This window comes from Myodes glareolus, chromosome 22 (genome assembly GCF_982192425.1).
Source record: "Myodes glareolus chromosome 22, mMyoGla1.1, whole genome shotgun sequence".
NCBI lineage: Eukaryota > Metazoa > Chordata > Mammalia > Rodentia > Cricetidae > Myodes > Myodes glareolus.
In genome coordinates, this window is record NC_142047.1 from 51326817 (window position 1) to 51467924 (window position 141108).

At 54.7% G+C, this 141108-nt stretch overlaps 2 protein-coding genes across 5 annotated transcripts; both read left to right on the forward strand.

Moving 5' to 3' along the window:
* The first annotated feature begins 39961 nt into the window (after nt 1-39961).
* Znf469 (zinc finger protein 469) lies at nt 39962-54057 on the forward strand. Its single transcript, XM_085681831.2, has 2 exons — nt 39962-40026; nt 41304-54057. Exon 2 carries the CDS (start codon nt 41431-41433, stop codon nt 52792-52794), a length of 11364 nt encoding a protein of 3787 aa, XP_085537957.2. The 5' UTR covers nt 39962-40026; nt 41304-41430; the 3' UTR covers nt 52795-54057.
* An 8095-nt stretch (nt 54058-62152) lies between these two features.
* Zfpm1 (zinc finger protein, FOG family member 1) lies at nt 62153-120311 on the forward strand. 4 transcript variants are annotated; one of them, XM_085681836.2, is made up of 10 exons: nt 62153-62307; nt 85274-85396; nt 88401-88550; nt 106051-106184; nt 115156-115255; nt 116684-116890; nt 117514-117744; nt 117994-118089; nt 118176-118322; nt 118483-120311. In XM_085681836.2, the coding sequence occupies exons 2-10, from the start codon at nt 85288-85290 to the stop codon at nt 120249-120251; spliced, it is 2943 nt and encodes a 980-aa protein (XP_085537962.2). In that variant the 5' UTR covers nt 62153-62307; nt 85274-85287; the 3' UTR covers nt 120252-120311. The 4 variants fall into 4 exon arrangements, with proteins under 4 accessions (XP_085537962.2, XP_085537961.2, XP_085537960.2 ...); XM_085681835.2 differs by lacking the exon at nt 62153-62307 and adding an exon at nt 63106-63493 and having other exon boundaries at nt 118564-120311; XM_085681834.2 differs by lacking the exon at nt 62153-62307 and adding an exon at nt 63106-63493 and having other exon boundaries at nt 117517-117744.
* The last annotated feature ends 20797 nt before the right edge of the window (nt 120312-141108 follow it).

Below are 141108 nucleotides of genomic sequence, written 5' to 3' on the forward strand. Positions count from 1 at the left end.
AGCCCCAAAACCCACATGAAAAAGCTGGGCATTGCGGTACATGTTATCCTGATGTGTATGGTGGGGCATGAAGACAGGAGAGTCACTGGAGCTTGCCAGCCAGCCAACCAACCACAAGCCATGAGCACTAGCCCAATGAGAGAGACCCTATCTCAGAAAAACAAAAAACAGGTAACACCTAAGGAACACTGCCCAATGCCGTCCTGGCTTCCATGGATTCCTCTCTCTCTCTGTCTCTTCCCCACCCCGTGTGTGTGTGTGTGTGTGTGTGTGTGTGTGTGTGTGTGAGAGAGAGAGAGAGAGAGAGAGAGAGAGAGAGAGAGCATGCAGGCACATGTGTATATACACACACACATGGATAGATGAAAGAAATGTGTGGACACTCAGCATGCATCTGAATGCCCTTGGTGACCGACCAATCTGAGCCAAGCTCTACCAAGGAAGAAAGCATTTCCATCTCCCCGGAAGTGTCACGACTTTAGGTGTGGGAAATGTAGCCTATCTGCATTCCCTTCGGAGCATGGGGAGCCCTGTGGTACCACCATTTGTTGAAAAGCTGTTGGGTGGCTACCCATCGGGCGGCGTTGGTGCTTCTTTCTGAAAATCAGTATTCCAGAGGTGAGTGTTGATCCCAGGTTGTCCACCTGTCTATCTGCTTACTGACCCCTCTGTCAATGCCAACTCTGTAGCTGGACCTGAAGTGTCCCTCAGGCCCAGGTGTAAAGGGCCTGGTCCCAGCTGGGCACCACCCGGAAGTCTTGCAACCTTAGTAAGGGGAGCCTTGAGGGCGAACTTCAGGTGACCGTACTCTGAAGGGGAGAATAGGGCCCAGGTCTTTCCTTCTGTCTTTCGCTTCCTGGACATGAGTTGGGTAGCTTAGCTACGCCGCATACTTTCTGCCCCTACAGGCTGCTACATCAGCATCAGAGCCTGGAAGTGATGGAACCACCCAGCCGTGAACTGGAACTGGGAGCCAAAATGCAGCCACCCTCTTTAAAAATTAATTGTCCAAAATGTCATGGTTCCAGCCTCTTGTGGCAGGTAGGTAGATTTGGGGAGTGGGAGCTGGGGTTGCAACAGTTTCTTTGTGTAACCTTGGCTGTCCTGGAACTCAACTCACTCTGTAGACCAGGCTGGCCTTGAACTCAGAGATCCATCTGCCTTTGCATCACTGGTGCTGGGATTAAAGGGCATGCGCCACCACTGTCTGGCTGCAGGTAGATCTGAAAGAACCAAGCAGAGTACGAGTGGTTGATTCAGCAGTGCTAGGTTGTCTGTTCGCATGCTAGAGAAAGGGGCTCTACCGTAGAGGGTAAATGACCTGCTCACCCCATCAACCAACACTAGCCTTGAATGCTCAGGTGCTCGTCGAAAGACCTTTGTCCTCATTTGAGAAGTTCTGTGGTCTGGTTCTCGTGTTTGCTTGTGGGTACCTCTCTCGTTCTACCCCTGAGATTTGCAGGTAGAAAGAGATTCCCAACTGTTCTGAGGTCCTCACTGCAGGAAAATAACTGTTTTGCAGCAATAATCACTTTCCCCCTAGAAGAGACCCTGGTGACCCACACCGCCGACAGGCGAGCCAATGCCAAGCTGCTCAAGTTCCTTGATGAGAAATGCATTTTGTTGCTCTGTTTCCTGACAGTAACTTGGGGGATGTTCTTGGTTTGTCCCTCTGCCTCGATCCCCCACCACTCACCCTTTCTTCTGCTTAGGAGAGAACAAGTCATCATTCCAGAAGGCTCTGCGTTCTGCAGCTGCCTTTTGTAAGAAACGTTTTTTTCCAAAGCAAAACCATTTTTTGTGGCTGTGTTTTTTTTTTTTTTTTTTGAGACAGGGTCCCTCTGTGATGTAGTTCTGGCTATCCTGGAGCTCATTATGTAGTACAGGCTGGCCTTGAGCTCACAGAGATCTACCTGCCTCTGCCTCCTGACTGCTGGGATTAAAGGTAATCACCACTGTGCCTGGCCTCAAAAGAAAACAATTTTTGAAGAAGGAGTTGATTGTTCAAGATGCTGCCGAACGGCCGGAACTCACTGAGGCAAGCCCCAACTCTGTTCTTGCTTCTCAATGTAACTCCAGATGTCCTTGGTTCTTTACCTTTCTCCCTCAATTTTAAATGAGTTTACTTATGCCTACCAAAAGATCCTGTGAGATCATTCAAATTGTATGTGTCCCCGTCACCATCATCAGCAACATCAGGGTCATCACCATCATCACCTCACATCACTATTATCATAACTGTTGTCACCTTCATCATTACCACCAGCATCGCCATTGTCACCATCACTAATACTATTACCGTCCCCATCACTGCCATCGTGTTTTGCTCAAAGCTCAGGCCTATGTCATCTCCCTTTGTGTCCCTCAGAGATTGACATGTGAGTGCTTAGCTGAGGTTTTTTGTTTTTTTGATTAAATGGAATATATGCTCATGTTCGGCATTTTAATAATGAAGACATGAGTTAGATGCTGATCTCTCCAAGTGAGCATATAAGTTCACTTTAAGGATAAAGACAAATGCCAAGGCACTGGAGAGCTTGAACCCAAGCTCCCAAACTTAGTGATGGTGCTGGGATCTGAGCATGCTCTCTCTGTCTGTCTCTGAAGCCTGGCCTTGTCTCCTGAGGAAGTCTATGGAGAAGGCCCTCTGCCCTGGAATGTCTGTGTACTGAGGAACAGGAAATCTGGGAGGGCTTCAGAGGGGAACATGCATGATAAACTCAAGCAGGCATTTCTGAAGCGGAGCGAGTGGCCGCAGCCACCAATGGAAGGCCGTGTGAGCGTTCTTTGTGCTGAAGTCGATAGAAGCACATCGACCACCCACTATGCACCAGGCGCTGCTAGTCCCAGGGGCACCTTCCTGGGCTTGACACACAGCTCGCTGGCCACCAGCTGGGCTCTGGCTCTGGTCTCTGGGGTCCGGGGCTCATGTCCTCATCTGGAATTCAGAACAATGCGATGAAGAGCCCAGCTTTCCAAGACACATAGTTAGGAAAACACAGGAGCGCAGCTCTCCCAAGCAGTTCCACTCCGGTGAACTCAATGGACCTGGGCTGGCGCAAACAGACCTGCATTCTTACCCCCAGCCAACGTCCGCGCAGAAGTCCCCTGTGCCCACAGATGAAAGCATCCCCATCCCGGCTTAATTCCGGATGAGTATCCTCCCTCCAAATTATGAGAGGAAATTCAATATTATTTTAGGACTTGCCTTTGCATAATAGCCACGGAGAGCAGGGAACAATCCAGGGCTTATGTCAAACACAAACAAGCCTCAGCTGACAGCCCCAGTTCTGCCCAGGAAGAGAGCTGGGCATCCAGGAGCTGTTCCTTTCTGGATAGATCAAGAATAGGTCACAGCCATGTGGATGCATTGTGGGAAGAACAAGGATGGACAATGTTACGGATCCCCCTGACTTGGACATGGCCCTTGACCCTGAGTACAGGATTTGACTCCTCTGAGGAAGGCATGACTGGTCTGTGCAGCCCTTGTTCCTTGAGCGCCTGGCTCAGTCCACTACAAGCCGCCTGAAAGGAGGTGTGGCTGCAGGTGTAGACCTAGAGGACTTGGTGGTGGAGGGAGGGCATAGTAGTGGGCATGGTCTTGGAAGGTAGTAGGGGCGTGGCCTTTACTGTGGCTCTGCTTCAGTTGTTCCTTGTTCTCAGAAGGAGGTCTGAGCAGTGGTCTCTGCAAGAGGAGTGACTGGCTTCTGATCAGGGACATGGCGTTGCGAGTCCTTCTGGACCCTCAAGCCAGAGATTCCCCCTGGCCCCAAATACAAATTCACCTTTCCTTCCATGTAGGCAAGACACTCAACTCAGGCATTCTTGTGTGTCAGCCTGGTGTGCACACAAGTGCAGGTGACACTTGAATTCTCCTTGCTTCTTCCTGGAGCTCCTTGGCATGCTCGTCGGATGGGGACAGCACAGGAGGACAGTGTCCACCTGCCGGCACTTCTGCCTAGCAGAAGGCAGGCAAGCCATGTGGGAAGAGCATGGAATTGAAGTCATCCCATAGCCTTCTGCTGAGTGACCCTGGGCAATTCGCTTTGCCTTTCTGAAGCCAGTAACCTCCTCTGGAGACAATGCTAGCAGATCAAGTCAAGTTCACAGAACATCCAGGCCAGTGGATCCCAGTCAGTACTTTAATCCCAGTCAGTACTCGGGAGGCAGCAACAGGCAGATCTCTGAGCCGGGTCTCCAGAGTGAGTTCCAGGACAGCTAGGGCTACAGAGAGAAACCCTGTCTCAAAAACAAATAAACAAAATCAAATTCACAGGACAGTCCTCACAGCAATTCCAGGGTGGTACTGTTCCCACCACCCTGATTCTCAGATGAAGCAGGCTCACTCCTCCTGCGTTGTGTAGACTGATCCAAGAGGCAAGGAAGCTTAGCCACTGAGTCCTAGAGCCATAGTAAACAAAGGGCAGGCTACTGAGAGCCTGTGCTCCTGACCAGTTGAGCAAGCCGGCTAACTGCTGGATGATGAAATGTGGGCCCAGCAACATCTATACCCAACTGGTGGAAGACAGCCATAGACAGCCCAGACCCACCAAGATGGCACCAGTCAGCCAAGCCAACCTACACCCGAGAACTGTTCGTGCCCTGTGGCTCTTCAGTGCTAATATTTTAGCCATTTGCTGTGAGATTGGTTGTTGTGTAGCAAAGACCAACTGATACAGCATCAGATACAAATACTGCTTCTTCTCTGTCTTGAGTCTGAGCTGCTTGGTCTTCTCCGGAAGCAGGAATACAAGACAGGGCTTAAGAGGTGCCATTTTTCAGGGAAGGAAAGGCCAGCACAGACACACAGACTCACCCTAGGATCCTCACACAGCCAAGTGCCCACCCCTCTCACCTATGTAGAACTTGACAGTTGACAGTGAGGTTGGCGCATGTCCATAAACCTTTGACAGAGTCCTTCATATGTGACCAGGAGTGTAATGAGCCCTGCAAGGGGAGGTGACCTTCTGGGTCCCATGCTGTGCTCTGCAGAGGCAGAACTCAAGCCCAGAGCTCCTGCAAGTAAGTTAAAGCAGCATGCTTCCTTGTTGACACACATTCTCCACGCATGTGGCTTGTCCTTCCTGGTCCAGTTCTTTCTCAGTGAAATCACTGATGACTGAACACTGCTTGTTGCGGGTTCTCCATTTGCAATGCTCCATCTGAGATCCTGGAAGTCTCAGGGCCTTGCTCTGTGACATTTTCATCATTCCTATTCCCTTCACATTTGCCCTCCTCACACCATCCTCAACTCTGGCCTCCTAACATCACCACCTTCGGCAACAGCCTCACCACCTCCAGTAGCATCGCCAACACCATTACATCATCACCATCACCACTGCCATTGTCCTCACCCTAACCACCACTCTCATCAGCAACACTGTCGTCATGACCACCACCATTATTTTCATCATCACACCCTCACTGTCAATTACGGCGACATCTCTATGATCCTCACTGTTTCCCGCTGTAACAGTATCATCCCATCCCATTATTCTAGCATCACCATAAATCAATCACCATGATCACTGTGATCCCAATCCTCATGACCACTGTCATCCCCATCCCCATCAGAGCTGTCATCACCATCATCATCATCACCATCATCATCACCACCATGATAAATCACCATCACCTCCTCCTCATCCCTATCGTCATTATCCTTACCATTATTGTTACCATCATCACCATCATCATCACCATCATCATCACCACGGTGATAAATCATGATAAATCACCATCACCTCCTCCTCATCCCTATCGTCATTATCCTTACCATCATTGTTACCATCATCACCATTATCATCACCACCACCATCATCATCTTCACCATCGTCCTCTCCACCCCTTGCCACCTTCATCGTACTGAGATGAAAATACTGTCTGATGGCTCTGTGCCAGGCACCTCGTAAGCACATTCTATTATTTCACTGACTCTCCTGTGGCCACTTTAAACACCTTGAAGATGGTTTCTATATGTTAGTTCTACTTTTCAAATGAAGAGACTGGAATTCCTGGGTGGTGGAGGGAAGGCAGCTTATCCAGCTTCCACAACTACAGCAGGCAGGGTCACCCTCCTCCCCTGGCTGCTACTACACAGACTCCCGTCAGGGGTGTTTCCTCTTGCAATGAGACGGTGGAAACAGGCTGTGGGTAGTAAAATAAGCAAGGGCACAGGAGAGCCGGCAAAGAGGAAAAGAGTGTCACATTTGCCATTGAGACAGGATGCTGAGCTACCTCTATGGGGCAGACAGGGTGGCATGCAGATGGCATTTGGGCTTCTGGCCTAAAGAACACATAAAGTCCCCTCCTTGGACTGAACCCTGCCTATGCCCCCATGACATCGCTTCTTCCCTGGCCTTAGTTCCTTTGTCTATGATCTGAAAAGCCTAGAGCAAGCTGTGTCCCCGAGGTTTCTGGCCCTGGGCTCCTCACAACTATGCCCATGACATGTCCACACTAGGTTCGGCACAGAGGGCTTTCTGGTCTGGAAGTGCAGGTTTTCTGAGAAGGTTTTAAAGGACAGGAAGAGCTTCTAGTGTCAAAGATGGGAGCATCCCATGCTGGGAAGGGAGTATGGAGTGGAGGGGTGGAGCCGGCCTGTCCTGGGTGAACGAAGCACCCCTCAGACTCAAGGCTCTGCCGCGGAGTGGGCAGCAGGGCGCCCCACCTGGGGTCCAGCAGAGGAGGCAGGTGCACAGACAGCTACAGGCTGTGGCGTGGAGATGTGACCTGTGTGGGTCTTAGAGAGTCAGTCAGAGTTTTCCCAGCTGGCGGAGGTTGCAGGATGAAGGAATTTTCCAGGAAAGAGGAACATCAAATACGGAGTCATCGAGGAGTAAGGACTAAGGAGTGGAGTGCTGGGATGGCTGACCACAACTCATACAGCTTGAGTCGGGGTGAGGGAAAGTGATCCTCGGACAGCTTTAAGGGCACGAGACTGTCGCTGATATGCATTCTTCTTATGGGGGCCAAGAAGCCGCATGGAACTTCTGGGAGGGCACATGGCCCCGCAGTCTGTGGTTTAGAAGGCTTGCTCGTGGAGTCCGTGAACATTTCTGCCAATGTCTGATGGACGGTGACCCCCATTAGCAATTATTAAAGCAGGACTAGTGTGTTGATGGCCTGACCACTGGGCACTTGTGGGGGTCACGAGCTGCAGGGCTCCTCCTGCTCCAGCACGAGGCTCACACCACCTGAGTGACAGCTGCAGATTTCAGCACAGTGGATTTTACACCCCGACAGCACAGACACAGGAGTGGCCTTGTGCATTGAGCCTTGTGTCTACCGTAGTAGTAACAGGGTTATGTGCACAGACAGGCAGCATGGTGAGGACAGGCTTGGTGTTGTAACCGGCTCTGAAGTGTGGTGGGTGACTGACATCGCTAGACTTCTTATTGACAATAAAGTATAATTTGTGGCCAGTGTAGAAATGTGGGACAGTGAAAGAGAAAACAAGTCACCTATAAAGCCGTCAAAGGAGCTCGGGAGATGGCTCAGTCCGTAAAATGCTTACAGAGTAAGCTGAGGACTTCGGTTTGGATCCCCAGAACCCATGTAAAAACAATGGCACAATGCAGGTCTTCTCAGTCTTGGGGACCCAGAAGAATCCCTGCCACTCACCAGCCAGACTGTCTAGCTCAACTGACAAGTCCCAGGTTCAGCGAAAAGCCTTGCCTAAAAATAAGATTGAAAGTGGTAAAGGACACACAATGTCAACCTATACACACACACACACACACACACACACACACATATAACATACACAAAAAGCCACTAAGACCAGTAAGAGTTAACACCCATGAGAACCTATTGTGGGCATCTCTGAATACTCAAGGCAGATTGCTCTTAGTCCCTATGGAAATGGGGCTGGGGAAACTGAGGCAAGAGGAGGCATGATCGTGTTGAAATTTAAGCCTGGAGTCTCTCAAGCTCGTGACCCTCCAGCAGTGAAGTGGACAAGTTCCCAATTCTAGGTCTTTGAAAGCCCACCAAGGGCCATATTACACTCTAACCACAGTGGAGTCCATGCATGCTACCTGGAGACTTAGCTCATTCCTCGTAGGTTCGCTTCTGCCTGTTTTTTTGCGGTTCTGTTCGTGTATTCACTCAACAAATACAAACTATTCTACATGCCAGGCATGCTCAGGGCCCTAGAGCCAATGCCGCCGACTGGATTGGGGCCATCAACCTTCACCGCCGCATAGAAGGAAGTCTGCTGACTGCTACCCTGTCCCTGCAAAGTCAGAGGGGACCATTGTTCAGGCCGTAGCAGCAGGTGGCAAAACGGAAGCGTATTTTTTCTTTAGTGTCGCCAAAGGGAAGAGGCGCTGGCTTGAGTCTCGCTGGCCCAGAGCTGGATAAGTTATCTGGAGAAAGATCCCAGGAGACTTGCCACATTTTTTTTTCTAAAAGAATGTTGGAAGTCTCAGTGGCCAGGTATGGAAAAGACAGTTGGGCACACTAAGGCCATTCAGGGGTGCTGATGCAGGCCCAGGTGGCAGAGAGAAGGACGCTGCTGTTCACCGCAGACCCTCAAAGGGCCAGTTGTCTGCACACTCAGTGGGCACCCTGTAGATGAACAAAAACACTCCTCAAAGTGCCTTTTACACAAACAGTTCTCACAAACCTTCCCGGGCACCCCGAGTGAGTGATGGACCAGGGCATGCAGATCCATAGAATTATAGAAAGATGAAGGCTTAAAGATTTGGACAGAGGATATCCAAGCTCCTTCCCGAGCTGGGTCAGGATGCAGAGAAAGGATGGAGGCTGGCCCCAGGCTGCTGTCCCTTTCCTCCCTGCCCAAGGAACTGCCACTCCTTGGACCCAGCCTGGTGCCTCAACCTGGCCTCACTCTGGTTATGACTCATGAAAGGGCCCATTCATGCCCTGGCTGCTGGCTTGGGTTGCTGCAGCCGCTGCTCCCCACTGCCTCTGTTTTCTTTTCATTAGAAGAACTCCGGTCCTGAAGGTTCGTGCTTGGCTGAGTCAGGGATGCTCCAGAGAGGATGTCTCGACAGAGCCACCCACAGGCCCTAGCACATTCACTGGATGGCAGATGGGGAAACTGAGGCCGCACAGCCTCAGAGTGTAGGGGTGGTTTGGGCTTAAGCTACCAGCTGCTATGGCACCTCAGACACTCAGAGGGGCTCAGGGGCAGCCAGAAGGCAGGGAGCCCTGACGAGATGAATACTTCCACCAAACAGGACTCTGGCTTCTTTCAGAAATGCCCAGAGCCTCTAGGGACACAGTTTCCTGTCCTGCACACAGGAAGAGAGGTGTTTACAGGGTTGGGAGAATGGGCGGCCTGACACAGGCCTGGCTCAGCCTGGCTCCCAGCAATATAGACTCAGCCGCTCCTAAAAAGGGCTTTTTCCAGGGGCTCTGACAGGTGTTCAGGACCTTCCACACCCTTGCTTCTCTCAGGTCTTCCCAAGTCCCCTTGGTGGAGGAGGGACTAAGACCTCAGGCAGTGCCCATGAGAAGTTCTATGGGACCTAAGAGGGAGGGCTTCATGAAAGAGGAGGGGTCAGCCTAGGTGCCCTTTGAGTTGGGGTAAAAAGACTGCTGGGCCTCAACACACGGAAGACCCTCTACCAACGAAAGTCAGTGGCCTTGACCAGACATGTGCTTAATAAATGTGGGTGGGTGAGCGTCGTCCACGTGCAAAGCTCTCTCAGAAAGGACATCTTTGCCTGACCCCTCTTTAAAAAAAAAAAAAAAAAAAAAAAAAAAAAGGAAAAAAATGGGACCACTTGGAAGCTAAGCAGAAAAAAAGTCTCGCTCAGGGCTCTGAGTCATGCGCCACCGTCTGTCTGGAATGTCTCCTGGCCCTGCTGCTATTCACTCCACACTCAGCCCGCCCTAACTGGGCCTGACCAGTGAAGCTTCCCAAATCAGATGAGGCCAGGGTGGTTTGACCACAGACCCCTCCTCCTTTCTCTCTCCCCTCCCCATCTCTCACTCCCTCTTTCTTCCCTTCCCTCTGACAACTTTTCCATCACTATATGTCCTCTCCTTTTCTCTTCCCATCCTTCCCTCCCTCCCTGCATCCTCTTTTTCTTCTCCCTCCCCTCTCCCTGCTCCCACTCGAGGTACAACAGGCCCCTTATAAGTGTGTGCGTGCGGAGTTAAGAGATGAGCTGAGGGCAGCACTGAGGTTTATTCATTCCTATTTGATTTCCTTCCTCTACCCCAGAGCCTGGATTTTGTTTTCTAATGCCAGGGGGGAAACTTGGCCCCAGTTCTGACCAGACACTCAGGAGCAGGGTAACCTTGGGGATCTCAGAAAGCTGTTCCCAGGGCCAGCACCCCACATCCTCCGGAGGCCCACATGCTCCTCCTGCCTTGATAACAGTTCCTAGGTACAACTGATTTGACCTGAGGGCCCCGGCTGTGGCAGGGCATGTGAGGACAGAGGCACCATGGCCTCTGGCAGCTCTGCCCTCCTGACTAGGGATGTCGAGATGGCCGTCAACCAGAGCAAGTGGAAACTCAGAGAGGTTGCTCTCTTACCCAAGGACACAGAGCCGGCAGGAACCATGGGAGGGGGAGGAGCTAGGGCAGTTAGTGAACTCTGTGGATGGTTACAGACCTGAACTGACCAGTGGGATCCATAGACACAGGCCATGCTCCCAGTGGAGTACATGGCTCCATTTCCCACCAGCCCCACAGATGCTACACTCTGCACTGGCCTGGAGGCGGTTCCTAGAGAGGTCTCTAAGCTGTCGAAGCATCTGATGAGGAACAAGCACAGGACCCTCCAAATCCACTTGCCTCCATGGGCCACATGACCCATGACAGAGAATATGGATCTACCTAAGCACATGTCCCACGATGTGGGAGCACCACTGTCCCTTTGGCTTCTCATGAGGTGCTTTTACATGGGGTGCTGAGCTGGCCAGAAAGAGAAGCTTGACCCCAAGCCTGGGGCCAGGCTGTTCCCACTCTACCCTAACCTCAGTGAGGAGGCAAGGCAGGCAAAATAGTATGTTGGCTGGGCCGGGTGTGCTCAACCAGCCCCTCACGGCTGGGTGAGCTTCTTTGGTCTTCCAGCCTCAGTTTCTCCACTCTAGCAGCTGGCTTTGAAAATGCCCAGAGGAATCCAAGCAGGATACGGTTGCTCAGGCCTCTAATTGAGGCTGGACTATGGGGCGGAGCATCATCTCTCATCACTTATTAGGGTGAGTGTCCTGATGCCCACAACTGTGTCTGGTGCAGGCATCTGGGGAAGGGTGAGACCTGGCCTTCAAAGTACGTGTGTGTGTGTGTGTGTATGTGTCTGTGTGTGTGTGTGTGTCTCTGTGTGTGTGTCTCTGTGTGTGTCTGTGTGTGTCTGTGTGTGTGTCTGTATGTGTGTCTGTGTGTGTGTCTCTGTGTGTGTGTCTGTATGTGTGTCTGTGCGTCTCTGTGTGTGTCTGTGTGCGTCTGTGTGTGTCTCTGTGTGTGCATGTCTGTGTCTGTCTGTGTGTGTCTGTGTGTCTGTGTGTCTGTGTGTGTGTGTCTGTGTGTCTGTCTGTGTGTGTGTCTGTGCGTCTCTGTGTGTGTCTGTGTGCGTTTCTGTGTATGTCTGTGTGTGTGTCTGTGTGCGTCTGTGTGTGTCTCTGTACGTGCGTGTCTGTGTCTGTCTGTGTGTGTCTGTGTGTGTGACTGTGCCACAGGCTGAGGTAGCTGGGGTCAAGCTTGCTGAAGTGTGACAATGTGGCCCTGGAATCCGCCAGAGGCTTCTGCTCCTCCCACCCTGCTCTGGTCTGATGGTGTGGTTTGTTTCTGCTTCAGGCAGAGGTTAAGGCGATGACTCAGGAGCACTGCTGGCTCCTTGAATGTCCCAGAGCCAGAAAGCCTCTTGCAGAGCTTCAGCCTTGAGTGCTGGGTTGAGAGGGGCTAGGTCAGGTCCAGAGACCTGAACTCTACTGGATGGATGAATCGAGTTAGCCACTCTGGCTGGCCCATGATTCCCCTGGAGAACGGAGGTTCAGAACTCTCAGCTCTTCCCACACAGTTCCAGCTAGGGTGAAAGGCAGAAGCAGAGAGGCCCATGCTCCCTAGGAACCCCTTCCCCTCCCAACACCACCATGACTCACCGCCCCCCGCCCCAGCAGCTCCTCCCAGGGTAAACAGGTCACACTGTCAGGAACTCTGTCCTGTGTTCAGGACTGATGGGAGGTAAGGCAACTGGAGATAAGCCCAAGGTAAGCCCAAGTCATCCATGAGGACCCTGTCACCCAGAAAAGTCACATGGCAGTATTGTCATGCTCACATATGACTGATGTCTAGAGTGGGCGGAGACCTTGCCCCAGCTGTCCTCTGCACACTAAGGCTTCAGAAGCTCACAGTGGTCCCACCTGTGCCAGCCTGAGCAGCACTGGTCAGTCACAGGTAGGTGTGGAAGAGGGTGTAGGCTACCTCCAAACAGAGGGCTGAAGACAGCACAGGAGCCTGGAAAGGGCCAGCAGCACCCGGCGCAAAGGAGGCCTGCCATACTTGTGGCCCCTGAGCAATAAAGCAGGGCTCACACCTGCCTGGCCCCAGGAAGCACAGGACCTACCCACTGCTAAGACTGTGGCAATAGTTTTGGGCATGTCTATTGTGTCTGTAGCCTGGGCAGTGTCCAGAGGCACAGAGCTAGAGATATATGTGTACATATACTACACATATGCACACATCATATACATGCACACACATGTATATATGCACACATATACATGCATGCATGTGTATGTGCAGATACACATGTACACATAAACATACTGATGTATTTTGAAATCCTGACCTTTCTTAAAGTCAAAACAGACATCAAAAGAAGCCGGGCGGTGGTGGCATACGCCTTTAGTCCCAGCACTCAGGAGGCAGAGGCGGATGAATCTCTGTGAGTTCGAGGCCAGCCTAGTCTACAGAGTGAGTTCCAGGACAGGCTCCAAAGCTACAGAGAAACCCTGTCTTGGGCAGTGTGTGTGTGTTGGGGGGGGGGGGGGGGAGGCAAAACAAACATTAAAAAAAAAAAGAAGGTAACGCCTTCCAAGGCCTCCGAGATGGGAGACTCAAACTCTAGGGCCTAGGAAACCCAGTTGCTGAGGCACCCCTGCATTCACAGTTGCTCAGAGTGTTTTCTGTGAAGCAGGAGATCCTGGGTCCACAGGCCCAGAATGATGCTGAGGAAATGTGATCCGAGTCCCAGTCCTGGGGTACAGGGCAGGACAGGGGGCCTCTCAGCTGCAGCCCAGGTTCCGTTTACAATCGCAGCCATTTCTAGCTCAGAGTCACGAGCCAGCCTGAAAAGTCCCAGGAAGATCAACTTTGCACCGCGGTTCACTAGCGCTCATAGCAAGTCACTGGTGAGTTGTTCAGCACAGGCCTTGGGACCTGCCCAAGGCCAGGAGTTTCCCAGGAAGCAGCCTGGAAGCCTGCACAGGGCCTTGCTTTGCATGATAAAGGTGTTCTCCGGAGGAGTGAAACCGGAACTTCTGAGTGGCAGCTACCTACACCCACGGTGCGGGTAGGGGGCTGTTGAACCGGCTAGCTCTAACAGGGTCCCTTTCAGTTAAAAGCCTTCACCTGGTCATTTACCATTGAGAAGCCCACAGATCCATGGTCAGATGAACCATGACTTGGTTCATCTAAAGTGGGAAATGACCTCAGTGGTCCTATCTCTCTCGGATCTGGTTTGTGAGCTCACATCTTGGATGTGTATGATGGGTGCATGCATCTGGAAACCAGAGATCGGCCTCGGGTGTCATTTCTCAAATGTTGTCTACTTTATTTTGGGAGATAGGGTCTCTCGTTGCCCTGGAGCTAACCAATTAAACTGGGCTGCCTGGATATCAAGCCCGTGGTTCTGACTGGCTCTGCCCCACCTCCCCCGCCCCGCTTTTTTACCAGCGAGCTGGGATCGAACTGAGGGCTTCATGCTGAGCTCAACACCTTGATGGAACCTCTTCCAGCTTTGTGTCCCCTGTCAGGTCCCTGATCTGTGAAGGTTAAATTTATGTGTTGGTCAGATGCTCTTAAAGGGGCCCCTCCCTCTCTAAGGACCTAAAGGGCTCCTTCCCTCCCCACTGTGTTTTGATGTACCCAGTCCCAGACTGGATGAGAGCCCAGCAGGAAGCCACGAGGGTTGGGGACAGCAAGCTCCACTTTTATAACAAGAGCCCCCTGGATGTCTACTCCTGCAGCGCCTTGGAGGGCCAGACTTGATGGGGTTGGGGAGCGGGTTCCTCAAATTAAAGTTTCCCTTAAACAGGTGCCAGTTGTGACCGGCCTCCTGACCTTCCGGGCCAGAAGTCAGAGGAAGAGGTTTAGTTGCTTTTGGTGACCCAAGGACTGGGAGGACAGAGGGATGGATAGAGCTGCAACTAGAAGCCACACAGTGGAATGGTGGCAGCTGTTTCCAAAGTTGCACCGAAGCCAGGCTTTCCGCCCAGCGGCGTGCCAGCTTTAAAGCTGGCCAAGGAGAGTGGAGTGGGGGTGGTGGCCGGGGAGAGAGTTTCCCACCAGGCCGGCGTGGCTAGGTGGATCCCATGAAACCAACACCTAGGAAAAGCCGCGCTAAAAATAGCCGGGGCGGGGCGGGGGGCAAGCGTGTAACCCAAGCCGGGGCGCTGCTGTCGGGCTGCGCGTCCGGCCTCCGCGCGAGCGCTGCCCGCGGACCGGCCCGGGAGGCGGCCCTCTGCTCGCACCCCGCCCCAGGCGCAGCGCGGCGGCTCGGTGCCCGGCGGGCGGGCGGCCGGGGCGCTGCGGGCGGGGATGAGCGCTGGGGCTGCGCGGGCCGGGCGCGGGCGCCCCGCGCGTCCCCGGAGCTGGAGCTGCGCGTGGCCAGGACGGAGGTGAGTGCGTGGTGCTGGAGTGTGCGGGGACGGGCGCGGTCACCGCGCTGCGCTCAGGGCGCAAGAGTGGCCTCGGGTTCCCACTCGCAGTGAGATGAGCTGCGTGCGCCGAGCACCAAACACGGGGCAGCTTGACCGAGTCCCTGGGAGAGCCGTTGGTGATGTCGCCGGCTCTTTGCGAAGTGCAGAACTAGCATCGCCAGCGCCCTGGGGAGTCAGAGCTGCGGGGCTGAGGGAGGTGGTGCGGTGGCTCATTCATTGAGCCCTGGAGCCTTTGGTCTGCGACCTCATTACTGCTCGCTCGGGACATCTTAATGTCCGATGCCGCGGGCAGGATGGGGTTCTGTTAAGGTACTGGAGGGTCGCCACGCTGTTGCTTCCGCCTGGAGGCCCATCGCGCCCCCACCCACCCTTTGCTTTGGGGCAGCTCCGCTGGAGAAGTCCACAGAGTTAAGCTAAGCCTACCGCGGGGACACTGCGCCCCTCGTGGCGATGGTGGGAAGAGGAGGGTATTGGGATTCATCCCGACTTCAGTGGCCGCCCAGACCCCGTCCTGCACCCCGGACTCCTGGGTGGAGACAGCATTGCACACAGGGGACGGTGGAAACGGGGCAGCTGAGCTGCTGAGTGGGGTTCAGGCTCCAGCTGAGGCAATTGACTGATTCTCTGCCGGCTGGACTGACCGGACTGTGTGGGGACTGTGCCACGTGTTACTACTGCATTTAATCTTCAGCCGTGAGATGGGTGGGACCCCATGCTCTAGATGAAGAAAGAGAGGGTCGGAGTGGCCTGTGGTGCCCCGCTGGAAAACAGCAGAGTTGCTGACAGTGTCTACCCACACTGCCAGCTGACTCTGGTCCAGTCCTGCCTGGTAGAAGGACAAAGGTGTGTTGAGGCCTCTGAGTCCTGCTCTGTCCCTACTGTCTTGACTCAGCCAACACCCAAATCCGGAAAATAACAAGACAAGCAAGTAAAATGCCTGGGCGTGTTGACAGGGCGAGTCAGGAAGAGCAGGAGCCGGTTGGGAGTCCCTTTAAGATGGCAGCCTTCTTCCCCCACACAAGCTTGACCTGACAGGTCCCAGAGGGCTGGGCAGAGCCAACAGAGTATATCTTCCTAATGGTGAATGGGAGGAGGACCGCCCAGGGTTGCTGTAAGGTGCAGTCTGGGAGATACAGGTGAGAGCCAATGAGTGAACTCCCGTCTGGCAGTATCCCAGGGCTTTGTGGAGGTCAGCAAGTTCCAGGATTTCAGAGCCAAAGAGGGTTCTAAGGCCATGAACTTACAACGTTCATCAGTGTTCTGGCCTCCACAAGACCCTATACTCTGGGTCATTGGCTGCTTGTGTGCCTCCAGTGATGAGATCCCACCCCTTCACAGCAATCTGAGCCTGCTGTCCTGCCACTGGTAGGGGATCTGTTTAAGTTTGGTCCAGAGCTCCTAGCTGTCAGTCATCTAGAGTGACAGGCAGCACATTAAGCTCACTCCCACAGCTGCCCTTCACTTCCTACCAAGTCTTTGGTGAGTGTAACTTCTCTGACTCAGCACTGCAGGCCAGAAAGCAGCCTGCCACCTGCCCTCAGGAGACATGCCCTGGGTCTCTGAATGCCCCTCACTCTTGCTAAATACCAAGGGTGGCCTGGAAGCAGAGGCCAGGCCACACACTTCCTGGCACTTATCTACAGCCTGGACTTCTGGGTCAACCACCCCTCTTGAGAATACTTCCATTTCTGTGCCTGCTTCCAACTCTAGAGCTGTAGCCAAGTGTGGGGGAGGGACAGACCTTCAAAAGTGTGGCCTTGGACAAGTCACCAAACCTCTCTGGGCCTGGGTAGCAGAAAGATAGAAAGACCCGTGAGGGTGTAAAGTTCCAGCTGATGGTCTACGCGGAGGCAAGTAGCCAGGCACATGGGACGCTATCTGCTTCTTCTCTTCCTCAGAAGCCTTCCTTCTGCCCACCTTCACCTCACTTCCCCCCAGAACTCCTGGGTTAAAGGGAATGATGAAGAGTGAGCTCACCCTCAGTGCAGCCCCTACCTCCCACACCTGCCCTGGGCTCCAAGCCTAGGACACTCATTTCCCTTTCCACCTGACACCTCCCATTCTGTCCCTGTCCTTCCTGGCCATTACCAGAGCAGGTGAAGCGGTATCCCCTCCCCGAAAGGAACAGCACTGCCAACATGGTCCAGCCCCTTTCCAAACAATGCTCTTCTCCCTCGGACTATAACTGACACCCTCAGCCCCACTCTCTGTGGAGATGACCCAGGATACTCAGACCCGCGCTTGGCAGAAGGGTAGTTCCAAGTGGACTCAGGGCTTTGTGTTGAGGTGAGATGGCCTGACCATTACCAAGAAAGGTTTCTGTGGCCTCCCCTTTTCTCTGTATGTTTGCTGTTCACCCTGTGGGCTGGGGCTGGGGCAGTAGATGCCGTCTGGTTTTAGCCTACAGTACCATCATGAAGTCTACCAACAGCCCACCATTTCCAATGGTAGAAAAGTAAGTCAGTACAGGTAGGGAGCCGTTCGCTGCACTAGGGTGCTTAACTCACCAAGACTCCACACACCCAGGGCTTCTTCCCAGAAGAGCATTTCATCTTATATATCAGAGCTCCATATTGGCCCCATGATATCTGTGCTGTATGTGAGGGGCTGTTTTGTTTCCAAGGATTGCACTCAACCTTATTGTGTGTGCATATTGGGAAATGACCTCCCTCTCCGGAGACCCAAAGAACTAAGGTAGCCATCATTTCCGACTCGGGATCCCCTCCCCAGGTGTTAACCTTCTAGTGTACATCCCTCCCCCCATGGTGGGGGACAGGTTGAGAAGCGGGCAGGGAGGCTCCTGGGATCTACCCGGAGGTGCTGCAGGCTGGCTTGGTTGTGGTCAGCAATGAGTTCCTGCTCCAGATGTTCTTCAGAGCTGGTCTTGCCCCCCAGCCCCGCCTCGCTGCTGCTGCTGCTGCAGAAGCTTGCACTGAGTCCAAACTGGAGCAAGTGTGCCTGGCAGAGTAAGCTGGGGGCTGTGACCTGCCTTTAAACCATCCGCTTCCACGTCCAGCCTGGCAGGATTGAAGTGGTCTCTGGGAATTACACTGTTGTTTAAATGGAGCCTGCCCTAGGGAGGCAACGCCCAAGCTAAGCTCTGCTTATGAGCATGTAGAGACACACTGGCCATACACCCAACACCCAGCCATTCCAGACCTCCCTATTCCATCCTTCCCATCACCCAGTGCTTAAAGGAAGAGGGCTCCATAATCGGCTGGGAGCTGGGAACCAAGTTCTCTTTTCCTCTAGGTGATTCTCACCCCCACCCCTCCTCCACTCAGTCCTGCTTCCTCCAGTTCAGAAGGGTGATCCCCATGGGTGAGAAGAATATGAGCTTGGGGACCTCTGAGCGCCAGACCTAGTTTCTTTTCTCCTGGCCCTTGCAGTATGCAAGACCAGGATAGGCTTGGAGCCGTGATGTGCATAAAAGTGACCAGGAATGGAGACCTCTCTGCCTATGCCCTCCCTAACCTAGGACCCTGAGTTACTGAACAGACTGTGAGAGACCAAAGACAGGTGAGAGCTATGGAAAATGGCCTCGCATGTGAGTGGCTGGAGACGATGCCCAGGAGACAGGCTGAGGAAGCTCCCCCTCCCATCCCGGCTCCTCCTGCTGGTGCCGGTGCCAGTGGCAGAATGGGGGACATTCCGTCCCCTGGCTGCCTCTCACAGTGTCTGTCCTGTCTTTGGCTGCTCCGGGGCTGGCATCTCAGCCAGCCACCTAACAGAGTCAACATTCATGAGCAGCAGTCAAGGCCCCAACCGGCTGGGGCCCTGCAGCGCCTGCAGAATGTGACCGTTAGGAGCGCCCCTGAGTGGCATTTTCCACATTCCTCGGGGGCCACCCGGCCAATCTGGCCTTGGCCATGTGTAAACAGGTTGCTCTGCAGGACCTGGATGTGGCCACTGGGCACCACAGGAGCAGGAGTGTGGAGTCCTGAGACCATGACTGTCCAGGCCAGGAGCCAGGCTGCTGGTCTGGTCCTAAAAGAATCCGCTCTTTTGGCAGAGGCTGGGGTGCAGGCTGTGGTGGGTACCATCACTGTCCACGGCAGCCTACAAGGCAGGGGCCTTTTTTTTTTCTCACTTACCACACAGCACCCTTTCAAAGTGTAAAGTTCTGTGGACTTTACTATGCTCACAGAGCTGTGCAAGCACGATCTGGTTCTAGAACATTCCATCCCCTCCCCCAACTCCTCCCAGCCTCCAGCAACCGCTAATCTCCTCTCTACCTCTATGGATTTGCTTATTCTGGACATTTCATGTACATACGCTCATGCTTTGCGGCTTTCTGTGTCTGGCTTCTTTCACTGGATGTCATGCGTTCAGAGCCTGGGAGGCTGCCTCTGTCAGAGCTTCGGCCTGAGTCTGGCTGGACAGTGTCCTGCTTTGGGCACCACGTACTCATCCCTGAAGGAGATGTGTGGTCATTATGCATCCCTTTGCCATGGATATTTGTGTTTAGGTGTTTGTATGGGCAGATGTTTGCTTTTTTCCTGGGTAATCCCTAGCGGGGGGTTCTGGGCCCACGGTTGCTCACTGTGTGTTCCACCGTGCCTGTGCCTTGTCAGATCCGCACAAGTCAGTGAACAGTAGGAGCCATTTACCCCTTCTGAGGATGAGGGCCATGGATTCTGGTGGATAATGCATTGTTCAGGGGCGGATTCCCACTCGGCTCCAGATGGAGACATCAAGGCAAAGAGAGCAGGGGGCAGCTCTGTCCTGTGAGAGGCTTTTTCCCATCCCTTCTGAGATGCCAGAGCCTCCACTTTCTCACCTCCGTGGGCTGTACTCCAGTCCCTGAGCAGAGAATGCCCTGCCTTCCTCGCGAGATGCCGAGCTACCCAGCCCCTGAGTTACTCCTGCAGGAGACTGGTCCTTGAATAGGGATCCTAGAACATGATCAAAAACCACATCCTACCAGTTCTTCATGCAACCCCCTTCAAGAGAGCTGGCATCTGACTAGGGTCACAGTGTGTCCAAGATGGTGGCTATCAGATCCTTGGGGAGCCCCTTGATGATGGCTCTGAACTGCCATTGAGCGTGGGAGATCTTCTTGCTCTGCACATAGAAAGGGGCTTTCCGAGGTCAGGTGGGCCGTTCAAACCTGTCTCGATCCCCGTGGGTTCCCAATCCCATCTTGCATCCCCGGAATGCACTCAGGAGAGGCAGGCCAAGTGGGCAGGATACACACGGCCCTTGGTACGTCACTTACCCTAAGCTACCCAGTGATAAGTAATGACGGTCAGGGAGACTAGGCCAGGCTGCCTAAACCCCTGTGGGCCCTGGACAGGAGGTTGCCGCTACACATGTGTTTCTGCTCATTTAGCCAGAGCAGCCATGTCAGGTGGATGTGGGCTCGATAGGGAGAGGGCTGGGACTTAGGTGGCCCTAAATTGGCACCAAACACCTAGAAGCCAGGCTGCACCACAGGGACAAGTGCTGTAAGAGTTGGCTGTGCCAGAAACGCAGGCTGAGGGAGGAGGGAACGCGGAACCAGCACCTCAGTGGGGAAGATGAGGAGAAAGACTCCAAGGTCGTTCCAGAAATTCAGGGAGAACATGGACAGCCTGCCTTGGAGCTCAAGCCATGCAGACTTGATAGTTCAGGGACTTCCCCTCCTCGAGTCCAGAGAGTGGCCAAGGGGAGGTGCCCAGGCAGGGCCTGCAGGGGTAGTGGGACTCTACCTAAGTCTGTCATCTCCCCAGGCACAGGCTCCTGATGCCCTGTTTTATAGGTGAGGAAACTGAGGTGAAGTGACTTTCCAGGACATTTATGGAGAGGGTTCAGGTGCATTCAGAAGCTCACAGGAGAATGTTCTCTGTAAACCACTGCCCCAGCAGGTACTGGCCCAGGGCCTGCAAAACACAGGGCCGTGCCGTGGTTTGTCATCAAGGGCTTGTTCTGTGGCTCTCAGGTCAGGCCCATGGTACCTGTACTGCCCCAGCCTGAGAACGGAACACAGCTGTGGCCAGGGCATGTCTATGTATTGTGGTGTGTGTGTGTGTGTGTGTGTGTGTGTGTGTGTGTGTGTGTGTGTCAGAGGTCAACATCAGGTATTATTCCTCAGCTACCATCCATCTTGCTTTTTGGAGACAGGGTCTCTTACTGGCCTAGAATTGGCCAGTTCAGCCAGGTTTGCTGACAGGGACTCCACCTGTCACCGCCTCTCCAGTGCTGGGCTTACAAGCACATGCCGCCATGCCTGACTTTTCTTGTGGGTCCTGAAGATGGAAGTCAGACTCTCAAACTCACACCCTAAGCACCTTTTGATTGAGTCACCGTTCCAGCCCTGGCCGTTCGTTTTGGCTGCTGTAATAGAACATTGTTCTAAAGAGTTTGACCTCGCTGTGTGTTGGTGCTGGATGGTACGTTCTCCTTGTAAATCTGTGATCCCGTCATCATTATGCCTGCTCGGCTCCTGGCTTTGCGTTGAGGGTTTCCAATGCCTTCACCTGCTGCCTAGTGTCCACAGTGTTCTGCCTCTTCAGGCCTTTGCGCAGGAATTGCCTGCACTGCTGGTTGGCCAGCGTCAGGGTGAGGTGTAACCCTGCCGTTCCCTTTGGAGCAGGGAGCTAACAGAGACCAAGAAGACAGTCAGTGCCTGAGGACCCAGGAAAGATTCTCTGGAGCTATAGGTCTCTGAGGTGGATTTTGAAGGATGGCGGAAGTTTGTTAAGCATTCATGATAGGACAGAGGAGTCCGAACAGAGGAAGCGGCATGCGCAAAGGCTAGAGACACATCCCCGTGGGTTGTCCTGGACCCCTCGTGTTTCCTGTCCACAGCTTCTCATGCACAGCTCCTCTCATGTACACCACACCACTGCCCAAGAACTCAGTCCACACCAGCTGGCCTCTATATTGCTGTCATGAATTAGCAAATGGAATGGAGCTGTGGACCACCATGTTACCCATCTGTTGAAGCCCCAGCAAAAGCCATACTTGTTGAGAGCCTATTTTCTCAACTTCCCAATAGAGAGGCAAGATGTGACAACCCTGGGAGAACAAAGGTGCCCAGAGCATATGCTGAGTCCCAAGGGTAGAGCACTGGCACCAATAAAGAGGCTCAGAGTGTCATAGGTTAAAGTCACCAAGTAATCCCAGGGGAAATAGGTTGTGCTAGAATTATTCATGTACTATGAATGTGGCTATCCATGTCTCTTAGCTCTGGCATCCATGGTCTGGGTCTACCTCTGGGTAAAGCCCTTGGGACAGCATCTCCAGACATCTGTGGACCAAAAGAAGCATCCCAGATTGTGTTGTCTCCATTGCTCTCCCAGGGACATCGTGATCAGCCTTGGGGTCACCCTAACAAATCAGGGAGGGCAGGATCTGCTTCTCAGGCCGACCCACACTACTTACTGGAGAGAAGACTTCTGGGCCTGCAGAAATCCAAGAATCTGCTTCTACAAGCCTTGCCTATAAGAAGGGGCTCATCGCAGCCACCTCTGAGGCTTTCCTGAGAAATCTCTCACTTTGGAGAGTGGACAGCTGATCCGGGAATTTTGAGAATGTCCAAACATTGTGCAGGCTCTGTTCAGAGCTGCTCAAAACCCAGGACCGTATACTAAGGTGACCCAAAGGCAGAAGCTGTGGGTTACGTGTGGACATGGCAGGAGTGGTATGATGTCTTTGTTGATCCATTTGATTTTCACGCTGGCCCCTTTCTCTCATTCCTGGATCATGACACCAGTTGAGGGCTGTCACCCTTCAGAGTTAAGGACCTAGTGGAGCCCTAATGCAGAAGGGCCTCTGGGCGTGGACGTGGGGTGAGTCGGGATGTGGGCGGACAAGTTGGTCCCTACAATATCAGTAAGCATCTGGCCACAGGGCCCGGCAGGAACCTGACCTTGTGGGTACCACTCGGCTGGCAGCTGTGACCAGTCTATAAATACATTCTGAACTGGACCAGCCCACATGCATTCCTGCCTCCGCACCCCAAGTGCCCTCCCAGCGGAAGATAGGCCGCCAGGGGCCTTGTGCCTGGCCAGGCAGTCACTCCTGGTGAGTGGGACTATGTCCACCCTGAGGTCAGCTCAGGGCTCACAGCATCCGATTGTTATCTGAGTACCCACAGCCTGCCCAGCACCGGCGTCTGCATTTAGCTTGGGGAAAAGCTCCCGTGCCGGCAGCCTGCTTTTCTTGGATGTCTAGGCTGTGTTTATGCCAGGCTGGAGCCTGGGGAGTAATTAGAGTCTCCAAGGGACCTGCCTGCCCTGGGTGGCCAGGGTCTGGGCACCAATGCTGTCAGAGTCAGGGACCCTCTTGGGGAATGGGGGAAGGGGAAAGGTGGTTTTGGCCCAGGCTAAGCAGCCAGCATTCAGCAGGAGGGGACTTCGAATGGGGTCAGCCCTGAAGCTGAGCTTTGTTGAAGTATGTTACCTCTTGGAGCCTCTGATTTCATCCAGAGATCACAGGCCCAGCCTCTTTTGAACAGGGTGAAGCTGGCAACTGATCTGAAAGCCTTTGCACACCACGGGCTGGCTCTAGTGCCCCACGTTATTGTACCCACGGAAAGTAGAGCTGGTGCTGACCCCAGACTCTCACTCGGGGGTATCTTAGATACATTGTCTAGCCAAGGCCACCAGGGCTCTCAAAACATGAGCTGTATTAGACTCAGGCAGGAAGGTTCACATCCTCACCTGTACCTGCTACTCAATATGAGTGTGACATCCAGTGTCCTTTGAGAAGTTGGAGTGGCCACATGAGGAAAAGCAATGGGTGGCAGGGCCTTGATGGGTGTGACTTTACAGCAAACCATTTATATTCCACATGAAATATGTGTTTTTAAGTATTTGAGATGTGTTGTCTGGTTTTTAACTCCCAGTTTCAAAGGCAAGGGTCTGTTTGTGTGTGTTGCATCTTGGGAGCCACACATGGCAGGGAGCAATGAGGGACAGACCTGGAGCACGCAAGACAGATGTCCCAACCCTAGCCCTTTGGGCCATTGCTAGAGTTGTCCTGGGGTGGTTTCCCCAGGACACTAGCTGGGAATCATCATTGACTTGGTTCTAAAGACCAGGGGACATCAGGGGTTCAGAGTCTGAGGATTGCAAGTCTCCCAGACGGTGGCTGTGGCATCTAGAGTCTGCTCAGTGTGGCTCCCCTTGCGATCTGTGGTCACTGCAGGCACCCACGTCGACTGCACCCATGACCCTCCCAGCAGCCTTTCCTTCCTCCCAGTCTGCAGGTGGCTTTACTCTGTCTCATCCTCTGTGGCAGCTTTACCCGCCCCAGCTTCTCTCTCTCTTTTGGGATCCGGACTTTACTGCCAGCTTGCCTCCTGCAGCTTTGGGATTTCACCCATGGTTGCCCTGGGAATGAGTTATCTCTAGAGACCTTTCACCTGGAAGGAGTTCCAAACAAGAGACGATTTCTTTTATGACTGTGGTGAGCTCGTTGGGGGCCCCCATGGGCAGGAAGATACATATATTTCATACATCCTTGTAAACATGTGTACTTTTATGGAGCTATATGTTATTCATGTTATTACATAAATAACGTATAACTATACATAAAAGTATATACTGTCACATGTGTGTGTTGTATATTTTTATGAATTGCTTGGTGATTGAGTTTGAGTGTGCCATTCTTGACTATCTCAAACATCGAGTAGGACTTTGCCCTGATTTTTGGTGCCTGTAGCAGGTGACAACAATATGCCACTTCCCACTTGAGGGTCAGAGGCTGAAGTGAGACGGCAGGACCCCCACAGGCAGACAGGATGATGACCAGTGAGTAGACTCTAAAGTCAGACTCCTGCATTCTGCACTGGCTCATCTCCAATCCAGGGAAGCTACAGACACATGGCACTTGGGATGTCATGTCAAAAGCACGTGTCAGCTGGCATCTTTGGCCTGGATCAGTTAGAAGCAGGTGCCACATCCAGAGAGCTCTTGGTTTGTCTTCAGCGCCTGTGCCCAAATGCTGTGACTTTGGCTGTGTAGGTACCGTTGGCAGGGCAGAGTGAGGGCATCCTCGGACAGTGTCCAAATGGCGGAGATGAGCAAGGGTATCTGCTGCCTGGACTCAGGCTCCACATTCAGCAAGCAGAGGTCCTCGGAGGGTACCAAGCTCAGCTGTCATCTCTAGGTTCTGCTGTACTTGACCCCGTCTCATTTTTCTCCTTGACCCTGCCCTTTGGTTGGCTGTCCTTGTACTGCAGACTCAAGTATGAACAATTGAAATGCAATTCAGACTCCACAGAAGGGAAGTTATTGCCTTGTGAGCCTAAGATAGATGCAGAGTATGTTTCAGACAGAGGTATATCCAGGTTCCCTGGCAGTGCTTTTGTCAAAATCAGCCACATCTCTTGACTCTAGTCTCCAGAAACCCTCTCTAGGGTAGCTCAGAAACCACGCACTTCAACCAACTTTTCTAATCTATGATGGACAAGCTCTTCTGCAGCCAGCTCAGGTCACATCTATTCCGAGACCTGCAGTATGGTCAGCCCCTCCCAGGGCTCCAGGGTGGGAGTGCTCTTCCTCCCTACCCTGCATACCTTTGTCCCCAGCTCTCTGTTGTTTGGGCTAAGATGATTGCTAGGAAGGACACAGTGGTAGAGAAGAGAGACTAGGCAGTGAATTTCAGACTCTCCAGGCTAGAAGGCAAGGGCACACTGCTGCTAAATTAGCAGTATTGGCCATCCTGTATACATGAGTTTGATGTTAATACACATGAGATTGTGAATCTTCCGTATGTGAGGTAGATAAGTCGAAGGGCAGCAATGAGCAAGACAGATGATAGGGGGTCCTATGAGGGTGTACATTACACAGATGATCAATGAATGGATGACTGGGAGAGAGAGAGACAGAGACAGAGAGAATTAATAGATGCATAGATGGCAGAGGGATAGATGATTTTTAAAAATTGTTTAATGGTGCGTACAGTCTCTGTGAGACTTAGGAGATTTGAATAAAGATCAAATCATGGCCTGAGAGTTGAGGGTCCCCACTGGAGAGGTCCAGGACTCTGTAACACAGACCATCTGGAGCTGTGTGTGAGCATGGGCACCAAACTCAACAGGGGTACGTGCACCTGTGCCCACCTCCCACTGGGGGCAGGCCCCTGGAGATGAGAATGCTAAACCTGCCCGCATGCACCCTGCCGGAGGCTGTCGCGGGGGCCACAGGGTGACCAGTGGCAGAGTAGGTAGAGACTTTCATTAGGTAGCTACACAAAGCCTGTTAGAAAAGATGAACCGGGAGCCAAAGGCTCTGTCTATAAAGAACACACAGGAAGAAGGCCCTGTGCTCAGCTTGGCCTTTGGTCCTGACACCTTTGTGTGATCCTGCCACTGGAGCCAACTCTAGTATCCAGCTCTTTGAAGTAGCAGTGGGCACTGGGTCCTCCTCAGCACTAGCCCTGTCCCCACAAACCAGAGGAAGGGTCTCAGAGTGGGCACTGCCCTTTGCCATCAGAGATGTCGGGCAGGGAGCTGCCACGGAGACAGTACAGTCGTCTGCAGCTTCTTGTCCTTAGCAGTTTGGGGCTCCTTCTGCTCTTGCCTGCCCACTCATGGGGACTGTTTTCAGTTGGCAATTTGGATTCTGAGTTCAACCCCGGGGGGCATTTTGGGGAGTGCCAGTGCCCTCTACTCCCCTCCCTCTACATGAGAGCAGAGACAGCAAAGCTCCAAGGCCCAGACTTTCAGGATGCCACTTCCTCCTGTTCATGTTTGTCGAAATAGGACAGGGACCAGCCTGGGCCCTGGGAAGGGGACATAGTTCCTGTCTTGATGTGAGGGGCCACACACCCTTGGTGGCCACACGATGTGCCCTGTGGTGTCACTTGGTTTGAAGATGGTAACACTGGAGATTGAAACAAGTTTGGGTGAGGGGCTCTCTATGGTGGGTGTCTGGGAGCCACAGGTGGCCAGGGAGTGCACCATACATGAGCCTATGTGAGGGGACAGTGGCATGACAGAGACAGTTCCCCTCTAGTGAGCCTGATGTCCAGATCATCCACGATGTATGCACTGTTCCTGTGTAGCTATGCATCTAATCGTTGGTGCCTTGGAGGGTAACTACAGCAGCCGCCCCCACTCTTCTCCCCACCCAAATCTCAGGACTCTGGGGAGCTGTCCCTCCCTCATTGCCCCCTCCTACCCCAGGGCTCTGCCATGCTGGGCTCAGCAGATGTACAGGAGTCTGGGACACAGTGATGTGGTAGGAAGCTTTGGCTTCAGGTGGTAGAAGCATGGTGGCCCTGCCCCAATAAGCTGTGTCCTGTGTAAGCCACTCCTATGCTTCTCTGGACCTGGATTCTCTTCCAGGAATCCAGGGATTATGTCATTGCTGCCCCAGCAGGGATTAATACAAGAGTCAGCCCAGATATGGCAGTAGATCTTGGGGTCAAGGTGGCGTCAAGGAGGCATCTTTATTGTGTGGTCAGGTAGCGTCAGGGCAACACTTCTGTCACCTTGTTCCAGAGCCACTGCTGAGGCCCAGAGTCCACAGAAAGCCTTCTGGGATTGCAGACCTGAGTTGGGTTCTCGTTCTACCCCAACCTCAGGGGTCACCTTGAGCTCCCATCCCTTGATAGGGTGGATGGATACTGGATGCGTGGCCCTGAGACAGCCTCTGAGCCCTAGCATCCATACGACCCCGCCACCAGGAGTCCAGAAAGAGCAGCCCACAGCCTGGCTGAGGGACTAGCCAGCAGGGACGGCAGCTGCTCTTCCAGATGCAAGAATGAGATAGATGGGCCCAGGCTCAGCCTCTGCCTCCCTGGGGTCATCCTCTGACTGCCAGTCAGACCAGGAAGGAGCTCCGTCTGGGCCGCTGTGGGTCATGGGACCTCCATGCCAGGTGGTCCCCTGGGAGCATGAGATGAGATGTTTTGGAGCAGCCACTTCCTCTCGGCTGTGAAGACAGCATTGGCATCAGAAGGGCAGACCTTGTCAGCGCCTCACAACCTCTTTAAAAAAGAAAACAACAACAACAAAGAATATATGTGGGGTGGGGTGGGGTGTGTGTGTGTGTGCGTGTGCGTGTGTGTGTGTGTGTGCGTGTGTAAAGAATGTGTGGGTAGGTGAGTACCATCTGCTGGGCACTGTGCCAAACGCCAGAAGCACAGCAGTGACCCTGTCCCAGGCCCTGCCTCCTGGAACTTCCTGCTGATGCAAATTCACCCTGGTCTTCTTGGGCCAAGACTTGCTCTTTCCGTGCTGAGGTCTCGGCATTCTGAGCAGACACTGCAGTTGGACCACAGAGTCCCAGATGTATGACAAGCGAGGCCTTTGGGGGAGGAGAGGCCTGGAGTGCCTGTGGACAGAGGGTGCTGCATGGCCATGTTGCCTCTGAAGATCCCCACAGAGACGGATGTGTCCCTGCCTCAGTTTACCCTTAGTAAGTTTGCCCTTTGTGGTCGATGGAGTCCGTGCCTGGGCCAAACTGGGTTCATCTCTCCATGGGCTGGCTCCCTTAACCACTCATTTTACTGGAGGGGAAACTGAGGCAGGAGGGCCAGCCCAAGGACACTGATTCTGTTAGGCTGTCCCAGGGCTCTGCTGACTAGTGGCTGGCTGTGACAGAGAACAGGAAACTCTGCCCTCCAGGGAGATGACAGCAGAAACCATCAGCCATATACATCAGAACAGAAAGCCATGGAGAAAAGAGTCTACAAAAGCTGAGTGAGCTCACAGAGGAGAGAGGCAAGGAAGGAAAACAAGCGTAAAGGAGGCACCAAAGGAATCAGGGCCAGACTGGTAGCCCCATGCAAGACCCTGCTCCCCAGTTTCCTGCCTGATATAGATTCCCCCTGGTCTATGGTAAGTCAAGGATTCACTCCTGTATGTAATATGGCTGCTTCCTCTATATGTCCAGCAGGGTGACTGTGTGTCAGGGTTTCCCTAGAACAGTTTCTAATGCCCCAACCTAACTTGCCAAGTCTTTCCTGTGTTAACTCAGCTCAATGGCCTCTAAAACCCTCTGAACTGGTGCATTACCCTGGGCAGGTCTCACACATGTCCCGGGAGATGCTCAAGACTGTCTTAACTAGAGTGGAATCAAACAGGCTGCCCATGGGGACCACTGTCCCACACCCTGCAGACCCGCTGCTGTCTCAGGAGCAATGGGAAACAGGGGGTACTGCTTTCTGTGATACAACAGCTTCATGCTAATGGGGTTTGATTGAATCTAAATGCTTCCAGAGACAGACGGTGTGCTGACAAGCCATCAGTGTGAGTTGGTCACCTATGCCATCTCAACTAGCACAGTGTCATGGTGACATGTGTGTCCTGGTGGTATGCTTTCCAGGGCCACCTGGAATCTTCTGAGACAAGAGTTCCTAAGCACTCACACATGAGCCAACGCATAACCGAGTGCACTCACCAGCTAGCTTAAGCCTTCTAGGCTGGTGAATGTGGGGCATGGACACAGAACCACCTGTGAGTCCCCACGTGGGTTCAGGCTAGTTAGACACAGGGGAAAAAAAAACAATTCAAAGTAGGCTTAGCAGAAATGATACCACGGGCTCAAACAGCTTGGCTGCGGGGGAGTCCTTCAGGTGTAGCTAAATCCAGGTGCTGAAGCAGGGACTAAGAGGAGGGATTGCACAACTCCCAGAAGGAAATGTGAAGTGTTGGTACCAGCAGCAAAAAGATGGGAGAGGGGACCAGAGACAGATGCACATAACAAAGGGCCTTTTACAGGACAAGCCGGGGAGGAAAGCAGGCAGAGGAAGACCCCTGCCCAGACCTCCACTGCAGACTGGCAGTCTTGGCCACACCCACGCAGTGTGTGTTTGCAAGCCCAAATGACTGACTGCCCAAGCTTTTGTAGAAGCAGGAGAGGTGTTGAGGCTGAGCCTGGGGGCAAATATGGTGTGGGGCTAGGCTTTGGTGCCTGGGTGGCGGCTGTTAGTTCTCATATTGCCCTGGGTCTCCAGCACGGTCTGTTTCCCACCTGCCTCGATTACCCTCTCACCCAACACCCTGGGATACTGCCCAGTGGACTTGCTGGAGGTTTCCAGGGAGCGAACGCAGGTCTGCACTGAGGCACGTGAGGCTGTTGGCCATCATCAAGGTACAGCTGGGCCTGCAGACTCCAAGGGAATTTAGAGACCCCCCAGGAAATGCCAACAGAGCTTGAGGTCTCCAGACCCCAAAGCCAACCCCTCTACACCTCCAAGGTGGGGACCTGACTCATCTGACCTGTCCCAGACCCTTCCTGCCAGGACCTTGCCCTACCTCTGCCACTGACCAGGCCAGAGCTGCTCTCTGCTATGGGCCGCGGAAGCAGAAAAGTCCCTACAGCTCCGTGTGGCCCTGTGTTCCCCGACCCCCCCCGCCCCGCCCTTACACACCCCAGAACTCTTGGCAGCTGGAGCGCGCTAACGTGGCTGAATGGCTTTGGGGGACTTTGAAGGAGACTAATTAAAACCAGCTGAGATGTGGGAACTGGGAGGTGGGAAGCCAGGGGCGCTTTCCACAGGATGTGGAGGGTACAAAGGCCCTTGTAGTGGCCCACTGCTTCTATGCTGTGACCAGGGAGTCTTGCTGGGCCCATGACCCACCCAGTCCACCTCAGCCTAGCTAGAAGTGAAACCCTTCTATGAGGTGGGGGGCTGAGTACAGAAAATGGACAGCAGTGTGGTATGTTTTAGGGTTCACATGTGCGTGTGTGTACACATGTGTCTCACATGCCTGTGTTTATACATGCACACATGGGATGTGTGACTCTCAGAGTGATCCTGTGTGCATGTCTCAGTTTACCCTGCAGCCTTTGCTCAGTTGGGTGCTGCTTTCCTTCCCTGAAGGAGCTGCCTGCAGGGTCAGGGCCAGCCATTCAGCTTGATCAGCCTGTGTGGTGTTTAGCAGAAGATGCAGGACTCTGTGGAAGACTTGGCTCTTGGTGTTTACATTATTAAAGCATCCCTTACTGTGTGCCTAATGTTCAGAGAGGATAATGTGGGGAAAAGACCCATAGTCTCCCCCTCTGTGGGCACTATTGCCTCTAACTGTGCACACCTGGGCAGCAGAGGGCTCTGATTGATTTGGGTGGGGTCAGAAGCCATGTTTGTGGTGGTTACTTTTCCATTCCACTGTCCACAGTGTTTGACAAGAAAAATAAAGGAAAGGAGGGAGGAAGGAAAGGAGGAAAGAGATGGAGGGAGGGAGGGAAGTAGGGAGGGAGGGAGGAAGGAAGGAACAAAGGAAGGAAGGAGGGCTTATTTTAGCTCACATTTGCAAACCATTGGTTCCCTTCCATCGTGGTAGGGAGAGCCTGGCAAGCAGCCCCATTCATGGCAGTGGGAATGTGTGACCGAGGCTGTTCACATCACCATGGGCCAGGAAGCAGAGAAGTGGCAGGTACAGCCTTGCATGACCTGCATCAGTGACCCACTTCCACCAGCCATGCCCCACCTCTTGGGGTTCCTAGGACCTCCCAAGGTAGCTGAATCAAGCACTCAAAGCGCAAGTCTGTGTCATATGTCGTATCCCAGGCCCTCCAGGGAGACTGAATCTGTGACATGTGCCACCAGGGCTGCCATCGTGACCACTGGAGCTTCCCCTGCAGCACAGTAGGCTCTGGATCCCCAGAGCAGGGAGCCCTGCAGGCTGTCGATGCACAGACCACCCTGGGATCCTTCCCATCACCTCCACTAATTACATTAGACTTTTGTATTTTGGGGTGTGATGTCCCCAGGGGTCTAGACTGGTGAGATCCCCTGTGATGAGGCCCATGCCCACAACCCTACAGTTATACCCCACCTATGGAGGGGGTCTGAGGTGAGTGATAAGGGTCTTGTCGTGCCTTGACTTATGGGCCGCTGGGCACAGGCATCTAGTCAGGTGTGGTAGCTCCGTGGAAAGGCGAAGGGGGATCCGACTGTTGCTGCACCTGTGGCGTGGGAATCCGCCGAGCATCTGTGCTTGGTGGTGTTGGCGTGTGTGTGATATGCACTGCCTCTTCTAGCTCGCCACATATTGTGGGGGCAAGATTAGTTAGAAGAGTTCTCAGAGGACGCTCTGACACCCTTCTGTACTCCTCTTTGGGCAGAAAGTGGGAGAGACAAGCTCACTGTGACTTATTCCCTTTTTGCCCTGGATGTCAGGAAGCTCCTCCCATAAGGCTTGTCCTTCCCCTTTGTGTTGTGAGCGCCTCACCTTTACTAAGCTTGCTTTGGTACCTTTTGGGCAGAGAGTGCGCAAGTTTTGAAGAAATGGAGTTGGACTGAGAGGATTAAGGAATACACGGGGAAGGCTACCACAGTAGGCCACCGTGGAGACAAGCCTCAAAATGGCCAGATGACTAGAAATTCGCCCTGCATTATATATAAAACCCTGGCGTACATATAGAACTAAATATAAACTCACTCCTTCCAGACCCTTTGTCTCTTTCCTGCTTACTCCTGTTCTCCTGGGCTTCTAAGACGGCCCTGTCCTCTTACCTGGGTCCTCCCATGTGGAACTCAAGCTGGGCCTCATACTCTTCACCCAACTCCCAGGCCTCTTGCACCTTCGCCCAGCAAACACCCTCCAGCTGAAGAGGAAAACACCACGGGAGGGCGGGCAGAGCAGGAGGGAGGAAGGAGAGGGGTGGAGGGAGAAGGAAGGAGGGAGAAAGAGCTGTGTTGGCCCCAGCCAACACAAGCCTGCAGCCCACGGAGCGCCCTGTGAGATGAATGTTAGCCTTATTCAACAGCACCCCATTTCCCTCAAACGGGCCCCTCTGTAGCCAGCTGCAAGAGCTAAGGCTGAGCCCAGTGAGGGGCATCCCTACTAGGCCCCTCTGCATGATGGGGTGACATGACCCATAGCTACAGACTCAGGTCAGTGTGCTGGGTGAGGAAATTCCTGACCTCATTGTGCCTCAGTTTCTTCACCTGCAAAAGTTGGGTGGTGACCAAGCCAGAATGGGCATGTGAGACCAGGACTCGGTTGTATGATCACGGGTGCTGGCTGGAGATATACTGGGGCAGGGGGAGACCACAATGGAGAAGAGAAATTTTATGATAGAAATAGGAAGACCCCACAGTGGGGAGGGAGATGGAGACCCTGAGGAAGGAATGGGGAAACCCCATAGTGTGAAGGGGGACTCTTAGTGTGGATGAGTAGAACTGCTTAGCATGCAGGAGACCATAGCAGGGTTCAGGAGATGATATGCTGTAGGTTTCATGTGTGTGTGTGCATGTGTGTCATGTGCCCACATTTTGCACATGATTCCTGGGTACAGGGAGAAAGCCAGTGCCCTGGAGACAGAGCTGGTTGAAAACAGGAGCATGCACAGGTTGCAGTCAGGGGGCTCTGCTGCTACCTGGCCATCTGCTGGCAGCTTGGCCAAACCCAGGCTTACAAGTCTTGACAGCCTCTACCCTGCCACGCCCCCAGAGCTGGCCCTCACAGGTCCTTCCCACGGCCTTCTGTGCAGACTAGAGCACATTGCTGATCCCCTCTGAGCCCCGCTGCATGGGCAGCCTACAAGGTGGTTGTGAAAGTCACTAGAGCTTTCCAGAATATGTAAACCTTTTTAAACCCAGGAGACCTCTGAGGGTATCCCAGCTGGGCCAGTGGGACCAGTCAATCTCAGCCACAGTCCCATTACTGTGGCAGGGTGTAGTGTGTGGGTGAATGAATCAATGAGTGTGTAAGTGAGTGAGTGTGTGAATGAGTGAATGAGTATGTGAGTGTGTGATGAATGGGTGAGAATATGAATGAGTGTGTGAGTATGTGAGTGTGTGAATGAACAAGTGTGTGAATGGATGGGTGAGTGTGTGAATGAGTGAGTGTGTGAATTGTGAGTGTGTGAGTGAGTGAGTGTGTGAATGAATGGGTGAGAATATGAATGAGTGAGTGTTTGAGTATGTGAGTGTGTGAATGAACAAGTGTGTGAATGGATGGGTGAGTGTGTGAATGAGTGTGTGAATATGTGAGTGTGTGAATGAATGGGTGAGTATATGAGTGTGTGTGTGTGAGTATGAATGAGAGAATAAGTGAGTGAGTATGTGGACAAATGAGTGAATAATTGAGTGTGTCTGTGAACAGTGAATATGTAGGTGAGTGTGTGAATGGACGAGTGAGTGAGGACACGAGTGTATAAGCCGGCTCTGGTGAGGACAGCTGACCCCGTGTGCCCAAAGGAAGGTCACCATCCGCAAACCACAGGCTGAATCCAGCCAACGGCTCCAGCCCACGCAGCAGTTATTTTGTCGTAGGTTAATTTGTTGCCAGGTTTCAAATGGGGAGATTTCACTTTAAAACTTGGATTTCAGGCTTTTCCTGAGGAATCCTTAGTGCCCTGACAACTACCAGCAGCCTGGCTGCCACAGCACCCACTGACCAAGCAGGGCTTGGGAAGGGGGAGGCCCAGGGATGCAGAGAGCCTGGGCATTCCATCCATCACACCCCTTTCCTCCAGAAGATGTTGGCCGTGTCCTTTGTCCCAAGCAGTGTCCCTGGCAATGGAGGACATAGCTGTGCATAGTACACAGAAATGTCAGCCCCAGAATACAGTGGAAGAAAAGGGGTCGAGGCCAACAATTCTATGTCGGCAAGAAAGGAACTGCAAAGGTCAGTCACCTGGAAAATGTCAGTACCAAGGAGGTGAGGGTCCCTGAAGACGGGTGGACTCAGTGGGTGGCTTTCACACAGGGACCCAAAGGATGGGAAGAGTGGGGTGTCACCTCAGGGTCACCTCTCCCTCCCTCCCACTGCAGCCCCCTCCCCGTGGCCTTTGGCTTTATAAGCCTAGGTGGATGGCATATGGAGACTGCCCAGGGTTGCAGAGCAGCCACGCAGACAGCAAATTACAGGCTGGGTGGGGCAGCAGCACTGGGAGGATGTGGTAGGCTGGAAGAGCTTGCAGAGGAAGCTCCAGACTGTGAAGCCTGCTTAGGCCTGGGAGAACGGACATGGTGACCACCCTATACACCTGTAGGCCCAGGCCTCTGCAAAGCCATGTATTGGGGCAAGGTCTTAGGGGTACCCTGGAGTGGTGGGGTAGATCTGTAGGCATTTGTGCATTTGGTCAGTCCAGCGGGCTATGGCATTAGGAGCAGTCAGTGTCAGGGCTATGATCACCATAGAAGGCTTCTGATGTGGAGGGGACTTGAGGTAAGGAAAGGGGTTCAGAGTCAGAGACCTGGGTGAGGGGTGTATCTTGGAGCAGAGGGCAGCCTGCATTTGTTGTATGGTTTAGAAAGCCCTGACTATGAGGGAGAAAGTCCCTGGGACCACAGAGTCCTAGCAGCCTCTATGGCCTCAGACCCCGAGCAGGGGCAGCAAGAGGAACACATGGTGTGGACTCCTGTGTGAGCCATCCGCGAGAGCAGAGCAGCTAGGAAAGCCGGGAAGAACACAGCAAAGAGGAGGGTCTGGTAACCAGTAGGCAGGAACACCTATGAGTACAAGGGACAAACTCATGTGACTCAGCAGGACCGGAAGCCAAGGGAGCCACTGGGAGAAGACAGTGGGCTGGCCCTGCAATAGGAAGACATGATGGGAACCCGCAAGACTTCCTTTGTCCTCCCGGGCTGGGGCCTCCTACCATTGTTGTGGGCCATCTGGGGAGGACATTCTGGTAAGAGTCAGATCTGAGCAGGTACTTTGGAGTCAGGGTGCACTAGGCCACCCCTTCCCCCAGGCTACTGTAGCCAGAGGGCACATGTGACATCCTCTGCCTTGTGTTGGTTCCAGCTGAGCACATAGTCCTTGGCCTGGACTATTTCTGGCCATCCTCCATCCACCCTAATGGTCTTCCGAGACCATTTTGTTTTGTTTGTTTTTCTGGAGATAGAGTCTCACTATGTAGCTCTGGTTGTCCTGGAACTCACTCTGTAGACCAGGCTGGCCTTGAACTCACAGAGATCTGCCTGCCTCTGCCTCCCAAGTACTGGGATTAAAGACGTGTGCCGCTGTGCCCAGCCGAGATTGATACTCTTAGATGTCCCCATTAGTCACTGGCCAGCCAGTCTAGACGAGCAAACCAGACCTCTCGTTTCCGGCTGCCCAGTGACTGAGTGAGGTCACACACCTTGAGGACAGCTACAGTTGAGACCACTGCCGCTCTGAGCCACGAGGAAGTTCGTGGTCCCAGATGTCTTCTCTCTGTTCTATGACCTTGGAAGAGTCCCTTGCCCCAAGCCTGTCCCTCACCTGAGTAGAAGCTTAGAGAAGATGGCTGCGGTAGCTGTCTAGAGATGTCCTGGGCCTCGGGACCCTTGCTGGCTACAGTTGGGCAGGAGCCTTGACAAAGAACAGGGACCATTTCTGTTGGCAGGCAAGCCTAGGCCCACCCACTGCCCTCCTTTGGCCTCTCAAAGCTCAACCAGGGCCAGTCCTAGAGGACAGAGGGACAGCAGCTGGGTGTGGCTTGGAGCATCCCATCCAGAGGGCCCTGTGCCATGGGAGATGCCACACCCATTTTAGAAGTGAGCAATCTGAGGCCAAGACCCCTGCACTGGGCTTGCACCATAGAGCTAGCTGGGATGCCGTGTGTGGGGAGGGGGCACAGACACGCTTCGCATGGGAGATCAAGGCATTCCTTGTGTTCCCCGACTGAGGGCAATCTAGCCCCTCAGTCTCACTCTGCAGACAGTCCCGGGGGTTACAGCCATAGTCCAGGTAGCCACTGAGACAAGTTTGTCCAGGTGCTAGCAAGAGGCGGTAACCATGGGTGTGAGAGTGAACACAGTTGGAGAGAGTACAACCCACGTGACAGCCGTCTGACCTGGAGCCCACACTCAGTGCACTTCAGTTCCTTATCTGTACTTGGGGAATGGATGCCTGCTTCCTGGAGAGTGACAGCAACGGTGACACCATGTAGCCCCCTGCCCCGATTGACCAGACAGGGCTTGTCCTCACATGGTCAGCCCTTGGGGGCTTCCTTCCTGGAGCTGGGGCAAACGTGTAGCCCTAAGCAGTGCTAGTCCCCCCCACACACTCAACCTTCTCCAGCCCCTGCTGACCCTCGTATCCTTAGGCAATAAAATTATAATCACTTTTGGTGGAAAAGGGGTAGATAGGATGAGGAAGGAGATGCAGCAGGAGAACCATAGGCAATCCCCAGGGAGTGTGTCAACCTCATTCCTTGGGACACATTTCTTTACCCATACACGGCCACTGTGAACCTCAGGAAGAAGACAGGCGCAGATGATCACCAGGTCACATTATTCCAGAGGGACAGCTCTTAGGGACTACAAATACTGTTCCCTCTTATTTGCCACAGGCACCGTCAACCCCCCATCAGTGACCTGGCTTGGATAAAGCCCCAAGCCCATAGGAAGGTGGGAAGACAGCCCAGCCCACCTCATGCCCACCCTCTCACCGTGTCTCACACCAAATCCTGAGACTGTGTGTGGCATCACACAGGCTCCTACTGCATGCCCAGACCCAGCCTAGGACTCTAGTCTCATCACAGACAAAACCACTGAGAGAGCCAGGCAGCACAGTCAGTGTGTTATCACCCCAGGTGCTGGGGCTGTGGAAGGCAGGTGCAGCCTCCTCAGTACACAGATGTCCACTCCAGACCCTGTCTGTAGCTGTCCTAGAGCAGGGTCCACAATAGGCTCCCCATTTGGAGTTCCCGGGACCACTGAGCCCAACCACACCTCTGCATAGCCCAGGATCTTCACGATGACATGGGACATGGTGTAGGGGCTAAGCTTGGCACGGACAGTGAGAAGTGAGCTGTGTGCCAAAGTCCTGGCCATTGGGCACCTCGAGACACAGGCCTAAGCCTCTGTTCCTTGGTTCCTAAGGAGTGTAAGTCACTGCCAAGGGCCTTGGAGAGCCAAATCATGACCTTGGGCTGTTGACAGCACTCACTCTGGTCAGGGATGGCTTCCTAGTGGTGATCGCACCTGATCAAGGCTGGTCCTGGAAGCTGTGTGGTTAACTGAGGAGCCTGGGTGCAGAGTAAGGTTCTAGCAGGCTTGTGCACAGTTGATGTGTGGAGTCTGGGTGGGTGAGCTAAGTATCCCTTCTCAGGACCAGCATCATGTCTCTGTAGCACAAGGGATGAAGAGAGAGTGCCTGGTACCTGGCCTTGCCCTATGCCAGCTCTCAGCTATTTGGGCAGCGGTGTGGTCCTGCCTTCAAGCAGGAATCTTGCCTTTCCCACTGCTACCTCCTTGTCATCTTGGACAACATTATTGTGCCCCCTCCCACTTACACTCCCTTATCTCCCTTCTGCTAAAGGATCTCATATATGCACCCCGATAAGGCAGTGCAGGCCCTGCTTCCCAGCCCCGTCCCAATGCCGGCCTCTACTTTCCCCAGAGTAATTAAGATAAATGCAGCTGATAGCGTGCGCCGTATTCTTAAGCGCACCCTCTGGGCCACATCGCAGATATAATTTTACCTGCAGAGGTTTATCTGAGCGCTCGGGTAACAGTTTGTAAGGAAAGCGGCAGCGTTTGAAGAAACAGGAAAGGGGAATGGCTGAAAGGAACATCAAGGCACAGCGGCTGCAGCCCCTCCCCAGGACTCTGAGCAGCCCAGGCCGCTGAGAGAAAAGGAATGCCCCACCCCTCCAGGGATGCTGGGGCCAGCTGGGGATCTGGGGCTTGGATCTCTCCTCCAGTTCAAAAGGGTCCTGGCCTGCTGAAACCCACACCAACAACAGCGCCGAGAGGCTCTGCTGGGAGCCCAGGCAGGGGAGAACCCTGCTTATGCTGTCCATAGTCCTTGTACCTGGACAGGGAGCCAGGGCCTGGTACTCTAGCTCTAGGGTGCTGATGGCAGAATAGGGGTGCAAAGACCAAGGACAGAGTAGATTGAACAAGTGGAGATAGAGCTGTCCAAGAACCTGGGACCTGCCAGGATGGAAAGGATGAGAATCAGGTGCTGAGACAGGGACTTCAGGCTTCGTTGGGTGTAAGAGAGGCAAGGAAGGATGCATGCTGTCTACATTTATGTCACTGCTTGGCAGTGTTCCCACTGCGTCATCTTGGACAAGTCACAGACCTCTCTGACTTCTGTAGCTGTTTATTGCCTGTCTTTACAGTAACCTGGAAGCCATGAATCAACTACACCTCATGCTTGCCTGGCACAGCATCTGGTGCAGGTATTGGCTCGTGGATGAAGGATGAACAGATAGATGATGGATGGATAAATGTAGTGTGAATGCTAATTGGTCTTAATAATAAAAATCTGGAGTCAGGTATTAGGGAATGAAGGCTGCTCTGCTTCTCTGATTTTTAGGCAAGCTTTATTAAAGCACAAACAAAATATCACCACGGATAAATGGATGGATGATAGGTAGATGGATGATGGGTGGTAAATGCTTGAATGACAGATGGATAGGTAGATGGGTGGGTGGGTGGATGGATGGTGAGTGGGTGAATGATAGATGATAAATAGTAGATGCATAGCTGATGGATGGATGGATGAGTGGATGGATGGATGGGTGGGTAGATGGGTGGATGATGGATGGATGGATGATGGATGGATGGATGGATGGATGATGGATGGATGAGTGGATGGATGGATGGATGGATGGATGGATGGATGGGTGGATGGGTGGGTGGATGGGTGGGTGGATGGTGGATGGATGGATGGTGGATGGATGAGTGGATGGGTGGGTGGATGGGTGGGTGGATGGGTGGATGATGGATGGATGGATGGTGGATGGATGGATGGTGGATGGATGGATGCGTGGATGGATGGTGGATGGATGGATGGGTGGGTGGATGAATGGATGGATGGGTGGGTGGATGGGTGGATGATGGATGGATGGATGATGAATGAATGATGGATGGATGGATGGATGATGGATGGGTGGGTGGATGGGTGGATGGATGACAGGTGATGGATGTTGGGTAGGGGAATAGAGTTCTTAGCACACTGGTGGGATTGACACTTTCCAGGCCTGCTCTTTGGGGCCTGTAGGTGGTCTGACACTATGGCACTGGGCAAGCTAGAAGCCTCAAGTCTGACGGCTCCTGGGGTGTACAGTAGCTAGAACGCGGCTGTGGCAGAATGACTTACAACACCCACCCTAGTGGGGCTGGCATTTACTCTCTCAGCTTCAAGACACATTGAAGAAAAGCAGTAAGCTCCATTAGGGCTCCCCTCTCATGCAGGAACAAGCAAGGACCCTCTGGAGGAAACAGAACACCCCCAATTCTAACACACTGTCCCCTCTCTTTGCAGCCAAGAAGGTCCTGTTCCTCAGGCACTTGTTCAGAAGTCCAGTGAGGGGCTCCAGGTCCCCAGGTATGTAATGAGTACATGTGGAGGCCACTGTCACTGACTGGAGGAGGTGCCTTGTCCCTGAAGCCCCCTCCACCCCAGCAGGCCACTCTTGTCTCCCATTCAGACAGTAATTGGCTGGCCTTTTTCTGAGCCAGGCCATCTGACAGGCAGTTCGAAACCGTAGCTCTGAGCAGGGTAGATGGCAGGGTCACCTGGGACCCCAGGAACCTAGCTCTGACGGCCCCTGGAGTGTGAGTGGCTAGGGCACAGCTGTGGCAGACTGGCCCACACCACCCACCCGCCAGTGGAGCTCAGTTCTGCTCTAGGATGCCTTCCTGAAGCCGAGAGGTTCACTAAGAGCCCTCCATGAAGGCTCCTCTTCTTAGCTGGTAGTGTCTCTAGGGGTTTCATGGGGACCCTGGTTGCTTATGTCCCCTGTCACCTAGTTCCTGGGAGTTTCTGGATCCAATGTGGCATGGCTGAGTTCTGCATAAGACTGGAAGGTGCCCCTCTGGAGGGTTCACTCCCTCCACAGTAGTGAGGCCTTGGGAAAGTTGCCTGGGTTCTTTACCCATAATCAGAGGTGACAGAAGCAGTTCTGACTGTCTAAGCCCCTGTGTGGACAAAGGAGTCAGATACAGCAACGTGGTGATGATGTTAACACCATCAGCCCCACCGTATAACCGGTCAATAAACAAGTCTTTCCTGGGGACCTAGTTGCCCGTTGCAGTGAGGACCATAGAAGGGAAGGAGACTCTTCTCCAGGTGGGTAGGCTGGAGAGGAGCCTAGATATGGCAGATGAAGTCTCGTATTGTCCTGTCCTGTCCCTGCCACCCAACCAAGTCTACCCTGCTCTTTGGTCTGCTGTGGTTGCTTCCCAATGTGAGCGGTATGCTGCCCACTGCTGGTGGGCACTGGAACTTCATCTACCCTGAAGATCTGAGACAGGCCTGCCCTAAATTAATGGGGCTTTTCATGCCCAGCAGGTAGTGATTGGGACTCCTCTGCAGAGGCAAGTGGTCTTCTCTGATATTCAGACCCCTCTCCCTTTTCCATTTTCTCCCCCCACCTTTTTACCATACCTCTCTAATATCCCTGGATCCATTTGTAGGGGGGGATCCTGCTGTCTGAGCCAGTCACCCTCTTTTCTGTGATGGTCACACAAGTGATTGCTGCTTCAGGCCTAAACACGGTCTCCATCGGAGACTTCACAGTCCAGCATGGGCTTCCTGCCCCAGCCTACCCGTAAGATCCAGCCCCCATGAACCTGCAACTCATTTATGGTCTTTCCTTGCAGGCTTCACGCAGGACCATGAGTATAGGCTTCCCTGAGCCCCGTCAGGGGGTGAGGATGGCCACCCAGCCCGCTACCTGGGCTGCTCCTCCAACCACTGCATCCTCCTAGCATCCGGGACCGTGGGGCCATGCCAGGAGAGCGGCCCCCAACTCTGCCCAGAGACTTGCAGCCCTGCCAAGTTGCCAGCAGCCTTGGGTGCCCCTCTCAACAGCCCCTCAAGGACCACAGCTCTGCCAATAGGACCACCCGGGGCATGAGAGATGAAGGCAACAAGGCCCAGGCCCAAGGTTCCCCTGAAGCGCAGCTGTCTCAGGCCAAAGAGGTGAAGCAAGAGGACTTGCTACTGAGAGCGCAGGCCCCAGCGGGAGAGAGCTGTGCACAAGCTTACTCATGGCTGGCCGGCAGGATGGAGAGCAGTCACCCACAGCTCCACAACCTAAGCACTTCAAGGATCAGATGCATCCTGGATGAGCCAACTACAGACCTACGGCATGAAGCCCCCCAAGTGTCGGAGACCAAGGCTCTTCGGGTCCAAAAGACCAGAGCCCGCCGCAGGCCCAGCATTCCAAGGGCCGAGACCCTCCCCTCCCCGGAAGAGAATGGTTCCCAAAGGTGCTTTCAGGAGGCCCCTTCCAGCTTTACCTCCACCAACTGTACCTCACCAAGTGCCACCCCTGGGTCATTACCCCAGGGGGCCTCCCAGAGCAGTGGCACCAGCCCCCATAGGCCTGCTTCTGGCCCTAACGTCCAGGCCATTGGGACCAACCCCTGGCCTCCTGCTGCTGAAAACAGCTTCCCGGGTGCTAATTTTGGGGTCCCCTCTACAAAGCCCAAGCCCTACCCTGAAGGGAGCAGGGCTAGCAGCCCCCAGGGGGTCTCTGTCCCCTACCCTTTCCCTGTAGAGACAGCCCAGCATGAGCAGGCACCCGGGACAGTGTTGTATACCTTCCACCAGCCCTTGGTGGCTTGGTCTGAGGAGGCCCTGGGTACAAACCCCGCCTACCCATCCCTACCCTGCAACCCAGGCCAATCGGTGGGAGCTAACACTCCCAGTGATCTTGGGGGTGCCCTCTCCCCACCTGGCGCTGCTCACTTGGTCCCAAGCCCCTTCCATGACAGTTTGCACAAGAGCCTGACCAAAGGCCTTCCTGAAGGGCCCCCTCCCATTCGTGATGGACTGGGAAGTCCCAGGGGTCCCCCAAATCCTCCACCACAAAGGCACTTTCCAGGGCAGGGATACAGAGCTAATGGGGTGGGTACCAGCCCAGTGCCTCTGGACACAGAGCTGCCCACCCCTGGGCCACCACCGACTCATCTACCCCAGCTGTGGGATTCTTCAGTAGCTTCTTACCCCACGTCCACCCTGGGACCTGCGGTTGCTGCCAGGACAGCCTTCTTCGAAGACCAGCAGCTCTGCCTTCCCCAGAGTCCCCCTCTGCCCTGGTCCCCGGCGCTTACCACCCCTATGCCAAGTTCCCACCAAATGGGGGTGCTGAGCCGACTGACATTCCCCAGGGGGTCTTCTGAGTGGCAGGGAGACAGCCAAGGAGCTCTGAGTGCTTTGAATACAATCTCCAGACCTGGGGAGACACGGTCAACTCTCAGGAGCAGCCCTGGTCAGCCAAGCAGTTCCCCAAGGCTGCTAGCCTATGGTGGGCTGAAGGACCCTGGGACCCAGCCCCTGTTCTTTGGGGGGAACCAGCCCCAGGTGTCACCCCAAGGGGCCCTCAGCCTGCCCCCACCCAGGGTGATGGGAGCCTCTCCCAGTGAGTCCCCTCTTCCGTCACCTGCAACCAACACAGCCAGCAGCAGCACCTGCTCGTCTCTGTCGCCACCATCCAGTAGCCCAGCCAACCCCAGCTCTGAGGATAGCCAGCAACCTGGACCCCTCAGGTCCTCAGCCTTATTCCTGCCCCCCACCCATTCCCAGGAGACCAGCAGCCCCTTCCCTTCCCCAGAGCCCACACACACCCTCCCTACATGCTACCAATCAGAGTCAGCCAAAGCCTTCCCTCTCCCCACAGAGGGGCCAGGAGCTGAGGATGCCTTCAAGAGCCTGGAGGGAGCCCCGTTCCCCCACAAGAGCCCCTCACTGGGCAGAGACAGGGTGCAGGGCTTTCCTCCACAGCCACCACCGTACTCTGCCCAACACTTCTCCCTCAGCAGCGCCAGCCTGGACCAGCTAGATGTACTCCTGACCTGCAGACAGTGTGATCGCAACTACAGTAGCCTAGCAGCCTTCCTGGAACACCGGCCGTTCTGCAGCCTGCTGCTAGCCAAGACCAAGGATGGCTCCCTGCAGCCCTCGGGGCTACCCACACCCACCACCACCTCAAAGGCACCCACCGAGGCACACTCAGGCTTGCTTGAACACAACCAGACTGTCCCCTTCCTGCTGACCAGAGATGATCAGGGGGACAGCAAAGATGACTCCCTGAGAGCCGGCTTCCTGCCCGCCGGCCTGGCTGTTGCCCCATTCCCACTGCCCCCCACCTCGGACCTTGACATGGAAGATGATGCTAAGCTGGACAGGCTCATCACTGAGGCACTCAACGGCATGGAGTACCAATCAGACAACCCCGAGATAGACAGCAGCTTCATTGACGTCTTTGCTGATGAGGAGCCTTCAGGCTCCAGGGGGCCCAGTGCTGGGCATTCCCTCAATACCCAGCTGGGAGCAACTCCCAAGAACGCTACCCAACCCCAGCTCCCGTCCAGAGTTGTCATGCCAGAATCTCAAACTCCCTGCACTGAAGACAGCGGCTGCCCAGCCCGAAACAGGCCCAAAACCCGCTCCCTGGGCTTGGCATCTACAGAAGCGGATGCCACCACCCTGGTCAGGCAGCAGAGGAGAGGGAAACAATTCAAGTTGTTTCGGAAAGAGCCGGGTGTGACCAAGGGCACGAATAACCCTGCCAGAGCCATCTGCCTAAGGCCAAGGAAGAAGGGCCACAGTGCTGAGCGGCCCCAGCCCAAGGACCGTAGAAGTCAGGCTTGCAAGGGCCATGCTCACGCAGACCACAGCACCCCCAGGGCCACCTCTAAAGAGACCAGGAGCTCCAAGCACCTGCAGCTGCCCTCTGGGAAAGACACCAGGAAAAGGAGGGGTCGAGGTGGTTCCTGGAGCAAGGAGCTCATCCACAAGATAGTGCAACAGAAAAACAGGTGCCACAGGCGGCAGGCACCACGTGGCCAGGTCTCCCATGTCTCTCTGTTGCCTGCAAGACCACCTAGCACCCAGAAGGGCAGGCTCAGGGGCCAAGGCTATCCCTCTGACTCTGAGGAGGAGGGTGGCATGCAGCAGCAGGATTCGGGTGGTCCTGCCCAAGACTGTTCCCACCACAGCCGCCAACGGTGGCGCCAAGGTAAGAAAAGAAAGAAAGAGGATGTGACTCAGGATCCAAGAAAGGTCATGAGGCAAGAGGCTGGTGAAAACCGGGGCTCCCTGTCTCCAAAGAGGACACACAGCCTGTTCCAGAGCTTGGATGCTAGAGAAGTCTCTGTGGAGAAAGGCTCTGAGCATACTGATCACCCCACAGTAGCCCCAAAACATCCTTCACACGTCCTTACCACCATCAAGACCCAAGAGGAAGCAACCCTGGGCTTCCCCCAGGAGGTCAAGAAGCTTGAAGTTGCTGCTGCGCTACACCCGGACACCACAGAACTCACAGAGAGGTCCGGTTCTCCAGCAAGCTGTGGCGGGAAGAGCCCCAGACCCGCTGCTCCAGTGCTCCCACAGGCTGGCAGCCCCAGGCCACCCAGCAGTCACCCTGAAACACTGTCAGGAAAGAGCGTGCCAGCACCAGATGCAGGCTGTCGACTGGGTACCTCTGGGTGCATGGAATCCCCCAGTTTGCATACCGGAGAAGATTCCTCTGCTGCTCAGCCTGGAGGGTGCCTGGCACCCATTGATAAGGCGGCAGATCCTTTCCACGCTGAATCCAGAATCCCGGTTTTCGAGAACTCCGGTTCTGGTTGCGGCCTTGACCACTGTGACAGACACTCTATAGGGTGTCCAGCTGCCCAAACAGGGCCCCTGCCTAGCAACGACACCCCCTGTGAATTGTTCCTCGGATCCAAGGACCTAGCTAACTGCTTCCCTGAAGATCTGTGCTCCAAGCCTTTAGCTATGGACATACCGCCAGCCCGCAGCTGCTACCTTGGGCGGCAGAGTATGGAGACTGTTGTGTCAAGTCCACCAAAGAATCCACCCTACCCGGTTGAAGCAGACCCAGGCAAGGTGCCTTCACCACTGACCTTGGAGTCCACATCCCTGTTTGCAGGTCTGCCTGAGGATGGATTTGACCCACCACTCTTTGACAGCTTGTCTACAAACAGGGTCACCACTGATCCTCTCCCTAAGAAACCTCTGACAGATCCTCTGTACCCCCCATTCTTGCTGCTGGAGGAAGTTTCTCCGGTGCCGCCTGGCCTCTCCAAGGGAAAAGTACTCAGCAAGAAGTGTCGCTTTGAGCAGACGGTGCCTCCCAGCCCTCCTCCTGTGCCTGAGGACGGAGGTGACTGTAGTGTTACCCTAATGAGCAACCTGTGTGCAGATGAACTAGAGATCAAAAGATTGGTGACTGAATTAGAAAGCCAGTTACAAGGGAAAGGGAGCACACAGGGGGCCTTGGGAGAGCCTGAGGAAGCTGCACCAGAAGGCAGGATGGACCAAAGTCCACGGCAGGCCTCCCTGCTGCCCGCACCTCAGGTCACCTCACCCCACAGAGACATCCTCTCAGCAGCCAACCTTACAAGTCTTAAGGGGTCAAGTTCACAGCAAGAAGGGGCCCTCAGGAACCCCCAGAAACATTGGCCGTACCTAGCCTCCTGCCACACAGGCAATGCAGCAGCTCCCCCAGGCACCCAGAAAGACCCTGGTTCTGGGGCTCCTCTCAGTCCTGCACATTTCGGCCTCAGTTTTCGGACAGTGCAGGAGGCCAGCATCTCCAGCACAGACTGTCCGGTCCCCCTAAGTGACCCTTTGTCTGTCCCCAACAAGCAACAGGCACCCTTGTTACATGCCGAGAGCTTAGTCAAGTACAGCCCAAACCATGAGCTTTTGTTTTCTAAAAATAATGGAGTTTCTGGGACAGGGGAGACTTCCCCACAGCTGCTTCCCAGTAAACATACAAGAGGGCATTCTCCAGACCCCTGTGAGGCCCAGGAAGCCTGCCCAAGTTCCTCTGCACTAGAAGGATTCAACAACCCCAACGCCTATCTGGCCTTAGAGTCCAACTTGGTGCTTAAGGGTGAAGAGGGTATCACCTCCCCTCCAACTGTTAGCCCCAGCCATGACTCTAAGGGACACCTTGAGAGTCAAGCAGGAAGTCCCATAGGAACGATGCTTACCGACCCCATTGCAAAGGATCCTGGCTTTAAGGATGAGTCTGTCCCTGCAGGGGCCTCTCCAGTCTCTGCCCTCCAGAGTGGCAAGGCTTGGTCCCATCCCATCCCAGATCCTTCCTGGGTGACCAGTGCCCCCCATGGACAGAGGCCCCAGGAACCAGCCTGTGCCTCCTTTCCTCTGCTCCAGATCTTGGGTGAAGACAATACTCAGGGCCTTCATCCTGGGGACCCCTCGGAGGCCAGTGTGAAAAGGGGCTCCTCAGGGGCTGTAAAGATGCCAGCTCTAACTACAGACTTCCGAAAGAAACTGAGTTCCAAAGCACATGGACTTCTGGACTCACTGGGTCAGTCTAAAAAGACCAAAGGCCGAGCTCAAGGTAACAGACTTCGACCAAATAACCGGAGGAGCCTGGGGAACCCGGACACACTCGCTAAGGTCAGGGCCTGTTTGAAAGAGAGGCCGGCCAGGAGCAGAGGGGCACATCAGGGGAACCGAGCAGCCCGGAGCTTTAGGGAACAAGCAATGCCCTCCACAAGTCCCACCCACCCTGATGGCACATCCTCGGCTTCCCTCCTGACTGTACTCTCTCTCCAGACGGAGCAAACAGAGAGAAGCCCAGAGAGGGCAGTCAGCCCACCGCTGCTGTTTAGCAACAGGGACCTGGCCCTCTCTGCCACCTCCCCTGCCACACCTACTCCCAATGACCTTGAGTCCCTACCCCAGGAAGACCCTGGGGCCAGAGTCAAGCCTATTGGGCCACCAGCAGAACCTTCCTCCTACGCAGAACTACCCAGCCCCTTCCATCAGCCAGCCTATGCTGTCTTGACACCTCTGGGAAAGGCCAGTCATGGCCAAGCCTCCAAAGATGCTGGGCCGCTAACAATCCCTACATCACCGGTAACAAGCCACTGTGGCTCTGAAGAGACTTTATCCCACCGCTCACTCCCAGGGACCAACCATCCCAAAGACCCTTTCTCGGGCCCACTTGGCCCCATCAGTTTCTCAGCCCCTGTAATACTTGACAGGGACAACCCCAAAGGTATCACAGTAAGAACATTAGAAGATTCTGGAAAAGAGGAGCTGAGGACATCTCCTGCCCATGCCACTGCTCCTCCCCCAGGGGGTCCCAGCTCCCCCAAAATAATCATCAAAGCCCCTCTGACCAGCATTCCCACCAAAGATGACCTAGATTCAGAGGAGAGATTTGAGGTGCCAGACACCCACTGCATGGAAATCCCACCCCTCAGCAGCCCAGAAAGGACATACTGCAAGGACCCTTCCTTAGGGGCCCAGAGTAGCACACCCTGCCCTGGCCACAGTGAACACACTGTAGCTGTGCCCACAGACCTTGCCACCCTGGGGACTACAGGACCAGACTCTCAGATCTGCCAAGAAGCTGAGGCAGCAGTCAGCATCGAGGAACAGGACAATCCAGGGATGCCTGGGGCAAGACACTCTGATGTGACAAAGGTACCCAGAGCCAATGCCCAAGGCATGCCCACAGGGCTCCAATTGGCCCCAACAACCTCTCTAAGCTGCACAGCCACTGACTCCAGGCCTGAGTCTCCTCAGCACAGAATCAGTATCTCTCACCCTTCTCCCCAGAAAGGCCCCTTCAGCCCACAAGAGTCTAAACGGAGGCCCCGGGGCTTAAAAAATAAGCCAGACTCGACAGAGAAGACCCCAGCCGGGCTACCCATGACCTGTGAACTCTGTTCAGCATCTTTCCTCTCCAGAGCAGGCCTAAGCCGGCACAAAGCCAGGAAGCACCGGCCACTCAGGGAGGCTAGCTCCCAGGTGAGCCCCATGACCATGCCAGCTTGCCAGCCTCTGGATTCTATGACCCAAGCATGCCAGACCCCTGGGAAGAAAGGCTGCAAGGTACTTGGGAAAAGGAGACCAAGTCACTCACCCCTAGGCCCTGGCCACTCTTCTGGGTCACCTCTCCTCCAATCCTCTACAACACCTGAGGACACCGTGGGTCCTGAGATGCTGAAGCTGACTAGTGAGAAATCTGAGGGACGCAAGACACCAGATGTTCCTCTCAACCAGAGACTACACACCCCGGGTCTGACTGGGCAAGGAAAGGGTGCAAAGGTTCCGGCCTCAAAACCAAGGAGACCAGATGGCTGGCCAGCAGACCAGCTCCATCCCAACCATGCAGAAGTGAGAGGCCGGAGACATGGTGGAGAGCCTGCTGATTCCCCCAGTCACTCAGAGAGGAAATCAAACAGGAAAGGGGGAAGGCCAAGAGTGAGGAGGGAGAAGCATGGTCCTAGAGACACTGCCCACGTGACTTCAGACGGGGACCTCTCAAAACCATCAGCCACGTGTGGTGATCATCTCACCCCTTTGAGCCTCTCGCCCGAGGGAGAATGCAGGGCAGCTGTTAGACGACCACCTCTATCCCCCACGGTAGAGCCCAGAGTGCTAGAGGATGATACAGACATGGACACAGGGGCCCTGGGTCCAGAAGCAATGCCAGCACAGAATAAACCCCAAGAGTGGCGAGTCTGTCAAGGGATGATAGAGAGAGAACAACCAGATGAACAAAAGGCATCCTGGGCACAGTGGTTCTGGGGACCAGGAGAGGCCAAGCCATTGGACGGTGGAGGAGAACCATCACAGGCTGTTGAGAGCCAACCTGCAGAGGACGGCAGAGGGACCAAAGGTAGGTCAGATGAAGGCGTTGGTAAGGGGACATCTGACTTGCCTGACGGCACACATGGTCTTGAAGTGAACAGCAGCTGCCCCCAGAATCCTATCAGTGACTCAGAAACCCAGAGTGAAGTTCAAGGGCCCAAGGGCACCACTCCTGAAGCCCCCAGCCCAGGTCGAAGGGAACCTCTAGACTTCGATGACGAGGTGTCCTTCTCTCAGCTCTTCCCCCTGGATGGCCGCCTCACTCAGAAGAAGAACCTACGTGTCTACGGGAAGCGCTGCAAAAGGCCAAAGCGCCCACCACCCAAGGAGCCCAGCCCTGAGGTGGTAGACAATGCCTCGCTCCTCTCCGCACGCCTGCCCACAGATCTCAGTGACTCGGGCTCCCTCTGCCTGTCCCGAGAGGAAGAGGACTTGTGGGATGATGAAACCAGGAGTTTGCCTGAGTCCCTCCTCCTAGATGGGCTCCTGAGCAGCAAGGCACCTGGCCTTGACCCCTGGACCCCCAGCTTCAGCCTGTGGGCCCTGGAATCCAACAGAGAGGCCACCGATATGGAGGATGAGCCCTCCTGCTTCACTGAGAACCAGGATGAGTGGTCTGAGGCTATCCCCCAGCTGCACATGGTCCCAGCAGCCTGGCGAGACCTGGAGCTGTGCAGCCCTGCCTGTGAAACACCCTCTTCCCTTGGAGACATGAGTCCGGAGCCCCCTAGCCTGGAAAGAGAACAAGATGTTAGACTTTCTGGGAATGCCAGCATGCCCCCACTTTATGTTAAAGATTTTGAGGTGCTCAGCACCCAGCTGGAGATACAAGACCTGTGCTTTCTAGGACCCTGTGATGACCTTGCTGACCTTCCCAACCCGAGCATCTTAGACTTCCAAGCCACAGCAAACCCACAGGGACCTCCAAACAAAAGAACGGAGGAAGTTGCCAGGGCCAGGGGAGCCAAAGGCAGAGACCGGCCAGTGAAGGGCAGGAGGGCCTCCTACAAGTGCAGGGTGTGCTTCCAGCGCTTCCACAGCCTCGGTGAGCTGGATCTACACAAGCTGGCACACAGCCCCTCGCCTCCTCCTACTTGCTACATGTGTGTGGAGCGCAGGTTCGGCTCTCGGGAACTTCTTCGGGAGCATCTGTGGGAAAAGCACGTGCAGGGCAAAGCTGGGCCATGGGCCTGTGGCATGTGCCTGAAGGAGGTGGCCGATGTCTGGATGTACAATCAGCACCTGCGGGAGCATGCAGCCCGCTTTGCCCGAAACGGACAGGCTCGGCGAGCCCTGGGAGACCTACCGGGGTGCTTGGAAGGGGAAGACACTCTCACGCATTTCCTGAACAGTATTGTGGAGCGAGCATCCAAACCCCAGAGGACCAAGCACTCAATTGGCAGGACCAGCAAGGAGGCATCAGAGCAAGAAGGAGAAGCAGGGAAAAAAATCCCGAGGAGAAGGGTGAAACACAAGGTGCCCGGCTCAGTCACTCCCAGCCACAGCCAAGATGGTGCCTTGCTCTCACTCAGTCCAGCAACCGAAGGAAGCAGCCCATCCGTTCTGACCAGCAGCTCTGCCATCTGCTCTGGCTCTGTCAAGACACCCCCGACTCCATCCCCAGACCCCTGGTCCCACAGTGAGTCCCTCCTCCAAGCGGTCCCAGTGCATGAGGACTGCAAGGACCCCTCCCGTGACTGCCACCACTGTGGAAAGCAGTTCCCCAAGCCCTTCAAGCTGCAGCGCCACCTGGCGGTGCACAGCCCACAGCGTGTCTACCTGTGTCCCCAGTGCCCACAGGTCTACCCTGAGCACTGGGAGCTGAGGGTGCACCTGGGCCTGACCCACGGGGTGAAAGAGGAGAGGGAACTGCCACACATGCCTCTCTATGCCTGTGAGCTCTGTGCCAATGTCATGCATGTCATCAGGAGGTCCTTTGTCTGCAGCTCCTGCAACTACACCTTTGCCAAGAAGGAGCAGTTTGACAGACACATGGACAAGCACCTGAGGAGTGGCCAGCAGCCCTTTGCTCTCAGAAGTGTTAGACGGCCCGGAGTTCCTGGGAGGAAGACCCAGGTCCCCCAGGACGTGCTACCCAGCAAGCAGCACAGGGTGGCCGTGCCCTCCAGCTCTCCTGAGCCCAGCACTGACCGAGTCCCATCCATAAGCAGCCCCACTCCAAGAGAGGGCTCCCTCCCTGCACTACCCCTGATCTGTTCAGAGACAGCTCCTAGCCTCATACTAGACCAGCCCAGTTCTCAAGAGAGGCTTATGGACCAGGCAGACCACTCACTCAAGGGAAACAACCCACCGTTAACTGGCCAGGACCTTCCACCGCCATCCCCGTCTCCTTTCTCGGCTGCCTCGGCTGAAGGTACAGGCGACAGCAAGCTGGACAGAGCCGTGGAGAAACCAGAAAATGAGGCTTCCTTAGGCGGCCTTGAGCCGTGTAAGTGGCAAACTCCCCCAGGGGAAAGGAGAGCCCTTCATCTGTTCTCAGGAAAACACAGGAGCCCAGGCACCCGAGGCAAGTGTGCCCCTGGCTGTTCCCCAAGAGACCCTTCGCAGCTCCAGAAGGAGAGGCTAGTGACCACACACCACACGGTACCTGAGGGGAGACAAGAGGTTCCCTCCCAGAAGGGAAGTGCCACCAAACCAGGGGCCTGCTTGAGTTCCTCCAAGCACAGATCAACAGCGCCCCCTAGCAAAGTGCTGAAGCTGCCCCCACCGCCAAGAAAACCTACAGGGGTGGGGAACCCAGCTTGTGGAGGCCTGGTCCAGAGTCATGAGGAGAAGGGGAAACCCAGCACTTCTAAAGCTAAGCTGAGACCCAACTCTCAGGGCAGTGGGGGTCTACAGCCCCCGACTCAGACAGGGGGTGGCAGCCAGCCCCAGCCAACCAGTGGACAGCTCCAAAGTGAGATGGCCTCCACCCCTACTGAGCCCAGCTGTCCTAGCTGGGAGAGCTCCACCCCTGACCAGCCCCCACCTCTAGCCCACACCAAGGGCAGCACCAGGGGTCCCAGAGAAGCTGATCATCAGGGGGTCCAAGTGCATTCAAGTCCCAGGGAGAAAAGAGAAAACAATGAAAAGAAGAGGAAGGGCCAGGCCCTGGGACTGGCCAGGCATGGAAACATGGAGAGCATGGGGAGAGCCCCCTCGGCCCCTGACAAGTCATCCAGGGCCCCTCGAAAGCAAGCAACTCCCAGCCGAGTTCCCCCTGTCAAGTCCAGACCCAGTAGCCAGAGCGGCAGGACAAGGCCACAGCCATCAGCACAGAAGAAAGGGGACCTGGGCCACCCTTCTGAAAAGGACTCCTTCCCCCAGGCAAGACCCCTGTCTAGGCCGTACAAACGGGTCAGAGCTGTCTATGGTGTGGAACACATGGAGCCCCGAGAACACCGGACGGCAGAGGCCCAGAGCGACCTCCTCAGCCAGCTGTTTGGGCAGAAACTGACCAGCTTCAAAATCCCTCTAAAGAAAGACAATTCCCACTAGTCCACAAGAGAGGGTGCCTGGGGGCCCAGCTGATGGGCTCTCTGTCTGGCCTTTGGAGTTAGAGGCAGCTCTATTTGAGACCACTCGTCTGTTTCTCTGCCCCTGACTTCCCACAGATTCTCCAACATATGAGAGAGCTGATTGCTGCTGGGGCCAGGGCTTTGTGCTGGAGGGCTAGGATTGAGGGAAGGGCCAGCCTCAGCCCCGCTGAGATGGTGCACCTGATTTCTTGGTACCAAGTACTTAGAGAGAGCGGCTCACATCCCATCGCTGAAACCGTGTTGGCCGGGTGCTTTGTGCATTTAAAACCCATGTTTGAAGGTTTGCACAGGGTCCCCTATCTCCTAACAGGGAAGCACATTAAGGCAGCCAAGCCAGACAGTGGCAGCTGCCTCGTCTTGCTGCTGTTGCTAAGATTCCACAGTGACCCTGGAAGTCACATGAGAGAGGACCCTCGCTCTCTACTTGGGCCATTTCTGAGCCACCTGGTCCTTGAGAGCATGACAGGACCATCCCTCAACCACAAAATCATGCTGGCCTCCAGTTGCACTGCTCATGTCCCCAGCACCTTGTCCCCAGGGACTGGGTTCCTATAGGGGGTGCAGAGAAAGCCGTACTTTGGCCAGTGCCCAGTGGATCCCTCGGCCCTATGGCCCCTTCCTAGTGCCTTCCTCCCCCATGGGGCTCTGTCTCTAGGTCCCAGAAAGCCTGATCCAAAGGTTCTGGTGCTATTCCCATGCTGTAATGTGAATACAGGCTCCCCGGTCTTCTTTGAACCACAGGATAATTAGGGTGGAGAGACCTAACCAGGGAGGCTCCAGCCCAGGCCTTGAGCCTCACAGGTCTCCCCAGTTGAACTCCAGTCCCAGGGTCCCAGCGGTGAAGGGACCCTCAAGGCTGGACCGTGGGTGTGGTTTGCGCACTGGCATGATCCTGCCAACTACATAACCTGCCAAAATAGCATTGTGCATCAAAATGGGCAGGAGGAGATGCTTCCCATTTCTCCTAGGGAGTCTTAGAGTTTCCTGGCTTGGTTTGTTGTGTAGTTTTTAGCTTGGGTGCAATGTGAGTGTCAAAAGGTTTTATTTTGACATTTTAAACAAGACCAAATCAGGCCCGAGCTGCCTCCATAGAAGGTGCTGGGGTCTCTCAGAATGCCTCTTTCAAATGGAAAAAGACGTGGGCAGGGGGCCCCTGAGGTCGTACTGTAAAAGTTACAGCTAACTCGTCTTTTCAAATATATTCCCACTATTTTCGCAGAAACCGCTTGGCTCTGTGGCATCTTTTCTTGCTCCTGCTTCTCACTGGAGCCCATATGTGGCTCAGGAAGCACTTGCTTTGACGGCCATTTCCCGGGGCCACTGTGTGCTATGAACCAAGCCGAAGCTTGGGCAGGGCCAGAGAGGGACTGAAGAGGGATAGGAATCCTCTAAGGTGGATTTGGGAAAGCAGAGAAGTGGATAAGGTGGCATAAACAGGACCAGGGAGGGGTGGGGAAGGGATTTGACCATACAGAGCCCTCGCTAGTAGTGTTTGGGCCAGCAATGCTCAGGGGAGTGGCTTATCTGGTTTGGGTCTTAGAAAGATTTGAAGGACTCCAAGGTGGAGACCCAGTAAACCAAGAAGGTCCACTGTCCTCCCCATCCTTCATCAACAGGGTTCAGGTGGCACCCCAGTTAGCAGCAACCCCATCACCTAGGACTAGGGTTGAGTTACTGGTCAGATGTCACAGACTGGTGGAACTCTACCCTCACACACACCCTAAAGAGCTGACGTAGGGTCAGTTTCTTGGAGATATATAGGCTCTACTCAGAACTCAACATAAGCAAGCCCAACCCCTGTCCATATGCATGCCTTCCTGCGACCCATATACACACAGAGGGTATAACCCCAGCCTGTCCACCAGGTGGCAGCATCCACCCAACCAGGGAGCCTGACTTGTCCGTCACCTGAGCACAAAAACAGTCCTCAGGAACCTAGTAGGTCCCAAAACACCACGAGGGAGCTAGGGATTTCCAAATGCACATGCATCCGGCAGGCAGGTACCAACGAGCACACACTGCACACATGGCCCGCACGCGAGTGTTCACACGTGTACAGGCACTCTCTGAAAGTACACCTGCTCACACATCCACGTGCCCACTGCCTGCCCAGCAAATATCCTGATCTGTGTGATTTGGGAAGCATTTGACAGGCACTGTCTTGGCTCTAGAGAAGCACTGGGTAGGCTTCCCTGAAGAATACATTGAAGTGAGAGCCAAGAAACAGTGAGTTACCCATAAGGGAGACTGCAGGGACTCCCAGCTCTGGGAATCATCAGGGCCACTACCCCACAAACCTTTCCCTTATCCTCAGGCAGGGCCACTTCACCCCTGAGGCTCCAAGGTCCCTCCTGGCTGCCATTTCCCCTCAGGAGCTGCCTCAAGGAGAGGAGAATACAGGCGATAGCTTTCCACAGCGTCCATTACAAGTCCCCAAGTCTATCAGAGCCTGCCTAGGGAGGAGCGGAGGAGAGATGGCCGGGCCTAGGATCAGATGGGGGACAGGTGACAGGCAGAAACTCTGAGTTTCAACTGGGGACTGGACAGCAAGAGGTTCAAGAGAGCCACTGCCAGCGTGGGCAGACACACTTGGTGTTTCTATGGCTTGAGCCCATAGTCTGTGGGGAACTGAGGCTGGAGGTTCGTGGAAATGTCTATCATGTCAGCGTGGCTCCAGGAGTGGATATGACTGGGAAAGTCAGGAAATGAAGAAAAGGCAGGCACAGAAAGACACACAGAAGGAACTGGGTTCAGGGGGCCTAGGTTCTCTGATGGAGAAACCACAGCACCCCGGAAGCTCAATGTGCTTATTATATAGAATCGAACAGACAGGAGGCAGGGTTATTGCAGACAGCTGAACAAGGGGGAAGGGTTTATGGCGTACAGCTGGATGGAGGAGGCAGGTTTAGATCAGCTCAGGAGCAGTCTTTGGATCTTGTTGGTCCCCTGGGTCTCCACCTCAGAGTGGTCTCTGTAGGGAAGTGGTCTTCAGGCCGTAAACACACAGGGGGAGAAAGCCATGGTGGCCATTTTCTGTACACTCTGTCAACAGTCACACGGGGACCAGAAGAGAAGGCTTTGCCATTCCCCTCAGGTTCTGGGGTCCTTGACATGGCTGTGCCTGTACCAACTACACACATTTTCTCAGAATCGCACACACTCAGGCTTTCCTCTGCTCCCCCACAGCCTGCTTTGGACACTGCCTCAGCTCGGCTTGCTGTAGCACCCTGCAGAGTCTGTGCTCCTGGGCCTAGGAAAGCGTGACTAGTATGGGAAGAATTGAAAGAACAGGATTGGTCTGGCAAGATGGCTCTGTGGGTAAAGGCATCCATGGTGCAGGCCTAGTGGCCTGTGTTCAGTCCCCAGAACCCACATCAAGGTGGAAGGAGAGCCGGCTCTGGTGTTCTGCCCTCCGCACATTCATGCACTGTCACACATAACAGGAAGGAAGGAAGGAAGGAAGGAAGGAAGGAAGGAAGGAAGGAAGGAAGGAAGGAAGGAAGGAAGGACAGGATCCAGAAAGTCACCTTTAGGGAAACAGAAGCTGCCCAGGTATGGGAGAGTACAGTATAATGCTAGGTGCCCATGGCCGGGTTCCTTGTCGTGTTCCCATGAGGCTTATAGATCCCAGGGATCCTAGGAATCCCACCCTGGCCCATTTGGGCCAGGTAGACCCGGTTGCAGCCTACAGGTTCTTCCAACTTCAGGCAGCTAAGGTGAGTGACACAGGGCCTGCCCCAGCCACAGTCCCAAACACCCTAGGGGTGGGGCATCATAGGCAGGCAGGCACAATGAGACCCGTCTGTTGCCCTCCCAGTGTGCAAGGGGACCCAAGGTCACAGGCCACTTTCACATAGAGCACAACACCGCCTGCCTCCCTAACTGCTGGCATGGCCTTGAGGGCAGAAGCTCAAGGCCCCTAGTCTCTAGCCCTATAGAGGCGGGAGAAGAGGCAGGAGTCGTCTACCTAGGCCCAGGATTTGGTGGGGAATGGATAAATAGACCCCCTCAGTTAGTCTCCATTTTCCAAGACACTCAGTGCTGTCTCTGGGGCCCCAGGAAGAGAGCATGTGACTGTCACAGTGATGAGAGTGACAGGATTTGGCTGCTTTCCTGCAGCCCTAAGTGGCTATCATGCTCAACACACATCCTGCCACCCTGGCACCCAGCAGCTCTCTCCTCAGCCCCAGCTCCAGATGCAAGGCTGGCTGGCGCGGAACGTCTGGGTTTCATGACCAAGCCTTGGGCTTAAACAAGCTCTGTAAGGTCTCATAAGTGGCTGCGAGATGGGGAGAAATGGGGCTTGCGAGGCTCTGGGCTCGTCCCCGTGATAAGCAGTCAGTGGAGAGAGAAAACAGACAAACAGCTGGGGTGTTCCACAGTGCTCCCACTGCAGGCCTCAGAGTGACATCCCAGTAGCTCCCACAGTCCCCAGCAGGCCAGGATGGGGCCCCTCCCACGGTGAGGAACGGGACATAAGACGAAGGCCACCCATGCTCCTCTATGGGGGCGGGGGTGAGTGACACACAGCAGCTGCAGGCTGAGAGCAGCTGAGATCCAGCCAGGTGATGCTGGTCTCCTTGTTCCAACCCCCCTGAGCACCCACGAGGGTGAGGGTGAGTCTAGCTTTGCTTTTGAGGTCCTGCTCCCAATGGACTGTCCACTGCTTCCTTAGGACAGCTGTGACTGCCAGGCAAACCTCCCTCCACTCTACCTGAGCTCAGCCGAGAGCCAGAAGAGCCCCTGAGGACACAGGGCCTCTGTCCATGCCTGCAGTTACCCCAAGAATCTTGGCTCACATTTTCACCAAGGGCTGCTCCAAGGACATCATGAGTGCATCCCGGACACATACTCCAGTGTGCAGGCATCTCTCTGAGTGATCCTTTCTGACCCCTGGCAATGGGTCACGGTCCTATCTTCCACCTGGCATGTCGGGGTCCTTGTGTATTGCCTTAGTTCTGTTTGAAAGCAGCAGTTTGCCCCCCAGCATCTTGCCATAAGCAGCTATAGGAGCCACTGCACATGGACATTTAACCTAGCCATAGCTGCCCATGACCTGAGATCCTTGGCGCCTTGTATCCCATAGGTCCCCATGCCAAGGGTATAGCTAATGACCCTGGATGTCCAGACAGGCCACTTCACGGCCGTCATCTGCAGCCGACCCCACAGCTGGTGCTGAGTACCCCACTCCATACATGACTGCTGTATATTCCAGTAGTCAGTGCTGAATGAGGATTCAACATGGGTGCTGGGTCTGGGTGCTGACTGAGCAGGTCCTGCTTCTGCCTCCCCTGGCCTCCCTCCAGCAACTGCAGTCAGCTGAGGTGACTGAAAGCCAAAGCAGGCTTCCTAGTGACGTCTGCCTCAGGTCAGTCCATTGCCGGAGGGGTTAAAAGGCCTGTACAGTCATAGTCATCGTCCTTGCTGACTTCCCATTGGCTGGAGTAGGTCTTGTGGCCAGAGTGAGGGTGAGCCGAGGAGGACTGGTAGGTGTGGCCTGCTCAACCCACACCTGGCCTCCCCCAGGTATCCAGCTCTCTCCCTTACCTTCTGATTTATTCTGGTCATTTTATCACGGGCCTCTCCTAGCCACAGCTGTACTGAGGAAAGCCCGTGAGTCAGTTTTGCGTTGCTACAAAATACCCAAGGTAACCACACAGTTCAAAAAAGAAAGGATCCAATTCACTCATAGCTCCAGAGGGTCAGAGCAAGCACCTGCCTCCACCCATTTTTGGAAGGTGATGGATGGAGGGCATCTGTGGCCGGAGATTATAGGAGAAACAAAACCCACTTGTTGATTAGGAGAGAGAAAGACCAAGAGGGGATAGGGACCCCCTGTCTCTTGTGTGCAGATTCCAGTAACCAAAGGGCCTCTACTGAGCCACAATTTGTAAGGCCCCAGCACCCCCCAAACATTGCCACCTGAGAAAAACTCCAACATAGGCATTGGTGGGAGACTCAGCATCCTAGCACCCCCATAGCACCTCCAGCTACAGTGTCCCCCTTCTTGACTTCCCAGAAGGACACTATCCTTCCATATTCTACACCTACCCATTGCATTTAGCTTTCCAGAGCTCCCGCAAAACTAAAGCGTCTGACCTTCCAGTGTGCCCACCTCTGTCGCCATGTTCACCTTTCCCTGCTCTCCTCTGCCACCCACTGCCTCTGACCTTCCCGTGTGGTCCAAACCATCCATGACTCCGTCTATTGTCTCCCTCTTTCTCTACCCTGCACCCCTGTGGCAGGGATGTCTGGTTCATTGCTCATCCCACTGCCTCAGTTTGGCTTATCTTCATGGAGAGAAGGAAGGAAAGAAGGAATGGGGGCAGAAGTGAGACTGGGGGAGGAAGGAGGGACGAAGCAGGAGTGGTGAGCATGCCAAAGGAAGCAGGTCCTGCGGGTAACATGTCCTCTGACTTCCAGCTCAGACGTCGGTGATGTCCAGGGAAGGCCGCGTTTCTGCCAGCACCCCTGCCTGGAGGGGGGGTAGGAGTCACACGAGGAGTAACATGAAGGGTGGGTCTTGGCTTATGCGTGCAATATCCGATGACAGTGTCTTGGTGTAAGCCTGTGGTCCCTGGCTGTCAGAGGGCATGGCTTGTTAGAGACCTCAGCTGTGTACATGGCCCTGGAGGAGGTGAGAGGGCTTAGGCAGGTGGCCCACGCCAGCTCCTTCTCCCTTTGCTGGCTTCTGGCCTCTGTAGTGGCCATGAACGGACAAGGACCGTCTGAGTCCTCTCCCCAGAGCCTGTCAGAGCCATGGAGAACAGACCAACGTTCCACCCTGCCTAGACAGCCAGCCGGATCCGGGAGCCAGCCCCACTAGGCCTGCCTCCTTCAGTGGCCTCCCGGTTCCTAACTTAATTTATTTTGACATCCTGGCTGCCATTTGACCTCCTTAGGGAGTCACGTGGTGTTTAAAACTCATTATCCTCCATTGAAACAGGAAGTTAATTAAACCCTTCACACAGCTGGCGCTGACAAATGTCAGGATGGGCCCCTGGCACGGCTGCCTGGTGTCTCCAGGGCCCAGAGTGACTGGCAGTAGAGGAAGAGAAGCCTGACCCAGGCAAGGGATAGGGGAAAGGTCTGGGCCTCTTTCCCAACGCAGAATTCAGCATCCATTCTAAGGCAGAGTGTGGGCATTTTTTCACGGGAATTCAGCTCTGCCCTTAACTGCTGTGTGGCTCTAGGCAAGTGACTTCACCTCTCTGAGCCTCCATTTATCTAGTTGACAAATGTAATTCTATCAGTTCCTCCTTCAGAAAGCTGTTATGATTGATACATGGACAAGGCAGTGCTCAGTTTAGAAGCTGGTACCACGGCGCCCCTCCTTCTCACTGCTAGTGAGGGATGACTACGTGCCTAGTGCTGAAGGGGTACCTGCAACTGCCTTTCAAGCTGTAACAGAGAGGGAAAGGGATTCCCTCCAGAAAGGTGAGCAGGATAGGCCAGGCGTTGGAAGGGAAGGGTGTACACAGCACCCAAACAGCTAATGCAAAGTCCCTGTGGCCACAGGACTTTGGGACCCACATGTAGGACCTTTAGAAATTAAGGCAGAGGGGAAAAAACTGCTCTACACAGGGAGTTGACCACAAGGCCCTTGGCTGAAACCATCCTGTTTCCCTGCTGGCTCTGGCCGTGAACTTGCCACTCCCAGTAGACACTCAGAAATTGGGGCCCACAGTGGGAGCCTGTGGAAGGCAGAGAGGAAGGAGGAAGGCACTCGGGAAGCTGCAAGCCTAGGCAGAGGTAGGACTTTCCACTAGTTGCAGAACCCTGGAGACACACGGCCCCTGGTGGGAGGCTGTAGGGTTCAGCATTCTGCTATCACCATGTTGGGAGTCTTCATTTTCAAACAGGAGCCCCATATTTTCATCTTAATTTGGACCCCACAAATGATGCATGTGGCTGAGTGACCTAAGCATGTCCTTTTCTCCCAGCCTGGCCTCTGGACACATAGCATCATACAAGTAAATCAGGTCAGGCGAAGAAGGGCCCAAAGAGATGCCATCTCCTTTTGCTGCATCCCAGACAGACATCACTAATCGAAAACCAGTTTCCTCTCACGACTCTCAGATTCCAGCTCAACACAGGTTTCGTCCAGCAGCTCCAGCCTACGCGATACTACCCAGCTTCTCACCACTGCCCTATATGCCAGCTCCTAGCCACCTCCCAGGACCCCCCCCCCAACTCCTAAGCCCCTTCCTGAAAAGCACCCTTCCCTTGGGAACAGGTAGTACCCATGGAAATGGACCAGATGGATGCCTCGCCCAGTGCTGACATATCTTGGGGCCCCTAGACTGAGAAGATCCAGCAGATGTGGGGTTCCCAGCTCCTTTGGGGAAGGGGTGGAAAGCTAGACAACCATGTGCAGATCTTGAGTCCTGGCCTTGGTGTTCCTGTATGACCAAGGGAGAGGGTGTAGCATCCTGTCCCACTGGGCAGTTCTGCACAGGGGCCTTCACTGCGTGGGAGTGATGGTAGGGAAGGGATAGCCACCCCTCTCCTCCTTTCCGCAAGGGCCTTAGTAACAGACACTGGAAAGAAACAGGTCTCACACCAGAACACCTGATACCTGGCATCTGGCAAACTTCCAAGGGGACATGAATGGTGACAGTTGTACCAACTGAAGGCTGTCTACCAGCTAGGTGGGGGCCAGGTGGCTTCCCTGTGGGGACTTTGCTTCCCATGTGCTACGAAGAAGGGCAGTAGACATCAATGACAGCCATGTGGATGTTCCATTGAGATGAGGACCTGACTCCATCCCCAACCATGTGATCTTGAGCATGTCTCACGTCTCAATGTCCTCAAAGAACATGAGGAACGTTCTTGACTGTGTGGGCCACTGCAAATCTGCCTGCTTGGGCTGTATGAACAGGGAAGACGGGTGGGGGGTGATACCTCCTTGGCAGATGTCCACTGTGACCTCGGCAGTAGTTAAGCAAGAAGGACAACTGACCTCTGGCTCCTTCCGGATTTCCAGACAGGTCTGAGTTCAAGAGAGTAAAGCCTGAGGTTCCCCAGCCCATTAGAGATAAGACTGACCCACTAGAGGCCACAATGCAACCATCAGAAGCTGCAGAACCCAGGGTTGCTGCTCCCAGGAGTCACATATTGAAGCCTCCTTCCAGAGCAGAACCTCCGTCACACTCCAAGTCCTGAACAACACAAATTCTGTGTCCAGGCCTGGGGCATCGGGATCCCACCGCTGGCTGCCTGGAACGCAGAGGAGCAAGGGGCAGCACAATTTAGGCCATGGGGGCGGAGCTCCAGAGCGGAGGGGCAGGGCCAAACAAGCCAGGGGCCTGCTCTGCAGGGCTGCTGAACAGAACAGGTCTCCAAGTCCTAACCAGGCCTGCGGACATAGCCTCGGGAAACTGGAACTAGCGAAGGAGGCTAGAGGTCTACCAAGAACCGAGGCTGGGAGTTCGGGACAGGGCCAGAGCGGCCTGGGGCCAGCCTGCAGGAGGTGAGGACGAGGCTGAGGACTGGGCAGACGTGGGCAAAGCTGGGGTGGGGGTTGGGGGGGGGGGAAGGCTCGGGCTTGTGCAAAGGACGACAGGGCAGGGGCGGGACTAAGGAGGAGGGCGGGCCTGCTGAGGAGGGGCTAGGGCTGGGAAGGATAAGACGTGGGCGGACCCAGCATCGGGAAGGACGGACTCGGGGCAGGACCAGCGCGGGGTGGTGGGGAATCCAGGGGCGTAGCCCGTGGGAAGGACGAGCGAAGGGGCGGGGTCAGTTTGAGGACCGCTGAGCTTGCGTTCTTGTGAGGAGGACAAGCTGAGGGACAGGGGCAATGTGAAGAGATCAGAATGAGGAACAGGGTCAATGTGGGCCGTACAACTGAGGGGCAAGAGCATTGTGAGGACGGGATCTGGGACAGGGCCGATGGGCAGGGTCAGCGTGATAAGGTGGCTGAGGGACAGGGTAAAAGTGAGGAGGATGGGCTGGGGGCGGGGTCAATAGAAGGAGGCCGGGCTGAGGGGGTGGAGTCGATGCGTGCAGAATTGGCCGAGGGGCGGGGTCAGTTCGCGGAGGACGGGTGAGTGGTGGAGCCAGCGCGAGGAAAGACAACCAGGCTGAGGCTGGGTGAGCACGCGGAAGCGCGGGCGAACAGAAAAGGGCTGGGCAAGAGTTTGGGGCGGGGCCAGCGGGAAGGACGGTCCGGGGGCGGGAAGGCGCGACGGAGAAGGATGGACCGGGGAGGGGCGAGAGGCGGGGCGGCCGCCAGCTACGCGAAGGCCCCGCCCGCCTGGACAGCCTGCCGAGAGCGCCCTGGCGGCGGCCGCGGGATCGCCGCTTGCGGCTCGCTGCTCGCAGGTTCCATTGAGAAAAGCCGAGTGGCGGCGGCGGCGGCGTCTGAGCCGGAGCAGAGAAGCCGCCACCAGCCCGCCGCCCGCCGGGCAGTCCGCGCGCCCGAGCGCAGGGCCGTGGCCTCGGGCCTCCGCGGCGGCGCCGGTGGCCCACGCGCGGCGCGGCGGGCTGGGGGCGCGGGCCGAGGCAGCCGTGGAGCCCACGGGCCGGGGGCATGAGCCGCCCCGCCGCGCCCCTGCCGCCCGCCGCCGCCCGCCAGGGGCTAGAAGCGGCCACCGCGAGGGCGCGAGGCGCTGGAGACATGTCCAGGAGGAAACAGAGCAATCCCCGGCAGATCAAGCGTGAGTCAAACTTTGCCCGCGGTGCCCGCCGGACCCCCGCTCGCGCCTAGCCACCCTGCGCCGTCCCTGTGCGGCCGCCCAGCTCCGAAGCGCCCGCGACCTTCACCCTGCGCCGCGCCCCCCGCGCGGAGTGCAAAGCGCGCCGTAATCTAATCTCTGCCGGCGGGCAGGGCCCCCGCATCTCGGCATGGGCACCCAGGGGGTCCGGGCCCCGAGAGGGTGGCGGGTCCCCAGAGCCGGAAGGAGAGTGGCTGGGGGCGCGGCTCCGGCAGAGCCCGGCCACCTCGAGGCCTGCACCTCCCCCGCAACTCAGAGATGGTGCGGTGATAGGGCGGCCCTGATCTGGGCTCAGATAAAGTTTAAAATATTCCATTCTGCAAGTCCCATCCTGATAAGATCGCTCTGTCGGGACGGGCTGAAATTGTGATCTTATCTGGCGCGCTTGACTCTCCCAGGCTTTGTATCTAGAGGCAGAAGGAGAAAGACCTGGGAGTAAGGGGTACCTAGGGCTGCGGGGTGGACCGGCGCCCACCGCAGCCCTTTGCTGCAGAACGGCGTGGCTGCGGGGGTGAGGCAGTGGAGGCTGTTGCAGCCCAGGCGCTAGGCATTGACTGACCAAACCCCCTTTATCCGCCCCAACTCTGGAGTTTTTCATCTGACAACGGCCTGCTTGGGAACATATGGAGGTCTGACCCATCAACTGCCCCTAACAACTCTACATGGGCAAATAGTGTCCTTGTGTGCCCATGGGCACCTCTCCTTCCACCCCCGCATCCGAGTGGATAGTCTGAACCAGCCAGGGACCTCAGGGACTCGAGCGTCGTTATTGCGTGTGTCCAAGTTTCTCACAGGTCCTCCCGTGGGCACTTTCCCGAGTAGGACTGGCCCTGTACTCCTCCATCACCCATGCCCCCACAATAGGAGCTTCTTGGGCTCTCTGGGTCAAGTTGCGGGGCCACTTGGCTGCATTAGGAACGAGTAAGCACACAGGAAGAGCTCCTCCCCACGCCACACCAATAATAACTTCGCGCTTCTCCCGGCAGGGCGCGGGGCTTCCTCCCTGGAGCTTCCCCCTGGCGGGAGAAACAAGTCATCTGGGCTGCCCACGAGGTGACAAGGGAGGGGGACATCCGGCTTCCCAGTTCCAGACGCCTGGCTGCCTCCTCTGCCCACATGACGCTGCTGCCACCAGGACCCAATGTGCATTCTAGCCTGTGAGAGTGTTCCTACCACTGAGGAGAGGGGGACGAAGGCAGGAATCTGGGTTCTAGTAACTTGACTCCCCAAATTCGAGCCGGACCTGTTTTCTGAAAGTCTTCTTCTATCATGTCAACTCAAGTATTAAAGCCACCCACAGGTCCCGATCTGTGCTGGTTCTCTGGTTTCTTTTTCCCCTCCTCCCTTGTGCGCCTCTGCCGGGTTCTGTTCTTGCGTGTATGTGTGTGTGCGTGAGCGTGTGTGTGTGTTTCAGTCTGATGAGAAATGCAGATAGCTAGGGCAGGGAGATCTCAGGTTGGGAACGGATCGCCAGCGCTGATAAGGCCGCGGGAGCCCAGCAGAGCCCAACCCACTTGGGTCAACCAAACCCCGCACTCTGGGAACCAAGACCGGGACTGTGCAGGAAAGCCCCTCCGACACCCCCCCCCCCACCATAGTACCCCACGACTGGAGCAGAGGAAGAGAGCAGGCCTGGTGGGGGGCGGGGCCCCGGGCCCGGAGCCCTCGGTGCAACTCGTGGCCTGGGCTCCTCCTCCCTTAGCAGATCTAAACGCGTTAAGATGCGAACGTTGATTGTCACCAAGCGGCGGCGCCTGCCCGCCCGCTCTCTGCCCAAGGCCGTGCGTGAGGCCCTCGCAGCTGCGCGCCGGCTGCGCTGGCCTCACCTGTGGCGGGTCTCAGGGTGCGGAGGGGAAGCAGGCTGAGCTTTAGGGGCCGCCGCCCTCCACGCCCCCACCAAAGCTGGGTTGCAGCTGCCCGCGCCTCCGTGCGCCTTTTGTTCTGCGCAAAGATAGATGTGCCGCTCTGATAAGGCTTGCAACCGATGGCAGCCGCGATAGCGCTTCCATTTATTAACTTCAAACGTGGGAGAGGGGGGAGGGCGAGGCAGGAGCGCGGCCTTAGCCGGCCAGATGGCTGTCATGATAGACCAGGCCCCTGGAGGGGGCGAGGGGCAGGGTGTAGCTCGGGACCCCTGATGCCCCGGCCCGCCAGCTCTCCTCCTGCCCAGTCGATGTAAGCTCTGATAAGTGGGGGCCTAAGCGCGGGCCAGTCCGCCCAATGGTGATTGCCAAGAGTGATAAGAGGCCTTATCTACGGCCACCAGGCCCCGCCGGGTTCGAGGCAACAGCAGTGTGGGGGCGTCCGGCGGCAGCAGGGGGCCTGGGTAGCAAAAGAGGGAAAAATGGGGGGCGTCCATCTGGGACACTTTCCCCAAACACTCTTAATTGGCAAGAAGTTGATCTTCCCCCTGCGGTCAGTGGTACAGTCCATCAAAATGAAAGAAAACTGACTTCTTGCTGCCTGCGGGGAGGGGAGAAAGAGAGAGAGGACACTCCTCCCCTCATTCCAATTAGGTTGCACTCAGAGGCCAGGGGCGGTTTGTCACCTGCGAAGGGTGGTTTCCCCTGAATCATGCTGAGTTGCTTTTGGTTCCTGGCAAGTCTTAGGTGTGACTTGCGTGGAGTTATTTAAGAAAAAACTCGAGGTAGTTTCCACTGACCCGACTGCTTGTGGGAAGTTCAGCAGGTACATATCCGGAGGGATCTGTATAGATCTGCCTGAGCAGACAAGTGTTTATTGAGAGCTCATTGCGTGCTGTGTGCAGTGGAGTGCTTTTTTGTGTTCCTGCTGTATGTAGTTCTGTATTATTGAGTACCTGCTGTATGCAAGCCCTGACTCAGCTCTATCCAAAGTATGAGGAAGGGAGAGAAGAGAGGAGGCACAAGCAGGCGAGAAGTTTGGGGTCAAGGCCACTTCTCAATACCTGGCCTCTAGACTGCCAAGGATAGGCCAGCCATGGTTGCACTTTGATGGATAGTAACCTGGCCTCTATTTTCTGCTTTGGAAAACTGGGCTGTTTGGGGATGTGAGGAGCTGAAAGGCAAGGTGCCAATAAGTGAGAATGAAGTCAGGAAGGCTTGCCTCAGTTTCCCTCTTTGAAAAATAGGGCTGAGACAAGCATTCAGGGCTACAGAGAGTCCCCAGGTCAGGCAAGAATTAGTGATCCCAGATGCTAAACCTAGGTCACTGGACAAAGGCTCAGAGGAGGCATCCTACCTGGTACAGCTGCCCTCCATCTCTGAGGAGGTGTTTTCACACATTCTTACAGTTCAGTTAAGCAAATTATTGGTCGCCACAGGATGACTAATTTGCTCCAAGCTCAGAAGCCATCTGCCAACTCCCTCTATCACCTCACACCCACCCACAGGGCCAGTGGTACTGACAGCTCGGTGCAGCCCCGTTCCCAGGAGAGGCAGGGTGAAGCTCTAGCAGGAGCTGGGTGGGTTTAGCTGTATTTTATGGACAGGGAGCATTCTCCACTCCCCTTGGCCGTATAGGTGGTGCCTGCTGTAAGGTCTCTCAAGGGCACTGGTGGCCCATGACCCCTTCTGGAGATTCTCCTGCCTCCATGTCTTCCCTTTGTGACAATGTCTGTCATCCAGAGCTCAACTGGCCTGGTACTTGATGGTCTCTAGAGTCCGAGAGCTCAAACATGGAGCCTATGCAGAGGGGAAATCCTCTGTGGGGAACCCTTTCCTGGCTCTCTGGAGACCACACAGGGTCTTGAGTTCTTGTTCTTGTTCTTGTTCGACCTTCTGATCCCACCTGCCAGTGGCTTTCCTACCTTTCTGGAGCCTGAGAGGACAGCAGATGGACAACATGGGCCAAAGACAGCAACATTACTGGTCATGGATGACAGCCAAGTGCTTACCCTGTGCCGGGCCTGAATGCACTTATGAGAGCCCCGTGCTGCCATCATTGTACCCCCAGGGAAATGAGTTCTAGAAAATTAACTTTGTGTCCCAGAAAGTAGTGAAGCCAGAGTGGGAAGCGTGAAGTGGACACTACCCCTTACTGTGGGGACCAGGAACTCCATCAAGGTATCTCACCATCCTCTGGCTTTTGCCTGCTCTGTCATAGGCCTTAATTTTCACATCTGTCCAGTGGACCTATGGGCGGAGTGAAGGCCTCTGCGGTCTTTTGCAGCTGCCCTTGCCATCCTGGTGCTCTTCTTTGAGATGCTTCAACTCAAGGGCAGCCCCTGGGGAAGCCTCACCCAACCCTACCCTGGCCTGAGCCCCAGACCCAGTCCATCTGGCCCAGGCCCCTCCCCGGAGGTCACAGGAACCCAGTATGGCACCGATTTAAGTGGGTCAGTTGGGGAGAAAGGAGGAGGAATGTGATGCCATTAATTGTACCCCTTATCTCCTGTTTCTATGCCAACCAGACGGTCCCGGGGCTTGACGGCTCGTGAATAATACTGTAGGCCAGCCTATCTGCCATCGACAGGCCTCACGGAGGCAGCTGTTGCCTCCCGATTGGTATCACAAAACCCATGGACCCAGCCTGCATGGAAGCTGCCTGGCCATACTCAGGCTTTGGCTGGTTCCTGCCCATTATCCCCTTAGGCTGCCTGGAGGTGCCTGTGGTCCGTATTCCCATTTCACAGATGGGGAAACTGAGACCACAGCCACACATTGCCTTGCAGACCTCTTCTGGCTGAAGAAAGTGTGGCACAGCGAGGGGCAGTAGCGTCACCGATCTTCAGGCATCATGTCATGCATGCCCCCACCCACTCCCATCTGTCAGACCATGTGACCTTGGCAAGCCCCATCCCTGTGTGGCTTACTATGCTTACCACGTGTCATTGGTCAGGGAGCCGACCCGTAGGTAAGAACTCAACTGCCTACAGAGTGTGTATGGCCCTTCAATGGGGTCGAGGCAGTGCATCAGGGGCTTGTTCTCCAGTAGAGACCTGGGGGCCCCATTCAGGCATCTTTAGCCTCAATCCTTTTTCACAGAGCTGTTCCAGCGCACAACCTCTCAGGTTCTGGGACATCTTTGCTGCCACTCAGCTCCTCAGGCTTCTGAGGAGGAGCCTGACTCCCTCAGGTACCACTCCTTGGGCCACCAAAGCCAGATATTTGCTAGGAGGTTCTGCCCCCCCTTATTGCCCATAGCACTCTGTGAAAGGCCTGTCAGGAGGGCGGGAGCCTTGCTTTCTCATCCACAATGTGGGAGTAACAGTGCCTGCAGCCCCTCCCCTACACCCCCCTTCCCTTTCCTCTCTCCCCTGTCTCTTCATGCTCAGGTCAGGTCTGTGGTTCCCTGCCTTTCTGAGATGGAACATCCCTGTTTCCAAGCTCTTTTCCATGAGATCTCAGTGTGTTCCACACAGGGGCCCTGCCCTTTGACCCACAGATGTGGAACAGATGTGGGATCCTGGTACCTCCCCTGTCACTCGCCAGCCTCTCCCTCCTGCATATTGGCACTGATTTGTCAAGGGAGCACCTGGGCTGTGCAGCCTTAGTGTGCAGCTTGCCTTCTGTGCGCCGGTGATCCCTTGTCAGAGAGCCCAAGACCCTTCACGTGACTCTGTCCTCTTCTCCCCTTTGTGCTCTGTAGTGGTCTGGATCCAGGCAGCCGAGTGGAACCGCTTGGCTCTCCCAGGCTAGTGCCCATCTGCAGAGGAGCTGGTAGTCTGGTGAAGGAGAGGAATCTTGGGGTTGGGGGGGCACCAGTATGGGGAAGGTGGAGGAGCTGTCTATGGCACGGAAGCCGCCTGAACAGAGCCCTTCATTTCTCAGTAGCAGCACAAGCCCTGAGTGGGCCACCTCTACCCCATGTGGGGCCATGTACACACGTGTGGCCTGCAGGAAGCCGAGCTCTTACCTATGGGCTGGCTCTCGCACTAATGACACATGTGAGCCCCACAGAGATGGGGCTTGCTGAGATCACATGGCCTAACAGGAAAACACCCCAGTCCAACTTCGCATGAGGATGCCCAGGCCCAGGAGCTCAGACCCGCCCTGACCAGGGTCCAGCAAACCACAGGGACTGTTGAGAGCCTAGGCAAACAGGAGCAGCCCATACTGGTGTCTGGTGATGCCTGCAATACTGGCTAGGGCTGTCCCATACCAACCCTGGGTGGTCTGTCTCTAAGGGGACAGTGACCGCCCTTCCCCATCCTTCCCATTCCAGTGTGCATTCATCCTTAGTATATGGCCCTGACTTTGGGATACTCAGCTCCCAGCCCCAGCTTCTTCCCAGGGGCCTCATTCGGTGGCCTCCCAGTGCTCAGCCAGCCTGGGTTCTGTCATCTGAGGAATGGAAACAGCAGGTCCTACCCTGTCCAGTTGTGTTCCCCACTTAAGCAGGAGTGATACACAGTAGGTACTTGAGGAACAGGGTGGGCCAATCAGAGGGAACCTTGGTGGTATGACTCCCATCGCCTGTGAACTCTGGGCTACAAGCAAGCCCTTGCCTAGTGCCAGACAGCCACAGAAGGGTCCTCTGGAGAAAGGTTCAGCCTGACTTCTCAGCAGACCTATGTGTAAGTGGCCCTTCCTGCCTCAGTTTCTCCTTGCAGAGTGGGACCCTAATAAGAGCACCTCCTTGTTGTGGTCATAGGGGGAGCTTGGTGGTGCACACGGAAGTGCCGGGTGACTTGTTACCAGGTGGACACTGCCGGTCCTGCTGGCTTTGGTGTTGGCATATGCCAGAAGCCTGAGTGTTGTGTGTTACACACCACCCTGGTGGCCTCTTCCCACCGCTGTTATGGGTGAGAACATCAAGGCTTTGCCCAAGGCCAACCAACACAGAAGCTGGGTCTGTGGCCAGGGTGGAGATTCTCTGAGCAGAGATCTGTAACTGTGGGTCAATCCCACCATCCTGCATGTCTCTGGGGCCTCTACAGGCTGAGCGCTAAGCCTCGGCTTCTCCATTTGTGACTTGAGTGCTGTTTGCGGCGCTCTGCAGCCTCTCTGAGCCCGTGAGGCGTAGGCTGGTTCCCATGCCTCGAATGAACAGGACTGCAGTAGATGCAGCCGGTGCCACCCGTCACACCGCGTGTTCCCATGTGCTCAGCACTTCCTCCACATCTCTCTGCATCTCTCTAGGTCCTTCCTTAGGTTGGGGTTCTCCCTCTCACCCAGAAAAAAATAGAGGGTTGGAGTGCTATTTTGGTCCGTACGAAATGGAGGACCAGAGAGGCTGTCCCCAGATCTCACCGCCAGGCATGATGTTCTCACTGTGGAAAGAGAGCCTGCCTGGGATGGTCTGCACAGCCCTGTCAGCTCCTACCACACAGGTGGGTGCACTGTAGGGTCTTTGGGGCCCTCATGTGAGTCCCAACCTTGTGAGCCTCAGTTTCCCTACTGCACATAGCATTATGATGCATACCTGGGGTGGTGGTGGAGGAGGGAAAAGGATTAAAAAAGAACCCACAGACATGGCCAGCAAGAGCCAGTGAAGGGGAAAGGGGGCCATTGTTCCCTCCCCCTGTTGCGGATGGCCCGTCCCCAGGTATATCTGTAATTCTGTCTCCCCTGAGACATCTTGTTGCCAGTTCCTCCTGACATCTAACTTCAAGCCCTATAGCTTTCTCTTATACTTTCCATCTGCCCTTAGGCTTACACTTCCCTTAGCTGCCTGCTCTCTCACCCCAGGAGGGAAGCAGGAGGCCAGGGCTAAAGGTCTTGGCTCCTTCCTGCAGAACTCCCTTTGCTGTTTAGGGACAAGGTATCCATTCCCATCTTGCTGAACTGGCCCCCAGTGAGGGTCAGGGCCCACAGCTGCCCCTCTAGGACCCCTCCAGTTTCTGGCACACAGAGATTTGTGGTAGGTGGGAAGCTGAGGTTCAAAGCCCTGGGCGCCACTGGTGTGGATGACCCACCGGGTCTCCCCACACTCAGCTCACCTGTCAGGTATCACTGTGAGCGCATGCTGAGTGCATCCCAGCCCAGCTTCATATCTGCTCCTGCCAGCCTGAACAAACCTGGGTTCAAAGCCCAAATGGGGAAACCAAGGCTTAGAAAGTTGGAGGATCAGATCCCTAGGAGAGCTACCCTCTGGATGTTTGGGTTGGGAGAGAGCTATGGCCGCTGATTGCTGGGTGGGGGCGGAGCAGCCACACCCATTTTCAAGCCCAGAGTCCGAGACTCTCAAGTGGGTCTCAACCATAGCCAGCTCTGGTCCCAATATTGTTCTCCACTGTGTAACTTTGGACCAAGGTTTTAGCAAAGATCAGTGCTGTGCAGCCTCATCGGGCTTCACTCCCGTGCTGCCTCTTCCTACTTCCTGGGCTACCACAGCACCTCCTGTCTCGGTCTCCCCTAATGAGTCCCACACCCAGCTTGATCAGGTACAGTTGCCCAGGGACAGGGGCATCCCAGCACTCGCCAGGCAGCCTGGACCGTCCATGGAAACCAGGCCTTCACCCAGTTGGCCGGCCAGCCCTCTCCTGGAGCAGCCGCAAACCTGGTCCTCCCTGCACTGTCTCTGGTCCCAGCCTCCTCCAGCGCAGGTTTCAGCTCCCGTGATAACTCGGAAAGTTGAACTGGCCCCATTACTGCACTGAGATGGTTGGCAAGATACGGCTCGATAATGGAGGAGATACCCACGTCTCGGTGGCCAGCGGCCTGGGCTCCCGCCCATTAACATTCCCCACCAGCGATCCGCGCTATCTCCTCTCCTTCCACTCCTCCCGCAGATAAGAATGGAAATTCTGACTTCATAGCTCGCTGATTAAAGTGTCTGGATTTCTTGATAATACACAGATAAATTATGTTTTTGAAAAGGAAGGTAGGGAGGAGAGTGGAGAGAAAGGGGCCCTAGAGGGGCACCCTTGGCCGGCTCTGAGGAGATGGCTCTCCCAGCCTCTAGACCAGGCTGGTAGCCACCATATGTCCAGCCACTGAAACTGCAGCCAGACCCAGTTGGGTCCAGCGAGTCCCACTCAGAGAAGACGCTGGCACACAGACTCCCGAGCCATAGAGGCCAGTCTCTAGGGCTGATGGCAGCCTATGGCACACAGGCACAGCCTTGGGCAAAAAAGGCCTTGTTTGCCCAGCAGACATGGTGCCTCTGCAGCCCTACCAGGCAGCTTTGCCTGTGTGCTCTACTGCCCTGCAGTACCTGGTCAGACCATAGGTAGTTCAGTAGGGGTTGAGGTGCCCATGCAAAGCCACTCCTACCGGCCATGAGGGCTTCGCAACACTCCAAAACCCCATTGGCTCCAGGCCCGTCCTCAGCCATCCTGCTTCCCAGCTCGGCCCAGCTGCCACTCGTGACAGGCGGCACCCAGATGGGGCTCGGGTGCCATTGCAAGCCTGTCTGGATAAAGCTGCCTCCTTCAGCTGATCCGAGATCCTTGCTGATGGTGTGATGCGCCAAGATTAGGCTGCGTCAGGCTAATCCTCCCGCTGAGGGACAGGTAAGGCAGCCGTGGGGGGTGAGGCACCTGCTGCATGAGAAGAGAAGCCAAGGCCTGTCAGCCCCAGTACCTCTCGGGGTGATGGCCAGGCCAAGCTGGCCCCATGAAGCCATGTGGAAACCCAGCTGGGCCCAGTGGGGTGGGGGCACTCAGCTTTGTCCCTGTCCAGTGTTTATAAAATCACTCCTGAGAACTCAAACACTGGAATCCCAGAGATGGGAAGGCCTGAGGAGGGCAGGACCTTTCCTGTGTGGTCCTGGGCCTTCCCAGGTATAATGATCCCAGTGATGGCCACATGGAGGAGAGCTATCTTGATTGAGTTGTGTATACACCCTTGGGCTTATCCTGCCTACGACACTGAGTCCTCCTTTCGTCCCACATTTCTCTTCTAATGACTCAAGGTTCAGAGAGGTTGAGTAAATCCCCTAAGGTCACACAGGAGGCACTCTGACCTAAAGGCTCTGTCCAAGTCTGAGTCTCCATCTACCTAGAAGTTCTGGGGTATTTGCAGTTATAACCCCCCACACCTCTATAAAGGGGCCTGGTCCCTCCATTTCAAAGGGAAGGAGTGGCCACAGAGATGCTCAGCACTACCCAGCCCTGGATTGATGAAAATTTGTCTGGCTGGCCTTGAATTCAGAGATCTTCCTGTCTGCCTCCTGAGGGCTGGGATTAAAGGCATGCACCACCATGCCTGGCTAAATACTTCTGCTTATTGCTTGTCATCCTTTCATTTGTCCCATAGGCTCCTTTGGTAGGGAAGTTGGTTTGAGGGGCTGGAGGGGCAGCTCAGTCAGTAGAGTGTAGTGACTGGAGATCAGATCCCCCCCCCCCATATGTGAGCCAGGCATGGCAGCATGCACCTGTAGCTTCCCTGCTGAGGAGGCTGAGGTCTGCTGCCCCTGGGAGCCACCGTAGCCCTCTAGGACAAACGGCTCCCACAGGACTGCTGGCTGAGGTGTCAGGCTCAGGGTTCCACCTGGATGGTTCTAGAATGTTTGTCTTTGTCAACCCGGGTCATTATCTCACCACCACCACCACCAATCATCGAAATTTCATACCTGGAGGGTTGCAGGAGTCACACACTGAATCAACCAACCCAGGGACATGAGAGGGGGCTAGGGTCCAGCCTGCCCACCACCCTTCAGGCATCTCCCTATTCTGAGCCTCAGTTTCTGTATCTGTAAACAGGGCTGTGGATGCTAAGATTGCATCCTGCAGACCCTGGATGTGCTCCCCAGAACCTTAACCATGTTTGCCAGCCATCCCATGGGCCCCGTGCCCCCTAGCTGTGCCCACCAGATCTTAACCAGGTTGTTAGCCTCCAGGCCAGAGAGGCAAGCTGGGCTCTCAGCTCCGTCCGCCCTGGTTGTGTGGCCTTGGCCCAGGTACTTCACTTCCCTGAGCCTGACTACCCATCAGACAAGGGAGTGAGTGTCCTTGCAGGTCCTTGTGAGGAGCTGATGAGACAGAGCTTGGGAACCCTAGAATCCTGGCAGACAGGTGCCTCCGAACCCCCACCCTCTCAGGTGCTCCTTGGGGCCTGTGTCTCCCTTTCCAGCTAGGGCCTGAAAGAGGGAGGCCTCCTCCCTAAGCTCCACGGGTGTGGGAGGGGATGGGGTGGGTGTGTTCTGCCCTCCCAGGCCCCCAACAAAAAGAAGAAAGAAAGGGAACCTTGATAAAAGGAGTGATAGGCGCCATGCGTGGAGGAGCCGCTATCGCCCCATCTATCTGCCTGCTCACTCGCGGTTCTTTCCCCTTATCTCACCCCTCCAAATGCCAGGAACAAAAGCTCTGCAGACTTACATATACTGCCAAGCCCATGGCCCAACTTGGGGCTGCCAGGAGAGATAGCCCCTAAATCTAAAGGAAAAGTTGGGCTCCTCACCCCCATCATTTTGGAAAGGGAGGACTCACACGGCCCATTCTGAGACATTGCAGGCGGGAAGAAGTTGTCAAGGAGTGGGCACCTAGAGGTGGGGAACCCCTTGCATATTGGCTACGTGACCTTGGCTCAGTGCCTTCTGTCTAAGGCACCCAGGATGGGTTTGAGTTGCCCGGGATAGTCACAGTGGGGCCTTTCCCATAAAGTTCCTTTCTGCCTGAATCTTCCTCGGATCACCCAGAATCTAACACTTCCCGGAACACCCCTTACACTCAGTCCTACCTCTGCCTCCCACCCCTTCACCCCCACAAACCCCAAAGCCCTATCGATGTCTTAACTTCCTGGGCTCCTACTATCAACACCACCGGGCCCCGCCCCCAGAGCAGAGCATAGGTCCCTCCCACTACTGTCCAGCCCCTGCTAGCAGCCAATGAAAACAGAGTGCACATGAGCAGACTTGAGGCTCAGGCATTGGCTGAAGTTCCATGGAGGGGGTAGGACCTTTCCTTAAAATGAGAGTGTGCACCTGTCCAGCCTAGACCGACAGGGTGGGAAGGCCTCCCAAGCTTCCCAGCCTTCTTCAGGATCCTTGTGTTTGTCTTGGACAGGCTGGCCTTTAAGTAACCTCTGCTAACCTCAGAACCTAAGCCACACCCTCGGGCACCAGGACCTGGTCATTCCACAAACAGTGCAGCCAGCTCCGGTGCCAAATGAGAATGGGAAGGTGAGAAGTGGGGCCAGGACGGACGGCAAAGGCTGGACACTCCCCAGCTCCCTCCAGACCCTGATCGTGTTATTGTCCTCATCCCTGTCTGCTCCCCTGTGACTCATTTGCTGTCCAGACCTCTCTGGCCCTGGGCTCTGGTGAGGACAGGGATCCCTATTTGTCACACTCTGGCTTCCTAATCTGTAAAACAGGAGGAAACCTAGTCCCTCAGCCTTCCAGGATTGTTCCTGGACCCCTCCCCTGCCCCAGGCCTTGCTTTCCCCGCCCACATCATGGGGCCATTTGGGTTGCAGCAGTGGCTAGAGTTGCACATCCCATACCTGTTTGTTTCGAAGCCCGAAGCCCGAACTGGGCACCTGACCTTGCCTCCACCCCCTCCACTCTTCAATATACTGTGTTGCAAAATTGGACCCACGGTCACAGCAAGGGGTGCTGTGACTCCCGCAGCACCCTCAAGCCACAGGTGTGATGGGTTTGTGCAATCTGGTGGTGGAATAAGGTACACCAGAGAGAGCCTAGGATGAGACCTAAGGGAAAAAGAGTCAGCAGTGACCTCATGACCTCGGTCTTGACCCCCACACTCAGGGTCTCTGTCATCTGTTTTTATAACATGGATGTGAGGGTCGGAAGTACATTCCTACACCAAACCATCACCAGGCTTTCCGGGACGAGCCTCAGCCTCTGCTAAAGGACCTCCTTCTCACGCGGGCAGCTCTGCCCACCCCCAAAAGCACAGGGTGTCTATTACTAGATAAAGGCTACCTGTTTGGTTTCTAGATCAGCCTGGTCTGGCTCCGGGAGAAAAGGAAAGGGACTAGGAGTCAAGTCAGCCCGAAACGCGGGCATTACCGCAGACAGAGGAGTCTGAGGAGTCCTGGGGGATCAACCATGTGCTTTGAGACAGAGACAGGGAAGGGACTGTGCCCGGGGCACTGATGATGTGGGAGTCCCACGGTGCTGAGAGCATTCTTGGATCAGATCAGAGATGGAAGGGCAGACGCTGAGCGGGGTTGGGTTGAGTTGGGGGAGGGGTGTGGGCACAGATGGTGTTGGTGAGGGTGTGAAATCACATAGCACAGGGTCTCCTGTGTGAGCAGGATGGGGACACCCATATGGGGTTTGGGTTGAGTGCTAAGAGCACTGTGCTCTGCCCGACAGTCGTCGTGGGCTCGAGGTAGGCTTGGAGAGGAGTGGGCAACGGCTTGTCACGCAGGAGCCGTCTCCCCCTGCTGCCATCTGCCTCTGTCCCTCTGCCCTGTACCACGCAGCGATGGCTCCATTAGCGAAACCCGCTCACAGCGCTCAGCTCTTATCGTCCATCTCGAGAAAGAATCACTCCGGGCCTCAGCGCCCATCTCCACCATTCTGTTTCCTCCTCTCTTGCTCCAGGCTCTGAGCTGTGGCCTCGGTCGCCCCTGCCTGGCACGTGGCCCCCACAACCCCAGGCCCCATCCTGGCACAGGGCCCCCAGTGCACTTAGTGACCATCCTCAGGGTGTACAGCTCCAGCCCCGGTGGTGTCCTGGGCCCTCCCCCATGCAGCCCCTCCCCCAGAAGCATGGGCCGTGGGTTCCCGGAGTGAAACAATCTTGTGTAATCTATCAGTGGCTATCAGGCCCATCGAGGGGAGGGACGGGAGTGGCTGGGCCTAGAGATGGCGCCAACCTTTAGCGTTGATAAAGTTTCCGAGTTCAGCTGTGATGAATGTTGAGTAAGCGCAGGCCGCAGATAGGATGTGGACTTGGCAGGCCCGAGGCTCCGGCTGAAACCAATCTCTCTCTATCAGCCAGGCTGGGCTTTCTCAGGCCCCCAGCCCTCTTCCCTCCTCCTAGCCTCCCTTTCTCTCAGCCATGCCCCACCCAGGCCCCTGCCCCGGGGGACAGGGTAGGACACCAACTTGCCGCTTAGAAATGGCCTGAGAGAGGAACCAGGCTCAGGTCAAGGGGAAGATCCTGAGGGAGCCCACAGGGGTAGCTGTTGAAACCCCAGGGAACCAGGGCCCAATCTGTACCCCACCGTCAGCAGGCCCTGATGTCTGGCAGTTGCTGTTCACAGATTAAACCTTAGCTCCTTCCCAGGCCTTTAGCCCTGGGTGCTCAGCTGGGACTTTCTGTGGTCCCTCCCTGCCCTAGGTCTTCCTGCATACACTGCCTGAGTGCCCTCCCTGAGATGTTCTCAGCTGTCGCTTAAATGCCACCTCCTCTGAGAAGTCCCAGTACCCCACATCCGCTGTAGGCTGAGCTAGCTCTCCAAGGTCTAGAGGCCTATATCCCTGTCTCCATCCCAGACTGAGTGCCCCCTCTCGTCTGCAGTCAGTTCCCGGCCTGGGGTGGACCTGCCTGGAACTTCCTGATCCCTCCTGAGCCTCTCCCTCCACTCTTCACCAAAGTTCTATAAGGTCAGATGTGGGCCCCTGAATCTTGCAGCCTAGACAACCCTCCATTGTGTATGTCCCTGAATAGCAGTGTGAGCAGCTACCCTAAGGCCAGGCGGTGGCCAGGATGGCTGCCTTCTGCTGCTTCACTTTCCTCGTCTGCCCATGGAATCTACATCCCTGCAGGGTGAGGCTAAGTAAGGCACTGACAGACCCAAGTGAGCTGTTGGGGGCAGTGTGCATGTGTCTACAGAAATCGGGGCTGAAGGAGCCAAAGCTTCTAAAGATTACAGATAGCCAAGGAGGGGGCAGGGACATCCCCACAAAACAGGGTGTCCTGACTCCAACTGTACCAGGAACAGCTGGCAGAGAACAGTCTCTGGTTCCAGGAACAAAGGGACCAGGGATGGAAAGGAGCAGAGATGGGAAGGAAGATGTGGGCTCAGGGAGAGAAACAGGCCCAACAAGGGGAGAAGCAAGACCTCGGTCCTGAGAGCCTCATGGACCTGTATCTGAATCTTACTCAGTAACTCTAGGCAAGGCCGTCCCTGCTTCTCTTCACTGTGAACTAGGAGCTGCTCTGCTGGTAGAGAGACCCTGCTACTCTGTGCCTCAGTTTCCCACACTTAAAGCAGTATAAGAGTAAATTGGAGAGCCAATAAGAGTCACGTGGCACTAGAGTTAGCATGCTCAGAGCTCCAGAGGCCCTCCTGAAGCCTGGCCAGAGGCCCTGGCACCGTCTCTGGTCACTTGAAGCACATGCCTGGGTTGCCTGGGTCCCACACAGACTATCCAGAACAACAACACCGAGGCCTGTGGGGCAGTGAAGCCCGCCACATTCTGTCTGTTAAGGTTTGGAAGCAGGAGTGGGAAAGATTTCCAGAAGGGGGGAGCACTAGGCCAGCCCTGCCCTGGTGGGTTCACAGCTGCGTGAAGTCCTGGGTCCTCCGGGGACAGGCCAGGGAAGATGACTGACATCCGAGATTTTCAGTGACTTCTTTCAAAGTGTTTGGAACCAGCTTGACCCCAGGCCATCAGCGTGTGTTTCTCTCCACGAGGCAGGGTCACATAGCGCCATGTGTTTTATCTGGGCTGTGTGTCGCCCCCCTCCACCTGTCCTTTCAGTAAAGATCTGTGCCTTTAAAAGCCAAGCAGCAGGAAAAGCCTGTATTTCATTGTGTGTGAATCATATCTCAATAGGATCTTTTTAGTGTTTGAATGCTGAGGTCTGTCTGGACCCGTGTTTACTAGATTATGGGCCTTGACTCTCCATCAGACCCCCTACTTGGTGCCTCTGTAAGACCGCCCAGGGACTAAGGAAGGTATATATCACCTACCAGGATGTCCTGAGCTCCAAGTCTATGCCAGTTGGGGTTAGGCCCTCCTGCTCCTCACAGCCAGGCACAGCAGCGGTCAGCAGGTCAGCCACCTGAGACCTCAACAGGGTAGAGAGAATCAGGCAAGACACAGATGGTCATAGGGCTCAGACCTCTCAGAAAGAGATGTGAGCTCTCCGTCCCAGGGTCTGTGGGAGTGCCCTCTGTGATACACTAGGTAAGAAGGTTGCCTGTCCATCCCATGTCTATTCAATCATATGCCACCCATGCAGTGAACAGTGTCTGTGTCCAGGTTGTAGGTCCAAAATGCGGTGTGCTCTGGCCACAGCCCCAGCTTGACTGTGATCACCGGGAACTCCAGGGAGCAGGCATCCTTCTCTTGCTGGAGCAGGTTGTACACTCAAGTGAACAAGCCATACTATCTGGCCAACTCTTTTGTGAGCAGCCTAGTTGTGGGCTGTGCCCCCTCTGGGCTCTGTATGACGGTGTCCTCCACCGTTGTACTGTCTCTTCAGCACCTCCCCAGGGGCATCCTGAGTTGAGGCTGAGGTCAAGGTTGAGACAGACACTGAGGTTCAAGTGGCCCTTCACCCTTCCCAGGCATGCTGAGCACCTGCAGGTCTCTGACCTTGTAGTGTGCAACCTGATAAACGGTGGTGCCAAGGAGACGGACCACCCCACCGGAGGACTCTGAAGGGGAGTCCTTGAATAGACTGAAGAGGGCCATAGGGAGCCCAGCAGCCATGCAAGGACAGGTCTGAGCACTAGTGACAGATGCCCTACCTGGAAAGCATGTTAGGTGGGCACATGCTGAGGGGCTTGGACCTTCCCACACTGGCAAGACAGCTTTGGGCCACGTCCAAGTAGTATGGCTGGAGGTGAAGGGGACTCTTCTGTGAGAACCCTGCCCCACTGCATTGTACGTAATACAGCCTGAGGTGATCCTGAGGACTTGAGGCGATGGGGTCAGAGTCATCTCCGAGGTTCCTCAACTTGCCCTGCCAGTACTTTTTGACCGGGCATCACCAAGCCATTAGAACTGAAAGTGAAGTCAAGTCTGTCTGAGGAGAAAGCTGCAGCTCTGGGTGCCACGTGCCTCGGTTTCCATCTCCCTGCATTGGCTGGATCAGAATCCCTGCTTAGATGGGGCCTGGACTCCATCTCGTCCTGCTAACTAGGACCCACTGTCATAGGTCACGGTGCCTGCTAGGTAAGAAGGCTTTAGACCTTAGACTGTCTGGCCATCGTCCTCCCCTGGGCTGAATCCTGTGATGCTAAACTCCCTAGATTTGGCCCCTCAGGGAGGACAGGGCTATCTTGCCGCCTGTCTGTCCCCGCCATGGCCCTAGCTGCCCGCTGCCCAGTGGTGGGAAAGTCTGTATCTGTTGCTATTTTCTCTCTGCTATCAGGGCCTTATCTGGCAGCTGGGTCCTGCTGGAGGCCAGGGTCTCCTTCCTGGCAGTGCCAAGCCATTCCAGTAAAGTAAGGAGGCTAGGGTTCTCCCAGCCAAGGTAGGGGGCTTCCTGTTCCTTCTGATGGCCCTCCCCAGCCCTGAAAGGAACAGCATAGTCACCATAGGCCAGGCCATGCTCCCAGCCATGATCCCATATGGCTGTGTGGACTCCATCCTCCTTAAGAGATTGCCCTCATTTTCCATGAGGGAATGGTCCTACGTTGCTGGTGTATGCTGCTCCTCTACCTCACTACACCAGGGCAGCGAGCCTCATCTCTTGCCAGTCCTTGCCACCTCCTCCAGGAATCCACCCCACAACAACTCTCCCTCCTGCCATGTACATTGGCACCTTTGGTCACTGCCTTGTCTCCAGCTCCTGGTCCTGAATCTGGCACACCAAGGGCATGGGAAAGGTTTGGTGAGTGAATCAGTGCGTGTGTAAGTAGACGAAGCAATGGGATGAGGGATGAGACTGCATGTTCTCGGGGGCGGGTACCTGAGATCAGTCTCTGAGCTCTCTTGTCCAAGGATGGGCAGGCAGCTGGTCCAGATCATCTTGGGTCCGTTTATAGGAAGGGAGGAAAGAATCTCCAGGTGGTCTTAAATAAAGGACCCCGTGCCAGGCCGGCTCCAGTGGGCCTTGGTCCGCTGGTTCCTGTTGGATTTGGAAAGGTGGGTGCTGCCCTAGTTCTTACAGTGGTTTCTATCCCCATGTGGTGGTCTGCAGGGGTCTCACCCGTGACCAGCATCCTACCTGGACCAAAGACAACCCTCCTTGCTGCCTAGGAGACACAGACTGTGGAATATTGTCCCTCTTCAGAACCTGCAGTGACCACCACCCTTCCGTGCAGCTCTTCAGAGCTGGGAGAGGGCCTGAAAGGGAGTGGGCATCAGCCTGCCACACAGAGCCTGCCTCCATAATTCAGTTTTAAAGCATGAAAAAGGGAGTTGATGAAATTCCGCTATCAGCTCTGAGCCAATATGCAAAATATCTCACCCCCAATCAAATAGCTATTATGTTTTCATTCCCAAGCGGGGTCCGGCTTAATGAGCAGGAGACGGATGGGCGCTTGGGCATCTGCTCCTTGTGATAACCAAGGGGCTCGGGGCACTGTGGGGGCTGCTCCCAGCGCTGTCCTGACTGTGGGTGACCACCATGGTGGCCTGTGGATGCCACTGGGCAGTAGCCAGGCAACAGGGCAATATCAGCCTAACTATGGGTAACGGGAGGTGTGGTTCGAGACAGTGCTCAGGAGGCAGCCTGTCTGCTCAGGTCCTAGTGTTGTCCAAGTTCCTTTCCTCTATGCACCATCCCCTTGCCTTTTCCTTGAGGACCATGGGCAAGCTGCTCTGCCTTAGTTGGGTGGACCACAGTTTACCCATCCATAAAATGGGTGCAAAAGGGAGGTGTTTGGCACCTTATGGAAATGAAATTTAGATAGGACTGGCCTTAGGTTCCCCATTCTACACCCTCACTGTTCTTTGCCCTCATTCCCATGCCACCCAGTCTGGCTTATATTACATATTCTGTATGACCTCTACATAACAAGATCTAGCTCAGCATGAACCCTCTTTGCCTTAGTTTCCCCGTCTGAGGCAGGACTGGGAGATGACCTCACTGGGCTATGTATGTGAGAGAGGTTAAGAAAGGACATTTGTGAAGTGCTGAGCCAAGGCCCCTTGTGCACGGTTGTACTTAATAACCCCTTTCCCCTGCTGGGCCCTTGGTGGCAGTCACCAGTGACAGCTGGTGTTTGTAAAGCACTGGTCCCCAGCACCCTCAGCTGCACTCTGATGGTGCCAGCGAGCTGTCCTGGGAGGCTGCAGCTGTGAGAGTTTCCGTTCAGAGCTGAGGAGACAGAGAGGTAGCGTGGCTTGCCCAAGGTCACAGAGCAAGGTCACAGTTTTATCTGCCGCTCTGCCTGGTTGGGGACAGTGAGGGTCCCCAGAAGGACCCTAGCATAGGACATCCTGGAGAGGAACAGTGTCCAGGCATGGTTCACAGATACCCCTGACATATAGGGTCAACGTCCCCTGCTTTTCTATTCTCCGTAGCCCTGCGGGTCTAGGTGTACCCGAGGGCCCAGTGCCAACTTAGGCTCCGCTGAAGTCAACGGAGGGCTCAGAAAGCCGGAGCAGCTCTGGGCAGAAGTGCCGCATCCCATCTGTGGGCTTTCTCTGTTTGTCGTGGTGATTCTCTCCTGCATTATCATAGCCATTTTAATTGTTCTGGAAATGGATTAACAACGTCAGAATAAGCTGCTTGTCAGCCTGGCTTCTTTCTCCACGCTCATCCACGAGGCTTTGTGAGGAGCATTTTGCCTTTGTTCTTGTAAATTGAGGAACATCCCAGCTCTAGGCGCCTGGGTGCCGGAGGTCTACCTGGGTGGGCACCAGATTGGGCTCCATGACATTACTGGGGAAGGTTGTTTCCGCTTGTGCCCCCTCCTTGGCCCAGCTCAGTGCCAATCCCAGAGTTGCTGAGAGCAGGCTTTCATCCCATTGCTAGAGCAGGCAACTGAGACTCCAGGTGCCTTTCAGCCCCTGGAGAGGCATAGAGGCTCCTCCAGAGAGATGGGTGCATGGACCTAGGCAGGGCAGTCTCCAGTGTCCTGGGGGTGGCTCCACTCAGGGTGGATCTCCACCATAGCCCTGTCTTCCAACCCTAGTTCAAGGTCATACGGGTCAAGGCAGGCATGCGTCTAACACAAAGCCCTGGGTTAGATCCCCACACTGCATATACCAGGTGTGATGGTGCATGCCTCTAATCCCAGCACTCAGGAGGTAGAAGCAGGAGCCTCTACCGCATAGTGAAGTGATTTTTAACCTTCCTAATGCTATGACCCTTTAACACAGTTCTTCATGTTGTGGTGACCACCAACCATGAAACTATTTCGCTGCTACTTCATAACTGTAATTTTGCTACTGCAATGAATCATATTGTAAATATCTGTGTTTTTTAATGATCTTAGGCGCGCCCCCCAAGTTGAGAACTGCTGAGATAGTAAGTTCAAGGCCAACATGGAATACATGAGACCCTGTCCGAAAGACAAAACAAAACCAAAGATGGCCCATGAATGCCTCCTGTCCCCTCTACTCTAGGGTATCCTTGGGCCCTCTGACATATGGTTTAGGGGTTTATTTTCTCCAGTGTCTCAGGCTTCACTGCTCTGAGACTCAAGGCCCCTTCAATGCCAGTGGGTGTACGCAAGACACAGGCTCTTCCCCTCCTCAGTGACCACAAAATGACAGGACAGTGTCTCCTGCAAGCTGTGGCTTAGGAGAATAAGCCAGGAACCAGGCTGAGCAAGGGTTTCAGTTGGGCCTCTCAGTTCTATTCCCATCGCTGATACCCTGGGGTGACCTCAGAGGTTGCGTCACCCCTGACCTGTGCTTGGTGTCTTCTGGGAGTCATTGTGGAACCATGGGAGCTTATTCCAGTCTTCCATCTCCCACTGCATGGTGAATGCCCCCCAACTGGTCTGGAGGAAGGGGAGCAAAGAGGCCACCGTGAAGGATACCTGTGTCCTGACCCAGTCCACCAGTGGTGCATCTGCGATGTTTTTGCCCAGTGTAGTGAGCACAAGAACTCACTGTTGGGGAGCTCTGGACCAAACCCCAAGTGTGGGGTGGTTTGACATATGGGGCCTGAGAGTCTTCCTGTAGGAGATCGTAAGCAAACAGTAGAATGTCTGCTGTGTGAGCCCGCGAGTCTGTGTGTGAGCCCGAGAGTCTGTGTGTGAGCCTGTGAATCTCTGTATGAGCCCATGAGTCTGTATGTGAATCTGTGTGTGAGCCTGTGAGTCTCTGTGTGAGCCCATGCGTCTCTTTGTGAGCCCGTGAGTCTGTGTGCAAGCCTATGTGTGACCTTGTGAATCTGTGTGTGAGCCTGTGAGTCTGTATGCGAGCCTGTATGTGACCCTGTGAATCTGTGTGTGAGCCCATGAGTCTGTGTGTGAGCCTGTGAATCTGTGTGTGAGCCCATGAGTCTGTGTGTGAGCCCGTGTGTGACCCTGTGAATCTGTGTGTGAGCTGTGAGTCTCTGTGTGAACCCTAGAGTCTGTGTGTGAGCCCGAGAGTCTGTGTGTGACCCCGTGAATCTGTGTGTGAACCTCTGAGTCTGTGTATGAGCCCGTGAGTCTGTGTGTAATCCCGTGAGTCTCCATGTGAGCCTGTGAGACAGGAAGACCTAAAGCATCCATCTGAGCCCGCAAAGGACCCCATGTTGGTTTCTATTGGGAGTGTATGGTTGGGAGGGGCTGAGACACTTGTCTTGGCAAGCGGGTATCCATTACCTGAGAACAGACAGACAACATGAAGGACAAGAATAGGAAAAGCACCAAGTGACACCAAAGCTTAGGAATTGTTGCAGGGTCGGGGGTAAACACAGGGTGAAGCTAGCATACTAGATTCCAGGAGACTTACACAGCCTCTGCCTCGGTGAGGGGTTGGCCCTGTCCTCGTCCTGCCCACTCTGCCCAGGCACCAAAACTGAGCCTCTTTGGCCATTAGGAAACCAGGGTAGCCTTATCCAGAAGCACCTCATGATTTCCCTGCGACTCATGTCCACAGGTTCCCTCAGAGATATGGAGGCCGGAGAAGAAACCCAGGCCATGGACATCAGCCCCATGGAGCAGGAGGCCGCATCCCCTGAGGCCCCAGCCATAGAGGATCCCCCGAGCCCACCCAGAGAAGGTGAGTGTGCAGATCAACACCCTGCCTAGAGTTCATGGGGAGACAGAGGGCCTCAGCAGGCAGCTAATGCCTAGTGTCCTCCAGCTGCTGCCCTAGGACCTGGTGAGAGCCAGGGGAGAGGGGTATCAGCTGTGTGTGATTTGGAGGTCCAGCCTCAGGCTAAGGTGACTGAGGCCTGGGTGGGGAATATCCAGTCCAAGGCTAGACCTCAGGAAAGTCACAGCCTCTCCCAGCGTATTTACCACTGTGAAATGGTGTCCACGGGTGTGCAGGGCTGGGACTTGGGCTCCACACACAGCATCAAGCTGCACCCAGGAAGAACTGCGAGGCTCTCCAGAGGCAAAGAACACACTGTATCTGCTGAACTGAAGGACCAAGGCCCAGAGAGGCTAAGAAGCTTGTCTGGGCTCACAGCCCACACTCTGGCCAGGATCCGACCTAGGTCTGGGTTTAGACTCATCCCACTGTCACGCTGCCCCCTTTTCTTACCCACGTGACCTCCTTGAACTCAACTGGGCCTCCTGGTTGCAGTTGTCCAGGTCAGTGCATTCCTGAAGCTGGAGTCGGGCCGTGGAAGGAAACCCCGCAGACACCCACACTACCCAAACCCTAGGAGGCCAGTTCAGGCCAGGTGCGGGATATAGGGCAGTGAGACTTCAGATGCCCCCTGAATCCAGGGAAGAGGGTCTTCACAGAGGCAGAGTCCTTGAGAGATCAGCATTTTGCTTGTGTTTTGGAGGCCACTGAGTTCTGGAGAGATGGTAGAGAGGAACCTGAGTGAGGGATGATGCCTGCATCCTGACTCAGTGTGCTGGGCTCTACCTGGCTGTGACTCTAAAGCCCTGACATGTCTGTCTGCAGCTCTGAGCTTCAGGATCACTTCACTCCATACCCATGAGCCTTTGTTCTACCTGCTGCCCCAAGCTGCAGGGGCACACCATTCCATATCTGCTATTTTTTGCAGAGTCTGAATCAGCCCCTTTTAGCCTCTTCCCACCACCACCCCAGTGCCAGAGATTAAACCCAGAGCTTCAAGCATGCTAAGCAAGCACTGTATCATCGAGCCATACCCCATCTTGCCCACCAGCCTCTGATTGGACAATGTAGCCATTGGGCTACTTGGGAGGATTGTTAACTGGTGACATGACCAGAAGCGAAGGAGAGACCGGTGGTAACCTGAAGCAGAGATCCCCAAGGAACCACCTGTGCCATATGCAAAGAGGGCTGGTACTCCGGCCGTGGTCCCAGCAAGTGTATGGGGGGACACGGGGGACAGAGCAGATGGCACAGGATGGACAACGGGGGTGGGAGGACAACAAAGAGGACAAAAGACCTGGGGAAACGGCTCAGTCAATTACGTGCTTGCCCACAGGCTTGAGGACTGAGCCTCAGCATCTCTAAAATGTAGGTGTGGTGATGCAAGCTTCTAATGTCAACACTGCGAAGGTGAACGCGGGTGTGTCCCTGGGGTTCACTAGCCAGGCAGCCACATTGGTTGAGTCCTAGGCCAATGGCAGACAATGTCTCAAAAAACAAGGGAGAGAGCTAAAGACCTCCAAGGATGTTCTTTGACCACCACCCATACACGCGCACACACATGTGCAAACACACACACACATGCACGCACACACACACGTGGTGATGAGGGATGGACGGTAGAGCAGAACAAGGAGGACGAGGAAGAGGAAGGAGGAGGACTCTGATGACAGGACCACAGGGATGACAGACAGGTAATGACAGAGGGGACAGAGGGAACAATCAGAGAGAACTCCAGGAGTCTGGATGGAGAACAAATTCCAGACAGATCTTCATCCCTGGGGGCTCCTCACTGTGCACCCTACCAGTGTATCGGAGTCCCTGACTGAATGGCTGCAGGCCAAGGACTCTCCTACATCCCTCCTTTGTTCCAGGCCCAGCACCAGCCTGAGGCTCTGGCCCATCCTTGGCAGCAGCCCTGGGGGTCAAGCCCTGACTCCATCACTCTCGGCTCTCCAAGGACACCTGCCCCAGGAATGAGGTGGCAGGTGCCAGGCCAGTCTCCAGTCAGGAGCTTATTCATGGTTACTGTTTTCTTTGCTTTTGCCGGCATACAGTACTGAGGGGTGAAGCTATCCATGGCCGTAGACCACCTCTGAGCCTCCGTTTTTACGGGGTGACCTCCAGAAGAGCAGGTGCCATGCTCGTAAGGCTGCTGCCTTATCTCCTCCACCATCAGTGCTACCATCAGGAGCTGCACTAAGGCAGCTGTGGCCGAGCTACCAAAGGGCAAGTGGTTGGCGGCTACTGGACTTTGACCCACGGCTTCCCGGGGAGCTGGTCTTTATCTGATTGGGGAGCTGGGGCTGCTGAGAGGGTAGGCGGGTGGGGCCGGGAAGGATCTGGGACAAACAGCCAGGCCTGCACCTGGCACCGGCGGCCGTGATAACGAAGTGATGGGCGCGATAACGGCGCAAGAGCATATCTGACGTTCAGGCGGGTCCAGTGCGGCTCCTCGCAGTGGCTGGAGCTCAGATGCCAGCCACTTTGATTTATAGCCAAAAATAATAGGACTTTTATACCACGGGATTGATTTATTTGATGTTAATCACAGCCCTTATCGTGGTATTAATAATCTGCTGTTCCCATGACGTCACCCAGGGGGCTTTACAGGAGCGCATCGATCGGGGGCCACACTGGTTATCTGGCCCGCCAGGAAGGCAAACATGCCCTTTGGGCTGGAATCGGGTGCGGGGCTGGTGGAGGGGCCCAGCTGTTGCAGAGACCAGTGAGCCAGAGGCCCACAAACCTAGGCGCCCTGGGTGGGCACTGGGCTCTGACAGACAGCAGCGAAGGGATAATTATTCCTGCTGTAATCAGCAGGGACTGGGGGCTTTACAAGGCCAAGAGGAAACCTGCTGTGTTAGATAAGACAGGAGGACAGGTAACTGTGTGCCCCCTGGCCTCAGTTTCCCTCCTGGTCCTAGGCTATCCCAGCAAGATCGTGACAGTGTTTTTCTCTCTACAGATGTGAGTCCACCCACAGTGCCAGCACCCCCTGAGTCCCCAGAAGGTCCTGAAGATATGGGGATGCAGGAGTTGGAGATGAGGCCCCAGGATAAAGAGAAAGAGGAAAAGGAAGAAGAGGCATCCATGGCCAGTCCCTGGAGTGGGCCAGGTAACCACGCTGACTAGCCCAGTACAACATTGCTATGACCCCAGGGCAGCCTTGTTACAGCCTTCTGGACCAAGTGGGAACTAGGCTTTCTTGGATTCTTGGAGACCAGTGGTATCTAGGTCTGTGCCGTTGGCCCAAGCAGTGTGGTCTGAATTGTCTCCAGAGTACCCACACCCAGAGCTCGTGATGTAGACAGAAGCATTTGGAAGGTTTGGCAATGAGGACTGAGGAACAGGTCTCTGGAGGGGTATCTAGAGGTTGTGGCTGGAGCTGCCAGTCTGGGATCTTCCCAGCAGCAGATGGTTGGGATGCTAAGCTGGCTAGTGCCCAGGTGGGCTCAGGCTTGTGAGAGAAGAATACCTGCTCTTCCTGGGGGCTGCAGCCCATCTGAGGTTCCTAGTTACCATCTGCCCCATAGGCAGTCAGGCCTGTGCCTTTGCACATCTTCGGGCAGTGAGTGTGACTGATCACATACTAAGCTAGAATTGGCAGCTGCATCTCAGGTCTCACAGGTCCCAGAATGTGGCAATCATGGTACCCTTGCTTCTGGTAAACAGATACCATGGCCCAGGAGCACAGTGGGGGGCATCATGATTACCAGGGCTCTTACTGAGTGAGGGCTGAGAGCCTCACTGTGCAGGGTAAGTGGTGTGTGTATCAATGAGGGAGGAGTCTGGGGACTGAGCATGTGGGTGGGCAACACGTGTGTGCACAGTTACTGAGTCTCAGCTGTGTGTAAGCATCTCGGTATGATCACAATCAGATTCCTATCCATGGATAGAAGGCATGGCAAGGGATTGCTGAGGGATCCGAGACGGCTTTGCCAGGGCAGAGACCCTGTTCCTCCCCCTGGGGAACTTGGGATCCAAATTGGAAAGCGACAGACTTTTAACTGGACTCTTAACAGAGCGGTGACTCGGGGGGGGGGGGGGTCTTAAGGCATTAGAAGAGTGCAGGAGTCAATTGGTGATGTCCACCACAGTGCGAGGGAAGAGGAGTGCCAGGTGTGTGGGGGTACCCGACGGAATAACAGCCTGAGGCCAGATAGAGAGGGGGTGAGCCCAGAAGGCCACAGCCAGAATGGGGAACCCGCACCCTGTGTGGAAATTGAATCCATTCACAGAATATCCCATGACTAACTGTCCTGGCGCACCCTCCTCAGACATCCCTTAGTACATTGATGCTTAGCACACTTCTCAGGGCTCTAGATGACCTGGCAGAAATGGATGGCAAAGATGACCATTCCTCCTGGGGTGCTTGGTGGGAGTTGGGTACTGACCCAGGGTCCTATCTCAGTTGAGGCCAGTGTCCCCAGATCACAGTTCCATGATGGGAGTAATTGTACTTGATCACATGGGTGCCAGGGCTTTTTCCACTCACATGCCTGAAGCCATTGAACTGAGCAAAGCCTTGTATTCAGGCTGCCCAGATTCTAGCCAGCCCTAGGCTGACTTAGTTTCTCCTGCTAGAAGGGAGTCCGTAAGTACTGACTCAGCATCAGAAGCGTGTCCCTGTGTGTCCCTGTTCCATATCCACAAGCATAATGTAGACAATGCCTGCTGGGGGTGGCAGGGATCATGTGTGTCTATGGACTTCAGTGACCACTAAGTAGGTAGAAGGCATAGAAGGTCCTTACTCAGCCCCGTGGGGCCAGCACAGTGTCATACCGCCTCAGTGCATGGTCAGAGAGGACAGTGCACATCACTGACTGGGAACTGTGTCCTGCTACCGAGGCCCAGATGCCAGGTCATCCACATCAGTGTTGAGCATTACCCACCATTCTCATCCACACAAGTGTTATTACTTCATATTTTAGATGGAGAAGCAAGGCCTTTGTAGTTTGCAGCCTGCCCTGCCCCCTGTGAAGGCTGTGCTCCATGGACTGTGGTTTGGGGTCAGGGAGCACCCCAGCTTCCCGAGTTATTTGCATCCTCAGGGGCCAGGCGGTACCCTATCGGCTCCCACAGATAGGAATTTCTGTGCAGTGGGCAGCGATGGGGTTGATAAGTGGCCGCTGGCCAACCGCCGTGGTAGCCATTGCCTATCAGCTCCCACACAGGCCATCCTTATCATCCACTGGGGAAGCTGCTGGAGAGGCCCAGGGGCTCTTATCTCCAGGGCCGCCCAAGCCTGTGATGGGTTGTGGGGTTAAGGCTTGAAGGCAGTGCCCAGTCTGGTGACAGATCAAGTGGCCACTTTTGCCTTGTTGGTTGCCTTTGACTCTTTCTGACCTCTGACCTGTAGTCACCCCAAACCCCGAACCCACCCAGCCTGTTCCAGGGAACCTGCCTGAGAGGCATCTTCCCCTATTCCTCTTTGGAGAGAAGATATAGAGCTGGCTTGGACTCCACATCTTCCTCTGGCTCTGTCTGGCTCAGAGAAGTGCCTGGACCCGAACCCATTCCCATCTGCTCTGCCTGAAGTAAGGTGGTCACTGGACCCACGACAGAGCTGACAGTCCAGGGCTGGGATCTCCAGAGGGATCTGCCCATACTGGGTACCATCTGATGTTGCAGCCCAGACATGTAAATATCAGGGGCCACCTATCAGATTCCTCTCTAGATGAGACAGGATTTAAACAGGCCCCAGAAAGTGGCTGTCCCGGAGCCTGGTCTTATTGCTTCTCCATAACTGGTGTACATACATGAGACAGCTCATCTCCTATGGCCCAGGCCTAGAGCAGATGAAGGGAAGTCCTCCGGGAGGAGCTGAAAATGGCTTAGCGATCAAAGTGTTTGCCACATAAGCATGGGGACTGGTGTTTCACATAAATACAAGTGGATATAGCCCACTCGTTGTTCCGGTCAGACAGAGGATCCCCAGGGCAAGCTAACAGTATTGGCCATTAGTGACCTCTATCTGCTTGAGAGACCCTGCCTCAGTGAATATGGTGGGAAAGTGATCAAGGATGACTCCCAGCATCAACCTTGGATCTGCACACACACACACACACACACACACACACACACACACACACACAGAGAGAGAGAGAGAGAGAGAGAGAGAGAGAGAGACATACACACACACAGGAGAAATAGAAAAAAAAAAGACCCCCAAGAAACCCCCATGTGGCCTCCTGGTTTCCATGCTGCCAATGACACCCGGGAACAGTCACTTGACTGCTGCAGACCCAAGTATAATTTTATTTCCTCGAGAGCTTTATAAGCACTGGAGTGCAGCCCCAGCATTGTGCAAATCATTATCCCTATCATGATTTCCTATCCTCTCCTGGTTCAGTCACTGTGCCTAGCTCCCTCCTGCCCTGCAGCGCCCCACAGTCTGGGTAGTGCACAGCGATGCTTTGGTCCATTGTCAGGAGTTCTGTGTCTTGCCCTGGCCACTCAGTTCTTCACGAGCCCAGCTCTGCTGAGTGTCTCTGGGTGGGCTGCCAACCTCCGGACCTCAGTTTCCTATTCTGTACAATGGCGTTGGGGAGAGTCATTGTGCCCCCCCAGCTTGTCACCTACTAGGCAGTGTGGTTTCCCACCCATGGGGTGCAGGCAGGTCAGAAACCCCTCCAGCAGCTGGTTTTGCATTACCTGTGCACCTGAGCAACACAATGGGCAATGATGTCGTGTTGCAGATCTGATGGCCACACACTGCCCAGAGTCCGGCTTTGCACTGACCCCACAGTGTGGTCTCAGCACCCTCTTCTGGGCAGTGGGGATGGTGTAGTCGTGTGTAGAGTATAAAACCCAAGGAAAGTGCCTTCAGAGCACATGAGACAGAAGTGTAAGTGCACACAACAGGGAAGCGCTGCTCTCAGTGCTCAGAACAAACCAGATGATGCTGTGTAGAATGAGAGCGACCTAGATGGTCCTTCTAAAGCACGCTATGTCTTGCTGTCTGAGGGGTTTGTAGATGTCGGAGAGGGGAGCTTACAAGAAAAGAATGGCCATGCAAAGGCCCGGAGAGCTTGGGGCTTTGGCAGTCCATGAGCCAAGGGAGAGTGGAGTCAGAGGGGCTGCAGCCAGGGCCCTGTGGATTTGGGCCTGAGCCCAGCAGGTGAGGGGAAAACAGGGAGGATTGGAGCAGGAGGGCTTGCATACCCCTGAGGCATAGCAGGGACACAGCCTGGGTCTCATGGGGCCACAGGTCACACTGTGGACCCAGAGCTCTGGGAAGTTGTGTACAGGGCTCAGGATACCCTTGCTGAGACCCAACCCTGGCTTCCTGTGGTCCTCAGCTGAGTTCTAACGGGGAAGAAGGACAAAAAGTGAGAGTCATCTTCAAGACGACCTTGATTGCAGGAGTGATGGCTGTTTCAAATCCAGCTATGCAGATGGCTTGAAAGTAGATCTCTGACCTTGCATAGCTGCCTTACTGTGAAATGTGGGGATCTGTCCCCAGTGCCTGGCGCCCCTCAGTGCCACACTCTTCCTGTCACCTTCCCTTCAGTTCAGGAGGACTTGGCTTTCAGATATGCCCGCCCTGTCAGGATGCACGTCCCATCCAGCACTGCCAGCCCCCACCCCCCATGGCCCATCTGGAATAGTCTTAAGCAAGTGGCAGAAGAGCAGAAATAAACAGACTCGGAGACTGCTGTCAGTCAGGTAGCATGGTGTGAGGTCTTCTTCCTCAGGAATCCTCCAGGGCTGGCCTCAGCAAAGGAATCAATAGCCTATCTAGTTCCTTCCACAAGACTCCACAGAACTGGGGGGATCTGGGACACAGAGGGACCATGACCTTCCCAGGCCCCCCAAGGCTGCATGCCTGTCATCAATGTACCAGCTGTGTGGAGTCTGCCTGTGCCAGCAGAGTGTCTGCCTGGGAGGGCAGGTACCAGGATGGGAGGCAAACTGAGTCACTATGGGGGCCCCAAACCATTGCCTTGGGTGTGCTGTCCTGTAATGTGAGTGGAGAGGCCCAGAGAGTAACACCCGCTGTCAGTGTGAGTGCAGCCATAGCTAGCAGCGGGGGCAGGAGTCACCAGGACTTCAGCGGTGGCTCTTCTGCCCTGTGAGTGTCTTGGGCCTGGAACTTATTCTGGTCACTGAAGTTTAAGAGCAGGGTCCAGAGGCAGAACGATCATAAAGGGAAGGGCAAGAGGACCTCAGGGTGAGTTGGAAAGGCACACCGGCACCGTGTGAACATGCTGGGTGAGCTAGGACCACCCCTTCAGCCATCCCCAGGCTGGAAAGCCCTGGAGGTAAAGGAGAGGCAACAGGAGAGCCAGCCACCTGAGCTCCTCCAGGCTCATTGACCTGAATCCATGTAAGGATACACGTTGGGCTGGGCCCCTGCCTGGCCGTCTGGGAGGGTCTTTATAGAGAGACAGGCCAACAGGGGTCAGGGCCAGGGACAAAGAGAATAAGCAGGTATGCCATGGGGGTGGGACAGCTTCTCCATACAAGGTCAAGGTGCTAGGTCAAGGTCTGGCAGCATCCTGAGGCCCAGGGAGGATGTGGAAGAAGAGAGCGCTGGCTGGGAATGATGCAGCACCCAGTGTTCGGTACAGGCTCATGCACTTTTGAAAAGGGGGTGACTGTACAATTCTTACTGGTGCGCATGGCCTTTGGGGAGGGTTAAGACCTGTAAACCCACCCCAGACTCCAGAGACAAAGTAGAGCAGGAAAGGGGGGTCCTGTGGTCCCTTACAGCTGAGAGCTAGGAGCTCGGCTGACCCCACAGTCCTGGCCTGCGGAAGTCCCACTGGGTGCTAAGGCCCCCGAGCCAGGCTGCCCAACTAGGGCAGAGTGTGAAGGGAAGAGAAGTCAGAAAGGACTTTGTCTCTTTCACTCAGGAGTTTCTTGGAGGCCAGAACTCTTTCCAGGAGCTGCTTTGAATTGAGTGAGAGCTGGTCCGCCCATCCCAGCTCCTGGAGGCAGGGCCAGGAAGGCTGGCCATGTACCAGGCCAGCGTGTCCCTGAGCAGTGTCAGTCAGCAAAGGGGGTGCCTGAGTGTCAAGGCCAAGTGGGGGAGCAGATGGTAGCACTAGAGAAGGACGAAGGACCCCGTCTCGAAGATGATTGAAAGGCAAATTAGGGGGGAGGGAGCTATTCAGACAAGGAGCTGGAATATGCAGTGAGGCATTGGGGGCATGGCATGATGGAGCCTTAGGGCTAGGGTGGGCATGGGGAGAAAATGCTGGGCACAGACGGGCCGGGGTTCTGAGCCATAGACTTTGAGGGCAGCCCTCACAGCCTTGTCTTGTCTCATCATGGTGCTAGGGTTGGAATTCCAACCTTCAAACACACTAGGAAAGCACTCCACCTCTGAGCCACACCCAATCCCCAAATTCTTGGCTACACAGTGGAGATGCTGAAAGACATTCGGAGGTATTTGATCAGCTGCTGGGGAAACTAGATCAGAGTTAAAGCATCCCACAGTCTCGGGGTGGAAGGGACTGCTCCTAGGGCCACAGGAGGTGTTGTTGGCCATTTCCTGCTGGAGGCCCCAGCCAGATCTCCTGCCCAGGGTCCCAGGGAAGCAGGTGACTGGGACCCCTCCCTCCCATGGAGCGGTAGCTTGTTATCTAGACTGTGTCCGGCTAACTAATCTCGTAGGCCCGGGGTTTCTGTGTGAACCTCAAGGCCTGTTATCTGGCGGCTGAGGCAGGACGGCTCGTCCTGATGGACAGCCTGGGAGATGGGCCGATAGCTGGCCATGCTCCCCTCCCCACGGCTGACTGGCTGGCATGTGTGGGTGGGAAAAAAAATCATTCCAGCTATTTTGTGTTATCATGGGGCCTGGCGTGGAGGGTGATAGGCCTATTTGTCTTAGATTAGCCCGCGGGGGAGGGGGCACTGGTAGATGACAGGGGTCACTCTGGGGTCAGCTTCAGAGACCAGTCCAGCAGCTCGGAGCCCCTTTGAAGACTGTTCTTCTGAGACCCCAGGGTTGCTGAGCGATCTGAAGCTAGGATGAAAAGACCTAAGGAAACTGTATCTTTACAGTCAGGCATATTCTTCCTGAATAGTCACTGAGTTCCTCTGGGGCTGGAAAGACTCAGGGAGGGCCTTGCCCTTCCGGGATGCACTGGAGACACTGCCACCCCAGACATGATTCTAGATGGTGTCAGAATGGGACTTTCTGAGCCATTATATCATCACCCACCCAGGGGTGGTGTGTTGGGGCCGAAGCCACAGTGAAAGGTCTGAACTGGATGTACACAGCTAGACCTAAATGCAAGCTGAGTGAGAAAGGAGGCTCAGAGGTAGAGGACCCCAGCGAGGAAGGACTGTGGTAAGTAGGTGATTACCATGGAAACAGGGTTCAGAGGTCATAGCCTTGGGTCAGCATGGGCCAGGGGAGGATGGCTGAGAGACAGAGATGGAACCGCCCCCCGCCCCCCCCCCACTGGCTGCCTGCTGGCCCTGCCCACATGAGTCCTGGGCTAGCCTTGGCTTTGATTCCACCTTGATAACTGTTCTGAGGCACTGGGTCCTAGAAACTGCAGAGGAGGGGGGCTGTCACTAGCAGGACTACACAGGTGACCCATCAAACTGCCCTCCTCCCCATGGTGGCTCTCACTCCCTCCTTGCTTCTCATACATTGAGCATTGGGTACTCGCCAGCCTGTTATAGATCTCGGGATTGAGGACTCCCTCTGCAGCAACTAGAGTGGCAGTCAGTCACCAAAGGACAGAAATGTGGCTGAGACATGGGGGCAGGGATTGGCTAGGAACCCCAGGGCCCGGGACTCTTACAGAGCTCTTTCTGAGACCTGGTGAATGGCCCCCAAGGCACAGCTGGTGGACTGGCAGCAGGAGCAGTAGGGGACAAAGCGTCCAGGAAGGTCTGCTCTAGGAGCAGATCCCACTGGTGTAAAGAGAACCCCAAAAACTCTTCAGAAGAAACTGGAGTACACTATTCAGGCAGCAGGAGCCACTGTGGTACCCCATCACAGATGTAGAAACTGAGGCAGATGCGCAAGTGGGACAGTTCTGGGGAGAACAGAACAGGCCTACCTCTTAGGGGCGTCTACCTATCATGACATCTGAGCACAAGAGCATCTCAGTGGACACTGTAGGCAGAGGACGGACAACAGGACATCCAGTGGGAAATGCAGGTAGAGCCCTAGAAGGGGCCCCAGGCCAGGCTGCCCACCGCATTTGTCCTACTGACCTCACCCGCTTCCGGGACCCGCTGTCTGTGGCCAGGGCAAGCTATCTCGGTGGCGGCGCTAATCAAGTCGCTTCCTTCTCCGCCCTCCCACCGGCTTCCTGCCCAGCTAGCAGCCCCACAGCTGGCCTAGACATCAGCAAGGGAGTCCTAGCCTTGCCAGGAGAGCTTCAACCACTGCCTTCCAGCACTTTCCCATCTGTCCCCTCCCCGGTTGTAAGGTCTGCATGTCATTTCAACCCTAAGAGTCATGGCCTCTTCAGAATGGTGGCCACAGGTCTGCCTTGAGCCCCACGAAGGATGAGCCGTGTGTGTGGTAGGGACAGCTGTATTACTGGGGCCACCTGTGTGGTCACTGCTGCTGTCTGAGCCCCAGTGTTGTTACTGTCTTCGGCACTGCCTCTGGCTTACTGGCCACGGGTACCGTCACTGGCAAGTCGCTCCTGCCAGCACCATTGTCACAGCAGTAAGACCCAAGGCCAACTGCCGGTCTCTTCCCTGACCCAGTCCTGGCCGGAGCCACAGCTGCACCAGCTGTTTCTACCATGACCACCAGTGTCTAGTAGAAATAAGACAGGAGCGTGAGGTGACCTTGGGTCTACGGTCCTCATTCCTCCCGTTTTTTACGGGTAGCCGGGATGGCCTCCTCCAGAAAGCTGTCCTTTCTGGCTGGGATGTGGAGAGGGTGACTAGGGTGAGGCAGAGAAGAAGTGGGGCGAAGCTGTGCTTCCCTATTCTCCCAACTGGGATCCACACAGGTCCAGGGTCCAGGGCACAGTACTGTGACCCATGGCTACCTGGACACGTTACCTTCCCTCTCCCTCACCCTGCCCTAGAAGGGAAACTGAGACACCCCCCCCCTTTATGAGACCCAACATGCTGCCAAAACTCACCCAGACCCCAGACCCAGGATGGGAGCCAGGAAGCAACCCCCACCCACTCCCTGCCAGCCCTGTGACATACGGCTGCTCTTTGAGAGGCGCCCCTTCCCCATAGCCACGATGGCTCCTTATTTATTTATTTATTTATTTATTTATTTATTTATTTATTACCCTTCTATCTCTGTGCGTAACTTTTTATTTCCTCGCTGCATTTTTTCCATTATGGAGGCGGTGGACGCAGCTGATAAGATCGGTCCCCAGAGATGGGACAAAGGGGCCGCCGTCGTCTCGAGGGCTGGTCATATCCTGCACGCAAGGGCCCAGCGCGGCCTGAGATGAGGCGAGATGCTATCATATCTTATTGTGTCTCATGGGGGCCCTGCCCACCCGGCCCTGCCCCCAGCTGGGTTATCCAGGTCCCCTGGAATCACCATACGCCTTGGATTCGTCCTTCAATCCACTGAGCTTCCATGCTCCTCCACCCCCGCAATATGACTGGTCTGGGTGCATTGGAGCCCTCTAACCAAGGCCTGCCACAGCCCTTTGCTGCCCAAGCAGGGACTTGATGGAGCCCTGGGCATTTATCCAGAATGACCATGAGTGTGAACTGAAGGGCAACAAGAATGGCCATTGTAGTGAAGCCAGAGGACATTTTGACCCTTAAGAAAATTTCTACAAGAGCCGGGCAATAGTGGTGAGTGCCTTTAATCCCAGCCCTTGGGAGGCAGAGGCAGGTGGATCTCTGAGTTTGAGTGAATTCCAGGACAGCCAGGGCTACACAGAGAATCCCTGTATTGGGGTAAAATTATACAAGGGAGTGGGAATCATTCTGAGAGATGTAGACTCCCTAGAAATGCTGTAAGAAGTCCCTGAACCTGTCAGGCTTGTCACGGCTCTATGGCGCTGATGTGGAGTCAGCAAGCTGCATACTATCTCCCATCCCTGCCTTTGGCTAGTTCTGCCCAAATTCCCCCGACCCCCAGGCCTACCCTGCAGACTCGCTGCATTCTAGATCACGTGCAGAAAGAGGAACGGTGGGGCAGGGCGCTGTGCTCCTGGGACAGGTGTCCCAGGACCACAAGCTGCAAGGCCCCGCCATGCTGGGTGCCTGATTCCAGGGTCTGCAGGGAGCTGCAGCAGGAGATGTGGGGATCTAGGGCAGGTCCAGCCTGCTGGGTGCTCCCCTTTTCTGAACCCACAGCAGCCCCTGCTCACACCAGGTCATCCCATCCTCTTCCCTTTTCCAGTCAGGAACCTTAAAGAAGGACAAAGCCAGGCCAGAGGCTTGGGTTTGAACTCCCAGTGCCCCAATATGACCCCTGGCCTCCAAGTTCAAGATGAAACTGACAGAGGCTTTGAAGGCCAAGGCTACTGCTGATGGATATTCTGAGAGGAGCTGCTAAAAAGCCCCTAAACCTCCTTGTCTCCCAACTTCTGCAGTGTCCAACCCACCCCAGGGCCAAGGCCTAACACCCAGAGTGACTGTGACCCTATAATCAAGGCCTCAGTCTCCCCACTTGGGTCTCCCTCCTTCATAGGGGCCTCTGCTCTGTGCGCAGAGGGTCAGCAGGTGCTCGGGCCCTCAATGTACTCCAGGTGGTGGCTGCATCCTGACATGCTGGCCTCCCTAGCACCTGCCTTGCTCTCAGCTGTTGGCCCCAAGATGTGAGTGCCTGTAGGCAAGGTGGACAGCTGTCACTCCGGGTCAGAAAGGACTCACCTTCCCACACTGGCAATAGCAGCCACTTTCCAGGCCTTCACATGCCCTCAGACCCACCCTTCTGACCACTTAGACCAGAAACTGTGGCACCTGAAGGCAAAGGACAAAAGACAAGGCGGGTAGGTACACTGAGCTGAAGCCAGGTGAAGCCAGGCTCTGGGCAAGGACCAGAGTGTCCAGGCCACCACAAGTAGACAGGAAGATGTGGGGCCTCTAGGCTGATGGGGCTTCCTGTCCCCATCCTGGGGGGAAATGGGGGGACAACCAGCATAGAGCTCTTAGAGAAGTCTAATAAAGACTTCTCTAAGTCTTCAGAGCAACCTGGAAGCCATGACTTGCAGCCTCCTCAGGCATGTGGGATAGGTAGGAAAGAGTCTCTCGCCTGGGTGTGGCACACAAGCCACTAAGGAATCTGTGTGTCTGTCGAGAGGGTAGTGAGGGCTCAGGCCATGGTACTTTTTTTACTGGTCTGGCTGCTTTGGCTGTACCCTGAAGAGATGGAGGTGGTGTCCCTCTCCAAGGAGTCCTATCTTCAGGTTCAGTAGGGGTGATCAGAGCTAGAAGCCTGGGAAGTACCGGGGCCTGTCCTCTGGGCACTGTCCAGGAGGAAAGCATCCCTTGCTCGGTTACACCTATAGATGTACCTTCAGTGAGAGCCAGCCCTTTCCCAGAACAAGCTCGGTTACCCCAGGTTCTGAGAGGCCGCCACAGATCCCAGGAAAGAAAAACCCCACCCTGCAGAACCTGCTCTTTCCAGCTGAACCCAGATCTGCCATTAGCAAGGGCCAGGGTTCAGCCGATAAAGGCAGGCTGTTGCTCCATGTCAAAAAATCAATACTCAACAAGCACAGTCCCAAAGACCAGGGAGGTGCCAGGGGCTAGCTGCAAAGGGGCAGGGCTTCGGCACTCTGGACCAGCCCTCCGACCCAGCACCAGTGATTGGGGTTCCCAGTGGCCCCAGATCTTAGGCCATGCTGACTACGCACACATATCCCACCCTGCACCTTTTCCTAGCCAGAAAGCTTGAGGCTGGCCTTTTCCTCCCCAGGGCCACCAGAGTGGCGGCTGGACCCAAGGAGGAGGTGGATGAGCAGGCAAAAAAAGCTCACAGAAGTAGAGAACAGAAGCAGCCATGCTCTTCCGCCCCCCTGGGACCAGCTGCCCCTTCTCCCAGGCACAATACCCTCCTGGGTCCGGGACACATGATGCCTGGAATATCCCTGAGGGCTGGCAATCTGGGGATCTAGACACCTATTTCCTCTGAGGTTTGAGTCACTGTGAACAGGTGGGGTGGGGTGGGGGCAGAGAGGAATACAGCATGAGGCTTCCCAGGATCCTGGTGCAGCACCCCATGGACCAGCCCACCCTGGGCTGTTGTGGACACTGCTCTGCACCTGTGTGGCCCAGCACTGTCCTTTGCTGCCATCCCAAGGGTGGACATACGTGGTTCAGAGCAGAACTGCTTTCTGGTATGGGTGGGTCACACCCTTACCGTACTTGAACCCAGCTTTCTGGGGACCCCCAGTCATCCCAGCCTGGCCAGAAATACTAAAATGCTGTCAGGAATCAGACTTTAACAAAGCCAGCTGACAGATTCCCATTTCCCTGGTAGCTGGCAACTCCGGGCGCCCTGTGAGGTCAGAACCTGCCTCCTGAGGGGCAGTTTCCCATGGAGCACATCCCAGCCTGCTGTGCCTCTGTTTCTAAAGGTTGTTCTCAAGCTTGTGTCGATGGCGTCTGTTGCTCTGCAGCTTTCCTGGTTGGTGCCATCATCTCCCTCTGTAGAATACCTGACAAAATCCTTTCATCTTGGCTGTGCCGGTGGCCACAGGTTTGATGCTCCCTGCTCAGTTCCCTGCATGTGAGCACTGCGGCCCTGCAGGGCTTTCTGGATCATTTTCCGCCTCTATTGCTGCTCACACTCCTATCTGTAAATGGGAACGCTTGTGACCAAGGTTGGCACACCCAGCTGCATGACACGGGATTTGCTGTGAGTGAACCAGCACCACCTGAGTTGGGGTCATGAGTTTGGGGTCAGAGGATACTGACTGAACTCTCCTTAACAGCCATGTAACCTCAGGAAAGCCCCTTGACCTCTTCAGACTTGTTTTCAATACCTTCCCCTTCCCCACCCCCTCCCCCGCCATCTTCTCTAAACATTGTTTATCAGACAAGAGAATTTGAGGCCTCAGCAACCAAGCCAGGGGAGGCAGGCATAACACACAGGCCCCTTTTTACAGCCGGATTTGTCTTTCAGTGTGACTTGGTCCAGAGAACATGTTCCCACCCCTCCTTCATCTGCTGTGTGGCTCTGGATGGGGGTCACCTGATCTTTCTGGGCCTTGGTTTTAGCGTGAGAAGATGTCCCCTGGGCCATACAGTTTGCCTACCCTGTTCTATATTCACGCCTGTAGAACCTTCTAGACGCCACCAGACTGGGACTTCCCTCCCTCCCCATTCATGCCTTTTTCTTTCCTTTACTATGACTTTTATCAAAAGCAAACAGGGTGATTCTTGTGATAGTGGCCGCTCCCCAGCTGCCCTGTAGGAGCCACAGGGCGGGTTGGAGGGAACGATGGGCTGATTAGATAAAGTAGGTACTGGTGGTGAGCTGGTGGGCACCCACATACCAACCACAGACTCCACAGGGCATGGTGGGGGCTTTGGGTGGTTGGGTTTGGTGCTCCAGAAGCCCTGGCCATTGACACAAGGTCTGGCCCCATTTGGGGTAAAAGAAGCCTCTTGCTGACTCTCCAACACACCACAGCCTCCTAGATGAGGCCATACTCACATAGGAAAGCTGGGGTGACTCGAGTCTCATCAGGGGGCACTCTGAGGTCAGGGTTTAAGAGTGACCGTACTTGGGTCAGGTGGTGGCGGCCTTTAATCCCAGTCAGTACTTGAGAGACAGAAGTAGGTGGATCTCTGTGAGTCTGAGGTCAGCCTGGTCTATAAAGTGAGTTCCAGGACAGCCAGGACTGTTACACAGAGAAACCCTGTCCCCAAAAAAAAAAAAAAAAAAAAAAAAAAAAAAAACCTTGGGGAACCAGAAAGATGGTTCCGTGGCTGGGAGCACTTGTTGCTCTTTCAAGGGATCCAAGTTTGGCTTCCAGCGCTCTTGTCAGGGGGCTCCAACTCCAGGGGACTCTGACGCCCTCTCCTGGTCAATGTGAGCCTAGATACACACATGGCATACCTACATACAGACACACACAACTATAAATAAAACATTTAAGAAAAAGAAAGGAAAAGGAATGGCCACACTTGGAGTTGTGACCTTGGAGAATTTGCATAAGATCTCTGGGCCTAAAGAGGAGGCCAATGCCAGTCCTGGGTGGTTCTGTGCATGCTCTTGAGGGAAGCCAGTTAGATTTCAAGGCAGAGCTGGAACCCAGGGTCCTCAAGCCAAGTCTGAGGAGTTTCCAGGCCAAGGGCAGCACCTGTGAGACCAGGCTCAGCACTGTCATAAACATGGCCCCTTAGCCTTACAGACCCAGACTCTCCCCCACGCCCGCCCAGATTTTCGAGACAGGGTTTCTCTGCGCAGTCCTAGCTGTCCTGAAACTAGCTCTGTAGACTAGGCCGAACTCACAGAGATCCACCTGCCTCTGCCTCTCAAGTGCTGGGATTAAAGGCGTGCGCCACCACTGCCCGCCAGACACAGGCTCTTTAGGATGCCGTGTGAACACTCCTTCAACAACACAGTAAACGGAGGCTCCAGCAGGACAGGAACACAGCCACTAGGGCAGCCACTAGGATTTGGCCTGTTGGTTTGAACACAGTTCTGCCACCCAGGGCACCCCAACAATAGCCACCCCCACCCCCACCCCCAGCCAGGCTCAGCTGAGGAGGTGGATCCTGGACTTCTGCTCCGGGGTGGGAGGGTGAGCGCCCTGAGGGCCGTGCATGACTAGCATTGCAAACAGAGAAATATGCATTAGGTTCCTCGAAGATGGTTCTGGGGAATGCAGTTAAGTCTTAGCACGTGTTCTAGAAGCAATGTGTGCAGTTGTTTACCTGAATAAATTAGCCCTTGACCCAGTGCTGGACCCGGAGTGACGGCCACGTTCTTGTCAAGAGCCCACCAGAGAGCATTAGAGAAACTGAGACCAGGTCCAGACTATTTCAGCCCTGGAAGAGGCCAACTGCTCCCTCCTCCGTCACCCTTCAAAAGGGTACTGAGGTTGTGTGGCGAGACTCTGACTCAAACCCAGCCTGTCTGCTAGCACATTGCAGCTGGCTGTTGACCCTCTTTGAGCCTCCCAGGTATGCCAGGAGGAACCCCGTAAGTCATATCTGGTGTTGGGCTACGGCCCAGAGGAAGGGGCCAAGGTTCATATTAGGACTGCAGGCTTTAAGAGACAAAAGGCACCTTCCCCATTCTCCAGCTGAGGGAACAGGTGGCCAAGGCCTGAACCAGGCTGGAACCCACCATAACAGCCATGAAGGCATCTGGACAGCACCTTGTTCCTAGAATTCCCAGGATAGACGCTGTGGCCCCAGTCCCTGCCCCCAGATACCTCTCAGGGCTCTGACACTGAACATGTGCCACAAACCCAGAGACGAGATCATGCCCACACGGCCACATCCAGCTCACGTCTCCTGTCACCACTGTGGAGCTCCAGGTTTTCTAGAAAGCTCTCTGTCCAGCCCTCACTTGCCAGGTCTCCCAGCGTGTCATTCCATCCCTAGGCCCCGGGCTTGCTTTCTCACGCTCAGTCTCAGCGTCCTCAGAAAAGGACATCTTCAAGCCCCACTTTTCTGGTCCTGTTTGACTTGCTAGGTGAGCATCGCTGCTGGGTGCTAGCTTAGTTTCTGGCCATAAGGGGTTGGGGCAGGAGCTAGGTTTTCTACGTAACTGAATGTTGAACAGAACCAGGGCTGCTGTGCACAGTGGCACAGGTCACCCTGTACAAGCTGCTGGAGTGGGCCTAGGATGAGACCAGCTGCCCTCCCCTTACCTATCTGCCTCAAAAAGTAGCCTCAGACTGACTGACCTGGATCCTGGACCAGAGAGGTGTGTTACCATAGTGATTGCTGTACATCCCCACCTCTCCTAGGCCTCTCCCAGCCCCTGAGCGCAGAGTGGTGGTGTTGTCCCCCTGGGAGAGGGGCCACAGGCCTTATCAGCAGCCAGTCCTCTCTGGCAGTGCGTGATACCCAGAGGATGGGTTGGCTGCCGTGGGAAATGCCAGCCATGTTCTTATCTGGAAGGCTGAGCCGTGGCCGTGAACTCTGATTAGGGTGTAGGGCCGTTTGCCGGTGGGTGAGTGAGGGGGTGGCACCGACTGCCTCCTTCCCCATGGGGGCTGGAGGCAAGTTGGAGCCCAGAGCTGTCCAAGAGGCTCCCACAGGTAGCAGCACGGACGGCGGTGGCTGTGGGGCTGTACGTGCCACACCCTCAGGGTGACCTGCATCAACAGCCTCCCTATCTTGTGTCCCAATTTGGGAGGACACAGTCTCAGACGAAGGTATCCCTGTAATAGGGAGCTCCTGACAGGGGCCAGGGGATCAAAGGCATAAGCATCCAGAACAGGGGAAGCTGGCAGGTCACTGTCACAGCAACAGGTAAACGGCCCTGCTGTCAGTTCCAGGTTTGGATACTGACACCTGCTGCCAGCAGTGGGCCTCTCGGGGCCTCTGTTTCATCATCCACACTGGAAATAAACATCACGGGAGCTAGTCTCTGCATCCCTCCTGGGACAGGGCTGCCCAGGCCTTGTCCCTGCTCCTGTAGATGGCATTGACCCTCCTGGTGTCAGCTTTGCCCCTGTGGGGCAAGGGAAGGTGAGGGAGAGGGAGCCAGTGGGACTGCCCTGCACCAGGACAGTGTCCTGGGTGAGCTGCAGAGGGCTGGTCGCTTTTACAAAGGGTAGAGCCTGCCTTCTGGCCCCTCAACCCCTCTCCCACTCCCAGGCTGATAAAGGGGTGCGGGCTTCCTTGGCCTCCAGCCCTGGTCCACTGCCATCTTATCAGCCCCAGGGAAGACAAAGGCCCAGTTACAGCTCTCCACGGGGCCTCCTGGCGTATTTACACCTTATCTCCACCATTAGCTGGCCAGTTATCTGATGATCGTGCCCATTAAGGCCACAGCCTGCCTGATGGGGCTCCAGGAAGTGGGGCCGCCACAGCACTCTGGCCAGGGGACCAGGTCAGGCCATGTGAGGTCTCCCCAGGCTGGCAGCCTAGGTAGCAGGTGGACAGGGCAAAGGGTGTGTGGCCTGGGGAAGTACCACCCCTTGAGGGAATGACCACGCTCCTGCCTCATTTAAAGAAACAGAGGCTCAGATAGGGCAGGTGGCTAGCCAGGTGTCCATGTGTCCCACAGCTAATACCAATTACTATAACCAAGGGTCTCCTTGTCCCAACCTGCAGGCTACGATCCATCAGAAGTTCTAGAAGCCTCATGTGGCATGCCCTCTGGCCTCTGTATTCTCCATCTGCCTTTCTTAAAGACAGGCTTTTATTTAGAACCACCTGCTAATCCTAATCCTGGGTGATCGTATCTCATCTTTAATTTAGTCACACCTGCGGACCTTTTTCCACAAACAAGGGGACAATTCCCTTTATAGGTGATGTCTTGTGAAGGGCCACCATCAGGCCTCGTGGGCAAGGTTCTGCATGTAGTGTGTGGTACACACAGGTTCTGCAGACTATGTCCAAGGCCATCATGTGGCCTACCTGCCCCACCTCCCAGTGGTGTTTCTGCAACCCAGCATGTCCTCAAAAAGGACAAAGGTCTGGCCCTAGGACCAGACCAGGAGTAGGAGCTATGGGACAGAAGTGGGCTGGGGGGTCACCAAGCAGCCACCTCACCCCGCCATGTTTCCCTTCAGAGGAGCTGGAGCTGGCACTGCAGGACGGGCAGAGGTGTGTGCGGGCCCGACTGAGCCTCGCCGAGGGCCTGGCCTGGGGCCCATTCCAAGGGAGCATCCAGACCACAGTCTTACCCCCTGAGCAGGAAGAACTGGTAAGGAGCTGAACCCTGACTGCCAACCCAACCTCTCACCTTTACCCAATGGGGAACTTTGGTGGAACCCAAAGAGTTGTGGGTAAAAGGGAGGGATTTCCTGGAAGGACTCTGAAGGGTGTGATACTGGGCTTTGGGGGTTCCAGGGTGACTTCCTAGAGGAGTGGAAGCCAGCACTCCAAAGGGAGTGAGCAGCAAGGAACAGGGTGCCCAGCAGGTTGGGAGGGAGAGGTGGTCAGGGATGGACAGGCCGCAGCTTGTGTAAAAGGGAGACTGCAGAAGGTAAGGAGCCGCTTCTGACACAGGGACAGGTGCTGGCGTGGGCGTGGCTTTCCGGCCCTGGCTCAGCTGGCTCCCTAGAGCAGCCCTGCCTGGGCAGATATTTCCTAAGGCAGTCTCCTTCCCGCCACATAACTACATTGCCGTTTGTCTTGGACTTGCTTCTGAGACCGCTTCTGTTATGGCAAGTCAGCCTGGCTTCCTCCTGCTGGGATGCGTGGGTTCCTTTTGAAATCATTTCAGATGGAAAATGACACCAGGACTCAGAGGTCTGAGTACAGACATGGGGCAGCGACATAACCAGAGGGTCTTGTGCAATGTCCAACAGCTCTGAGGCTAGCCCTGTCAAGCCTAGGATGAGGTGTCTTTATGTAGTGTAGGCCGTGTCTCCTGATGTGGCATTCGGGTGTGGCTTGATCCCAGATACTCACTGGCCGGCCAGTGCCACACAATGCTGGACTCCTTGGTCTGAGGATGCTGAGGACGGCCTCCTTAGTGCCCTTCGCAGGCACTAGTGAGGCAGGGACTGAGAGCTATACTTCCCCCGCATCTGGAGGGCAGGGTGCTGTACACATATGTGGACACACTCTCTCCTTCAGAAACATCATGAAAGCACAGACTGCTGACACAGTGTCCATCGGCAGGTGGGGACCAGCAGACAGGTCCCTGGCACGGACCACCCCTCACAGCCCTTTCTGCCCCAGCCGTATGTCATGACTCAGAATCTCTGTTGGGACAGCCTTTCTCATGTTGGGAAAGGTTCACTGGATTCAAATAAGCCACCTACAGAGGCTTGTGGCCTAGCCACATAGCCTTTCAGCCACCAGGATAGGTACACTTGTCCCAGGCTGTCTGGTGAGAGCAGGAGCTGGTCCTGGACTGAGCATGTCCACCTGTTTGCTGCCCAGGCAGATCCTTTTCTACTCAGAGCCCTTGGGACCAAAGACAGTTCACACGGAACCAAGAGGCTTCCTTGAGCCTAGGCCTGCAGAGATGATAAGGTCAGGCTGTGCTCTGTGAAATGGTGCCCTTGCCTGCTGGCGACCACATGGAGTAAGTAAGGTAGGCCTAGAGTGGTACTTGACCCTGTACATGTCCAGGTCAGCCTGGAAGGAGACTGGCCCAAGGTCCAGGGAGGGATGTCATGATACACAGCACAGCTGATTAAGGTCCTGCAGGAAGGAAGCCAGGGCATTCTTGTGGACCTACTTGGTGAGCATGCCATTGTAGAGCAGACAGCAAGTGACTTGGAGTCCGTGTGCAAACATGAACCTGGTGGCCCCCGTCTCCATGTTCTAGTCAGGAAAACCCTCAGGTAGCAACAGGAGCAAAGGCAAGTCTGCCAGGAACTGGCACCCAGGTCCCGGTGTCCCGTGTCAGTCTCCTCTGTAGCCCTCGGGGTGGTCAACCTAAGCTAGGACAAGTAAGAATGTCCCAGGCGCTCTCTCCATGGCATCCCCCCCCAACCCTAGGGGCAGGTCACTATCTCCAGTTTTTAAAATTTATTCTCCCCTTCTTCTCTCCGTCCACACATACCAACACATACGTGTGTAGGTCAGAGGACAGTTTACAGGAATTATTTGTGCTTTCCATCTCTTGGGTCTTTGGGAATGAACTCATATTGCCAGACTGCATATTGCAGATACTGCATATTGCAAGTGTCTTCACCCACTTACCCATCTCCTTATCCCCAAACGTCCCCATTTTATAGATGGCAAAGCTAAGGCCCTGAAGCTCCTACCTAAATCACCAGGATCCAGAAAGCTGAGGGAAAGCTAGAACCAGTCCAAACTGTTCTGCCATCTCAAGCCACCCCTTCTCACAAGAGCCTCTGTCCCTGTCACCCTTTGTTTCCAGTCTCCTGGTATAGCTCAGCCTGGGAAGGTGGCAGGAAGGTAGACTCCCGCCCAGGTGTGAGATGCTGGCCAATGGAGTGCAGCCGCAAAGCCTCTGAGGCTCCCAGAAGAGGGAGGAAGCACCTCCCTCCCTCCCCTCTATCTCACAGAATTAAATCCTTGATTAACCCTTATCTCCCCAGCAAGGCACTATCTCTGCCTTGGCGCCAAGCGTCCAGACACACGGTACAGATGATTGATTTCTGAAAGATATGGGCGCCTTTGCGATACTTCGTTTATTGTCTAAATATTTTTGCTAACATTCAGCGGGCTCTTATCAAGTTCGACTGATGGGTCCCAGTTCTCCCCGCAGCCTGAGGAAGAAGTCGCCTCCTGCCCCATGGCCCTATCAGCCGCCAGGCAGTTCCTCCTCTCCCCTTGGAGAAGGAGGAGGGAGCGTGCAGATATGAGGCCCCTTTCCCGGGTTTCTCTTAGGCTGGGGGTCCATGGGGACCAGTTGAAAAGAGAAATTCCCCCCCAACACGCCCACCCACACCAGATATCCAAGGTTAGTGTCTAGGAGAGAAACTGAGTCATGCAGCCCTGAGTGGAGAGGTGATGGTCTTGAATCTAGGGCTTGCTACGGTTTCCATTGCCTGTAAAAGGCGACAGTTGGAAAGGCTTCTTAGGGTTCCAGATCCAAGATATACCCTCCCCAAAAATGTTCAGAATGTATTTATGAGGGAGGAGGGGGTGAGGGTGCTCAGTGGATAGTGGACTGGTCAGTGGTGGCGGGTGCATGGGTGGGTAAACGAGAGTAGATGGGTGGATGGATGCTGAATAGATGAAGATGGGTGCTAAGTGGATGGATGGATGCACACATGGTGACTCAGACAGATGGACAGATGAGTAGATGGATTCCAGGTGAGGGTGTGAATGAACAGGTGGGTCAATGCATAGGTGGATGTGTGCACGTGTGTTCACAAACAGGTCCATGTATGGATGGACAGATGAGCAGATCGAGGGTAAGAGGGTGATGGGTGGAAAGCCAAGTGGATAAATGGTTGGTAAGTGGGTGGATGGACGGGTGGAAGAGTCGATGAGCAGACACAGAAATGGGTACATAAGTGTACGGCGAGATGGATCGTGACTGCATAGCCATTCACCCCAGCCTGGCTATGCTGGTTCTGCCTGTTCATTGTTCCCCTGAACTTACTTACTTTGGCCAGGAGCCCACCATAACATCAGAGAAGCCAGGGGAGGGCCCATGACAGCTAAGCAGGGAAAGATGCTAGAGAGACTGAAGCGAGACCATCTGGACCCAGCCTCCACATGGCTTTGGGCAAGTCTTGACTTAAGTATGGAATGGCCTTTAGGTCACCCCCTAATGGCCTGGGGTCCTTTCACCTGAGGATTGAACTAGGGAGCCTAGGCTAGCATGGAAAAGCCCAGATTCACCTCAGCCCCCACCCTAGCTAGGGACTCTAGGGAGTGCTGGGGCAGCTTGGTTTTTAAACCACATCTCTGTGTAACCAGGACACGCAGCCCAGCTGTGCCCACGGCTGCTTTACCCAGGCAGGGATAGGCTGTGTTTGGGTCCTGCCTTGCTGACCTGCTAGGGCGTTCCAAGCCCCGTCTTAGCACCTAGTGCCCAGAAGAGACAGCAGCCCAGCCTCAGGAACCTCAGCTGGAAAGGGCTGACTGGCGCACTCAGATAGCAGGAAGATCCTCCATAGATGCCCCCTGAGTGCTACAACCTGGTGTCTCAGTTACGCTCTGAAATAGTTGAAGACAGAGGCCACGACTCTAGTGGGTAGAGCTGATCCTGTGGGTCTCTGAGGCAGAGTCGGTCTGAGGCCTCTGGTAGCCCCAGGATCCTTGGCCATCACTTTGTCTGCTACAGACTTCACGTGGGTTTCCTCTCCCCTTGCCTCTTCTCCTGTTTTTTTTTTTTTAAATCTTATTTTACATACCAATCCTAGTTCCCTCTCTCTCCCCTCTCCTGCTCCCTCTACCTTCTTCCCGCCCCACCCCCATCCATTCCACAGAGAGGGTGAAGCTTCCTATGGAGAGTCAACAAAGTCTGTCACATCACTTGAGGCAGGACCAAGGCCCTTCCCCACATCTAGGCTGAGCAAGGTAGCACACACACACACCCATAGGGAATGGGTTCTACGAATCTCTTCTTTTTAGGTCACTTGTTATTGGGTCTAGGACTGCCCTGCTCCAGGCACTTTCATATTTTCATTTTGAGATTCTGAACAGATTTGCAAAGATCCTTAAGTGAGATCACTCTCGCAATCCTGGTGACGTCCGTGAAGCCACCATTCTGCCCACTCCACAGAGCCTGGGATAATCCGGAGTGTCATCCGGCTGGGTCACCAGTCAGAAGCCGAAGTGGACTACTTCTAGTCTAGGCTTGCACCTGGCCTTGTGGGGGCCTGGATACCCTTCTTCTCCAGGCTTCAGTTTCCCTGCTGCTGTGATAGGAACTTGGGAAATACCCAAGCGCCAGGCTCCCCTCAGGCTCCCCAACTTGCTCCTGAGCCCAGGTAGCCATAGCCTTGGGCCCACCTGCAGCTAGCTTATCCATAGGCCCCAAAGCCACTGGAGATAAAAGGCTGGGGGCCTGGAGGTGAGCAGCAGGTCATTCCACACAGAGGGATGGCTGGCAAGGATGGCAGGAGTCATATACCTGTGACCCTCCCCGAGGTGACCGCTGCTTTCCTGAGTCAGAGTTGCTGCGTTTCTCTGCCTGTGATGGCCAGCACTCTCCCCAGCTAGTCTAACACAAAGCCCAGCTAACAGCAAGCCCAAGCCTGATACTTGCTGGTCCCTGGTCTCCTATTGTCCTTGGCCCTTAACAGGCCCTGGTCCTTCCTTTTTCCTATTTCCTTTGTCCCTAGCACCTGGCACACAGCTGGCCTTCAGGGACTGAGGTGTGAATGACCGAATGAGTGACTATGTGATGAAAAGGCCACTAGGATGGGGCCGAGCTTCTCAGGCCTTGGTTCTAATCCCGCAGCATCTCCGTGGGTCTCAACCCTGCACCTGTGAAGTGGGCCATGGGCATCTAGGGAAAAGAAAGGAGCCCTGGGCTGCCATCACTGTGGAAGATGAATGGATCAGTATTAGCACAAGTGGATAGATCAGGAGAGGGGTTATAACTGGAGTCACCCTGTGGCCACAGGCCTCAACCCTGGTTCTCCAGCCCATGGAGACCTGGAGTCCAGGCAGCAGTGTAGGATGCCTTTTCTGGGCCAAGCCACCCACCTGAGAAGGCCTGCTTTCCCTGTACATGGCTTTATAGTTGGACAGCAAGGTTTGGGAACAGCCTCAGACAAAGCTGTCATAGCGGATGGTGCACAGATATGGTTTCTGATGGTTATCGGCCCACAGAGTCGAGACACTGACCTCTCTGTTGGGGGAACGAGAACAGGCTCAGATCCACCAGAGAACTTAAAGTGGCTGACGTTATCTTCGGTTGGAGGCTGGGGGTGAGTTAGAGCCAGGAAGAAGAGACAAATAGTGGCTTTGGGGCGGTGTGGGATGAAAGCCAGGGCCCTTCCCTTACCTGGACACACCTGTAGAGATCAAGTGGAACCTGGGTGAGGCACCGAGACCAGGGAGAGAAACTGCTGCACCGTGCCTCTGATGGTCTTAGCAAAAGGGCCAGGCTGAGAGAATTAAACACAGGCCCCATACAGAAGATATAGATTGACTGGTACAGTATTTGCCTAACATGCAGAAAACCCTGGGTTCAATCCCCAGTGTTACATAAACCAGGCATGGGGTACACACCTGTCATCCCAGGAGTTGGGAGGCAGAAGCAAGAGGCTGGTAGCTCAGTCATCTTTGACTATGTAGCAAGTTCAAGGCAGCCTGGATTATGGGAGACAGGAGAACCTGTCTCTTAGCTATCCCCTCTGGAAAATAAAAAGGACCCCATGCAGGCCTGTTCCTTGCTGCCCATGGGTGGGACTAGAGGACCCTGTGGGGCGTTGGCAGGTGCCTTTAACACCAGAGAGGAGCTTCTACTCCAGCACTGCTCAGAAACAAGAAAGAGACTAAAGGACCTAACCTGTCCTGCCACCCAAGCCGCTGCCGGAGGGGATCAAAGAGTAGCCCTGACTGCTGTGGAGGTTCTGGGCCAAACCAGGAACTGACCAGGGATGTCAGGTGGGATTGAGCTGGGCTCCATCCTCCAGGGTCTGAGAAATCCAGATAGGAAGAAGAGGGAATGTAACCCCTGTCCCAGATCCTAACCTATCCTGGTGGGATGGCAGGCCCCCCCAGTAACAGAGAAGAAGGACCACAGATAGAGGCCTAGGACATCTGTGTTGGGGCAGTCAGGATCTCATGACCTGGGGAGCTGATGTGATGATGGGCAGCAGCCTCCCTCCCCCCACCCCCACTCTGCCCCTCTAAGTTGCAGCCCATGCCGCAATGCCGAGGGGCGGGGGATGCGGTATGGTGCTCCCTACACTGGGACCTCCACAGAAAGAGCTGCCTGTGCAGCGTCAGCAAAGTGGTGCGCGCGTGTTTTTATCATGCCGTGAACATGCTGCTCCAGAGAGCGATAAGCGTTAAACCGACCGCGAGGCTGTCAGTCTCAGTTTGAGGGTTTAGAAATATTGGGACGAATAATTAGATTTCATATCGTTACCGCAGCGCCCATCAGAGGATCAGGCAGATTAATTTTCTCACCCTCTTCCACTCATTAATATTCATTAGAGATGTGGAAGGCTGAGGCAGGGAGGGCCAGACCCAGCCACCTCACTGACAGCCATCTGCTCTGGCCTGGAACAGCTAGGCTGTGGGAATCACAGGTCCCCCATGTGGGTGCATTGCCCCGCCTGGTTTCCTCCAGGCTACCCAACTGTAACCTTGAAGGCACACCTAGCTTCTGCATCCCTGGGGGTCAGCAAGGTACCCATTAAAAGTGAGCCAGCCCCCTGACACCAACAGATCTGAAGCAGGCTCTTGGGTGGGTGAGATGCACTCCCTCAATGGACATTTGGCGATTGCCAGCCTGGTCCAAGACCCTTTAAGGCTCGTATCTGCGCTCAGAGATACCATCCTGTTCACGTCATCCTTCAAGCAAAGAGTTGGACAGTCGTGGCCAGTGTGTCTGCTCCCTGCATGCCCACACTCATCAGTGTCCTGGGAGGGAAGGGCCATAGAGAGGGTCGGTCACAGCCTGCCTGGGACCCCCTGCCAGCTGGTGGCAGGACAGGGAGGAGTCCACAGCTGGCAGAGGCCTCTCTCACTCTATCCTCATACCAACCGCGTCATGTGGGCTCCATGCTGCTGGTATATAGGAAACTGAGGCCAGAGGCATAGGTGTCACCTGCCAGGACTCTAGGCTTCCCCTTCAGAGCCCGCTTATCTCCACTCTCTGCTCCATGACAAGCCACGTGGCAGCAAGCAGATGACGTGGAAGCCACCTGACTGGGCTGTGCTGACCTCATGTTACATGGTCACTGGGAGTTCCCAACTAGTAGACTTTACCTTGCTGGCTCTGTATATGCCATGGGCATGGGGGTCTCTGAAGAGTTGGCCCACAGGGTCGCAGGGGAAAGATCAAGCCTGAATTAGACCCCGACGTTTGGCCTTGGAGTCTATATGGGCACCGCGTATGAGGAAACCCGGGAAAGCCAGCACGGTCCTGGCAGGGTGGTGCCCCACACAATCAGCGCCTGTTTCTCCTCCTAGTCCAGCGAGTTGTTTATCTTTCCTACCCAATGAGCCAATCGCCATGAACACCAAAGGGCTCCTTAGGACCCACAGAATGAGCGGTGGCTCTGGGCCTCCAGCTAAAAGTTCTTGAGGTACAGGTTTCTGATTAAAAGGTACTTATTTGAATAAAACAGCGAGGGACCGACGGGATAAGACACGGGCATGATCTGGACTTTTACACATAGTGCCTAAGTGTCTGGGTCCAGGGACTGAGATTCAGCCCCACAGGAGGGGAGATGCCCTGGGTGGCAGGAGTCACACACACCCCAGGGACAAACAGGACAGGGCTTCATCTGCCCCTGCTTTCCTGCCACTGGCTGTGTCTCATCTTCCACATGAGACCAAATCCCAGCTCAGCCTTCCAGCCTGGGCTGCCCTGAGACACAGCCACGTAGACTTCCTTTGCTGCTGGGCTGAGAGCCAGGGTGCAGGGGGCAGGAAATAAGCAGCTTTGGTGGCCCTGGGGTCTGAGCCCAGAGCTCTTTCCTTCCAGGTCTAGACCAAGCTGCAGAGGAAGTGTGTGGCACAGACCTAGGCTGGAACTTCTACCCCCCACCCCCCACCCTTTAGCAGCCTCGGTGTCCTTGCCTATGTGATGATGAAGAGGGCACGGAGCCGCAGCTACCCCTGCCCTTTACTGGGCTCAGCAGCGCAGCTGGTCTTGGGCTGGGCTGGCCCCCACCACAGGGGTGTGCCAGTGCTGCCAATGAATGGGCGGGAATAAAAGTTCTGCCCTGCACTAGAAAGGAAAGCTCTACTGTAGGGGCACACAAGGGTCTCCCTCCCTCCCTCCCTTCTCCCTCCCTCCCTTCTCCCTCCCTGGTATCCTGTAGCTCCCTGCAGGCAGCTGCTGCTGCAGAAAGGGAGCAGGTCTACAGACTCCAGACTAGCTGTGTGCCCTTGGGCACACTGCTTGATCTCTCTGGACCTTTGTTTCCAAGAGAGACTAATGCTTACCCTTGGAAAGAGCAGCTCCCTGCTGTGCCTTCAAAAATCAATGTTTGGACTACGCATGTCCCAGCCATATCAGCTGCCAGGCCACTGACCACCACCGCTCAGGGAATTCCCAACAGGCACTCCATGTAGTCTTACTCTTTCCTGCCCCTGTTCTTCCTTAGGGCCCGGCTGTGACTCTGCTGGTGGATGAGGCCTGCTGGCTAAGGATGCTACCCCAGGCCCTGACTGAAGCTGAAGCCAACTCAGAGATCTACAGGAAGGGTCGGTGTCTCACATGCCTGCCTCCCTCCTCGCTCCCCTCTAAGGTCTTTCAGAAAGTGGGGTCATGTGGCTCTGTCTGGCCCAGCTCTTAAAGGGACACCAGCCTATCTGGGTGAGGGTGATAGTCTGACTGCTTGAGAGAGCACCCATCTGAGAGGATGAGGAACAATCTTGGGAGCTGCAGTCCCAGGCAAATCCTATCTACTGATACAAGGGCTAGATGGCTTGGACCGGGCCCCTCTGTGGCCACGAAGATCGCTGCTTCTCCACCTAGGCTCAGGTGGAGCCTGAAGGGCAGCAACCTGAGGCCCAGCCTGGGTTCTGTTACACCGACGGTGTTGAGACCCAGACCCACCCCTTACTCACTGTGGGACCTGGCGTAAGTCTCTGGCCTTCCAGGATGTTGCTCCATCTAGAAAATGGGAACAATTTTCTAGACTTCCTCTTACTTGAGCACCCCCCCCCCAGCCTTCTAAAAGTGGGAGATCCAAAAGTTTCTCTATCTGCAGGACTGAGGGGACCATGCTCCCCACCCTACCAAAGGGTGGTCTAAAGACCCAGAGAGAGCAGCCAGAAGGCAGGCAGTCTGTACTAGAAGGCAGCATGCCCAGCACCAGATTCGATGCTGGCAAGCTGTCAGCCATGTGCTTGGACCACTAAATCTGCCCTGCCAATAGGTTTTGATAGCTGTACTGCCCCAAGTGTGCTGTCCACAGAAGACAAGGACCCTTCTAGGGCTGATGATGAAAGTGACATGATCTGGATAGGGCCTGCACTTTGGGAAACTCGAGCCAAGCAGACAGGTTCATAATGACCTATGAAATCCTATGGTCTCTGATGAGTAATTTTTTTTTTTCCTATATCACCTTTTGCCCCCATAATGGGACTTACCCAGGCTCTACACTGCAGCTCAGCTCGTTCTGCTGCCTTAGGACAGACATACTCCCCTTTCTTTTCCCACTTTCTGCTGGGACTGGCCACTGACTTGGAACTGAGGCCAGCAGTGACCCTGCCCACAGCTCACAGGAGAGCACAGCCTCAGGATTCTAGGCCAGAGGGTAGACCTGCTGGCCCGGCACATTGGTTTTTGTTGATTGAGGCTGCCCTCTACAGGCCACTCTGGCCAATTCCCAACAGGATGAAGAGATTGTCTGTTCTGGGGGCCCCCTACACCAGAAAATTGCTCCACCCCAGCCAAGTGGCTGCACAAGATCCCCTCAGTTACTGCTGCCTCTCCCATACACACCTTTTACTGGAAATGTAACAGCCCCAATCCTTGCTCAGACACAAAATAGCACCCCTCAAATCCAGTCAGCCACAACTGTGGACCTGAGCACATTTGCCTCGCAATGTGAGGGACAAAAGGAAGGACCTCACTGTAAGCCCAGGATTACTGATCCCAGCATTATACATGCTTGTACCCTACAGATGATGCCCTCTGGTGCAGGGTCACCAAGGTGGTACCTTCTGGTAAACTGCTACGTGTGCTCCTTGTGACCGAGCCCCACGGTACTCCCAGACACCCTATGCAGGAGCCAGCAGAACCTGGAGGCCCAGCTCCAGTGCACACAGACATTCAGTTGCTGCCCCAGCAGGCTGGCATGGCATCCATTCTCGCTACCGCGGTCATCAACAGTAAGTATGCCACTCCTAGGGTCAGATGGGTCAGACTTTGGGTGTCACTCAAGACAAAGATCAGGGCTGGGGCGTAACTCAGAAGTACTGGGTATTCAGCATGCAAGAGGTGCAGTTTCTTCACACACACACACACACACACACACACACACACACATGCACGCACGCACGGGCGGGGGGGAGGGTTGTGCTCCCAGTAAGACACTGAACTGAAGGACGGTACTCAGCTAATGCAGGGTGACCTGGGTGCTAGAAGATTGCACACGTCCTGCTAAGCTGGGGAGGGCTCATTCCCCAGAGGATCTCGGTGCATGTCTCTTGAGGAACATGCAGTGGAAGAGGTGGAGTATGTTTGCCCTAAGGCAACGGTAGGGACAGGAGAATCCCCAGAGCCTGGGTGAGAAGAGGACTCATGAGTAGGTCACTGTTATGGGGCATGGGTGACCTGAGAGAATCATTCAGAGCTCCCGTTCCTGACAGGACCGTAGCCATCAGGGATACGTTGACAGGGGAACTGGGTTGCCAAAAGCCGGTACCTCAGCTTGGAGTCATCACAAACAGGCTTCACAGGCCAGTCCCTACCATCAGATACCCACTGCCAGTCTGTTCTTCACCCCCACCAGAAGATGTCTTCCCCTGCAAAGACTGCGGGATCTGGTACCGTAGTGAGCGGAACCTGCAAGCCCACCTGCTCTACTACTGCGCCAGCCGCCAGCGTGCAGGCTCCCCTGCCTCAGTGACTGAGGAGAAGCCCAAGGAGACCTACCCCAATGAGCGTGTCTGCCCCTTCCCCCAGTGCCGAAAGAGCTGCCCCAGTGCCAGCTCGCTGGAGATCCACATGCGCAGCCACAGTGGTGAGTGCCCCATGCCTGCCCCTGGTGCTAGGAAAGCTTACTCTGCCACCCTGTGCCCGTGCAGCTCTCCTGCCCCTCTCCACAGCCTGGCACAAGGCTTACCTGTGGCTACCTGGGCACGTAATACAGGGCTAGGTATATGCCTGGACCCTGGGAGGAATGTGGCTGATAAGAAACTAAAGGGGCCTGGGTCCAGTGTCCCTTTCTTGTCACTGGTTTCCGAGACAGCCTCTCATCTCCATGTTCTAGGAGAGCGCCCCTTCGTGTGCCTCATCTGCCTGTCCGCCTTTACCACCAAGGCCAACTGTGAACGCCACCTCAAGGTGCACACGGACACGCTCAGCGGTAGGTGGGCTGGAGAGGGTCGGGATGGGGGTCTCTGGGGCCACACCTCAGCTCCAGGACCCTGACCACAACAGCATGGCCTGCAGGTGTCTGTCACAACTGTGGCTTCATATCCACCACAAGGGACATCCTCTACAGCCACCTGGTGACAAACCACATGGTGTGCCAGCCAGGCTCCAAGGGTGAGATCTACTCGCCAGGGGCTGGACACCCAGCAGTCAAACTTCCTCCAGGTAAGCAGCCATATTGGGACCCCTGATAAGTGGATAGGGAGGGGACTTGTCATAGGCAACAAATGGTATCTTTTTCAACCTTTGTCCTAAATCCCTTCTGCCTACCCTATCCTACACTGGGCCTGCCCCAGGCCTGACATTCAGTCCTGTGTTCTTGTAGATGGCCTGACAGGCTTCCAACAGCACTCACTGATGCACGGGCCCCTGGCTCCTGCTGATAAGGCACCCACCCCATCCTCAGGACTGGACAGTAAGGCCTTAGCCGAAGTCACCAACGGAGAGACCAGAGTGCCCCCCCAAAATGGGGGTAGCAGCGAGTCTCCCGCAGCCCCCAGAACCATCAAGGTGGAAGCTGCAGAGGAGCCCGAAGCAGCCCATGCCTCGGGTCCGGGAGAACCAGGTCCCCAGGCTCCTTCTCGGACACCTTCACCGCACAGCCCAATTCCAGTCAGAGTGAAGACAGAACTGTCCAGCCCCACGCCAGGCTCCAGCCCGGGGCCTGGAGAGTTAGCGATGGCCGGGACGCTCTTTCTGCCACAGTATGTGTTCGGTCCGGACGCGGGCTCGACCACCGGCACCGCAACGCCACAGGCCTCAGAGATCCTGGCCAAGATGTCCGAGTTGGTGCACAGCCGGCTGCAGCAGGGCGCAGGGAACTCCGGGACAGTGGGAACGCCTACTGGCCTCTTCCCCGGGACTAAGGGCGCCACGTGCTTTGAGTGCGACATCACCTTCAACAACATCAACAACTTCTACGTGCACAAGCGCCTCTACTGCTCCGGCCGCCGCGCGCCCGAGGACACGCCCGTTGTGCGCAAACCCAAGGCAGCCCCGGGGCCGGCCCGTGCTACCCCAGGAGCAGCTGCAGAGGCAGACCCACAGCGCTCGTCGCCGGGGCCCGGGCCGCGAGAGGAAGAGGCGGGTGGCGCGACCACTCCAGAGGCCGAGGCCGCTGGCCGGGGCAGCGAGGGCAGCCAGAGCCCGGGCAGCTCGGTGGACGATGCGGAGGACGATCCCAGCCGCACGCTGTGTGAGGCCTGCAACATCCGGTTCAGTCGCCACGAGACCTACACTGTGCACAAGCGCTACTACTGTGCCTCGCGCCACGACCCGCCACCTCGCCGGCCACCCGTACTCACACCGGCCCCAGGACCCGCGGCACCCGCGCTGACGGCTCCGCCTGTGCGCACGCGCCGGCGACGCAAGCTGTACGAGCTTCCCGGAGCTGGTGCTCCGCCTCCCGCAGTAGGCCCCGCCCCTGTGCCTGTTGTCCCCGCCCCCGCGTCGGAGCTGCCCTCCTCTCCGAGACCCGCGAGCGCAAGCGCCGGCCCCGCCCCCACGCCCTCGCCTGGCCCGGTGCCCGACGGCCCCATAGACCTGAGCAAGCGGCCCCGTCGCCAGACTCCGGATCCTCCCGCCCCTCTGCCCGCCCTAGCCGACTACCACGAGTGTACCGCGTGTCGCGTAAGCTTCCACAGCCTCGAAGCTTACCTGGCTCACAAGAAATACTCGTGCCCCGCCGCGCCTTTGCGTACTGCCGCCCTCTGCCCCTACTGCCCGCCCAACGGGCGCGTGCGCGGCGACCTGGTGGAGCACTTGCGCCTGGCGCACGGCCTGCAGGTAGCCAAGCCCGCAGCCTGCCCGGGCGCTGAGCCCCGCACGCCCGCTGAACGTGCTCCGCGTGACAGCCCCGAGGGCCGAGCGCCACGCTCCCCATCCCCAGGTCCTGAGAACACGCCTTCTGACCCCACAGAACAAGGCGTGCGGACACCCTCCAAGGGCCCGACTGTATCTGCGCCTGCGTCAGGTGGTGGTGGTGGTGGCCACCGCTACTGCCGCCTGTGCAACATCAGGTTCAGCAGCCTGTCCACCTTCATCGCACACAAGAAGTATTACTGCTCCTCTCACGCCGCCGAGCACGTGAAGTGAGCCTGCGGGGCCGCACCGCCTGGACCCTTGGCACTTAATAAAGACGTTCGGTGTGACAAACTCGCTGATGGGCCGGCCTTTTGTCTTAGATACAGTGGGCCTTATTCCATACCCCAGCCTGTGCAGACCTGCAACGGGCACCCAGCCATTTCCGCCAGGACCTAGCCCACTCCAGAGGCTCACCCCCAACCCCATGCAGCGCTCTTTTCCTCTGCTTCTAGCTCACCCGCAGCCTGCCACCATGTGCGTCCAATTGCAGACCACTGGGGAGAATAAAACCTTGTACTTGCTGAGTCTGCGAGGAAGGGAGGGCACCATGTCCCAAAAGGCCCCTCCTGTCACAACCTGGGTGGGTCCCTGACTACTGAATTGGTACTGGGGCTACCAACTGTAGTCTGTTGTTGGCTGGCTGTAGACTATGCCTGGCAGAGCCCATCCAACCTCGGTCTGGCTATTGCTTGGCATCTTCTTTCCTTGGTCCCCTGAGAAAGCAAACATGCCTGATCTCCAACTCTGTAAGTCTTGACCAGCAGCTGTGGAGGCTGGAAGTTTGGGGACCTGGAGCCTGATTTGCCCCTCACCCAGCCCTCTAAGGTGACCTGCAAAGAGACCTGGATTTGCACAAAAATAAATGTTCCTGAGAGTCATTCACAGGCCCCGCCCAGCTTAGCACAGGGTACACAAAAGCCACACCTTCCCAGTAGGAGCTGCCACACACCACCAGGTCAGCTGGAGCCCAGGGTTTAGCTCCCAAAGGGTCCTGAGGAGCCAGGCAGGCTCCGATTTGGGCTCCCTTTTCCCTAAAGGCAGCTGGTGTGAATTTACATGAAGGGCGCTGGTTTCCATTCAAAGCCTGGTAGAAGGCAGATGCCTTCCACGTCTGCACCCACTGCTCTCGAGCTGTTTAAAGTTTTACAGTGTGTACCTGAAGTTGTCTAAGAGGGTGGAGAATGTCATGGAGATGGACTGGCTGGTCATAGATGCTTGAATGACAGAAGGCCCGAGGTGACTCCCAGCCTCCCCGCTGAGCCCAACCCCATGCACAGCTGCAGGCAAGGCTCTGTACCACAGGCTTACCATATCATCCAGGCCTGCCTCGGTTTCCATAGCTGTAAAATAGAATTGAGATCCCTTCTGAGAGCTCAGCGAGGAGACCCTGTGACCCTCACCCAAGCTGAGCTGCAGGTCAGCCTGTATTCCTGTGTCCTGTTACCTAGAGCTCCCACCTGCCGTCTATCCCCACTTTGGACTGTAGGAGAGTGTTACCATTGCCTATTAGGAGGCTCTGGAGCAGAAGTGTAAGCTTCATATGGTCCCTGCAATGTGATGCTGGGTCCTGCATTTTCCCACAGTTTATGCCAGATGCTCACCCCCGGGCCTGTGTTCGGTCCATCCACTGTGATGCTCAGAACTCACTCAGTCCTGGCATGCTTTCTCAGATGCCAACAATCCCCGTGCACCCTCAAGTTTATATCCCATCCTCTCCCTGAGGTCCCCTTGGTTTTCCAGCACCCACTCTATGGCCTCTGACGTTTCACGTTACCTCCTTTGGGGTCTGCCCTCTGCTCCCAGGAGGGCTGTTGTCTACATGAAAGGCAAGGGCCTGGACCTGTCTTAGCCTCCCTTTAGAGATTTGCAGAGGCTGGGGGCACTGGAATGCCCCCAAGTTTGCCATGTGTCTGGCCATGCCTCTTCCCTCAAGCTCTTGACTTCCTGTCCAGGGTATTACCCCCAAAGTCTCCCTAGGGCATACCCACTACCACATATGAACCTCTGCCCCGTATGCTACAGTGATGAAGGCACCAGCTCTACCTGCCATACTTTTTGTAGCTATAAAGTCGATGCTGTCCATGTTGGCCCAATCTATATCCCATAATCCCAGTCTGGAATGTTCCTCCAGGTCTCTTATCTCCTCAGATCCCTTCTTACTCCTGCCTTCCAAGGCCTGGCCTCAGTTGCCCTGTAAACCCCCTCTTCTCTGCTGCAGAGCAGGCTCCCCTCCCCAGCCTTCGCCTTGCAGAGGTCCACTGCAGAAGGGACAGAGACTTCCTCTGATCCCACTGTCAGAAGCCCAACCCTGCTCGGTCTACCACACTCCTTAGCTACAGGTCTCCATAGTGCCTCCAAGGGGCTCCCCTCCACATGAGCTTTGCACCCCAGTGGGCCTCCTACTAGATTAACCTCATCCTGAGGTTCACTCACGACCACCAGCTCTTTCCTAACCCTCCTGCCCTAGACGACTGACCTGTTTCTGAGAGGGAGGCCCCTATCCTAGCCACCAGGCAAACTCACTAACCACCTCCTTCCATACCCAGCAGTTGGTCCCCAATCCCAGACCCCAAGGTCAGTCACTATCAGCCTCCCAACTGGTCTGCCTGTGCCTACCTGCCCCCCAGGCAAATCATCCATGTCACCTCCTTGTGTGACACCATCTCACCCTCTTATCAGACCCACCATCTAGACCCACCACACACACAGTTGTATATATAACCAACACAGTAGCCACCGCAGCAGTCACCACTGAGGGCCCAGGAGCCTTTCGTTAAGCCCTAATGGCTTCCTTCAACCCTGCTTCACACTCCTCCCTTCAACCCAGCCTCGGACCATCATGACCTGCCTCTTAGTGCCCTGCAGGCAAGACAGACTTCCACCTCCACCTCTGTCCTCCTGCACAATGTTCCACTCCGCTGGAGGCCTGCGTTGGCCAGGCTGCTGCCACCAGAGCTGGATGGGGTTCATTTGTCCTTGCACTCCTTCGCCACCTCATGAAGCTCGGCACATGAACATCGGTGAAACAACCCAGGGCACCGCACTGTTTCCAGTCGCTCATCCCTGTCAGGTGTACAGCCCTTCTCTTCCCCGTGCATTGGGATTATTTCACGGGTAAGGACACCCAGGTTTAGTGGTGCTGAGCCCCTGCCAGGGCACCTCTGGTACAACTGGACTTTAGACTTATTGGCTGCTCTGCCCCCAGCACTGGAGATCTCAAGCACCATCTCCCCAGGCTCAGCCATTACCTGTGTGGAGCTCAGCCCTGCGTAGAAGTTCACCCAGCTGACCAGGGAAGGTCATGCTAGCCATGTTTCCCCTCCAAAGACCCCATGTACATGCCTAGTTGAGGCAACACCATCTATTGGGCCTGCTGGGGACCCCCATCTAGATCCTTCTCCCTCCCTCAGCAGACCGTCCCTACCCCAGTCCTGCTCTTATTTCAACACTGGTGGAGACTCAGGACGGTAGAGGGCAGTGATGGCTCACTCAAGCACCTGCTTAGTTAGGGCTGCCTGCCCACTGGGAAGTCATGCCATGACCTCTGAGGAAGAGGAGGAAGGGGCAGGGGTGGGCAGATCCTCAGCACATTTCTGCATCTCCTGCCTCAGATCACCTGAGCACACAACACACCACAGGGCTTCAAGACACTGGTCCTTAGGGGCCTGCTTAGGGGCCTTGTTCACGTGGCCCGGCAGCTGCACAGATGCATACAATTCACACCTTCCTTAAAAGCTTCATGAATGGGGATAGGAGCCACTCGCTGAATGACCTTCCTCAGCCCCTCAGGGCTGTGCTGGGTGAGATGGAACTGGACACAACTTCATCCAAGGGAACCCAGCTCCTTACATGGCAGCTCCATTCTGACCTAGTCTGCCATCCACGGATCCTGGGCATGAGTACAAGAAGCCCCTGCCTTTGCCAAACCCAGGATACCCTGCCCAGAGCAGCTGGGCAGCAGGTCCACTGAGGCACACCAGAGGACAGCTGGGCAAGGTTTGTCCTGGAACTGATCAGAATGTGTTGACTAGGGATTAGAGAAAGGGAGGAACCACACCCTGGATGTCCTAGGAGTGGCCTGTACATTCCACTTGCTTCAGGTTGAACCCTACGCCTCAGACAGGCATGCAGTAGGGGCTGGAGAAGGCCTTGCACCCCAACTCCATTCTGAAACTCTGGGTTCCTAACAGAGCTGACTTCCCCAGGGGTCAAATGGCCTACAAAAAGGCATACGCATTCATTCTGGGGTGGAGCCCTGCCTCACCCACCCATGTACGAGGACCCTCCAACTATAGTGGGGCTCCCAGGCATTTCAGGGTGCTCTTCCTGCACCCTCACTTCCACTCCATAGTCTCCTTTAGCCTTGGAGCCTCATGGGTCCCACAGGTGTGGACAGTCAGGCCTAGGTACCCTTGGGGCCCAGCATCTATCCGCCTGTCTTCAGTGTGTCCAGTGTCCGTTTTAGGACTAGGTACTTGTCAAATATTGATACACTATATGTGGTTCCTGCCATCTTAGGTTTTTTTTGGGGGGGGGTTGTTTGTTTGTTTGGCTGGCTGGTTGTTTGTTTGTTTGTTTGTTTGGCTGGTTGAAAAACTAACCAGTTTTTCAAGACAGGGTTTCTCCGAGTAGCCCTGACTATCCTGCATCTGGATCAGGCTGGCAGTGAATTCAGAGATCCGCCTGCCTCTGCCTCCCGAGTGCTGGGATTAAAGGCATTTGCCATTGCCACCCGGCTTCTACTGTCTTGTTTTAAACCCGATTTTACTTACACCTCTGCTTTACTTTCCCATTTTCCATGGGGCTGACTCATCGGGCCTTTCCCCAGGCTTCTTTCTTTGATTTTAAATGTTTATTTCATTTTGGATTACTTCAGATATACTTTATTTTATGTCTGTACATACCTGCATGTACATACATGTACTGAATGCATGCGTGGTGCCAAAATGGTCAGAAGAGGTGACTGATTCCCTGGAACTGGAGTTATGGATAGTTGTGAGCCACTGTGTGCATTCTGGGAACTAAACATGGATCCTCTGCAAGAGTAGCAAGTGTTCTTAACCACTAAGTCATCTCCCCACCTCCTCTTCTTTTGTTCCCTTGAGACAGGATGTAACCATGTTTCCCTGACTGGCCTGGAACTTGCTATGTAGACCAGGCTGTCCTCAGACTCACAGAGATCCAGTGTCACTCCAGCTCTGTACTTGCTCTGTCCCTGGGTGTTTTAATGTCATGTGGAGCTTTGCATGAATGAACTTGTATCGTCTTCGTTTTCTCTCTGCCGACTTCATTTTCTCTCTGCCGTTGGCCTTGCTTCCCTGGTCTCGTCCATCTTCCCTTTCATAACTATTATTTTCTCCGTTTGGCTCAGGGGCAAAGCATCACAAGCTGATTTTTCTGTACGATTACTTTGTTTCTACTGCTGTTCACAAGGTTGCAGAAAAGAGCAGATGGTGGGATGGGCAGGCACAGGTCTGCCTCCAGCTCAGACATGTCTGCAACCCTCGCAGACCTATGTGCCTACAGCCTGACTGCTGGAGGCCCTCTGTCCCCAGTGTGGTGTGGGGAGTCTGTGGTAGGTCCCTGTGGTGCTTTGGCAGAGGCCCCAGGCTAGTGACTTAAACAACCCCTGTGGATTCTGTCACAGTCATGGTGTACAGGGGCCTAGTGCTGCCCACAGTGGGCTGAAAGAAAAGGGTCAGTAGAGCAGCTCCTGCCAGGGACTCCAAAGAGAATCCTCTCCTTGACTTCACCTTCTAGAAGCTTCTATATTCCTTAGCTAGCAGCTCCTCCCTCTTTGGAGCCCAGACTCTGCTCTCTCTCCGGCCTCCTTCTTCTGCTGAGAGGAGTCATGTGACCCTCCAATTGTCCAAGTGTCCAGGACAGTTATCCCAGGGTCAGCTAAGGAGAAGCATCTAGTCCACTCCAACCCCGTTCTTACCTGCGATGGGCTGTAGACATCTTTGAGATCATTCTGGTCCTCACGTTTTTCTCTCTCTCGGAATACATTTGCTGCTGTGTCCGTGTGTGGGCATTCGGGCACCTGCACAGCCTGTCCAGTGCTGTTGCTAAAGTTCCCTCTGCTGACTCATGGTCACCCTGTTCTTCTCTGGAGCACAGACACCTGTTTCATGCTGAGTCTGACCCCACCTTGCCTTGGACTGGGATGACGAATGACATTCATGTCAGCTGCAGGAGATGGGCTGCAGCAGGGAACCTGGAGAATGACTCATAGACCCCTGCGCATGTGAAGGTCACATCTTGAAAACCAAATAAAACACATACACACACACCCCAGCCACAAGGTTACACAGTCCCAGCTACATAGGGGAAGTAGGGCTGAACTGAGGTACCCTGTGAAGCCGAGGCACTCTGTGGGACTACACACCCCCTCCTCTGGAGGGTGCTGCAACCAGCATACAGAGTCCCCACTTCCCTCCACAGGGGCAAACCCAGTGTCCCCTCCAGTGTGTCCAATACAGCCTGCAGGTGGGCATGATGTGTACCGTGTGTGCGTTGACAGCTCTCTTCCTCCACAGCATTAGGTCAGACTCGTCCAGAAAGCACCTGACAAGCGTGGACACAGTGTGGCTGGCTTGCTCTGGGAGGGGACTTGCCATCCCAGCTCGCAGGACACCACCCCAGTGGAGCTCTGTGTACCTGAGTGTCTTTGTTCCCCCTAGGCTGGCCTATCACAGATCTGTGCTTCTCTTCAGCCCTCTAAGAATCCTCACCGGACAGGGAGCATGTCGAGGGCTACATTGTGTTTCCGGGGCACTCTCTCTTCCCTGAGAAGAGCTGGTGACGAGAATCCCAGCACATCCAGGGAGTGTTGGCAGCAAGGCTGAAGCTCACATTAAGCAGCATCTCAGTATTCACAGTCACCAAGGACAGTCTGGGAGTCAGCTTCACTTTTCTGTGGGTTTAATCAAATATATTAATTGCAGAATCCTAAGACTTAGACTTAGAAGCCAGCTGGGGGCTCCCGTGAGACACCCTACTTCCTAGAGGAAATTACTGGCTGTCTAAGCACAGATCTCTTCCCGAAGCTCCAGGGCCTGGGCGGTGGTGGGTGCACATGGCCGCTTGAGGTGAGGGCTGGGCCTCATGCTTGTTGCTGTGTCCTTGTTCTTTGTTGGGGTGTACGGTGGGTATTCACTGGGGTAAACAGGCCTTGGATTATGCATCTGGGTGACAGGTGAGAAATGAAGGCAAAGAGCCTGATCCCACAGAGACAGAGCTGCCTCCTGCTCCTCCTGCTCCTGAGTCAGAACTAGCATGCACCACAGTGCAGGACCTGGTTCCCGGCCCTGCCACGCCCACTGCCTACCACAGGCTCCCACTCCAGTTCTGAAAGACTGCCCTGGGGATCCTCTTTCCTAGCAGAACCCCCACTGGCACTGAGAATCCTGTCCTCACCATCACCAGGGTTCCACCCACACTTCCTAAGTGGGGGCGGAGGATCTTGTCACACTCCCCAACTCCTCTTTCAAGACTGAGGCTCACCTCACTGCCATGCAAGTGGAGATGGGTACCCAGCTCCTGGTTCTCTAGCCCTCCCAACCCTCAGCTGCCCCCACCACCCTCCATTTGTTCTGCACGGCTTTCCAGGTGAAGCCCCATTCTCTGAGATGCACAGGGTCCTGGGAGCCCCGTTCTCAGCTACACAGGGCCGAGAAGCACCGTCCGTCTCCCAGCTGTGTGGGATCTTGGGCACATAGTCCCCAAGCCACGGGAGGTCCTGGTACACTGTTCTCCCATCTGCACAGGGTCCTGGGAGCCCTGGGCTCCCAATTGCATGGGGTCTTGGTGGCGCCAGGATTGCAACTGTGCAGAGTTCTCAGAGCTCCCGTCTCCCAGTGACATGGGGTTCTGCCACACACATGGCACCGCAAGATTTCAACAAGGGCTGTCTTCAAATATTAGTTTTAGCATTTTCCAGAAATTGGCCAGCATCTAAAGCTTCCCAGACAGCTGACAACATTGGTTCAGTGTTGTACGAACGACTCAGTTTGGCCCGGGTATCCAAGGTCTGATGGGCGGAGAGCATCTTAGCACAGCGAGCACCTTGAGAAGTGACCGCTCACACAGCCCCACTCCTTCTTCCCGCTGAAGAATTCTAATGGTGAAATCCATAGAGCTGCATATTTAAAAGCAGAAAGATGAGCATTGAGTCTGCTGTCACCTGCTGATGAAGAGCTGAAGCTCCCGTCTTTCTGGACTTTTGGTCATTTTTATAACCACATACTTGATTGAAAGCAGCTTGACAGACAAAGTACTTATTTTAGCTCATGGTGGGTTTTAGTTTTGGCTTTGGTTGAGCCTTGAGGGAGAGTCTCAGCTAGCCCAGGCTGGCCTCAAACTTGCTGTGTAATCAAGGCTGGCCTTGAACTCTTAAGCCTTCTGCCCAAGTCTCCCAAATTCTGGGATTACAGCCCTGTGGCAACACTATTCTAATTTCCTTTCGGCTGCTACGATAAACACCACAGACAAAAGCAGCTTAGGGGACGGAAGGGTTTGTTCAGCTCCTACTCTTAGCATTGAGAGAAATGAGGGTCGGGAACTCAAAGCAGGTACCTGGAGGCCGGAACCATGGAGGAACACTGCTTGCTAGCTCACTTTCTGGCTCATTTAGCTAGCTTTCTTATACAATCCAAGACTGCCTGACTAGGAATGGTGCCATCCATGGTGGGCTGGGTGGGCCCTATGACATCGATCAGTAATCAGAGCAATCCCCCACTGACATGCCCACAGGACAGTCTGATCTGCCAATTCCTTAACTGAGGTTTCCCTCACACACGAGTCTAGGTTGTTTCCAAGCTGACAAAGCTAACATGCCCAACGGTTAGGTCATGAATTGGGAAGGAATCCAGTCCATCTGAACAGGGAAGGAATCAGGGTGGGAATGTGAGGAGAATGGTCACAGTTCCGTCCACCATTAGGAAGGAGAAAGAGATGGACGCCGCCGGTGCTCAGCTCTTTTTCTCCTTCTCACTCAGTCCTGGACCCCAGCTGTGCACGGTGCAGTTAGAGGGTGTGTCCTCACCTCAGTTAACCCAAGCCAGACACTCACACACGCTGAGAGGTTGTCTCCTTCCATGACTCTGGATCTTGTCGCGTTGACAGGAGCAACAGTCATCCTGAGAAGGGGCCTAGCTGCGCTGTTCTGTTTCTGCTCTCCCACCAAGCCAGGGACTCCCTCCCGTGTGAACGTGCAGCAAATCACTGGCCGGGAAGAACATAGCAGCTATGCCTAGCATGTCTGGCAGGGACTATTGAAAGGAGTCGCTGGCATCCAGGAAACTTTTCATGGGCACAAGAAGCCAGAGGGTCTGGGTGGAGAAAGGTATCCTGTGTCATTCATGGCTGACGGAGCAGGGCCTCTGCTCCCTGGGACTGAAGTTGCTGAGTGGAACACAAGCTGGGGACTCCATTAGCGACAGAGACACTGAGAAAGGTGACACAGACCTAGGGTCATAGACCAGTTCCCTAGACTCAGCCCCTCGCTGAGCTTCCTGAGTGCCTATAACCAATGACTGAAAACTGGGGTGCTCCTCTGCAGGCCAGAAATGAAAAATCTAAGTATGGCAGAGCTGTGCCCCTGTGAGGGTGGGGCCTCCATCCTGCTCTCCCAGCTCCCAGAGGACCCTGTTTCTTGGCTCTGTGGCCTCATCACTCCTGTCTCTGTCTCTGTCACACATGGCCGTCTCTCCCTGTGAGACTCTACTTCTCCATTTCCAAGTCTCCTTTTTATCCAGACATCAGTAACTGAATTAGGTTCACCCTTGTAGTGCCCTTAACCTTATGGTGTCTGCAGAGACTAGATTCCTTCGAGAGAATCTGTTCCTGCCTCCCAGCTCCTGGGGCCCCACGTGTGTGGACTCATCCTGGCAGTCTGCCTCCATCCCCCATCCCATTCTCTCTGGTGCTTCCTGACAGCCTACCTCCTACATCCCTGCTCCACCTCCACTCTTGCCTTAGTTAGCTGCTAAGCCTTATTATCAATAAAGCAATAACCTAGGGATGAAGGTGAACATGGTTCCTGGGGGACACTGCCCAGCTTCACAGGCTTCGGGGTGAAAGGTCCTCTTTATACCAAGGCTTTCTGCATGGCAGTACTACATGTCCTTTGCAAACGGACACTGGGCCAAGTCAGCCCAGCCCACAACATGGCCAGGCCAAGAACTGAACTATTGCAAGACCTGCTGGGGTTGAACAATCTCCAGTCCAAGCCCAAGATCCGAAACAGGGACTTAGACACTAATTCCTCTCCTATCACAAAGAGCCCTCATGGGACACAACCCCACAACAGTGGTGAGAACCAGGAGGAGCACTGTGTCCATCATATCAGGTTTTTCAACGTGCCCTGAGGGCCCACGGTCCCTGGAGGTATGATGGATTGTGGAATAGGGATGGGAGAGGCAGCTCATGGGACAGTCCCACAATAACAAGATTAGCCCCACTATGTCTACTCCCCTTGGAGTGGGCATCTGTAAGGTTCCTCCGGGGCTGTGCCTCCCAGCTGCTCAAGAGAAGGCTAGGCCAGACCTGTTGGGTTATTGGTACAGAAATGGGGTGACAAGCATGTGCTTTTCATGGCCTGTGTCCTCAGCCTCATCAGGGTGAAGGAGCCACTACCTAGTGAGCCCAGGCTTGTCCCTGTGAGGATCTGAGCACCGCATTCCTATGAGCCCCACACTGTGGACCCATCTTTCTCACAAGCCTGCAGAGAGAGCCAGCAGGCAGAAGCCTCTGTTAGAATTAACCTTGGCTTGTTTAGTCTCCATTTCCCAGGTCAGGAAGGGAAAAAAAAATAGAAAGGGGTTCCAAAAAGGAGAATCTATAAAGAGACTGGGGGAAGAGAGAAAAGGGAGCTACAGGGGGTGAAGAAGGTAGAGGGTGAAGGAGGGGGGCGGGGAGAGAGAAGGGAGACAGGGTGCACACAGCATAATTACAGCTGCTCCCTGGAGCTCTATTTTTAGCTCTGTCCCCAGAGGAAAGTGAGCCCCTGCCTACACAGGGCAAACAGGTCACCTGACTGCTTGCTTCTTCCACTTGTACCTAATAAAGCTTGTGTCTATATCTACCAGGCACTCCTGGGCTTAGGAGGAGGAGGGAGGGAGAGAAGGAGGCAGGCAGGCTGGATGACCGCCTCTGTGAAGGAAAATGGGGTCCCTTGTGCCATGCAAATCACAGTGGGGTAGAGAGGGTGTGGTACCCTGGGAAAGGGCAGGGTCTGCAGGTCCCTCACTCTGCAGTGATCTGTAGAACAGCAGAACTGCCCCCTAAGCACATGGCTGTACCCCAAATCTTCCCAGAACCTCAGCCACCTCCGGTCCCAGGAAGCTGTACCCAGCCAAAGTTCTCACACGTGCTGTCACCTAGCCAGCACATAGTTCATTGGTTACTAGGGGACTCAACAGCGATGCAGGTTCAAATTTAGAACAATGTCATCACCCCAAAAAAGAAACACGGCATTGAATATTTCCCCACACCTCTCTAAACATCTGCTAGCCAACCTTCTAGTTCTGTGAATTTGGGGGTCCAGACACTTCACGCATACAGAGTGGTCTCTTGGGTCTGGTTTCTTTGACTGGGCTCCAGAAGCTCAGGTCACACGTGCTGTGGCAGGTCTTGGTGCTTCCTGTTCACAGGTGAACAGCATCTGCTCTGGAATCTTGGTTGGTATCATCTTAGCAACAAGGATGCTATAAGTGTCTGTGTGGTCCTCTGTTCTTGGCTTTCTTGGGTACACCTGATTGGATCTTCTGATTCTGTGATGACTCTAGAATCATTGTAAGATACTTCTTGTGGGGCTGTGGGGGGGCTCCCATTTTCCAGAGCCTTACCAAATTTGTGTCACCTGCCCTTTCCTGCCAGCCCTCCCCACAGATGTGATGTGGCTTGGGTTTTCCTTGGATGAAGAGGGGCGTTCGCTACCTTTATATGAATTACCAGTTTTTGTGACAACATCAGCCAAAGGTCAGGAAATTTGGAAGTTATAAGAGTGTACTTGACCCCATCTTCTCTGTGAGCCCCAAGATGGGACAGCTCACTTCCAGGACCCTAAGGTCTCACTGGTCAAATGGAGTATAGACATCTCTGGTCTCCAGGAGGGTGGTATCTGGATGCAGCTCTCTGCACAGCATTGGTTGTCCATCCAGACATGGAACTGTTGAGCCCATCCCCCACCCCAGATAGGAGCCTTTGAAGACTGGGGAGACGACTCAGTCACTAAAGGGCTTGCTTTGCAGTGTAAGGACCTGAGTTCAGATCCCCAGGAACACAGTCTGTAACCCCAGCGCAGAAGCTGGAGACAGGGCCCAAGGGGTTTGCTGGTTGGCTGGTCTAGGTGACTATGGTCTGCTGGCTCAGTGAACACTGTTGGAAAGAATGAGGTGGGGCCAGGCAGTGGTGGCACTAGCCTTGATCCCAGCACTCAGGAGACAGAAGCCATCAGATCTCAGTGAGTTCAAGGCCAGCCTAGTCTAGAGAGGGAGTTCCAGGACAGCCAGGGCTATACAGAGAAACCCTGTCTTGAAAAACAAAAACGAAAGAAAACAAAAACAAAAAATGCAGTGGGATGAATATGATCAAATATTACTGTTTATAGGTATGATTTCTCAAAATTTTACACACACACACACACACACACACACACACACACGAAGAACCAGGTGGTAGTGGCACACACCTTTAATCCCAGCACTTAGAAGGCAGAGGTGGACTATCTCTGTGAGTTCAAGGCCAGCCTGGTCTACAAAGTGAGTTCCAAGGCAGCCAAGACTACACAAAGAAACCCTGTCTCTAAAAACAAAATCAAAATAAAACAAACGAGCAAAAGGCTGGGCATGGAAGCACACACCTTTAATCCCGCACTCAGATGGGGGGTGGGGAGGGTAGGTCCACAGATTTCTGCAAACTGAGGTCGGCCAGAGCTACATCATGAATGAGAGCCTATCTCAATAAACAAACAAATGGATGAGCAAGATGGCATAATGCTTGCTATGAAAACCCGCCAGCCTGAGGTCAATGCCTGGAACTCACGTGAAAATGGAAGAATAAAACTGACTCCACCAAGTTGCCTGCCGGCTCCCACACTTGCGCTGTGGCCTGTGCACCTACACACATCACACACAGAATGATGATGGCAATAGCAAGCAGAGGTTGACTGAGGAAGGCAGCTGTCATCAACCTCTGGTCTCTTGGTGCACCTGCACACAGAGGCACACCTGCACTTGCACATATGTGCACACCGCATGCACATACACACAGGTGCACACACACATACACACATGGAGATGGACTTGGAACATAACTGTGTTTCCATGACATCTGCTTCACTCTTATTATTTACTTTTTGCTGCATGGTAACAGACATGACCCCACCAGTGGTGTTTGACGGAAAGGGAAACAGAGGGTTCCAGGTGAGGTGTGTGGACTAGACTCGCTCTGGCTCTAACTCTCCCAATGGGGCTGCAAGCCAGTGTAGGGCTGCTCTTACCAGAATTCCTGCACAACCTCCATGGCAAAGGGGGGACTCTTCTGGGTCTCAAAATAAGCAGAAATACCAAAGCAGAACAAAGTGTTTCTTAGTCTAAAAATGGCACCAACTCCACATTAATTTTGCAAAGAATCGTCATGCTGTCTTTTTTTTAACTTTAGCGTCTAAACTTTTTTGGGGAAGTGGGGGAGTTTCTCTGTGTAGCACTGGTTGTCCTGGGATTCACTCTGTAGATCAGGCTGGCCTTAAACTCAGAAATCCACCTGCCTCTGCCTCTCCCCAAGTGCTGGGATTAAAGGCGTGTGCTACCACCTAGCTAGTATCTGAACTTTTTCTTGCTAAGATTCTTTAAGTGCTCAGTCAAGGAAAAATAAGCAAGTCACTGCTATGTGTGCCAGTAACTTAGTCCTCGCAGGGTGGGGGGCATTCACTTAAATAATAACAGTAGCTATGCATGGTGGCCCACACCTGTAATCCAGAACTTGGGAGGTGAAGATCAGAGGATGAGGAGCTCCAGACCAACAGGGGCTATGTAAGACCCTATCTCAAAACACCAAAAGTTAGGGACTGAGGAGATGGCTTGTTTGGAAAAGTGATTGCTGCCCCAGGATGAAGACCTGAACTCAGGTATCTCAGAACCACAGAAAAAGCCAGCTGAGCTGGAATGTGCCTGTAATCCCAGCAGCAACCTGAGAGGCAAAGACAGGAGGATCCTTAGCCTTAGGCTATGAGTGTGCACGTGTGTCACACACACGTGAGAAACAAAAATATAAATAAATAAAATAAATAGCAAGATTTTAAAACCATCTGGGAATATTGGAGGTGTTGAGGTCTCTCCCCTTTAACACAAGGATAGTCTTCAGTGAGGACCTGGGGTGAGGCCAAGCCAGCCCACCACATCTTATACATAACTGCAACGAGAGTCTGGGTGCATGAGAGTCTGGGTGCACTAGAATTTGTGGTGCTGTTCCTGGATTCCTAGTCCCTGCCCCACTATTAGGAAAAAAAAAAAAAAAAAAAAAGAACTTCCATGCCTACCGAACTCCTGTGTGTCTCTCTAAACTCTCAGAGTGCCAGGAAAGCAAGTGTGCATGCCTCCGGAGCTCTGACCACCATAATCTCACCTGTGACTCCTTGGAAACCAGACTCCCTTCCCCACGCCAAGCTTATCTGAACCACAGCTGCAGTCTTCAGGCATGGCGTTGCCCACGTCTGTGTACCTTAGACACAGATGTAGGCAGCTTCTTCCTCTCTACCTCTCAGAGCTGTCTGGCCTCCCACACTTGACATCCACAAACAAAGATGCCTTAGAGCAGCTCAGGTTGGCACAGTGCCGGGAGTTGACTCTACTTGCAAAGCAGTGGACAGGACCTCAGGCTCCTTTCTGGGACAAGGTAGGCAGAGGACAGTGGCCCTTAGCAGTGGTCAGCAAAAAGCTGAGCTGGCCCTGTCAGAGCCCTGTAGCCTTTAGCGGTGGTCTGGGATTCGACTCCTAGCCTCTTTAGCTTGCTGACAGTCCAGAGTTGTGTGACATTGAACTCAGCCGGGAGAACAGCCAAGCAGCAGAGCGGCCATCCTCAGCCTGGACTCCGCAGAGACTGAGTCCCAGTCAAGTGAGCATTCTGGGCCATACCTGAACACAACACAAAGTGAAAGCAACTTTAAATGATGGAGGCTGCCTAGGTAACGGCCTTTGGAAGACTGCCTGCCTGCTGCATCCAAAACTCATGAGCAGAGATTTCCTCTGCAAAGTTTGTTGGGGGCTGGGTTGTGGCTCAGTGCTAGAATGCTGTCCCAGCAGCATGAGGAAGGGCCTGGGTTCAGTGCTAGTACCGTAAACAAACAGGAGGGTTTGCAACATTGTTACTGTTTCTACCCATTATCCTACAGTCCTAGCCACATTGTCTCAATTTTGTCTCAGAGGCAAACTGCCAACAGGGGCCACTAAACACCATAAGACAGGGGGCAACAGCTCTGAGCCTATACTAGAGAGGGCTGTAATTGTTGCATTATAAGTTAAGGTCACTAGGGTGTCCTACCAGGGCAATGTGAGGGGGGAATCCCACAGCCCACACCCCTCAGCTGTCTCGGTACACCTTGTTCTTAACTGAGATAAAATTCCCAGACTCGCCCTCTCTGCTCTTGAGCAAGCACAAGTGAGTAATATTTAGTGATTCACAAAGCCGTACAGCTGTCACCTCTCCCTTGCTCTAGAACCTTCCCACCATCACATCGGGTCTCTGAGTCCATGAAGATGCATGCTTCTAGCCCTTCCTCCAGCCCTTAGGTACCTGGAGAGCTCTCTCTATTCTAGATGTTTCTGTCATGGGTGTTTCGGAGCCTGTGGCCTCTGGCTTGCCTTCCCAGCACTGCGTCCCCTGAGATCTTCCCTGCTGAGTGTGCTGGTGCCTCATTCTTTTCCAGTCTGGATGGCGTTCTGCCGTGTGGAGTTGCCACGTTTGTTTGGCTACTTACTAGCTGGTGAATATGTGGCAGGCCAGTTTTTATTTTTTATTTTATGCTATGGATATAGCTTCCTGCTCTGTTGCTCAGGCTGACTTCAGTCTTTGGCTCAGGCATGCCGTGTGTCTGTGTGTGCTCCTTGACAGCTCACAGGCGACAACTGAGCTCCGTGTCTGCTGGAACCCTGGTACCTTCAACTCCTGAACTTAGCTGAGTCCATCCACCTCCCTGGCCTTATATTATTCTCCCTAAAATGGAAAGTAGAAAAACCATGCCTGCTGCAGAGACATGGCCTCACCTGGGAGATGGAACATGACTGTCTCCCACAAAGACCCGTATGTTGCAGGCTTATTCCAGAGTTTGTGGCATGTTGGACATGCAGAGCCTTTAGGAAGAAGTTAGGTCTGTTCCATGGCAGAGATACAGGCAGCCTCCTCCGGACATATCAAGAGAGTTGATGTGTGGATCAGGCTGAATGTGCCACCAAGATCCTATGTTTCAGTCTTAATCTAGCACCTGTAGCTACAAACTTATTAACAAACGTTGTAGATGAGACACAGGTAAGACGAGAATGGTCCCAAGTCCACATGGCAGTCATCCTTGCGAGAAGATGAGGCAACAGGGATACACAGGGTGTGACTGTGCCGGGATAGGACAGGAGCCTGGAGCCACGGAACTACAACCCAACAGATCCACAGAGCCACCAGGAGTTAGAAGAGAGGGGATGAAACCCCCATGGCCTTCACAGGAAGCCTGGCCTGCTGGTGCTTAGATTTCACACACATGGTCTACAGACGACAGGGGAAGAGCTGCCTACTATTTTAGCCCCTGGTTTGTTGTCATTTGTCACAACAGCCACAGGACACTCTGGGACTTTGAAGTTTTCTACCATGCTCATGTGCAGCCTTTGCCTTGCGAGTCAGAGGCAGGGCTCCCAGAGACAGCACCTCAGGGTGCCATTGCTCCTGCACCCACAGGCCTGGTACCTTACAAGGCTCTCGGAGCACTGACGGACAGTCCAGACAAGCTCTGTGTATTATCACACAGGAGTGAGAAAATATCCTGCCAGTCCCTCCAACGTTCCAGGTGCCATCACTGTCTTTCTGTTCCGGGCCATGGAGATCGGAGGTTGAGGTCTTCCTTAACCGTTACCCCCATGCTGTTTTGTTTTTAAGCAAGTTCTGGATTCACCAGTCTTTTTTTTCTTTAAGATTTATTTATTTTTGTCAGATGGTGGTGATTTACACCTTTAATCCTAGCACTCAGGAGGCAGAGGCAGGTGGATCCCTGAGTTTGAGGCCAGTCTAGTCTAAAGAGTGAGTTCCAGGACAGTCAGAGCCACACAGGGAAACCCTGCTCGAAAAACAAATGAACAAACAAAAGAGATTTATTTATTTTTATTTTATGTGTATGAATGTTTTGTCTACACGGTTTTCCATGCATTTATGTGTATGCAGTGCCCACATAGGTCAGAAGAGGGCATCAGAATCTCTGGAACTGGAGTTATAGGTGGTGGCAAGCCTTTATGTGCGAGCTGGCAACAGAGCCCAGATCCTCTATGCAAGAATAACAGATGCTCTTAACTCCTGGGCTAGCTCTCTAGACCATGACCCCCCCCATACACACACACACCGAACTTATTTTTCTGTGTGTGACAAAGTCTCTCACTGAGATCTGGAGTTCCTAGATTCAGCTAGGCTGGCTGGTCAGCAAGTTCCAGCAATCTTCCTGCCTCTCCCTGCCCAATTACAGATATGCACCTATATGCCCAGCTTTTTCATGGATGCTGGGGATCTGAGCTCAGCGCCTTATGCTTGTGTGGTAAGCACCTTATCAGCTAAACCATCCCCCTAGCCCCTAAAGTCACAGTTTTTAAGCATGTAGATGTAGGGCCTTTACCCCCCTCCACCTCCCATACCACCACTACAAAGCAAACTAAATGGGCATTTGGGAGGCAAGGGCATTCGTTATTCAATAAAGCTGTACAAACACACATCATCTCAGCGACAATAAGCAAGATTAAAGAGCTTATAAACTTTCAATTAAAAGATAATTTATGCGCATGTGGAATGGATGGCTGTGAGGAACAGAGGAACTGTCCTGCTTAGCTTGGGAGTGGGGGATGGCGAAGTCGGTAGGGGTTGCAGAGCCGGAATCTGCCAAGCCTCAGCTGCCTGCAGGTGGGAAGCAAACACCCAGTGGGAAGTGGGAAGTGGTGTCTTTGGTCCTTTATCTGGACTGTGAGAAAAGCCAGGAACCAGTGGGTCTAGAAGTTGTCAACCAGCTGGTGCCTTGAGCTGTTGGCATGAACACAAGTGAGGACAGAGGACACATATTTGCCAGGCCTGTGCCTTTTCAGGACCAAGCCCTGGTGGTTTCAAAAGAGACCCCCCTGCCCCTGGTCCCGAAGGCATAAGAACAGAGAAGTCGACCTATGGAATCGAATAGAAGACCCGGATATTAACCCACAAACCTATGAACACCTGATTTTCGACAAGGGAGCTAAAGGTATACAATGGATGAAGGAAAGCATCTTTAACAAATGGTGCTGGCATAACTGGATGTCAACCTGTAGAAGAATGAAAGTAGATCCATATCTATCACCATGCACAAAACTCAAGTCCAAATGGATTAAAGACCTCAACATTAATCCGACCACTTTGAACCTGATAGAAGAGAAAGTGGGAAGTAGTCTACAAGACATAGGCACAGGAAACCACTTCCTAAGTAGAACCCCAGTAGCACAGACAGTAAGAGAAACAATGAATAAATGGGACCTACTGAAACTGAGAAGCTTCTGTAAAGCAAAGGACACTGTTAGTAAGACAAAAAGACTACCTTCTGACTGGGAGAAGATCTTCACCAACCCCTCATCAGACAAAGGTCTGATCTCCAAAATATACAAAGAACTCAAGAAACTAGACACTAAAACTCTAATTAACCCAATTAAAAAATGGGGTACTGAACTGAACAGAGAATTCTCAACAGAAGAACTTCGAATGGCCAAAAGACACTTAAGGTCATGCTCAACCTCCTTAGCAATCAGGGAAATGCAGATCAAAACAACTTTGAGATACCATCTTACACCTGTCAGAATAGCTAAACTCAAAAACACCAATGATAGCCTATGCTGGAGAGGATGTGGAGTGAGGGGAACACTCATCCATTGTTGGTGGGAATGCAAACTTGTGCAGACACTGTGGAAATCAGTGTGGCAGTTTCTCAGGAAACTGGGAGTCAACCTCCCTCAGGATTCAGCAATTCCACTCTTGGGAATATACCCAAGAGATGCCCTATCATACTACAAAAGCATTTGTCCAACTATGTTCATAGCAGCACTATTTGTAATAGCCAGAACCTGGAAACAACCTAGGTGCCCCTCAATAGAAGAATGGTTAAAGAAGGTGTGGAACATATACATATTAGAATTTTATTCAGTGGTAAAAAACAATGACATCTTGAATTTTGCATGCAAATGGATGGAAATAGAAAACGCTTTACTGAGTGAGGTAACCCAGACACAAAAAGAGGAATATGGTATGTACTCACACATAAGTAGATTCTAGCCATAATTAAAGGTCTTTGAGCCTATAATTCGTGATCCTAGAAAAGCTAAATAAGAAGGTGAACCTGAAGAAAATCATATAGTTATCCTCCTGGATATTGGAAGTAGACAAGATTGCCAGGCAACTGGGTGCACAGGGTGTGGGGGGGTGGAAGGAAGGGGAGATGGTTAGAGAGAAGGGAGATGGGGAGGATTGGGGTTGGCTTGGGGGAATGAGATGGGGGGGAGGAAGGATGGATATGGGAGCAGGGAAATATATATCTCAACTAAGGGAGCCATTTTAGGGTTTGCAAGAGACTTGATTCTAGAGGGGTTCCCAGGTCCAAGGAGAGGTCCCCAGATTGTTCCCTGGACAGCAGAGGAGAGGGTGCCTGAGCTGGCCTTGGCCCATAACCATACTGATGAATATTTTGCATATCACCATAGAACCTTCATCTGACGATGGATGGAGATAGAGACAGAGACACACATTGGAACACTGGACTTAACTCCCTAGGTCCAAATGAGAAGCAGAAGGAGGGAGAACGTAAGCAAGGAAGTCAGGATCAGAGGGAACCTTCATCTGACGATGGATGGAGATAGAGACAGAGACCCACATTGGAGCACTGGACTGAGCCCCCAAGGTCCAAATGAGGAGCGGAAGGAGGGAGAACATGAACAAGGAAGTCAGGACCGCGAGAGGTGCGTTAACCCACTGATACAAGGGGACTGACCTAATGAGAGCTCACCAAGGCCAGCTGGATTGGGACTGAACGAGCATGTGATCAAACCGGATTCTCTGAATGTGGCTGACATGGGGGCTGACTGAGAAGCCATTGATAATGGCACTGGGACTTGTTTTGTCTGCATGGACTGACTTTTTGGGGCCCTAGTCTGTTTGGATGCTCACCTTCCTAGACCTGGAGGGAGGCGGGGAGGAACTTGAACTTCCCACAGGGCAGGAAACCCTGACTGCTCTTAGGACTGGAGAGGGAGGAGGAGAGGGAGTGGGGGGAGTGGGAGGGAGGGTATTGGGAGAAAGGGCAGAAGTGGAAATTTTTATAAATTAATAAAAAAAATTAAAAAAAAAAAACAGTTCCTCTGTTCCTCAGCCACTCCTGCTTCTCCCAACTTCCTGATCCCTCGACCTTTGGGAGGCTCCCTGGGCCATCTCCCTCCCTACCACCTCTTCTCATGCGGGCCTCATTATCTTGAAGTGGATCCCCTGGTCACTGCCTTTCCCTAAGTGGCTTTTTCAGTGTTGAATCCAGCCATCGGAACAGCACAAGCCACTCGGACTCAGTCTGAATTCTGATTTTCACTTGTATTGTGCGGCGTCCTGTGGCCAAACCCTTGGGCTCCTCCCACCTTCAGGGCCAGGACAGGCTATGGAATCTTTCCCTTCACCGCCTAGAGAGACCAGGAACCCGGATCTGGTTCAGGAGTTACAAAACCTGCCACAGCGCTGGGTACATGCAGTTCCTCTGCACCTCACGGGGACCTGGCCATGAGGGACTGTCACTCTTGCAGGCATCAAGCAATGAGACCCAGGACAGCATTACTAAGAGCCAGACAAG

Coding starts and splice junctions, on each gene's coding strand:
- Znf469 (XM_085681831.2), top strand. CDS start 41,431: ATGCCAGGAGAGCGGCCCCCAACTCTGCCCAGAGACTTGCAGCCCTGC.
- Zfpm1 (XM_085681833.2), top strand. CDS start 63,367: ATGAGCCGCCCCGCCGCGCCCCTGCCGCCCGCCGCCGCCCGCCAGGGG. Junction 85,397..88,400: donor CCCGAGCCCACCCAGAGAAG/GTGAGTGTGCAG, acceptor TTCTCTCTACAG/ATGTGAGTCCACCCACAGTG. Junction 88,551..106,050: donor CAGTCCCTGGAGTGGGCCAG/GTAACCACGCTG, acceptor GTTTCCCTTCAG/AGGAGCTGGAGCTGGCACTG.